Raw genomic sequence first — 144179 nt, 5'->3', positions numbered from 1 at the left:
AATAGACAGGCTGACAATGGATGGCAAGTAACTCGCAGACCTATTGCTGCTTCTACTAATGGCTTTCTTTACTCACCTTGCCAGGAAACCCCAGGGCTTCCAAAAGCCTCAAATGTGCCCATGACACATTATCTGGAAAGGCCATGGAGATGCCAAATTGAATAAAAACTTACGGGTTTTTACAATAAGTGGAACTGAAATATTGTAAGGATGCCAGTCAGCCTCTCAAGGGAGCCCACTGGCATTCTGTGGTTGGACCTTGGTCCCACCATGAGGGCTGGTGACTGATGCTGTCACTTGACTACATGACATTGCCCTCCCTCTGAGACTCATCTGGCCCCTTCTGGTGGCACAAACTTGATTCCCCGTCCAGCCTTCCCACGCAGGCTGAATCTGTTGTACAAATCAACAGGCTGCAAGTGACTTGGCAGTTTCCCCCTCCTCTCGGTGTCCTTCTTGGAAGAACAGGAGAGGTCCCTATCTGCTGCAAAACCAAGCATTTTTAATGGAAGTGCAGCTAAAAGATTCATTAAGGGGAAACACATTATTGGAACTTTATAACACTAACATTCTTTTTGTTCTCCTCTTCATAAAATTACTTCAAAGCCACATTATGTCATAGTGTGGATGAAAAGGGGCTGGGTTAAAAAAAGGGAATTTCATTATTAACATCACCACGGTTAACCCCAGTGCCAAGATTAACAAACCAGCCTAACCCTCTGGCAATTCATTGTCATTTAATGTATACTTAGAGCCCACCCTGTGTGAAGAAATGGGGAGAACACACACGTGGCCCTTGCCAATCAGACTTCACAGCCCAAAAAGTCAAGGCTCACATCTGGCATATCCTTTCCATAAAAATATTGAAATGCCACACAGGCATGAACCAATCATTTTTAAATGGGCCTATAAACCTTAATGTTTGATAGGTGTAAGTTCTCGCTGTGTCTTTCTATTCCACACTGAAACATTTTATGGTGATTTGGAAAGAAATACCGGTATTCTTCTTTCCCTTTCTCTGACTTCAGTGTTCTGCTACTCCCACAAAGCCTGTTACACAACAGTCACTCTGCAAGGCTCAGGAGCTCAGAGCTGAGAAATGTATGGAACATGCTCTCAGAATGCTCAGACTGCAAGGGAGACAGGGTGATAAGAGCAGGTGGGGCCAAATAAGGATATAATGGGGGTGTTCATGACCCAGATCATGAAAGGAGCAGCTCAGGAGTTTGGATATAGTAGATAAAGAGGGTACTGTTTATGGAGGGTGGAAGGGGAGAGAGAAGATTTGGGCAGTGAACTTTGTGAGCCAAGGAGGAAAATGGTCAAGTTTGTCCTTCAGAAAGATAAGCCTGATGGCTGGGTGGAGAACAGATCAGAAGGGAGGTGGGGGATTAAAGCTGCTGAAATGGCCAAGGCAGAGGGAAGGCTGAACTCAAAGGCAGCAGGTATCCAAGCGTAAGTGCTACCCAGGCAGAGCTTTCATCTTCATATGCTTTCTTTCTTCAAACTGGTTGTCCTGAGAACATGCTTGCAGTGGCTGGACTGGTTCTCCTTCCACAACTCATCCTTTTCCCACATATGAAAGAAAGTCACCTCTCACCACCAAGAATCTTACTATGGTGTAATGTGCCAGAGTAAAAAGACTTGGGGTGGGGACAGAGAAGTTGAAAACAAGTTGAAGGGGACAATTCAAAATATAAACATCAATCTTATTAACAGATTCATTTTCCCCCAAATTTTACTTTTTACATAAATGTCTTTTTATATAAATTTATATTCATTAATTACCAAAATTTAAAATATATTTCTGCTGTTTTGGCCCATTTTGAACTAGTATAAATGACGGAAATAACTTTAACCAGCATTTTTAAATTGCATATAGACTTATGATCAAAAGGAATTTTTTAATGTCTTAATTTTGAATTTATATATACTTTGTGAAAGAGAAGTATATTGGGGTTATCAATAATAGACTTTCAATATAAAAATATATTACATTAGGATAAAATTCTTGGAGGGGTAAAATGGAAATGCAAACTTAAAAAGAAAAAGGAATGGTATAAAAATCTACAATTATTAAAGAAGATGTAGTTCATATATATGTATATATAAATTTTTAAACTTTACATACAGTAAAAGTCCCTCTTTGGAGTTACTGTTGTATGGATTTTTGGCAAATGTATTCACCATCACAGTAAAGATGCAGAACAGGGACTTCCCTGGCAGTCCAGTGGTTGGGACTTCACCTTCCAATGCAGGGGGTGCAGGTTCAATCCCTGGTCGGGGAGCTGGGATCCCACATGTCTTCTGGCCAAGGGACCAGGACATAGAACAGAATCAATGTTGTGACAAATTCAATAAAGACTTTGGGAATGGTCCACATCAGGAAAAAAAAAAAAAAGATTCAGAACAGCTGCCTCACCCCCCAAATTCTCACATGCTGCCCCTTTAGAGTCTATCCTTCCCTCAGTTTCAATCATCAGTAACCACTGTATCAATATTTGATACAGTATTGTAGTGTCATCTTTTCCAAAATTTCTTATAAATTGAATCATGCCACCTTTGGGGGTCTGACTTCAACCATTTTACTGTGCTTACCGATAGTTTTCGTTGCTCAGTAGTATTCCATTGTGTGGCTAGATCACAGTTTATCCATCACCAGTTGAAGGACATTTGAGTTTTTTTCCAGTTTCTGGTCATTAGAATAAAGGTTCTATAAACATTTGCATACAGGTCTTTGTGTGAGCATAGGTTTTCATCTCATGTGGGTAAATACTTAGAAGTGGGTTATTGAGTCATGCAGCAAGTACATGTTTAACTTTAAAGAAACTGCCAAACTGTTGGCTGTACCATTTTCCATTCCCACCAACAATGCATAAGAGTTCCACTTGCTTCACATCCTCACCAGCACTTGGTATTGTTTTCTGTGTTTTGTTTTTTAGTTTCAGCCATTCTAATAGGTATTTAGTGGTATCACATTGTAGTTTTAATTTGCATTTTCTTAAAAACATAGAGCATCTTTTCATGTGCTTATTTGCCATCCCTATATCTTTTTTAATGGTGTCCAAATAGCTTTGTCACAATTTTATTGGGTAGGCTTATTATTATTATTATTATTATTATTATTATTATTAGGTGTTGAGAGATACAACTCCTTTGCCAGACATATGATTTGCAAATATTTTTTCCAAGTCAGTGGCTTGTCTTTTCATCCTCTTTGGAGTGCCTTTCACAGAGCAAAATGTTTTAATTTGGTAAGGTCTACTTTATCATTTTTTTTCTTTTATGGATTACGCTTTTGGTGTTACATCTGAAATCACTTTAGTAACCCAGGTTTAAAATGTTAGAATGTTCCTATGTTTTCTCCTAGAAGTTTTGTGGTTTTAGGTTTTAAATTTAGGGCTATGATAATTTTGAGTTAATTCCTGTGTAAAATATGAGGGGGTATGGGTTGAGCTTCAGATTTTTTACCATGGACATTCAACTGTACCAACACCATTTGTTGAAACATGTATTATTTAACATGAATGATGGTGAGTATCGATCATTAGTATTTAGACTTTACTGGATACCTTTAAAGAATAATAATGAGGAATGAAATGTTTTTCTTTTCTGTGTCAGTATTCATAATATGCTGGGTTAGATTCTTTGCAAATATTTGAAATTATAGAAAACATTTTATTTTTAAGTTATTTTTTATTGAAGTAGAGTTGAATTACAGTGTTGTGTTAATTACTGCTCTACAGAAAGAGATTCAGTTATTTATATATATATAAATATATATACAAATATATATATATATATATATATATATATATTTTTTTTTTTTTTTTTTTTTGCGGGCCTCTCACTGCTGTGGCCTCTCCCATTGCGGAGCACAGGCTCCGGACGCCCAGGCCCAGCGGCCATGGCTCACGGGCCCAGCCGCTCAGCGGCATGTGGGATCTTCCCGGACCGGGGCACGAACCCGTGTCCCCTGCATCGGCAGGCGGACTCTCAACCACTGTGCCACCAGGGAAGCCCACAAATATATATTTATATATAAATATATATATACACACATTCTTTTTCATATTCTTTTCCATTTATGGTTTATCACAGGATATTGAATATAGTTCCCTCTGCTGTACAGTAGAACCTTGTTGTTTACCCATTCTGTATATACCAATTTGCATCTGCTAATCCCAAACTCCCACTCTTACCCTCTACCCCCTTCCTCCCCCTTGGCAACCACCAGTCTATTCCCTATATCCTGATTTTGTTTCTGTTTCATAGATAGGTTCACTTGTGCTATATTTTACATTCCACATATAAGCGATATTATAAGGTATTTGTCTTTGTCCTTCTGACTTACTTCACTTAGTATGATAATCTCTAGTTGCATCCATGTTGCTGTAAATGGCATTATTTTGTTGTTCTTTATGGATGAGTAGTATTCCACTGTATATATGTACCACATCTTCTTTATCCATTCATCTGTTGATGGACATTTAGGTTGTTTCCATGTCTTGGCTATTGTGAATAGTGCTGCTATGAATATAGGAGGGCATATATCTTTTTGAATTATAGTTTTGTCTGGGTATATGCCCAGGAGTGGGATTGCTGGATCATATGGTAATTCAATTTTTAGTTTTCTGAGGAACCTCCATACTGTTTTCCATAGTGGCTACACCAACTTACATTCTCACCAACAGTGTAGGAGGGTTCCCTTTTCTCCATATCCGTTCCAGCATTTGTTATTTGTAGACTTTTTAATGATGGCCATTCTGACTGGTGTGAGGTGATATCTCATTGTAGTTTTGATTGCATTTCTCTAATAATTAATGATGTTGAGCATCTCTTCATGTGTCTATTGGCCTGTATCTCTTCTTTGGAGAAATGTGTCTTTAGGTCTTCTGCCCATTTTTTGATTGGGTTGTTTGGTTTTTTGTTGTTGAGTTGTATGAACTGTTTGTACATTTTGGAAATTAAGCCCTTGTCAGTCGCATCATTTGCAAATATTTTCTCCCATTCCGTAGGTTGTCTTTTCGTTTTGTTTATGGTCTCCTCTGCTGTGCAGAAGCTTGTAAGTTTGATTAGGCCCCATTTGTTTATTTTCATTGCCTTGGGAGACTGACCTAACAAAACATTGGTACAATTTATGGCAGATAATGTTTTGCCTGTGTTCTCTTCTAGGAGTTTTATGGTGTCGTGTCTTATGTATAACAAACATTTTAGAGAGAAGCTTGATAATATATGGGGGCTACATAGTTTTCCAATATTATTTTGGGGAATATTCAAGCAAAAAAACAAAAGTTCTGAAGACCTCTCTTAAGTATCAGCAGAAGAAATAAATAGAGAAAAAGTGTTTTACTGAAGAGTATTCCAACTCTAAAGGCTAATAATTTGACACCAGCAGAGAGGAAAGTTACAAAGAAAGAAGTAAAAAAAAGAAAAAATGACAACCTGGTTTTAACTCGAGGGGGATGTTGTGTGGTTGATGGTATTGTCACCAACCAAGCTCAGAAATACAGGAGGTAGAGCAGACGGGTAGGAGAGAGGACAGGAGCTCAATGTGGATTATGCCTTTGGATAAAAGCATGGAAAGAAGCAGTTATTTTATGGGGTTAGAGTTTGTTTTGGTTTGGTTTGGATTGGGTGGATATTTTTCTTTCTATTCACTCTTTTTATGTGTGTGTGTGTGTGCACTCGCACACGCACAGGTGCACTGAAAGGTTACTTTATGTTGGACTGTTTCTTCATATACAAATTGATGTTTGACTCAGGCTAGTAGTAGAGAAGTTTGTGTGATGTGATGGAAAAGCAAAGATGGGAAACATGCAGGTATGAAGTATGAATCCCACCTTTGCTACCACTAGCTCAGCAGCCTTGGGCAAGGTACCTTATTTCTCTGAACCTCACTTTCTTTGTGTGTAATATGGTAGTAATAACACCTACTTGAAACAGGATATTAAATGGGATATTTTTCTCATGGAACTGCAACCAAGGACAAAGGGCAACAAGTACCCCCACACACACATACTAATAAGAGAGGCTAGATAGATCCAGATAAGTTTGCTTATTTGTTTATGCCAAGTGAGTTATTAAGTCTAGGAGAGGGACTCTAGGATACTAAAGTATAATTTTCAAAACAAACAAAGTACAAGATTACACACATATAAATAGAAGATTACCCATACAAAGTCACTGCTAAAACCCTGGCACTGAGAGAGGGAAGGGCTGGGGAGTGTACCTAAGGCCATGGCAGGCAGAGAGGAAAACAGTCCACCTGATTGACTGTCCCATTGATACCTAGAGTCCTCGTATCATTGCCCCTGACAGCTGTCAGCCCTCCACACAGCCCCATGGGCATCTCCAGGGACCTCTGGCCTTCATCTGTCAGATCTATGCAGGTTACTCTGTGCCTGCCTTACCTGCCAGCCATGGCCCCCAGGGGTTGCAGGCTCTCTTTCTGCTCTCTTCCGTCACCCAGTCAGAGAGCCACTGCAACTTTTGGGTGCTGTCTCACAGTACTTTGAGGGTTGACACTGGGCCTGATGGAGGCTCCACGAACTTCCCCTGGTCTACTGGCCTCAAAGAGCACACACCGGACATGGAGTTTCTTCCAAAGGCCGAACTCTGGAAATCAACTCACAGGGTCACTTTGCTCTGGGACCACCAAACCTACTGGGGATATTGGTGTTTCCTCTCCAGGTCTGGCCCAGGAAATACAAGGATAGGCTTGGGTTCAAAGTCCTCCCTCTTCTCAACAACCATCACACGCACAGTCAATTCAAACTCTTGTTTCCTTTCTCTCATCAACAACTCCTTCCCCCAACCTAGGGCACCTCTGTCTAGTGGGGGTGGGAGATGAGGTGGTACTAGTTGTGGCTGATTTTCTCAAGCTCCGAAAATACCTGGACCCAAGTCTTTTGAAATGAAGAGCTGAGACTTTGCTGTCTTTGTTCTCCAGCTCATTTCTGATACTCCTCCCCAGTCTGGGGGACAATGCCAGGCTCTGATCTCAGGCCAACTGGCAAGAGCATTGTGGTGGAAAGAGGTGGAGAACCCCAGTTAATACTTCACATCCTCTTATCACATTCATTTTATATGACATACATCTTAGGTGTGATCTGCGATATTCCAGTTTTCATTAAGACCTGGCTGGCCCAGAGTCTGATTGCATCTGGCCCTGAGTCATCTTCTAGCCGTGGGTCTGCAGTGAAGCTCATTTGAGCACATTAAGGCTAGCTCGGGAGGCCATGGGCACAGACCACAAACCCCTGGCCTGAGACAAGCTGCTTGGCCCCCACTGGGAGTCTCAGAAACCCAAGCCTACTGCACAGCAGGGGAGCAGGAAGGGAGAGTGAGAGCGAGGGGAGGCTGGTCTCCTGTGCTCTGTCCACATCAGGGCAGAAACCCTGCCAGGATCAACAGCCTGGCTCCTGGCAAAGCCTCTGCCAGGCTCCCTCAACACTGTGGTCACCAAAGGCCTGTGTTTTTTCTGAGATGCGGATTTTGAAAATGACCTCCTGAGGTCTGGCAAACAACTGAGTTCTTAGAGGAAAGAGGACAGGGAGGTGACGCCTCGCTCCAAGGGGGTTATGAAAGCAGAGCAGGCTGTTACTGTGTGGGAATGGTGCTACAACAGCATCAGTGAACGCTCAGCGCTCACCTCCATAAAACAAAACTGCAGCCCAGGACGAGGAATCAAGTCACGGAAATGTACACCCCCAAAAGAGACCACTGGAGATGAGTTCTAAAATGCTGTTTCCGCAGTTCAGGGGTCGATACTGTTCCTCAAACCACTTCACCTGGCTCATCTCTGAACTCCTCTGCTTGAGCATGCAAAGTCATTACCTTACCCTGCCTCCTGCCTCTGCTGAGAGATGCTCTCTTGACTCTTCTTCCTGCCATTTTTCCTACTCTTGGTCTTCTGTCTCCTCTTGCGATATCCTTTCCCACAGAGAAAGCTGACCTTCACATATACTTTTGACCAATTATGGAGTATCTTACACTCAGTGCATTTAGATCCATGCAAGAGAGCCCCAGCCAGGCCCTGTGCTTTGCGTGCCCTGCCCTGACCATCCTCTGCTGTGCTCCTCTCCATGCCGTGGAAAGTCTGCAGGGTCAAGGGAGCATGATGACCCAGAGCCCTCAAGCCACCCACAACTCAAACATGGTCCCCAAATTTCCCACCCCATTGGCCCCTGCCAGCTTCTAGAACCCACATCAGCTTCTTCTCTGGGTCCTTCCTCCAATGTTCATAAGACCCTAGGGGTGGAGGGCCAGGGGAAGGTGTTTGTGAGAAGAACGGACAGAATATGGACACGTGGAATGAGGTGTGCACACCCATGCACATAAGGTCTCTTAAGCAGCCCAGGAGTTGGCTCTCCCTGTGTGTTCTAGGGCAGGATCTTGAGGGCAATGAGAATCCAGACTCCTTCCATGACATTAGGAAGGTATACGTGTCAACTTTGGATGATAGAACATATTTTATTCAGCAGCTTTTAGCTTGATTTATAATGTTAAAATGAGATAATATGGTACAGGGCTTCCATTTGTACTCTTGCTCCCGACCTTGTAAACAAGAGGGGTGGGCTGGTACTCTTGTATCAGTGTGGGGTTTATATCCATCCAGATTTGTCTCCTTTCCTATAAAGACTCATAAGCTGTCTTGAAGTAAATTAAAGAATATGTGGAGTGGTTTGGTTGGCCTTGACTGCACGTTAAAAGGCAAGAGCAAACCCCAACTAGGGAATTAGATTGGCACATTTTTTTCTGCCTCTCCAATCTTTCCAAAGTCAAGATATTCCAAAGGCAACTTTTAAAGGGCTTTTTAAAATACATTGTTCATTGTGCTTATCTAAATTGTAACTAACTTCACAAGTACATACTCAAGGAATTTTGCACTATCATGTTGACATTTCAGAAGGATTTGATTAGTACTAATCCTTCTGATTAGTTCTAACTTCACAAGGAGGTACATATATTCTGTACTGTGGGACTCTGAATGAGCTTCCCTGTACTGGTTGTGAGCTTATCCATTGTTACCCTTAACCCCACAGTGGAAGGTTATTGCTTAGTGTCACTGTGGGAAAAGTGTTTCCTTGACGTGAATTTACACTTAAGAATAGAATGATTAAGAAACATTTTTACTGATTTATGAGATGGGAGGTTTGTGAAAACTTATTTTTGCACCACATAGCTCTTTTGAAGTGGCAACAATATCATTAAAAAATAAGCAGGCAGACTTTCCAGCCCATAATGCTATATATGTATGTAATCACTCACACCTAACACCCACACACAAACTTGATCTGATTGTTTTGGGTAGGATACACGAAGTTCTAACAATTAAGAAAAAAGTATTTCCTCTAACCTCACAAGCTTCTTTATTCCCCATTCTTGAGATTTACATACTTATATATCTCATATATAAATTTTGAAGGTTCATTCTGAAAACAGCAAACTTGTCTTTATCTTGACTGGCTTTAGAAAAAGTGAGATAAATTCTTTTCATAGTCCAGGGAAGTTAGTAAAAAGTCAGACAAGCTTATAATTGAATTCTGACCAATCCAGTGACTAACGGCAAAACCTCGGGAAAAATCCTTAAACTTTCTAAAAGCCTCCTCTGTAAAATGGGAGTAATGATACCTACCTTATAGACTTTTCTGAGAATTACATAATGGCAGATGTAAAATACTTGACACACTGCCTGGCTCATAGCAAAAACTCAATAAATGGTGGATCTATTTGTAATTACCATTTCTTTTTTTATTTGTTCCTGAAATTTGCTACCATAGAAGTGTATCAACTCTACAATTTGTCTACCATTTCTTCCAAACAAATATCTGGAGTACTTTTTTCAAAACTGATAATTTGATAGATTTTCGTCATCTCCTGACTTCTTCCTTTGATGAGCATTTTGGAGGTCAGAGAAAAGGGCCCGGGGTTAGGGTAAATTCCTTTCCTACACCTACTACTCTGGCCACAGCTTGGGATATAAAAGCACAACCTCAAAACAACAGAAAGATATAAAAAGCTAATAAAAGTTGAGGGAAACTCTCTAGCTTCTAGTGGGTACAATGTGTGCATTTCTAACACAACTGAAACGACACTTTAAACCTAGATTTTAAATGTGTTTGCCTCAGTTCACCAGCTTACAACACAGCTACTTCTCCCCAAAATAAGGGCAACGTCGCCATCTACTGTTTCCATTTCATCACTGAAAAGAAACTGCTTGGTCTTAACAATGTAAAGCTCGGAAAAGTTTTTTTCCTTATATAACTAATAATGCAGTCTCTATTTCAGCTTTCAGAATAAACTCCGTTTTACAGAGTTTCACTGTTTGAAAATCTCTTGTTGGGGCCTGAAGGTGGCTCGATGTTGAGAATGGGTCTTGGATAAATTTAGTTAAATTTCTTTTCCCAAATTTTGTACCATGTGTATCTGTCCTCAAGCCTTCACCCTCAATTTAGTTATACTTTAAACTGACTAAATGGGTGGCAAATTGTGTGTGGTTTGGTACCTCTGCCTTGAAAATTGTACAGGCAAGGAGCATTGGGAGGTGGGAGAAACCTGAGAAATATTGAGAAGCCAATGGGAGGTGACTGCTCAAAAAGTAGTTATACTTGCTTGACAGATCCGCATAAGACCTGGGAAGAGTGGAGTCAGCTATTTAGATCAGCTCTGTGTTGCCCTAGCACCAGATCCCCAACTTGTCCCGCCCCACAGACAGTTGACAGCCATGTCATCTCCTGGATGTAACTTTTTCCTCTGCCTCTACCATGATTTATTACTCCATACCAACAAATGGCTAATACAGAGCTTTTTGTTAACTGTAAAATGGTTTTGGAAACAGTCTGTATGAAAGGCACTTTGCAAAATCAAGTCCTAAGTACTTTATGAAGCTGGTACCCTTTCCACATTTATGTACATACTTGTCTGGCGTTTTGTTTTTCCATCACCTCACTTGGCCCCGGGAAACACCTTTCATCTTCAAATGGCTCTCTTCCACACTTCCGTGTTAATTCAGTCTCTGGTGAACTGTTTCTGCCCCTGGGTGTGTTCCTCAGACACCAAGACTGTAAGATTCCTGTGTAATAATCTGGAAGGTAACAGTTCATTTTCCACAAACAATAAAATAATGTAAAGTGTCTTTACCTCCTCCCGGGATAAACTGCACACCCCTCACAGCGAACAAGGACCCCTGTTCACATCCTGGACAGGAAGCAAAATGATTTAGAACAAGTGGAGTTTTTCACGTTTTTGGAAGTGTGTCCGTCTCCACCACTGGACTGGACTCTAGCCCTTAGATTCCAGCTCTTTTTGGGGTCATTTCCCTCCTGAAATAGGGATCAAAGTGGACAAAGCCCATGGCTTGGCCAGGGTATACATCCCGGAAGAGGAGGCTTGACTTACTTTAGTGCAGACAAGGGGCTTTCCAAAACTAAAGTTATTGGGAAAAGCAGGAGGGAGAAGGGTTGGAATCCCCCCCCCCCACCACACACACACCCGACCCCGCCCCTGCTGCTCATAATCACTCACAGACTCGAGATGTTTAGCAACAGATTAGGTAACCTCAGCTTCTATAGTCCCTCAAGACACGAAGCCACAGAAACCTCACCTCAGCGCTTCTGATTCTGGTTCAACTGTAATTATAAATACTAGTTAGTTTTGGGTTTTTTCCTTACCTTTTGACTCCCCTCACCCATTTCTCCCACCCCTCACCCCACCCCACACTACTAAATGATCTATTCTCTGTATCTATGAGCCTGTTTTTTTGTTTTGGTTTGGTTTGGTATTATTTTTTTTAGACTCTACATATTGCTATCCCGGGACAATTATAAATTAGGCTCATAGAGTTTTTTAGACCACATTGTAATTTGTGTTGCAAATCCTGGTTATAGGTTGTTTTATGCTTGTTTGTTTTCCTTTACTCTACTGAAGCGATTGTCATTATACTCCCCAGAGAAGGGGTCCCCAACCCCCAGGCTGCTGACCAGTACTGGTCCGTGGCCTTTTCGGAACCGGGCCGCACAGCAGGAGGTGAGCGGTGGGCGAGCAAGTGAAGCTTCATCTGCCGTTCCCCGTCGCTTGCGTTACCCCCTGAACCCGCACCCACCACCCACCGGTCCGTGGAAAAATTGTCTTCCACGAAACTGGTCCCTGGTGCCAGAAAGTTTGGGGACCGCTGCCCTAAAGTCAGGAGTTTGGACACATCAATTTCCAGGTGAAATTTACTTGATAGTGTGAAGCTCTCTGAGGTTCTCAGCATTTTCTGAGAAGATCTTCTGCTAGACGTGGGCCATGAACTTTGTCTGCTGTCCCATGTGCCTCTTGAGGTCCTAGGACTGAAACTCATGTTGAGCAGATATGGAAAATGCCTTCTGGGCACTGTGGTTTCAACTTTTTTGGTTCCCACCTTCACTTAGATATTGGCCCAATAAGTCCTTACTATTCAGCATTCTGCTGCTTTTAAAAAATACTTTTTAATATTTTATCATGGAATTTTGCTGTGTTTTTCGCTGGGAAGGCAAAATACCTAGCCCACCTTATTAGTTGAAATAGGGACCATTTCAGTTTGAATCAATAGTTGTCATAGTAAACACGAATTTTATAGTGTAACTTTCTTTGCCTAGAAGATAGATATAAACGTTTCACTTGTTTTTACTAGCAGGAAAATAAATTATTAATGCAGTGTATTCAAAACCACTCCCTTTCCTCCACTGGTTAAGAATTCCTTCTTTGCCAATTCAGTTCCAGGACCTTCAATTTGCAGAACTGAGACAATGAATGAGGAGGAAGAATGAAAAGGCTTTGGAACATGCTTGAGTGGTTTATATTGGAAAGGGCTTAGAGTTACTGGCAATAGAAAAAAAGAAAAAGGAAATTAAGAATGTGAGAAAGAAGGGATGGAAAGATAGTCTGTGGGACTGGTATTGGAGTCAAGTTAAACATGTGGAGGAAGGGGGAATAGAGGCTTCCCAGGTAGCTAACCATCCTCTGAGACAGTAAGAATAAGATATACAGAAAGATAATCTTAAGAGCTTTTACTGTGCTTTGAGAATGAAGGAGCTCTTGGGACTTCCCTGGTGGTCCAGTGGTTAAAAATCCACATTCCAGTGCAGTGGACTCAGGCTCAATCCCTGGTCAGGGAACTAAGATTCCACATGTGACAGTGCAGCTAAGCCCGCGTGCCACAACTACAGAGCCCACACGTTCTGTAGCCTGTGCACCACAACTATAGAGCCCTCACACCACAACTAGAGAGAAGCCTGAGTGCCACAACTAAGACCCGATGCAGCCAAATATAAATAAAGATATTAGAAAACTGTTTTTAAGAAAAGAACGAAGGAGCTCTTAATAACGTTTTGAGAGCTCTCAGAAGAGAATTAGATTGATTCTCTAATAATTTGTTAGATTTCAGAGTGATATTTCTTTGAATGACTCTCTCCATGGAATCTATGTTCACAGAATTGCCTAGCTTTATTCTGATTACATCATGTGCCTTACAAATGTTCATTTTTAACAACCAAATAATGTGTTGTAAAATTTAAATGGCATGACTTATCTAATAATTCCAAAATTTATTGAACATTTAGAATGTTTCTAGTTGTTAAAATATTGGAATGAATCTTTTTTATTAAAAAATACTTCTAGCATGAATGTTCTTTTGTCAAATCTTAACTATTTTTGACATATGGTTTTAGATCTTTTGTTTTTAAGAAAAAGAAAATTTAATGATATGGTAGAAGGCCCATTCTTGATAAAATACTCCCAGTTCCCTCCAAGAGGTAATGTGAATTTGGTATTATTCCTGGGTTGAAGTTATACTTTTCTTTTTTTTTTTTTGGTACTTAGGCCTGTGGCCTCTCCCGTTGTGGAGCGCAGGCTCCGGACGCACAGGCTCAGTGGCCATGGCTCACGGGCCCAGCCGCTCTGCAGCATGTGGGATCTTCCCAGACCGGGGCACGAACCCATGTCCCCTGCATTGGCAGGTGGATTCTCAACCACTGCGCCACCAAGGAAGCCCCCTGGAGTTATTCTTTTAAAAATAGATGTGTGTGTCAAAAAACAATATGCAATATTAGTTAGCATTTAAAATTTTTTATAAATGTCATCCTATTGTATGTAAAACTTTTTCTGTTAATATCACATTTTTGAAATGTAGTCATGTTGACACATGTAACTCTAATCCATTTATTTTAACTTATATTTATTATAGTTTACCTATTATTTCAAAATGTTTATAGTGGGAAGATTTTCAGGTAACCAAGTCTGTAACACTACCAGCACTAGAAGTTCTCAACATCTTCAAATACAGTTTTTAACTTCTTTCCCATTATGCTTTCAGGAAAAAAAACCCAGGAGCAAAGACTACAAGGTAAACATTTTTATGTTCAGGGCCACCATTTCCATTGTCGAGTTGTGCTCACTAAAATCCTATTGGTAGACATTGATTAATATTGTCATATTGCTTCCCAAGATAGCTGTAAAAATAAATCTGATTCACATTAGCCTATTTGATTATCATGTTCAGATATTTCCTAATTTAATAGTTGTAAATGGCACCTCAAATTTGCTTTAATTTGTATTTCTTTGAATTTGCACTGGAGAGACCATTTTTCCTGGATAAATATTTGCATTTCCTTTCTTGTTATAAACGGGCATTTTAAAATTTTTGAGAGATCTTTATATTGGCTTAGACTTTTGTGATCTTTCAAGAAAATGGCCACTGCTACTTGAACTGAACATATTTTAGTGGCCAAATAGACACTTAATCCATACTCAATGCCTCAGCTAGAGCAGGCGAAAAACAACTTCTTCTGGATCTTCAAAACCAGAAACAGAGAGGTGGGCACTCCAATAGAAAAAACTACCACAAAACCACTCTGCATTGTCACTACCGTTGAGGTAAACAGAGACACAATTTCAGTAAAATGGATTGCAGATTCAATTCATTTTAACAAAATCCATTGAGAATCCATTTTGGGCAGGAACTGTCTGTCCTAAGGCAAGGGGGAAGTAGGAGCTTACACTCTTTGGTGTATGGCAGGAGAAAGAGGAGGATGACCTAAGGAAAATAAAGACAGATGCTTTTTTCTGGTTCCTTTCCCAGCCCCATAAGATAGAAGAAGTGTGATAGAAAGGGAAAGGGAGGAGACCAACTAGGGGCTGGCTACCTCCCCTAGCACCAGTAAAGAAGGGAGTTCCCCAATGGTGGTAACTGGTGTCTGAGCTCTTCTGATCCACACCCAGCAGTAGCTCTGTCCTCCACAGAGCTCTCAGATGACAGCAAACTGGGAAAAGCACTCCAGTCTGGGGGCTTTCCTGGAAGCTTTTTACTCATTTCGTTGAGTGTCACTGTGACATGGGATAGTGATGGTAAGGAGTATATACTGTATTTGCCATCCTGTGGACTGAGCATGGGCTATTTTTCCTACTTCTCCTTTCTGCTTTGAATGCTGGACCTCTTCACTTAGTAGATCGTCCCTCTGAATGCCAGCTTGGCCTTCAACTTGGGTTTAACATTTTTATCTCTGCCTTCTCTGCCATCATCCTAAATGGTTCATAGATGAAAATGTATCTACACATATTCCTAAATAATACAAAAAGCTTTCTTTGTAATCTTCATATGCAATAATCCGTACTCATAAACAGGATTTTTAGTTCTCAAACAGAGATGGAGTCATTAGAAAATATTTTTAGTTGTAATAGGGGAGGACTCTAATGAATGAGGAATTTCCTAACCCCTTCCTACTACAAATTATTATAAAAGAGATTACAGCCCTCCACCTCCATCACTACCACTCCTTTGGGTGAGCCACAAGTAGACTGCATGCCAGTTGTGAACTATGCCCTTAACAGATCTGACGACCAAAACAGCACCGTTGGCACTGCCTACTCACTTTCCATCACTAACCAACAGGCACAGATGAATGCACAGATGAATAAGGATGAAAAGAAAATGCATTTATCTTTTAAGTGGAGCTATTTGATTTTGATTCAGTTTAGAGTAAGATGGAGAATTTTGAAACAATTCTTCCTTTTAAGTTGACACTATTAATGCATATAAGTATGTTTGTCAGCACCCTACTGACCTGTGAAAACGTGGTTGAAACAGTTTTTAAGTAAAAAAATAATGACCTACAGTGGAGAGCAATTACAAAAAAATTTTTCAACGCTCAAGCCAAGTAATGGACCTTCCTCACTGGTCCTAACTTGGTGTTTAGATGCGTGCCAAGTACAGCACACACTCTACTTAATTTCCTTTGCTTCAACTTTCATTATAATTATGTTTCTTTTACAAATGCAATGCCAAATTGGCCTCCTTAGATGTTGGCCTTGCAGTTTAAAGAGTTTGTATAGTTCCTAAGATAGTAAATTATCTACCACAAATATTCCAAACCATTTGGGGGGGGTGAGATTTTATTTTCCATACTTTTTAGAATTATGACTTTAAAAAAAAGTTTCTGTGGTTGACAAGTAATCATTTTTCCTTAGGGTGGGCACTAGAATTTAATCGTCTCCTGGTTCCAGATATGCCCCTTTACTAAGCTGAAGTCTGGATTAGGCATTTAGCCTTTCAAGCCTCAGTTTCCTTACCTTTAAAATGCAGATGAAAATATCCACTTTGCACACCTCCCAAGGTGAGCAGGGATCAAATAAGGTCATGTAAAAGCTTAAATATATTTCTACATCCCAACCTTTGGGGAAGCCAGTTATGGCGTAGTCTAGACAAAAATATTGGTTAGCGTTCTTTCAGTTCCAAGTACTAAAAGTACAATTTAAGCAGGATTAAGGTTAACAAAAATATATTGGTTCAATATGCAAAAATGAATTGAATTTCAAATACTGGCATACCTTGTCTTATCATGCTTCACCTTATTGCACTTTGCAGGTACTGCACTTTTTACAAATTGAAGGTTTGTAGCAACACTGAGTTAAACAAGTCTATTGGTGCTATTTTTCCAACAGCATTTGCTCACTTTGTGTCTCTGTGTCATATTTCAATAACTTGCAATATTTCAGACTTTTTCAGTATTATTATATCTGATAAGGGACTTGTATCTAAGATATATAAACACTCTTACAACTCAATAATAAAAAGGCAAATACTTCAATTTAAAAATGGGCAAATGATCCAAGTAGATATTTCTCCTAGAAAGATATATAGTGGCCAATAAACACAAGGAAAGATGCTTGACATCATTATTCACCAGAGAAATGCAAATCAAAACCACAATGAGATATTACTTCACACACCCACTCGTATGGCTAGAATTTAAAAGTCAGATGATAATAAGTGTTGGCAAAGAAATGAGAACACTCACTGCTGATAGAATGTAAAACAGTGTAGCCACTTTGGAAAACAGTTTGGCAGTTCCTCAAACAATTAAACAGTGTTATCATATAACCCAGCTGTTCCATTCCTAGGTATATATACTCAAAATAAATGAAAACATAAGTCTACCCCAAAACTTGCACATGAATGTTTATAGAAGCATAATTTATAATAAGCAAAAGCTGATAACTCAAATATCCACCAATTGATGAGTGGGTTAACAAAATGTAGTATATGTGTACAACAGAATATTATTTCACCATGGAAAGAAATTATACATGCCATAACATGAATTAACCTTGGAAACATTATGCTAAGTGAGAAGACACAAAATACCATATATTATATGGTTCCATTTATATGAAATAATCATAATGGGTAATTCTACAGAGACAGAAAGGATTCATGGTTTCTTAGGACTGGGGAGAAGGGTCGTGATAACTAAAGGGGATGGGGTTTCTTTTTGAAGTGATGAAAGTATTCTAAAATTGACTCTGGTGATGGTTGAACATATCTCTCAGTGTACTAAAATCCACTGAATTACACGCTCTAAATGGGTGAATTGTATGGTATCTGAATTATGCCTCAATACAGCTGTTTAAACAAAGATAGTGGCTCACATACTGAACAGTCTAGGGTCCAGACCCACTCTCTCTCCTATTCACAGCTCTTCCTCCCTCTGTTGGCCTTCTCACTTGGCAGCAGAGATAGATGATGACCGGTGGCTCCCAGCTGGTCTTTTACCACTATGTTACCCACTTCAGGCTGCCATAACAAAACACCATAGGCTGGGTGGCTTAAGAGAGATTTATTTCTCACGGTTCTGGAGGTTGGGAAGTCAAAGAGAAATGCTTCAGAAAGATTTAGTTCAGGTAAGGACTCTCTCCCTGGCTTACAGATGGTCACTTCCTCTCTGTGTCCTCGCATGGCCTTTCCTCAATATGTGCATGTGTTGGGGGCTGGGGGGAATAACACATTTTGGTGTCTCTTCTTCTCACAAGGACCCTAATCCCTTAGGATTTGATGTCCACCTTCATGACCTCGTTTAAACTTAGTTACTTCCCTAAAGATCCAATCTCCAAATACACTGGAAGTTAGGACTCCATCATATGAATTTTGGGGGAGGCACAGGCATTCAGTCCATAAAAACCCCTTTTGCAAGCCCAGGTGAAAGACACACTTTTCACCCAAAGGTGCTAGTGAAACCTACAGCTGCCTGCTATTGGCCCAATTTGGACCATAAGCTTGTTTTTGTAACAATCACTTTGACTAGCCAGGCCAGAGTCAGGTGTCTACCCCAAAAGCCAGGATGGGGTTAGCCCCTCTAAAACAAGACAAGAAAAGAAAGAAATTATAAGCGCTCATCAAAGAAAAGGGGCAAATTGAGGCCAAATAAATGCTAATGCCTATCCCACAGTGCAAGGCTACAAGTCAGAGAGTCTGCATGCCGGCTTGGGTGGGGCAGAGGCCATCTGTGTGACCAAGGGCAAGTCTTAAACCTCTCTATGGCCTTACCATCCCCAGACCAGAGCACTGAAGGTAAGGGGAGACAAGAGGTGAAAGTCCTTAAGAATCAGAAAATCAGAACTCCCAGAACTGGAGGGTTAGAAGGAACCTTAGTGATGCTCTCACTTGACAAATTTTTAAAATCTACTCTATAAAAGCAGATGTAAGACAGCCAGATATGAAAATCAAAATGGCTTTCACATCACTAGACTTACGAAATCCATTTGCTAGTTGTAATAATTTTAAGCATGTCACTTCATCTCCCTTGGCCTCACTTTATTTTATGAATTAACTCATAATAATAATAATAATAATGGATGTATTAATGAACTAGTTGGGGAGAATCCCTTCACAATGTTTATCATCACTGTGTACATTTGAGATACCTTGCAATTTTAGTTGTCAATTATACATCAGTAAAACTGAAAAAAAAATCATAAAAACTATTCTTGAGATGAAATCTGCAAACGCAACACACTTTATAAATGCAGAGGCAGAAGTGACACACACATAACTCAGATGAGCCATACAGATATAAGGATATTGGAGTTGCAACATTAGGAAATTTCTCTGGCATGTGACATCTCTAAGGAGAAGAAACTGGGCAGGAAATGCTGCCTTCTTGTAAGTGGTCTCATTAGTGCAAAGCTCTGGACTTAGGTCACAGTTTGGATCCTCGCTACATCATTTTGAGACCTTGTGCCTCTGAGAATCTTCCTCCTTGTCTATAAAATGGGGATGGCAGTGTTCACCTTGGCAGCACATATACTGAAATTGGACAGATACAGAGAAGATTAGCATAGGCCCTGTGCAAGGATGTCAGGAAAACGCCATATTTTTTTAATGTATAAACAACAAGGATATATTGTATAGCACAGTGAATTATAGCCATTATCTTGTAATAACTTTTAATGGTGTATAATCTGTAAAAATACCAAATCACAATGCTGTACACCTGAAACTAAAATTGTAAATCAAGTATACTTCAATTTAAAAAATGGGGATGACAATTCCTACTTAAGATATTCTAAGATTAAATAATGACGTAAAATGCCTGGCACCTAGTGGGTATTCAGTTAATCGAGGTCTTAACCTCCCCTTTCCCTCATCCGCGTGACAACAGCAGCCTTGGGGTTTCCTGCGATAATTCTACCCCAACTGCTTCCCCAGGCAGGAGTTCAGTTACTCGAAACTGGATGTTACTGAATTCCTCTGCCACAGTCCACGTTAGTCTGAGAAAACCTGGAAACTTTTTCTACTCTGAGAGAGACAAAAATGTGCTAAAAACAAAACAAGAATATCTCCTCTGCTCCGGAGGGCAAGACCCTGAACTTCTTCCATCCTCAAAAGAGAATGGAAGTATAAACATTCAAGTCACAGACTTTACAGTCCACAGGAGCCACACGGGGGAGCCCCTGTCAGGTAAACACGGATTCCGCGGCCCCAAGCCCTCCTCTGCAGGTTAGGCGCGCGCAGCTCAGGGAGGCGGGGTCTCCGCGTGAGGTCGAGGCGAGCGCTGTCTAGTGGGGCGGGGCCTCCCCGTGAGCGCGAGGCACGCGCTGCTCAGTGAGGTGGGGTCTCCAGGTGAGGGTAAGGCGCACACTGCCTTATGGGGCGGGGCCTCCATGTGAGAGTAAGGCACACGCTGCTCCGTGGGGCGGGGCCTCCCTGTGAGCGCGAGGCGCGAGCTGCTCAGCGAGGTGGGGTCTCCAGGTGAGGATAAGGCGCGCACTGCCTTATGGGGCGGGGCCTCCACGTGAGGGTAAGGCGCACGCTGCCCCGTGGGGCGGGTTCTCCCCGGGAGCGCGAGGCGCGCGCCGCTCAGTGAGGTGCGGTCTGCACGTGAGGACGAGGCGCGCGCTGCCTTGTGGCGGGGCCTCCACGTAAGGGTAAGGCGTACGCTTTCCCGTGGGGCGGGGTCTCCCCGGGAGCGCGAGGCGCGCGCTGCTCAGTGAGGTGGGGTCTCCATGTGAGGGCGAGGCCCACGCTGCCTCGTGGGGCCGGGTCTCCACGTGCGGGTGAGATACGTCTTGCCTTGACTCTAAACCGCAGAGAGCTGACGAGGTTCCACCCAGTCAGTCTTCACTACGCTCTGACTGGCGTTTGATAAAACTGAAGTCAAGGGCTTCCCTGGTGGCGCAGTGGTTGGGAGTCCGCCTGCCGATGCAGGGGACGCGGGTTCGTGCCCCGGTCCGGGAGGGTCCCACGTGCCGCGGAGCGGCTGGGCCCGTGAGCCATGGCCGCTGAGCCTGCGCGTCCGGAGCCTGCGCGTCCGGAGCCTGCGCGTCCGGAGCCTGCGCTCCGCAACGGGAGAGGCCGCAACAGCGAGAGGCCCGCGTACCGCAAAAAAAAAAAACAAAAAACTGAAGTCAAAATAAGGAAGAAAGATGTTTTAAAAACTATAAAAGGTGTTAATGTTGCGTTCTTATTTTCAAGACCCACCCCCTCCAAATAAATAAATGGTGAAATTGGAGAACTTTCAAAAAGAAGACTGAAGGGTACGACCTAAGTCATAATTACACTTGTACCAACTGTAAGAGGGCGCAGACTAGGAGAGAGAGAGAAGGGAACGAGGAGAGGAGGGCGGGCGGGCGGAATTATCAAGGTTTCTTCAGTTGGTCTGCACCAGAGTTGGGCTTGACCTGGGTTAAGCAGGAAAATCCCCCGCTCCATTTAGGACCTCTAAATGGAGGATTATGTCAACCCTCAGTCTTCTGCCTCAGAAAAAGGACCTCTCAAAAGACTGGAGGTTTAACAGCAAATGAGAATTTGCTTCAATTTGTGTATTTTTCGACACAAACTTTTCTCAAAACAGCGGGCACCTGTGGGACCGAATTGTTCAATAATCCTCAAAGAACAAAAGCCACCGAGAAAAGCGTTTAAAGGGCAGTTGAGGTAACAGCCGGTGCCTGGACTTGGCCAAGCGGGTGAGTAATTTCTTAAGCCAAGTACTTTGACACCTAACTAAACATTGGCTCCTTTTCCTCCTCGACTTGAGCATTTCACCCCCAGCCCTATCGCCCTCTGTCAGGGTGGGCTGGAGCCCCCAGGGCTGCTCCTGACACGCTTTACCCCAACTTGCTTCTCGCGCCGAGTTTGGGGGTCAAATCGCCTGGAATCTACCTTTTAGAAATGCCTTAAAGGAGGGCGCCCTCGCCCAGCTGCCCAGCCCCCGGTTTCCTTGGGTGTCCTCCCGCGTTCTTCTCCATTCCCTCTCCTTACACTCTAGTCCTTTATATTTACTGAGGACCTATTATGTGCCAGGCACTGTGCTAAGTATTAGGGATACAGGCACCAATAACCACTTATTAAATGACCCCTTCTGCAAATAATGATAGCTTAGTGATTAGCATGAAGGAAACAAAATAAATTCTTGAATTGAAATAGTAGTTGTTGCAGGTTAAGTCTCAAGAATTCAAGCATACATCTTATGCATATCATTACTGTGTAGTTGTTACCACTAGAGCACTAAATCAAATCACCCATTTCAGAAAGCTCCAGTCCTAATAAGGCTCCCATTTCTGTAATTTCATTTATCCATTCTCCTGTTATCATCAGCCTTCCTTTCTATATAATTAATTTTTTCACTAATTAATTAATTCCACAATCCTATATTGAAACCTCCTAGCTGTTCACAACTGAGATAAGCCACTGGAGATACGAAAATGAGTATGTCAGTTAAACTAATAGGGAAATAAAATATATAACAATGCCAGTGGCCCAAGAAAAAAGATGAGAGGGCTGCAGAAGGAGTTTGGCAATGGGTGTCAGAGAAGTTTCACAGAGAAGTTGACTTTTGAGCTGTGTCATAAAGAAAGAGCAGGATTTTGCCAGTTGGGAAAAGTCATGAGTAATATTAACATAACATTTTATCATTCATAAAGTATGTATAAGAGCATGGGTTTGGGAGGCAGTTGGTCCTTAGACACTTGACAAGGCATTGATGGCAGATGCTTTTTCACAATGATAAAACAAATTCGTTCAGTTTTTAAATATTTCACCACTCCCACTTAGTTCCAAAAATGTAGATACTACAGTATCGGTGAAGAAGTTGGAGTGGAGTGGAAAAGAGAAAGGATGTGAAAATCCAGGGGTAGCCCTAATAATTTGAATATGCGCCATATACTCCTAATAGTATTAATACTTCACCTATCAGTCAAGGTTAAATGGAAAACAAAATAAACTGCATGGTCCATATGGTTCATAAGAAAAAAAACAGTTCTTTTGTTCATCATTCATTTCATTTATTCAGACATTCAGCAACATTAAGTGCCCACTATGTTGTGAGCCCTGCTTAAAGTCACTGCTCCCAGGGTGCTCCCAGAATGGTGTAAAATACAGAACAAAGCAAGTAACTCCAGTGTAGGTGGTGAGGCTATGGCAGGGCCAAGTGGGTGAGTACAGAGGGGCACAGCAGAGAGGAGGGACCCCTAATGCAGCCTGGTGGCACCAGAGAAAACTTCCCAGAGCAGTTGATTCTGAGCTTCCTCTTGAAGAGGAAGGTCAAGGACAGACCAGCCCGTGAAACTGAGATGTTCAACTGATTGGAAGCAAAAGCTCTGTGCAGATGGTTAATCTGGCTGGAGTAGAGAGTTAAAGACACAGGACAGTGGGAGCTGAAAATGAACCTAAAGAGGTTCATTTTCAGAATGATGTAATTAATATGAGAGGCAAAGAGACAAATGAGAAACCTGTTGTAATAATGTGAACTACATGATCATTTTGGCCAATCCACAAAGTCCGGGTCTGAGTTAGAGGACTGGAAGAGAATAAAGATTTGGACTTAGTTTTAAGTGGCCTTCGCTTGGGTGTGCTGAAGAACTAGCAAAGAAACAGCGCAAAGGATACAAGTCAGTGGATGTAGCTCTGAGGTGGCCCTCTAGTTCCTCAGGAATGCACCCACCACGTTCAGGGGATATGGAGGGAGAGAACCTTCGGGAGAGAGGAGCCCAAAAGCATGGCCCACATCAGTACCCAAGGAAGGGTCCACCTCCTCCAGGTGCGGGAATCATTCCTCTGCCCTGACTTTATAATCCCGAACTCTTTCTTACCATCACGTTAGGATTAGAGCAGGCCTGACGTGGTCAGTCTCACAGTGTTGGAAATCGGAACTGATGTCATAGCTAATCTATTGGTTAAAGAGAGGTAGAAATTTGAGTTGCTTAGGAGGAAAACATCAATAAGATTGGGATTATCCTGAGGGGTGAGCAAGAAGATGGAGTCACTCACGGTGCCCTGAGTGGTTGAGTATTGTCTTCTTATTTCTAATTCAGACGAGATGGGGGAGAAAGAGCTCACATCAACTGAACGCTGTCCATATGTCACCTGTTTACATATTTTAACTTATTTAAATTTCACAACCCCTCTCTGAAGTGAATAATATTATCCTCATAGTAGAGTCGAGGAGCAAGGCTTAGAGGGGCTGTGATCACCGTAAATAGCAGTCAAGATGCGAACCTGGGTCAGTCTCTCTGAAGCCACGTCTACACTTCTATTTCCTCTCACAAGAGGACCTTCCAGTATATTTATACTCAACTTCCCTGAAAAAATATGGTCCCCTGCAGTGAGCAGAAAATAATATTCCTTTCACTGTACTGTACTGGTGACTTTCTTCTTCATCATTTTTTTAAGTTCAAGAGATAGCTCTTGTTTATCAGCTATTCCAGTACAACAAGTTCATCCAACAGAACATGTCAGCTCTCTGTGCAACCTGAGCTCATGTGCAGCTTTCTGCCAAGGAGCTAATGTTGTGCCATGGTTTTAGAAATAGAAGAGTATCTTTGATGTTTTGGAATACTTAAGCCTGTTGGAGATAGGAGCATGACTTTTCCTTTATCTACATCCTGCTATTTGCAAGATAGTGATACCTTTTGGAAACTAACGATTATTTCCATAGATTTGTATCTTAGAGTGTACTTTTTTGGGATTAAGAGGAAAAAAATTCATATTCCATGTGATTTAGAAGGGGAGAATTAAATGTAGAGCATTTCTTCTCTATTTTTGTTTTTTTTAGCCAAGACACCTGAGAAAATTAATGGAAGTGATAAATTGAAAAGTGTGTCTCTTCTAGGGATCAGAAACAAATCCAATTGAGAAAGGAGAAAAAATGTAAAAAAGAAAATGAATATATCACATGTATAAAGTTTGAGATTATCAAATCATGCTCGAATTGCTAGAAATTTCAATACATAGGAATAAACATTTAATGAAGGATTATTAAAACTGACACAGCAAGAAATAGAAAACCTAAGTAAACAGTAACTGTGGAACGAAATCAGCATAATTTAAGTATTGCTTCTAAAGAAGGCTCTAGTCCCAATTGTGTTGGTAAATTATTTCAGTGTTCAATAGCTAATTGTCGTGTTGGGTTCCAGACCCTGAAACTTATCTTTAACTCATGTTCTAAACAGCTCCTTTATCTTCCTCCCTCATGCACACCTTTCCCCAGACTTGCTTGGCTTCCTGTTTCAATTTCACCATCTACCCGTGGCCCAAGCCAGAAACCTCGATGTCATCCTCACCTCATCCCCTAGTCTCTCCTCCTAACCACACTACATCCTATTGCCTATAAAAACGTTCTCAGTATGTTTTCTAAATCTAAACTCTTTCAATTCTTCCTGCTACTCGCTTGGTTCAATACCCTCCACTCCCCTGACATCTCTCTCTAGAACTATTGTAATGACCTTTCATCTGATACCATGACACCAGTGCTCACTGGCTCCCTCTACTGTAGGCTGGGGGTAATGTATGTCTTCTCCAGAGAAGTTAATCCTACACTACACTTTTAAATCTTTTTGGGGCTTACCATTGCCTGGGCATGGTTCAAGGGTAACAGGGTTAGCTGCTGAGAATTTAGTGCAACATAGTAGGAAAAATCAACCAAACTGCTTTCAATTTCTTTAGAAAAAGTACAGTACTCTGCCTATTTTGGTGAGGGAAGACTCTATTACCATTCTAAATGCATTTCTAAATGTCTATTGCATTTCTAGATACTGTAGGAAAAGCAGAATCTTCTGTGATCTGGAGCCTACTAACTGAGCTTTTCTGAATTTTCCCATGAGGACCATTGTCAGGGAAAGGGGAAGGGAAAGGCTGCTTCTTGTTCTGGGGTTGGGGGAGGCTGACCCCCCAGTGTGGCAGGGACTGGGGTGGGAGGGAGTTCTGGAGAGATACTTCCCTAAGGAGAAAGGACAAGATGGGTGTGCAAATGGAGTTGCTGCAGACTAGGGAATCAGGAATCCACTGCCAAATACCCTGTGAACAGAAACTTTGAGTCAGGGATGGCTGAGTTGGAAGACAGGGAGGGGAGTGGATATGAAGCATTTGGCTGCAGAGCTTGGAAACCTAGTAAAGCTGTCAGTGGCTTGGGTTTGGCCTGCGAACTGTTCACCTTTGAATCAACCTCTGGAACCTGGGCAAGCCAGCACCTGGGGAAGGAACAAGCCACTGGTGTAGACCAAAGAGCTGAGGCCCTTCCCTAATTTCCTGTGCTACATAAACCCTAGACTCCAGGGCAAACCCAAAGAAGAGGGCATGGCTCCTGAAAACTAATGAGGTTATTGTAGCCATCAACATACTACCTTTTTACTACAGTTGTTGTTGAACTACTGGGATTGAGTTGTTTTTTTCAGAAGCCATAGAGCACACTGTGCAGTGACAGTCTTACCTGAAGAACTAAGTCAAACCAAGAGAGGCAAAGGAGAGAGAAGGAAAGGTAGAGACAGAACCTTAGAGTCTCTGCTTTTACACAAACTTGAGTCCCTGAACTGAGCTGTCTTCCTGGACTTCTTTTTCTGTTAGTGTGCTTTAGGTTTATTCCTACCACTGAATAAGATCTAACATAAAAGGAAAACACTGAGGAATGTGGAAGGGAGGTCATTATCTGAATTCACAGCTGAGGACATGGAAATAAGTGTACCCTGTGGAAGAAAACTCAGTAGATAAGGCATGAGTAAAGGACAGAGGCCACCGTAAAGAAGGCAGGGTTATACTGGGAAGCTGCATTTGTGAAGGGGAAGAATTTCACTCAGAACAGAGATTGTTTGGCAGGAGCAGTTAGGTTTTAACAAACTCTCCAGGTGATTCTGATGCACACTAAAGTTTGAGAACCACTCTTCTAGTGAGTGTTTCAATACATAATACATCTGTGCTTCCCTATCTTCCATTTTCTGAAAAACACCAACTGTGAAATTTACGTCAAGAATGCTAAACTCACAGGTGCATGGATATTAAAGGATTATCTTTACTGATGGAACAGCCATAGAGAAAGACTACCTGAAAGAGTTAGGTCATACCTCTATGAGATTAGTACCACGTAGCTAATAGGAGATGCTGATTAAAATCAACAGATTTTAAAATTCAGGGAAAAAAACAACAAAAAAGAAACAACAAAAAAAACTAACTTCCATTCTTCACAATTCACTGTTTCCCAGAAGGAAGAATGAATGCAAGACTTTTAGCCATAAAAGCAGTCTTTCACAATCCTTGAACCTTTCTTGGAGTGTAACTTTCCATCCTACTACCCCCACCCCAATTCCCAAATAGTACTTGTCATCTTTTAAATGTCTTGACTAGTAACACTTCTAGGAAACTCAAAGGAGTTTTCATGGCTTAAGCAAAAATGTTGTGTGCTTGAAATAAAAATAACCTGTGTTATATTGTTCATACAGATAAACTCTTAAAGCTCACTCCTTTTCAAATTGTGATGACCTCCTTTTAAAAATGGGTTACTTAATTTTAATGGTTACTTAATTTTAAAAGAGCAAATGCAATCATATCTTACAGTCATAGTTATATGCCTTATGTGTACTATATGTAAATCAAAAACACACTGCCTCCTTACTTTTAAAAGTTTTTGCTCTGTTATTAGAGATATGAGCTGGATATGAAATTATCCTGTAAATTACTTCCCTTTTTCAGACTAAGTTAACACTTCCAGAATAAAATCTCCACAATTCTCTAACCCCAAAGCTTAATTAGCAGTGTTCTAATGAAATTCTGACAAGTACTGAGTCTGGGACGTCTGTTTTTGCATTCAGTATCCATGGATCATTGATCCTATTCTGTGGATCAAACAAGTAAATTTAATTTGTAGCTGTGGGCAGAATATCTTGCTAATTGGCATTCATATCCCAGAAAAGTGGAACAAAGGATATGTGTTAACAAGACACCATCATTTTGGGGAATGAGTTCCTGATCTGTGAGGACAGCAGCCACAAGTAAGGCTGCAGGAGGAGACGTATTCAGAAGTCTTCACATTTTCCTCTAAAACAGTAGTTTCTCTTAACCTTGTCTAACACAAAATTCAGTTGTAGCTTCAAGGGGAAAAAATGGGCTGAAGTTCTTAATGCTACCATTTAATAGCCTACCTGAAACTCCTATGCCACACGTAAAATGGGTCTGTAACATTGCCTCTAGATTCTATAAGGAGACTGAGTTCTTCAGGTATTTTAGTAGTGTACAAAAAAATGTATGTCTAACTGATTAACCCACCAACACCTTTTATGTATCTACTATCTGAGCTAGCTAAAAAGTACTTTCTGATGAGTGCATCCTAGAACTTGTGCTGTCTTTACTCAAAGAGTTAAACTACCATCTATTTCCTCTGATCCTACAGACATCCTGTTGATACATAAACAAAGACAGAAGTGTATCAAAGCATTTATCTTTTATTCCCAGTGAAAGAACAAAAATACCCTGCTGGCTCAAATATGTAATTACATTCCTGTTTTGAAAACCACTGGATGCTTTGATGGTAAATGCCACATTCATAGCTGCCTTTGAATTCTCTCTTAAACACCCCACACACATACACAAAGAAGTGAGCAAACTGGCCTGAATAGCAGCTTATTGGAGAATAAGCAAAAAGCAAAGATCATACAATGGACACTTGACATTTGTTTCAGATCTATTAGGTAGCTTGTGACCAATCTATACTTGTAACTGTAATTTTCATTACCCGAGCACACACTTGCTGGGCAGATAAATATGACTAGTTTGGAGATGACCAATCTGTTCCAGCCACTAAGTTATGGATCAGGCAGCAATGAATGTATAATGGCGACATCCCTGAAGATGAAAGATCTGTGCTCTAGGCCAACATCCTTCGTTGACATGACCTTGGGAAATTTGCTACAATGCTCCAAGCTAAATAGTAGAAGAGAGAGAAATAGCTATCCTGAACATATAACACACCTACTGTAATGTTCAAATGATAAAGTGAAAATGCTTTGTAAAACTGTAAATTAGCTTTGCCAAAAATCTTAGAAAAGAATCAGATTATACTCAGGGACTATGAATCCATTTTAATCTTCTAGTTTCCTCATTCATAACCATGTGATTTAACCAAAAGACAAATAAAGCAGAATTAGAAAAGTTAAATCATTTACAAAATATCAAAATGAGCTGCATCTGATATGGCTCAATCTCACTGTCAATGTAACTAGTGATTATTCCAAAGGCTTAAGGATAGTGAAAAATTTCAAACAACTTTTCCAAGGCATGAATATTAAAGTAAAAGCCATTTAAAAAATTCAGACATCCATGAACTAAATTGTATAAATGTGGTTAAATCACAAAGTTGACATAGATTTATAAAACAGATAAAATATGAGTAGACATTAAATTGTTTTAATGAATCCACTTCCTTTATTGCAGTAACCTCTGTACCAAGCAGCAACTGCAATACTCAACAGTAAAACATTAGAAAAGCATTTGTGTGACAGTTATAGTACAGTATTATCAAAATATTACATTTTCAAACTTAGTAGATAAACATCCACCAGAGCTCAAATCTTTAAATTATTTTTCCATAGTCTTTAAAAATATGTAATGTCAGAAAGCATAAAAAAAGAATGTAAAAGGAAACCTAAAATACAAATGAAATAATGTAACAAATAAATATTTGATTTAATTAACTGTTAATAATCACCTTAACACCCCCATTCTCTAAACCCACTGAATTTTTACCTATAGAAATAATGACCTGTTATATGCCATTACATAATTATTTATTTCCAAGTTATCACCAATGATTAGAACTTAAAAAATTTTGGCATTAAAATAATCAAATTCAGCATAAATAGAGTAGAATAGCTTCATACTAGCTAGCATCTCTTAAGAATTAATTGCTGAAATTTATTAGAGCACTACAACAACCTTGAAAATTTTGACCTGGTATCTAGTGTTAAGTGAAAGTAATACATTTTTTTTTTTAAGTGAAAAGCTTCTTAACATTATTTCACAGACAATATTACCCTCCCCCATTATGCATATTTAGATATATTTTATGTACTTTATACACATATGTATGATGCATGACATTTGGTTCCTGCAGTATAGATCACAACGATGTTTTCCTGAATGGGAAAAACTTAAAAAAAAAAAAAAAGTATGTGTACCTGTGCACATTTCAAGATAGCAGCACTCAGTTATGCCCTATTAACCATTTTAAAAGTTCAAACATGATATTGTTTACTGAGTAATATGACATTTCTACTGTCTTTCCCTCCAAACACTACAAAACCTCCAATAAATGGTACAATGCTATGAGTTATAACATTGGAAAGAACTGTTAGAAAAACAATTACCTCATTCTCTTATTCTGAATTTAAAATTATTATCAGATCTCCTTTATGGTGTTAACTTAGTTCATATTCATGCAGCAAAAATATTGCACTACTGAACAACAGTAGTAATTTTATAGATTTCTATCAAGATTCATAAAAACCTACATAAACTCTTCACCAGTGAAACTTATACCAGTGAAAACACTGAACAGTACTTTAGATGAAATGTTCTCTATTTTCTAACTGAATGGTAACTGTGTGAAGTTATATGCCCTTCAGATGATCACCTTTGTTCTCCATGAAACCTGTCTTTCAATCTGTGAACTCATGTTTACTGAAACAAAAAAATTTAATCTGATGAATCTTGATCACTTTAAAATGCAAAAAACCAGCAACATGTCATTATATATACACATATGCATCTGTGTATGCATATACATATACACACACACATACAGATATGTAGACACATTATCCCTTGAAATGTTTCTAGGAAATCCTTCCTTGAATAAAAAATGAAAAACTTCACATTAATAATTGCATATAAAGCTTTTAGTAACAGTACATAATGCACTGTCGAAACGGTACTAGTAGACTATGTCAAAACAGACATTTCAAAAGCACAAACTGGCAGTTTTTCTTAACACAAAAGTTTCAAAGTATTAAGAATGGATTAAATTTAAATGTTCAGAATAATCTGTTCAAACCTGAGTATATTAATTAAGACTATGAACTTGACAATTGAATGAATTAAGCCTAAAAACATTTCACTAAGAAACCAGTGGTCCATTTAACCATTCAGTGAAACACTAAATATTTTAATTATTTATAAAAAGGATGACATAGTGATATTCCATGTGTTTATTGAAATATTCTATTAAACAACAATGCTTTGTCTAATTTTCCTCCAGAAAACTCTTTTAGCAGTTTGTAAAAGTCCCTCAGATTTGAGGAAAACTCTAAATTAGGACACATCTTTCTTCTAATAAATACAAATGATCTTAAAGATTTTTGTCTAAAGAATGACAATATGTGATTTTTCAGCATGATATATAGAAGTACTGGATAAATCTTCAACCTTCCCTAAGGTTTCAAGAAATAGTAATCAAATAAGATATAAATAACAGCCAATTAGAGGTTTAAAAAAAGAAAAAGTCTATTTGGCCTTTTTCCCCCTAGATCTACATTTATACGTATTCATGAAAACCTAAACTTGGGGTCACTTTTTGGTTCCCATTTTTTTTCTTGCATTTTCATTAACTTGCCCTAATTCTCACCTTTAATATCTGACAGACACCTTTACAAAAGTAATAGAAAACATACAGTACTCAACACTAACTGGTCAATGGAAAAAGAAAAGCAATGTCCATTTTATTTTAAGGTGAAAGAGACTAGAAATAAAAATAGCTGAAGGCAAAGTTTGACATTCTACAAATTTATAAAAGAGGATATAGTGATGAAATTTGGTTAATTTCAGAAGGCACCTCAAGGCTAAAGGCTTTTTGTACTCCTTTCATCAATCAAAAAATAACACACTGTTATTGCTATTCAAGTAGCAAAGGAAAACTTTACTCTCACAAGCTTCAGTCCAACAACAAGGAATCATCATTCACTAAGATAGAGATAGGGAATTGACTAAAACTGAAGTCTCCATACACATAGCAATGGAGCAACTTCTCTGTGTGCTTTCAAATTAATGAAATAGTGAAAATAAGTCAGTTTGCCATTGTGATGTTAACGTGTCATTGAAGATTTCAGTGATAGCAGTTACTTCACTAGGCACTGAAGTACCGTCTGGAGGGCTGTCCACTGTGCAGACAGAACATTTAAGAATAGAAGGTAAGGACACTCTGATGATTCCCACGGACTAGGAGAATTGGTGGTAGGTCCTTGGATAGAGCTTCTAACCATGCCATATAGAGAGCACTAGACACAGCACCTTTTCGTGCAACTGGGAGACTCCTGGTATCAAAAAAAGAAAGGAAGTTAATAAGACAATGCATTTAAATTGAGAAGAATAAAATGTAGTAACAATTATAAATTAAGTCACAGTAATAGTAGCTAAAAATTACTATAGTTACAGAATATTTTTGAGTGCAGGGAAATTCTGCATATAGTGTAGTACTATACTCAATATAATTATTCCCATTTTTTTCAAGTTTGAACAAAATATTTCTCAAGAATTTCTTAAGAATAGCAAATAAATATTTCTATAAACCCTAACACATTTGGTATCTAACATTAAACCTCAAATTTCCCCTTAGAATTCTTTTAGGAGAAAGGGATGTTTCTATCTGAAATTCGATAGTGGTAACTATACATGGACAAATGAAATTCAAACATAATTAATTCTACATATTAATGTTCAAATTCTTTTATGTCTCTCTGGACTCTCATTTCCATTTGTAGATAGTGATAGTATGTCCAGTTGCTCCACAGAGTGTCTCTCTCTAGATTTCTACGTTTTAGTGACTTCCATTACCGATACTTAATTATCATCAGCAAAATCTGAAATTTTCTGGTGTATTAAATATTTGTTGTTAATCAAACTAACAATCCTTTGGTATTACTTTATTTCATCATTTGGCATGTTTCAGAGATCTGAGCCTTCTTTACCTATATAAGGGCCCAGGCTCCAGGACTGAGAAAATCTGGGTTCAAGAAAGATCTAGCTAACCTAGTTTAGTGGAGGAAAAGCCAGAGTAAGCATAAGCATCGATATTCAATGTGAAAACAATGCGTCTAGATGTAAATTTTGTGTGTGGGAACTTGGTGGGAATTGAGATAGGAACTACTTTTTAAATTTAATCCTCCACGTAACTTGATGGAGTTATTTCTATGAAGAAGCTGCCTGGGATCGACGTTTTAACTTGCAGCCCTCATACCCCACAAATGTTGATGGCTATGCTGTGGTGTTTCCAAAGCTGAGGGATTTTTTTTTAAAGTGGGAAAAAGGATAAAGGAAAAATCGCAGAATAAACTGTTACGATAAAGAAGTACTTAGATTCATGCAAGCTTAAGGTTAATATTTTTATTTTCCTTTCCTCCTATCTTAAATGATTTCTTCATATGCTTAAAGCAAAGTGTATTTAATAAGTATTTTTTCCTCATAACCACAAAGTCATTATGGATGTTATATAGATATATACTTGGTAATAGAAATGAACCCTAATTGAATTATCATAAAATGAATACCCAAGAAAATCTCAGTATAGGTATTACTTACATAACAATGATATTAGCTGTGTTTGAATGTTCCTTTAATAATTCATTTAACCTGATCTGCCGGTATGTCTGAAATGAAACAGAACAAAGTCATTACTAGACCTTTTGAAAACTGGAATTTACCCTGGTTCAGAAAGCTATTAAGTAGACAAAAAGAAACCAAAATCAATTTTGGTATAATAAAAATATCTTTTCCCGAAATTTAAAAAAAATTAATGCTTTGCACTATCCAAATATAATTACAACTTAAAGTAGATTTAGTTTACACCACTGGTTCCTCTCATAACCAACTGCAGTGCTTTTTTTTTTTTTAAACATCTTTATTGGAGTATAATTGCTTTACAAATGGTATGTTAGTTTCTGTTTTATAACAAAGTGAATCAGTTATACATATACATATGTTCCCATATCTCTTCCCTCCTGCGTCTCCCTCCCTCCCACCCTCCCTATCCCACCCCGCTAGGTAGTCACAAAGCACCAGGCTGATCTCCCTGTGCTATGCGGCTGCTTCCCACTAGCTAGCTATTTTACATTTGGTAGTGTATATATGCTGCTTCCCACTAGCTAGCTATTTTACATTTGGTAGTGTATATATGTCCATGCCACTCTCTTTGTCACAGCTTACCCTTCCCCCTCCCCATATCCTCAAGTCCATTCTCTAGTAGGACTGTGTCTTTATTCCCATCCTGCCCCTAGGTTCTTCATGAACTTTTTTTTTCTTAGATTCCATATATATGTGTTAGCATAGGGTATTCTCTTTCTGACTTACTTCACTGTGTATGATAGACTCTAGGTCTATCCACCTCACTACAAATAACTCAATTTCGTTTCTTTTTATGGCTGAGTAATATTCCATTGTATATATGTGCCACATCTTTTTTATCCATTCATCTGTCCATGGACACTTAGGTTGCTTCCATGTCCTGGCTATTGTAAACAGAGCTGCAATGAACATTTTAGTACATGACTCTTTTTGAATTATGGTTTTCTCAGGGTATATGCCCAGTAGTGGGATTGCTGGGTCGTATGGTAGTTCTATTTTCAGTTTTTTTAAGGAACCTCCGTACTGTTCTCCATAGTGACTGTATCAATTTACATTCCCACCAACGATGCAAGAGGGTTCCCTTTTCTCCACACCCTCTCCAGCATGTATTGTTTGTAGATTTTTTGATGATGGCCATTCTGACTGGTATGAGATGATATCCAATTGTAGTTTTGACTTGCATTTCTCTAATGATTAATGATGTTGAGCATCCTTTCATGTGTTTGTTGGCAATCTGTATATCTTATTGGGAGAAATGTTTATTTAGGTCTTCTGCCCAGTTTTGGATTGGGTTCTTTGTTTTTTTGATATTGAGCTGCATGAGCTGCTTGTAAATTTTGGAGATTAATCCTTTGTCAGTTGCTTCATTTGCAAATATTTTCTCCCATTCTAAGGGTGGTCTTTTCTTCTTGTTTATGGTTTCCTTTGCTGTGCAAAAGCTTTTAAGTTTCATTAGGTCCCATTTGTTTACTTTTGTTTTTATTTCCATTTCTCTAGGAGGTGGGTCAAAAAGGATCTTAGTGTGATTTATGTCATAGAGTGTTCTGCCTATGTTTTCCTCTAAGTGTTTGATAGTGTCTGGCCTTACATTTAGGTCTTTAATGCATTTTGAGTTTATTTTTGTGTATGGTGTTAGGGAGTGTTCTAATTTCATACTTTTACATATACCTGTCCAATTTTCCCAGCACCACTTATTGAAGAGGCTCTCTTTTCTCCACTGTATATTCTTGCCTCCTTTATCAAAGGTAAGGTGACCATATGTGCATGGGTTTATCTCTGGGCTTTCTATCCTGTTCCATTGATCTATATTTGTTTTTATGCCAGTACCATACTTGATTACTGTAGCTTTGTAGTATAGTAGGAAGTCAGGGAGCCTGATTCCTCCAGCTCTGTTTTTCTTTCTCAAGATTGCTTTGGCTATTCGGGGTCTTTTCTGTGTCCATACAAATTGTGAAATTTTTTGTTCTAGTTCTGTGAAAAACGCCACTGGTAGCTTGATAGGGATTGCATTGAATCTGTAGATTGCTTTGGGTAGTAGAGTCATTTTCACAATGTTGATTCTTCCAATCCAAGAACATGGTATATCTCTCCATCTATTTGTATCATCTTTAATTTCTTTCATCAGTGTCTTATAATTTTCTTCATACAGGTCTTTTGTCTCCTTAGGTAGGTTTATCCCTAGATATTTTATTCTTTTTGTTGCAGTGGTAAATGGGAGTGTTTCCTTAATTTCACTTTCAGATTTTTCATCATTAGTTTATAGGAATGCTAGAGATTTCTGTGCATTAATTTTGTATCCTGCTACTTTACCAGATTCATTGATTAGCTCTAGTAGTTTTCTGGTAGCATCTTTAGGATTCTCTATGTGTAGTATCATGTCATCTGCACACAGTGACAGTGACAGCTTTATTTCTGCTTTTCCGATTTGGATTCCTTTTATTTCTTTTTCTTCTCTGATTGCTGTGGCTAAAACTTCCAAAACTATGTTGAATAATACTGGTGAGAGTGGGCAACCTTGTCTTTTTCCTTATCTTAGTGGAAATGGTTTCAGTTTTTCACCATTGAGGACGATGTTGGCTGTGGGTTTGTCATATATGGCCTTTATTATGTTAAGGAAAGTTCCTCCTATGCCTACTTTCTGGAGGGTTTTTATCATAAATGGGTGTTGAATTTTGTCAAAAACTTTTTCTGCATCTATTGAGATGATTATGTGGTTTTTCTCCTTCAATTTGTTAATATGGTGTATCACATTGATTGATTTCTATATACTGAAGAATCCTTGCATTCCTGGGAGAAACCCCACTTGATCATGGTATATGATCCTTTTAATGTCCAACTGCAGTTCTTGATAAATATGTCTTAAGTATTTTTTTAAAAAATCACATGAAAGATTAATGAAAAGGAAGCAGGAAGGAAAGAATACCTTGGTCTTATAAAGTTCAAGCTCGTTATCTGTTATTCGCCATGGTTCATCTTCTTTCATTTTATCTGCAATATCTTGTTCTTTATCATCTTCATGAAGTCTGTATGGCTCAATCATTTCATCAAAAGCTACAATACTTAGAAAAACAGAATACAGGTAATTAACCTTATGCTGAATTACTTAACAGTAAGATCTTAAACACTAAATTATAACTTGAAAAGTCAGTGTAATTATATAACTTCAGAAGTTAGTGTTTTCTGACTGTCGTGCTCCCTTCTATACTCTGACTATAACAATCACTCTGGCAATTTATTTTGTAAATAGCAATCACTAGTTTCTCTAACTGATTAGAAATTTAGAACCATATTCATAATGAGAGAACTACAATTTTAACTGCTAATGCAGGTTTCCTTGTATCTGCCCCTGCTCCTATACCCCAGCCTGCCAACCAAAATAAATTTCATCACATAAGCCAAAATGATCCTATTAAACAGTAAGTCTAATTGTGTTACTCCTTTACTCAAAACACTCAATTGCTTTCCCAGTTCAAGTACCATTGAAGAGAAGTAGTGTAAGAAAAGGTACTAGAACATTTTGAAGGGAGGAAAGGGCAGATATTAAACATTTAAGATGCAGAATTAAGCTGTAGGTCCAAAGATACTAAATAGGACAAAAGATAGTGGATGAACATAACAGCATTCTAATCCTCTATGAATGTGAAAAATGTATTTTTCAGAATCAGTCTCATACAAATCTCCTAGTATATATTGTTCTATAAGAGAAAAAAAATGTCTCCCTGACTACAACCTTACAAAGTATACATACTTACTGTTTTCTACTTAAAATGAATTCTTTATACCAGCTTCATCATATATTCAACATATATCTGAGAGTAATTAAAATTATGTACAGTAATATAAATATGTATAATTATAACAACGTCCATATACCATTTCCAGGTAGAATAGTCCACGAGTCTACTTTTCTTTGACTCTTGAGAATTCTGAATGCAATTACTATAGGCAAATTCTTAGTTTTTTTTTCCCTATTTCAGTAAAAAAACAAAATAGTGGAAAGTATTACACATGTGGAGTAAGGACTGAGTGGTCATAATGAACAATGGAACTTTAAAGAATCATGTGGAATTTCTGTGGCACTAATGATTTTCAAAAACTACTTGTAAATCAGTATTTGAATTCTTCTCTAAATATTAAAAACCCTTTAGACTTACTTCAATATCTGCATTAGGCATGCCAACTATCTGCTAGATTAAAAACAAGTTGACTTCACATGTAACTAACAGCAGGCAAAATCCCCAGGTAATTAGTTTAAGTTAAATGATCTGTTAGGGTATCTGAGTAGGTCATCCATAAAAGAATCAGAAATTTATACAAAGTAATTAATCCAGTAACTTACTTTTGTTTCTTTGGTTTAGTATTAATATCTCCTAAGACCATGATATCAGAGAAGTCTATCCGAAACTTGCTAAGCAAAGTAGCCATCCTAGAACAAAAGCAAGCATTGAGACACATGAAGGATGTATATAGAAGTATTCTTATTCTATTTAGGGCTGAATCTATATGATTTATAGGAAAAGTCTACCAGGTACTAAACAGAGTCCATCTGAATTAACTTACAAAGTAGACATCTAAATGAGTTACTGTTCATTCACAAAGTAGACATCTAAATTCTGAGTAGAAACTTGTGTTGTATTCTTTTACTTTCTCTGAATCTCTCCTTAGTATCCAATAATGAATGGACAGAGCAAGACATTAATAATGAAATTTGAATGGCAAGTAGTTTTTTAAAAGTTAATTTTAGTCAAATTATATTGGCAAGTATATGTATTTCAGTAAAAACTAGTAAACAGTTATTTTAAAATTATTTTTGGATTATTCTTCTATCCATGAAGAATGCATATTTCAAGGTCCAACTCTGACTTTTCGGGCAAAACTGAAGCTATAACTGATGGCAGATTAAGTTCATGGCTTTTTTTTTTTTTTAAACTGGGACAAACATGAAAAGGAGCTCCAATAAGCCTCTAATTTTTCAGTAAATAAATACCTTTTTGGAGGCAGAGTTGGCAATTAAACTTTGGTGGCAACAACAAAAAAGTTGAAACACACATACAGGAAAAGCAATTAACAAAACAGGATTTTATTTTTAATAAAATGAGTTTTCTAAATTAAGATAACAGAAAACAAGCTATAGGTTTAACTTTTAAATTACTAGTATTTCTTGCATAATTCATGATTTGAAATGTATAAACACATAGCTCAACTCCAGTGTAAATCTACTAAGTGCCTAATATGTGTTACAGGACCCACAAAACTCAAATCTAAGATAAGAAAATAAATATAATTCAAGGCTCAGAATGTAATGATTGGTATCAAGTATATCGTGTTTCAGGAAGGGAATGTAACAACTAGAAAGAAACAGGGAAGGTGTTATGAGGAAGGTGACAATAAGTACTGGGGTTTTAAAGAATGGAGTTCTTTTAACAGAAGGGAGGCAAGTGAAGAACTATTTGTAGTAGACAGATGAGAGCAGGCAAAGAAGTAAAAGTCTGAAATCATATGTTAGTTTAGAGCAGATGCAGAAATGTAAACTGAAGTATAAGGCATATTTGGGAGAACAGGAGATAATAGACAGAAAGGAAACAGGAGGACAGATTGTAAAGGGCCCTGTCACCTAGACTCTCTATGGTGTGTAACAGAGAAGTTAAAAATATTTGGGGCAGAGGCATCAGATGATCAAAGCTTTGCTTTCTAAACGTGAAATTGGAAGCAATATGCATGATATATTACGAAATGGTCAGAGATGAGACACAGTGTACTTAGAGAAGCAATGAAACCAGAACTAGAATTGTGACAGGACAGACAGAAATAAGAAAATGGACAATGCCGTCCTGCATTTCTGTTGTCTAGAAGTCTATAAAATATAATGCATATATGAATATCACTTTTGTGTATTTTTTACCCTGATTTTTTGTTAAATAAAGGCTGTTTAACACTTTGATGCTGCAAGTATTTAATATTTTCTAAAATGTCAATATATTAAAAAATATTACATATAAGTAAAACCAAGAATTAAAATGTTAAGACTAAAAGAGAATGAGGTTTTACTTGTTTAACTAGACTTTTCAGCTTCACTATAGAACAGAGCAACATGACTGACATTTTCTGTGTTGTCTAATTATTATCCCTATCAAATCTATATTGAAATAATGAAGTACTACTAGATAAATGCCCATCAATTTAAAACAGACTTACGCTCTCCGGTCATGGTCTATTCTGTTTATTTTTCCACCAATGAATACTCTGATCTTACAATCTTTCCACTTTTTCTTGGTAGTCAGAAGATAAGGTATCAATAAGGTCAAACCTAAATCATAAAAATATAACAAATCACTTATTAAAATACTTATTTCTCAATTAAGAACTTTTAATTCAAATTAGTTGCTAAAAACACCTTTATTATAACTCAATATGAAACATAATTGTTCTTTCAGTCCTTCCTTAATAATTCAGTCAAAAAGCCACTTGGCAGGCCTGAATAAGGAGGGAGGCCTGGTGGAGTCAAGGCCCATGCGAGGAAGGCAAAGAAATGGGATAGTGGCCTGGCAGGGTAGGGAGACTGGTTATACCAGGACTGAGGAAAAGAGAGTATTCACTGAAGCTAACGGGAGCCATGTTTCTCAATGGAATGAGAAACATAAAAAGGGAGAAGCTGGAGTGAACCTTGCAGTGTTGCAATGGAAGTGGTTTCAGTCTATACTTGTATATACAAATAAGTGTGTATGTGTGTGTGTTGTGTGTGTGTGTGTTGTGTGTGTGTGTGTGTTGTGTGAGTGTGTGTGTGTGTGTGTGTTTCCTACATCTGTCCACTAAGAGGGCCTGGGAGCAGTGACACTGTAGTAGAAATGGGCATCTCTAAAGCCCTGACCTTGGTTGCTAAATACCATTCTCCACTAGAAGGAATCAAGCCTCTTTGGATAAAGGGTGATTCAAGTGTTGGTGTAGGTAAAGTACAAAACTGAGCCTGGAACGTCTTTTTTTTTTTTTGTGGTGGTGGTATGCGGGCCTCACTGTTGTGGCCTCTCCCATTGCGGAGCACAGGCTCCGGATGCGCAGGCTCAGCGGCCATGGCTCACGGGCCCAGCCGCTCCGCGGCATGTGGGATCTTCCCGGACCGGGGCACGAACCCGTGTCCCCTGCATCGGCAGGCAGATTCTCAATCACTGCGCCACCAGGGAAGCCCTGGAACGTCTTATTTTATCAGAAAATAAAGAATGATTGGGACATGACAAATGGACACAGAAGTTATCCTAAAGAGGATACTGCTGGCCAAATCTGGGACAACATCAAAACAAACTATGAGAAGGAAAAAAATCATAATCCACTGAAGAAAACAGGAATCCATAAGTCCACATAGAAGTAAAGAGAAAGCTCCTCTTTATAGTTAAACATCAACTAATAAATGAAGAAATGACGGGATTGGAAAAATCATCACTTGGAAACCACAAACACACCACAACAATAGTAACAGCAAGAATAAATTCAGGCAGGAATATCAATGGATGCTAAATATGGTGCCAAAAATAGCAGTAAGGATGGTATATGTGCATAGTTTCAAAGTAACTTCCCATGCCCCAAATATCATAATCATAAAAGGGGGTAACGATAAGTTTTCAGTATATAAACCTGGGGAAAACCACCTTACTCAATGGTCAAAGCTACCTTCACCAGTGATGAGACAAATCAACACTATGTGCCACCTGATAAGACACAGAAAGGCACAGCATCACTTCTGTGATATTTCTACCCAGAGAAACTAATTATGATGAATCATTAGCACTCCAAATCAAGTGACATTCTACAAAATGGTCTGTAATATCTAAAAAATAATGTTAAGGTCATGAAGCTCAAGGAAGGACTGAGCAACTTTCAAATTTAAGGATACTGAAGGGAGAGGACAACAAAGTGTGATGCCTGATTCTGGAACTAATCCTGTTGCTTTGGGGGACCTGGCTTAACGGGAATGGGGTCAATGAAGAGTATATACCATTTCCTAGTACTATCCCTGAAACTTCAGAAAATTTAAACGTCTTAAAAACATGTTAGCAACCTTACCTCCATCATCAAAAAGCCACCAGACATCAATAGTGTTCTTTCCCTGTTTTTTCTGAAACTGTGTACTGGCTTCAAGAAGCTTTTGGTCAGCTACATTTAAAGGCACAGCAGGGCCTTTGGGTTCTGAAGGATCAAGCAGAAAAATAAGATATTAGGGAAGAGGTAAATATTAAAGTATATTTTGCTAAATTCCCATAGTTCCCTAACTTTTGTATATTCAAATGTTTATAATGTAGATAGTTGTATATATGACATCAATCATAAGGTTATAGTTGTTTACAATTTAAATATACTTTTAAATGGTTACAGATAAATAATATCTCTATAATACCTAAACTCATCCAAATTATCTTGCCTAATTTCTAATATTTTGAAGCATTCTGAATGAAAGAATCATAAAAACTACTAAAGAAAATTACGATCACTAGATTTTGATTTCTGAAAAGCTGTTTCAGGCTAACTGGGCAAATTAAGCTTATGCCCGTTCCATGAACATAATTTCTTTTGTAATATGGTTTCTCAATAATTTAAAGCTCAAAAAAATTTTTTAATGTAACGTTGTTATCTGTAATATAAAAGACAGAAAGAAATGGGAGACATATCAATACAAACATGCAGTTATCACAATGAAACCTCTCAGTCTAAGGAAAAACTCCCTCATCTTTACCTAACTTTTCTCCCCTCAATATGTGAGGCCCAATTCTAAAGTCATATAACCACCACATCTTTCTTTGAACCACAGAAAGACTGTGGGAACTGCTAGGAAGGGCACCCATCTACTGTAGGTCTAAAGAACAATTTATCAAGGGAGTTCCCATTATGTATCCCCAGGAATTAAAAAGGAAGAAAAAAAAAATCAGCACTGACTCTGTGAGCAAGCAAATGACTATAATGAAATCCCTACACCAAATTTTAAAAGCATAAATCCACAGAAGGAAGTCTGATCACTTTTGTAGAATGTCTATCATTCACTTTTCATGCTGCCATGATGTACGCAAAACATGACGAATGATTTTGCATGATGAAATAATATGGCTACCAAACCACACTGCTCCATAACTCTCACCTCTATCTCCTTCTCATAAAATTCATGTACGTTGACATGACTGTATCTCCCAAACGCAGCAGGACTGTGAGAAATATTGTAATTTTTGAAATGAGAAATATATTAGTATCAAAATTAAGGACTAGGCTGGGTACAACTGATGGTAAAGAATGCAAGTGACACTGTAAGTAAACCTATTTCAGTGTCTCTACTTATCATCTAAACCATGCAGTTTAAATTTAAAAATTAAAATACTGACTTTCAAGATTTGAATATTTCTGAAATACTACCATGATTTAAAAGAATTTGTCTTTGATTTAAAAGAAATTGTCTTTGATATATCACCTTTTCCTGGGATAATTTAATGCTTTAGTTGGCCTAATGATAATTTTTCTAATCTGCATTTAATAAAAAACTGTAACATCACCTCACCATGGAAATAAAAACCAAGGTAAAGAAAGAAAATAATAAGATTGGAGTTAAAGAATTAACAGTATGATAAAAAGGATTAAAATAAAATGATGAAAAATGCCTGCCTTTTTTCAACAGTGGTTGAGTTGGAGTCTTGCCATCCTCTTCCTCATCTAGATTATGTTTAAAAAACACAAAATATAAGTTAATTGCCTTATTAATAAAATAATGAAAATGTAACTAGAACACATTTATAAATAAAACATAGTATGAAGAAACAGTGTGAAAAATAATTAAGACAGAAGATATTTTCTACACTGAGTGTTCAGGATTTGAAAAAGCAAACATATTTTAGACTCCTCCAACAGGGCTACTGAGTAACACCCATCCCTAAATTTCATTCCTGTAAAACTGACAAAAACTTTAGAATTTTTAAACTTTTAAACTTTCATACTTGAAATCAGTTGCTCTGGCTTATAGAGTAGAAATATGATATTATAAAACTGATGTTGCAAGTAATACATAAATTTCAAACATGCCACTGCATCACTGTGAAAATGACTGACAAGGAATTTTAGAAACACTTAATAGATATTTGGTATTTGTAAAAATTAATCACCACTTGAAATATTTAGGAATTTGATCAGAGACAAGAGTCTTTTGGTTTATATAAAATGCCAGGTTATACAGGAGTGATTTTTTCAAATACATAAATTTATATATATACATATATGTATATATATACACATATATACACGTGTGTGTACATGCATGTATATAGCATATGTCTGTCCATTTACATTTACATATCTGTAAATATTTCCTAGGGTTAATAGTTTTCCTAATCTGAAATTTTTTTCGTATTCTAAGCTGTACTATTTGTTTAAGGCACATAAAACTCCCAACTTGGACAGAAAGAGTACACTGCAGTGGGCTCTTGAGTCAGACTCCCAGCATTCCAAGATTACCTCTAACCCTTCTTCTAGCTGTGTGACCTTTAGCTAGTTACTTAACTCCTCACTTTCCTCATTTGTTAAAAGGGTGAACAATACCTACCTCTTAAGGTTGTTATATTGCAAGCATTAATGCACTCAGCTCAGTGCCTAGCACAAAACATATATTCAAAGGGTACTCTTTCTGTCCCTCTGCATACTGCATGCCTCAATAAGATAGACGTACCAAATATAATAACTATACCAGAATGTTTACAATTCTGAAGATGTTTAAAATTATATAAACTTTCCTATATTTTCTATACTAATTTTGAAAATAATTGGCTAAACAAAATAAACACAAAATAAAATAAATGCTATTTTTGAATGCTAATTTTTATGCCTGTTATGGAACAAGAAACATTTCAATTATTACATTTAATAGTATTAAATATTATTGTTCATATAAAGTAGATACTTGATATTATCTTTAATGATAAAAAACATGATAAATATAACTATGGACATTCTGTATTCATTTCAAAGAGCTGAAATGTCAAGGAAATCTTGACACTGAAAAATGATTTACACTAAGTTAAAGGCATTTACATTTTTATAATAAAAAGATGAGTAGAAATGTACTGACTCATTTCCCTACTCTATAAAAATAGACTTCGTAAGATTGTGACATATATTAATGAGCTAATGAATGGATAACATCTACTACAATGAGAGAGGAACAGTAGATGCCTGATAAATATATTACTTCTCCTCCTCCTATCATAGTTTTACCTATTAATTCCTAACAGATTCCGTAAAGAAAGGATCTGTTTTAGGCAAGAGAAAAGGACAACAACAACAAATAAGAGGAAATGAAAGAATGTATACCACAAACTAAAAATAAATGCAGGAACATAAGAAGAGTTATCAGGATCAGTTTATAGAATTTTGAGGTGAAATAGAAAAAAAAAGATAATAATCAAGCCAGCAAAGAACTGATATGGAAAATGGGTCTCAACTAAACTCTCAACTACCACTACTCTAAGCAAACAAGGTAAATAAGGAGGAAAGAAAAAGCAACATTAATGCTTCTAAATAATCTAGAAGAGATTTCAGAGATAGGAGTTGTCCAAAGTTATCAATTTCAGAAAAAGAATGGTAATTATTTTACAGGAAGCAAAAGTATGATATGGTTTTATGATTTACAGTGCAGATTTTTCTTGTTGCATGTCAGCTGGGAGTAGGACAGATGGAGATACTAGAATGAACAGAGGTAGGAGAGTGAGGGTGGGAGAGTAAGATTTGGAAGTCATTCCTCTTCTCATAAACATGACATGGAGATTTGTGGATGAAATTATCCCAAAGTCTCAGGAGATTTGGAAATCTTTTGTGGCTTAAACGACATTAGCCACCAGGAGTATTTATTTCTGTAATTATGGCCCAACAGTTCAGCAGCCAAACATAAATTGCTCATTTCTTGGGAGGAGACTAAATTGAGGAATAAAATTACACTTGATTTTTTACTACATTGTTTTACCTGAACAATACCAGGTACAATAGTTGTAAAAATATTCTGAGTATCTCAGCACATAAACAAAACCCCTGGTATTGAAGTGTCTTGATTTACAAAAAAATTATGTAAACTAATTTTATAAACCTCATTCCTTTCAGTGTTATCATGTGCTATACACACATTACTCTAAAACTACCATGTTTCTTTCCAAGTTCAGATTAATCTATGCTTCAAATTAAAATTAAGTATAAATAAAAACATACAAGAGCATGTTTAATTAACTGGCATGGTTTCTGTTCTACGATTTACTTAATACCTTAAAAATAATCATTTGTAGCCATTTTTGAAAGGCATAAATTTTACCTGAGCAACTAGAAATGAACAATACACGTTTGAGAACTGGTTACTTTTTAAGACATGCCATATAATGAAAACTATTTCTTCCAAAATTAAAACATTACCATTAATAAAATTTCTTGTTTGAATAAAAATTACCTTTATGTGTAATGGATTTTTCACTAGATGGTTTAGAAGTATCTAAATCAGATTTTTTAGTATACTCCACACTTAGTACCACATCCTTGACACCAGGAGATTTCTCTTGTGATGACAGTAATTCTTCTGTAAACATAAAGTATTCAAAATGTTACCTGAATCTTTTAACAAAAGAGGGCATCATGGTATAATATCAATTAAATGACAATTTTAAATGATAATGGTAAGTTTATAATGAATAATTTCTTATTATAAACAAATGTGACAAGCAATTTTGAAATGACTATTCAACTAAATATCTTTAGCCACAACTGTCAGACATTTGAATTAGGTGATGGGGAATCAGTAATGAGTGAGATGTACAGAACATAAGACTCTGGTAGACAAAAGAATGATGTATAAAATGTGAATCAACTCTACTCTAAAAGTCATTTACACATGTAAAAAATATAGAATGTGACAAATGTTCATATACATATAAGATGACAGACAACATTGAAAAATTATACCCATGACTATAGAGCCAAAACTAGGGGGTAGAGTTCTTTCCTAAGCTCATAGTGAAAGTGCCGTCCCTATTTTTAAAGCACTTTCTTCATTTTTTGTTTTTTGGGAAGGAGTTAGTAAACGTTTAGCTTCCACAATAAAAAAGATTTATCATAAAGACAAACATAATATGAAATTGATCTTCTATCCATAATCCTCATCACTGATATGTATATATTAAGAGAAATAACAATAGAAAGTATGTAAGCCTCGGTGCCAGCACTATGCTAAGAGCTTCACAGACAGTATCTTCACAATAGCCCTATGAATAAAGATGAGGAAACTGAGGCTTAGAAGTCAACAAATTTGCCCCAGCTACAAAACTACTAAGAGAAAAAGCTGGAATTTTTGCGGGCCTCTCACTGTTGTGGCCTCTCCCATTGCGGAGCACAGGCTCGGGACGCGCAGGCCTAGCGGCCATGGCTCACGGGCTTAGTTGCTTCGCGGCATGTGGGATCCTCCCGGACCAGGGCACGAACCCGTGTCCCCTGCATCGGCAGGCGGATTCTCAACCACTGCGCCACCAGGGAAGCCTGGAATTTTTAAAGTGTATTTGACTCTACAGCCTATGCTCTTAAACCCTGTGCTAAAGCAAATTCCCATCTCCAAATCTTAATGATGAATAAGACTTTCAAAACAATTCTTATGATTATAAACACTTGAAAATATTTTCTTGAACTTCCAATCACACTTAAATCTCAGCAAATTACAGAGTATATCATTTATTAGCCAAACTGGGATGTTTTTGAGAGTGAAAGGGAACACTACTAATAATTATGCAGAGTTAGGTATCCTAAACCAAAATTACTGTTAGAGCATAACAAGCATAATAAATAGTATTTTACAAGGCCTACTCCAGAGTAAGAAAATGCATTTTCAGCAGGCCATACTTTTGTGTTACATGGATAAAGACCTCAAAGCATTCCTTTCAGAAATGCACAATACCCTTAAAGTGGTGGGGGGAGTGGGAGGATTAGAACAGTTTAAATACATGAACAGATGATAAAAGCTCATTATATGCCTCTCAGCTATTTAGCCTTAGCTAATTTTGATTACCTGGTTAATTAATTGCTAAGGATAAAATATTAGGTATGCAAATTTTCTTAAACTTACAGTATTTTTTAAGCTACCAGGAAATCATTAGAGGGTATGGAATTTTCCATAGTTTTTATAAAGTTGGCAAAACTGCTAAATATACTTTAACAGGTTTTAAGCTTAATGAAAAAAAAAAATTTTAAAGCTTACAAAATTATATAGTTTGAGAGGAGATCAGTGGGTGTCAGAGGTTAGAGAACAGGGAAGAGTATGAATGGAAGCTATAATGCAGTAGCACAAGGGAGATCTTTGTGGTGATGGAACAGCTCTGTATCTTACATGAAACAACATATGTGACAAGTGAACAGAACCACACACATGTGCTGTGTGCACATTTGTACACACAAGTGTATGTAAAACTGGTAAAATCTGAATAAGGTATGTAAATTGTCCCAATGTCAACTTCCTGGTTTTGATATAGAACTACAGATATGATGTTACCAGTGGGGGAAACTGGAGGAAGGGTACACAAATTTTTGTGAATCTATAATTATTTCAAAATGAGAAAGTTAAAAATTATAGAGTCTTTTCTGAAGAAAGAGTAAATGATATAACAAAGTTTAGTTTTTCATTATTAATATGCCTCTATGTACAAAGTATATCTTCCATAAACATGAAAATGTCTAAAATGTTTTCCTCTGATTATTTTATCATGTATTTTTATAACTTTGGCCAAACTACAATCATAACTAATGTTTGTTTCTCTTAAACTTACGATTTGAATTGAATTTTATTCTATTGATAATTACTAGCCACCATTCAGGTTGGTACAAAGAGAAAATACAAACTTTGGTAGAGCCAATCAGATCTGATCTTAAAATGCCATACAATAGTATATGACACATATTAGATGGTAAATATTAAAATTATTAAAGAATTTGTAGAATTATATATAATTTTCTAACAAAATAATTTATATTTTTAAGATAAAAAATGTATTTCAAACAAGATTTACCTTGTCCTTGAAGATGAGATATATCCAGACCCTCTTTTAGGCGGATAACTACTACTCCGTATTGTATATCAAAGGCATCACTGTAACAAGAAAAAAGTAATAAAAAATTTTTTTAAATCACAAAAATTTCTGTCTCCTTCTCTATAAAATGAAGGTAATAGTAGATGATCTCTAAATTTACTTTCAGCTTTAAGTATCTGATTCTTAAAATATGCTTTAAAAATTACAGTGACATCCATATGTTAGTTTCAAATCCTACACCATTCCTTTTCCCCTTTTCTGTAATACCGCTAAAATCTACTTAAGTGTAGATCTTTATAGTAGTGATATTCTACCTACAGCAGCTGTTTAAAGCAGTAACTGTAGTTTTGTCTATCAGAAACAAACCAAATTATGGAAAAACAACTTTCGATAATCCCATCATAGGTAATTTAGGCTTATACCTTAAAAGCCAAGAGAAATACATGAAGACAAAGAAGACAGGTTCTGAGAACGAGAGCGGGTTGTAAAATATGAAGGGATCACTTATCATTTATGAAAGAAGGGTGCTTTTCAAGTAATTCAAAAATTTTTACAAAACAGGTTTAAAAAGTAGTCCTAAGGTTATATATGCATTTGCAGACATGTATTCATATGCCCTTTTAATTTTTTAAAACACAAACAGGAACATCTTATACACAGGTAAAATACATTAAAACCTTGAGGACAACTCTAAAACCATACTTAAATTCCAGAAACTTTAGTCAAGATCATAAATCATGTAGACCTAAGTTCTTAAATCTACTTAAAGAATTTCCAATTGTAAAACTTCAGGTTGTTCCCTGGAGTGGCAACAGGCTTATTTTATCCTTAATTATTTTAAATTATACAAGTAATCAATATTCATTATATGCATATAAAAATGATACATTAAGCTATAGCTAGGCATATTAAAAAGAAAAAGCTAAAAACTAATAAAATGATCAAGTTTTTGCTCCTATTGATAAATAGAAGAATGTGTTCATGGTATAATACGTCATTGTAAAAGGTCTTTTGTCGTTGTTTTAAATCACAGGGAGAAAATTTTGGCCTGATTCTTCTGTTGAATTTTAACCAAGGTCAAGAGACATTCACTGGAGAAAAAATTAATAGACATGTTAACCTTCCTCTGCTGTACTGTGAAAGATCTAATTAACTATTACAGAAGAAATAACTACAAGTATTTTAAAAAATAGTTAATAAAGTTATTGAATCAAAATGAATTTCCTTAAAGAAAATCCAGTGAATATAGATAGCTCTTAGTCTACTTCAGACTAAAATAGTTAAATGTTTTTGCTATAAGGTATAGAAATTTCCATAATCTATATAATTTCTTTAAACTATAGAAGTTGATTTGCTGTTTCAGACCCTCCATACTGTTAATACATACATAGTAAATAAAGTATACCTCAGTTGTTCAAGGTATTTAAAATCACAACCAGAACATAAGTGTCACAAGATAAAAGAGTAAGCAGTATCACTGCTTTAAAATAGCCATCAACGTCTATGGTTCCAGAAACCAGAGAGCAATATTTTACCTATCTTTAAACTGCTGCTTGACATATAATACTTGGATTAATACTTGACTCTCAGAGCAAACATTCACTTCAGTTCCTAAAAGATCAGTGTCAGAAAAGACTCCTTTCTTTCAGCCTCCCATTATGACAAACTACAACTAATAATGAATGAATTATTTGCAAAAATGTCACTTTTCTATTTTCTAGGATAATTACTCCATCTCACTGGTCTTACATCTTCAAAGAGAAAAAGCATACTCTTTGGCTCAATGCCCACATGATGTAGTCTTTCTTTCAGTCTCCTTCTTTCCCTAATCCCCATGCATACAAAGTACAGACTACAGAATTAGAAAGGGAGAATGAAGTGCTGTTTACTAAAAAGATAACAAACCCAAAGCCAAAGACCAGTCACAACCTCTGGCAAACCAGCAGAGCTTGAATTTTACCATTTAACAATTACTTGGGAAATCTTAACTATTGTATATTTTACTAATGAATATAAAGAGATTTATGAAAGTAAAGTATGAGATCTGGTTACTCCCACAAAGATATTTCAAGGTAGCTATGAAAACAAAAGCATATGTGATACAGGCAAATAATTATATGGTTCTACCAATAGATACAATAGGAGCTCCAGGAAGGGAAATAACTCCAGTGAGTTAAGGATAAACAGATAAAAATTCATAGAGAAGTAGGATTTGAATCTGGTACTAGAGTTATTTTTACCAAATATAAATTTTTTTTAAATGACAGTTTTTATAAAGAAATACTTTATAAGTGAACAGTTCTATTTCATCAGCATCTATGACAAGAAAAAGACTACTCTTCAATAAAGTATGATGTACTAAGAGGGAATCCTTATCCTCTATAAAACTGTGACTGAGATAAAGAGATTTGCTAAATAAATACTAGGAATACTAGAAAAAGTACTTTTCAAGATTAAAAACAAAGTATGATAAAAATAGAAATTTTATTTTTTTATTAAATAACTCAGTCCCAAAACACCTTTGTAATAAACAGATACATATCCAAAAATAACATGGATAGATTAAAATCAGAAAAAGTAACAAAAGGATAAGAACTCATTAGACAACCTGTAAGAAGGAAATTAAAATGATGTAAATCAAAACTAAGCTGTCTTATAAACATCATTGGAAATACCACTGAAAAGTGAATAGTAAACTCAGAACTTAATACTTCAAGGGGGTGGAAAAGCAAACATATAAGTGCATTTTTAAAAAAGAAATGTAAACAACTTCCAAATGATTATTTTCATTCTTACGCTTCTACTAGAAGAGACTACATGAGAAACAGACTTCAAAAACCAGTGCAAGCTTTCAAAATTAATATTTTCTGAATCAACTAAGTTACTGAATTAAAAGGATACTTACTGAAATACGTTTATATACATATCCACATCCCTCATATCTGCTTGCAACCAATCTTTCTTAAATCCAAGGACAAGTGTGTTTGGTTTCATACGCCCAAGACCAGCAGCCTAAAACAGAAAAAATACAACTTTAAATATATGCCATTCACAAAATGCTTTTTAAATGACAATATCCTCCTAATGGACAGCCTCTAAACATTTTTATTTTTTAACATGTTTTTATAAATTTATTTATTTATTTTTGGCTTTGTTGAGTCTTCGTTGCTACGCACGGGCTTTCTCTAGTTGCAGCGAGTGGGGGCTACTCTGTTGGGGTGCGGCGGCTTCTCACCGCGGTGTCTTCTCGTTGTGGAACATGGGCTCTAGGCGCATGGGTTTTAGTAGTTGTGGCTTGTGGGCTCTAGGGCGCAGGCTCAGTAGTTGTGGTGCATGGGCTTAGTTGCTCCACGGCATGTGGGATCTCCCCAGACCAGGGATCAAACCCGTGTCCCCTGCATTAGCAGGTGGATTCTTAACCACTGTGCCACCAGGGAAGTCCCTAAACATTATAAAATTGTGTACCCTTACCAGCAAAAATGGTTGAGCATCCAATGCATGCATATTTATAAATTATATATACATTAATCATATTACTTATGACTAAACATACACAAAAATAGAAGATAAAATTAAACACTTGAAAAGTTCTAAATGCGTATTTTGTACTTTTATGATTTATCAGAATTTTCATTTTTAGTAAGGGAAAGATTATGGAATATACTTAACCTTTCATAAAAATCATAATACAGTGGTATTCCCAGTTACATATTTTGCCATTAAAACCCAGAAGCAGAAGTCCAAATTGAATACATGCGTTGCTGGCTACAGTTCAGAATTCCATCAGTTTTTCTTGCAACTTGATGTAGAGTTGCAATTCAGTATGCTTATACAAATATGCTCCCAGATCCAATTAATTTCTTCTTTTGTAATTTTTTAAAAATTAATTAATTAATTAATTTTGGGCTGCACTGTATCTTTGTTGCTGCACACGGGCTTTATTTAGTTGCAGCGAGTGGGGGCTACTCTTCATTGTGGTGCGCAGGCTTCTCACTGCAGTGGCTTCTCGTTGCAGAGTGTGGGCTCTAGGCGCGTGGGCTTCAGTAGTTGTGGCACGTGGACTCAAGAGTTGTGGCTCGCGGGCTCTACAGCGCAGGCTCAGTAGTTGTGGCACATGGGCTCAGTTGCTCTGCGGCATGTGTGATCTTCCCGGACCAGGGCTTGAACCTATGTCCCCTGCACTGGCAGGCGGATTCTTAACCACTGCGCCACCAGGCAAGTCCTCTTTCGTAATATTTTAAAACACACTAAAAATTCTATTCCCAAGGTTGGGTACACACATAAGATTTTTTTTATTATGGTAAAAGATAAATAAAACAATTTGCCATTTTAGCCATTTTAAGATGTACAATTCAGTGTCATTAACTACATTCACAATGTTGTACAACCAACCCCACTAGCTATTTCCAAAAGTTTCTCATCACCCTAAACAGAAATTCTGTAAACACTAAGTAATAACTACCCATTCTTTCCTCGCTCCAAGCCCTGGTAACACCTAATCTACTTTTGTCTCTATGAGTTTGCTTATCCTAGATATTTTCTATAAATGGAATCACACAATATTTGTCCCTTGTGTTTGGCTTATTTCACTTAGCATAATGTCTTCCAGGTTCATCCATGTTACAGCATCTATTAGAACTTCTTTCCTTTTTATGGCTGAATAATATTTCATTCTATGTGTATACCACATTTTGTCTATCCATTCATCTGTTGATACATGCTTAGGTTGTTTCTATCTTTTGGCTACTTTGAATAATGCTGTAACAAACACTGGACTACAAATATCTGTGCGACTCCCAGCTTTTAGTTTCTTTGGGTATATGCCTAAGAGTAGACTTGCTGGATATACAGTAATTCCTTGTTTAGACTTTTGAGGAACCACTAAGCTGTCTCCCACAGCAGCTGCATCATTTCACACTCCCACCAGCAATGCAAAGGTTCTAATTTCTCCACATCCTCAGCAACACTTGTTAGTTCCTGTTTTTTTTACTTAATTACATACATGCTAGTAGTGTAAAATGGTATCTCACTGTAGCTTTGATTTGCATTGCTCTAATGACTAATGATACTGAGCATTTTTTCATGTGCTTATTATCTTTATTTCTTCTTTGGAGAAATGTTTATTCAAGTTATTAGCCAATTTCTTAATTGGGTTGTCTGTCTTTTTGTTGCTGCTTTAGGAATTCTACGTATATTTTGGATATTAAACCTTACCAGATATATGATGTAAAAAGATTTTCTTCCATTCTGTAGATTGTCTTTTCACTTTCTTGATAATGTCCTTAGATGCACAAAAGTTTTTAATTGTGATGAAGTCGAATTTGTTTACTTTTTTGTTTTGTTGCTTGGGTTTTTGGTGCCATATCTAAGATATTGCCAAATTCAAGGTCATGAAGATTTACCTCTATGTTTTCTTTGAAGAGCTTTATGGTTTTAGCCCTTGCATTTAGATCTTAGATCCATTTTGAATTAATATTTCATGTGCCATGAGGTCACACTTAAGTTTTTATAGGTGATATACTTAAATCATTTTTTGTGAAAGATTAAATTAATTCAAATACTTACCAAGTGCTGACCATGTGCCAGACACTGTTGTAAAGACGCTGGATAATTAGGAAACAAAAGAAATAAGCCTAACCATGTAAAGTTTACATTAATTTTCAAAATGTTCTATCCATGCACAAGTTTCTTTCAAAAAATAAGAGTTATTTTTTCACTCTACTGTAAACAACGCTTTGCCCTCAGGAGACAGATAAAGAATATTTATTTTTATTTTAAAAACTGTTACACAGCAAGGTAGCCACTAACCACACAATATAATTTTGATTTTTTTGGTAAAAGAAAACCAAGAAATATCTTCAAGTTTTATTGTTTTTTAATGAACCAAGCTACAAGATGACCAGCAACTTCTTGATGGTACAAAATACTGTCAGACTTACTCCCTTTCTCATCACAAACTTTGGTCACAATCTTATTATAATTAAAAGGTTTTAATTTTATAAAATTAAGAGTAACATTCTGAGGTACTCTGTGCCCTTCTGTTTTCAACTTATCATAATAACTTGCCCTTGAATGGCTGAGTAAAGAAATTTCACATCTATCAGTCACCCTAAATCCTTTGTAAATTCTAATCAAAGTACCTATTCAGTTAGAAGTAATGTTTTCAGTTTCCATAAAACATCATGTGTTTTAAAGAAATGACATTACTGAAAATATGTCTTCTCTGGAACATATTCCTTTCGGCTCATAGAAAATCAGTTCTTCATGGACTTCCACAATTGAAACTGATATAGCAAAATGCAGTCATCTGAAGTTTATTACAAATAGCTTCAGTTTCAATCAAAACATTCTCACTGTGTTGTTTTTTTGAATCGTTAGCAATGTTTTCTGTGAATCTTCCACCAGAACTTGCTGACAAGAAAGGCATTTAGTTTGTTATAATATTTTTCTGTGTATCATCATAACCATTTTTACTGTAGCAGAAAGAACAACTCTTTCCCCAATAGTATGTGGCTTTTTATTTCTGTCATGACTATTAAGTAAAAACATTTCCAAACATCATGGTTATCTAATTTAGATAACTACTGACATGAGATTCATATTTCAGAATTACTAACAAGAAATGAAGGAAACAACAGCAAAGATCAATAAAACTAAAAGCAGGTTGTTTGAGAAGATAAACAAAATTGATAAACCATTAGCCAGACTCATCAAGAAAAACAGGGAGAATACTCAAATCAATAGAACTAGAAATGAAAAAGGAAAAGAAACAACGGACACTGCAGAAATACAAAGGATCATGAGAGATTACTGCAAGCAACTATATTGCCAATAAAATGGATAACCTGGAAGAAATGGACAAATTCTAAGAAATGCACAACCTTCTGAGACGGAACCAGGAAGAAATAGAAAATATAAACAGACCAATCACGAGCATTGAAATTGAGACTGTGATTAAAAAATCTTCCAACAAACAAAAGCCCAGGACCAGATAGCTTCACAGGCGAATTCTATCAAATATTTAGAGAAAGCTAAAACCTCTCTTTCTCAAACTCTTCCAAAATATAGCAGAGGGAGAAACACTCACAAACTCGTTCTACGAGGCCACCTGATACCAAAACCAGACAAAGACGTCACAAAGAAAGAAAACTACAGGCCAATATCACTGATGAACATAGATGCAAAAATCCTCAATAAAATAGTAGCAAACAGAATCCAACAGCACATTAAAAGGATCATACACAATGATCAAGTGGGATTTATCCCAGGAATGCAAAGATTCTTCAATATAGGCAAATCAATCAATGTGATACATCCTATTAACAAACTGAAGGATAAAAACCCTATGATCATCTCAAGAGATGCACAAAAAGCTTTTGACAAAATTCAGCACCCATTTATGAAAAAAACCCTCCTCCAGAAAGTAGGCATAGAGGGAACTTACCTCAACATAATAAAAGCCATATATGACAAACCCCCAGCCAACATTGTTCTCAATGGTGAAAAACTGAAACCATTTTGTCTAAGATCAGGAACAAGACAAGGTTGTCCACTGTTACCATTATTATTCAACACAGCTTTGGGAGTTTTAGCCACAGCAATCAGAGAATAAAAAGAAATAAAAGGATTCCAAATCGAAAAAGCAGAAGTAAAACTGTCACTGCTTGCACAGGACATGATACTATACATAAAGAATCCTGAAGATGCTACCAGAAAACTACTAGAGCTACTCAATGAATTTGGTAAAGTAGCAGGATACAAAATTAATGCACAGAAATCTCTAGCATTCCTATACACCAATGATAAAAAATCTGAAAGAGAAATTAAGGAAACACTCCCATTTACCACTGCAACAATAAGAATAAAATACCTAGGAATAAACTTACCTAAGAAGACAAAAGACCTGTATGCAGAAAACTATAACACACTAATGAAAGAAATTAAAGACAAGACAAACAGATGGAGAGATACACCATGTTTTTGGATTGGAAGAATCAACATTTTGAAAATGATTCTACTACCCAAAGCAGTCTACAGATTCAATGCAATCCCTATTAAGCTACCACTGGCATTTTTCACAGAACTAGAACAAAAAATTGCACAATTTGTATGGAAATAGAAAAGACCCCAAATAGCCAAAGCAATCTTGAGAAAGAAAAACAGAGCTGGAGGAATCAGGCTCCCTGACTTCCGACTATACTACAAAGCTACAGTAATCAAGACAGTATGGTACTAGCACAAAAACAGAAATATAGATCAATGGCACAGGATAGAAAGCCCAGAGATAAACCCACACACATATGGTCATCTTATTTTTGATAAAGGAGGCAAGGATATACAATGGAGAACAGATAGCCTCTTCAATAAGTGGTGCTGGGAAAACTGTACAGCTACATGTAAAAGAATGAATATAGAACACTCCCTAATACCATACACAAAAATAAACTCAAAATGGACTAAAGACCTAAATGTAAGGCCAGACACTATAAAACTCTTAAAAGAAAACATAGGCAGAACACTCTATGACATAAATCACAATAAGATCCTTCTTGACCCACCTCCTAGAGAAATGTAAATAAAAACAAAAATAAATAAATGGGATCTAATGAAACTAAAAAGCTTTTGCACAGCAAAGGAAACCATAAACAAGACGGAAAGACAACCCTCAGAAAGGGAGAAAATATTTGCAAATGAAGCAACTGACAAAGGATTAATCTCCAAAATTTACAAGCAGCTCATGCAGCTCAATATCAAAAAAACAAAAAACCGAATCCAAAAATGGGCAGAAGACCTAAATGGACATTTCTCCAAAGAAGATATACAGATCGCCAACAAACACATGAAAGGATGCTCAACATCACTAATAATTAGAGAAATGCAAATCAAAACTACAATCAGGGCTTCCCTGGTGGCGCAGTGGTTGAGAATCCGCCTGCCGATGCAGGGGACACGGGTTCGTGCCCCGGTCTGGGAAGATCCCATATGCCGCGGAGTGGCTGGGCCCGTGAGCCATGCCCGCTGAGCCTGCGTGTCCGGAGCCTGTGCTCCGCAACGGGAGAGGCCACAAAAAACAAAAACAAAAACAAACTACAATCAGCTATCACCTCACACCGGTCAGAATGGCTGTCATTAAAAAAATCTACAAACAATAAATGCTGGAGAGGGTGTGGAGAAAAGGGAACCCTCCTGCACTGTTGGTGGGAATGTAAATTGATACAGCCACTATGGAGAACACTTTGGAGGTTCCTTAAAAAACTAAAAATATAACTACCATACATCCCAGCAATCCCACTACTAGGCATATACCCTGAGAAAACCATAATTCAGAAAAAGTCAAGTACCACAGTGTTCATTGCAGCTCCATTTATAATAGCCAGGACGTGGAAGCAACCTAAGTGTCCATGGACAGATGAATGGATAAAGAAGATGTGGCACATATATACAATGGAATATTACTCAGCCATAAAAAGAAACGAAATTGAGTTATTTGTAGTGAGGTGGATGGACCTAGAGTCTGTCATACAGAGTGAAGTAAGTCAGAAAGAGAAAAACAAATACCATATGTTAACACATATATATGGAATAAAAAAAAATGGTTCTGAAGAACCTAGGGGCAGGACAGGAATAAAGACACAGATGTAGAAAATGGACCTGATGACACAGGGAGGGGGAATGGTAAGCTGGGATGAAGTGAGAGAGTGGCATGGACATATATACGCTACCAAATGTAAAACAGATAGTTAGTGGGAATCAGCCGCATAGCACAGGGTGATGAGCTTGGTGCTTTGTGACCACCTAGAGGGGTAGGATAGAGAGGGTAGGAGGGAGACACAAGAGGGAGGTGATATGAGGATATATGTATATGTATAGCTGATTCACTTTGTTATAAAGCAGAAACTAACATACCACTGTAAAGCAATTATACTCCAATATAAGATGTTAAAAAAAAAATTGCTTTAGCATATTATGCTAAATCCATTAAAAATAATCATTAAATGTTACATTAATTAAAAAATGTTGATGACAATGGAAATGTTTATAATAAAATATTGGCTAGAAAAAAAAAGAATCACTGAACAAATATGCAGAGTTTTGGCTTCATGTTCTAGATGGTTAGTTTTTAAAGGTTGAGTGATGGCTTTAAATTATCATTAGTTAATTTAATATCATGACATTATATATGTGTGTATATATATTTGGAAAGGGGCTACAGGACTTGGGTATAATTTATATTCTTTTTTTTAACATCTTTATTGGAGTATAATTGCTTTACAATGGTGTGTTAGTTTCTCCTTTACAACAAAGTGAATCTGTTATACATATGTTCCCATATCTCTTCCCTCTTGCATCTCCCTCCCTCCCACCTTCCCTATCTCACCCCTCTAGGTGGTCACAAACCACCTAGCTGATCTCCCTGTGCTATGCGGCTGCTTCCCATTAGCTATCCACCCTACGTTTGGTAGTGTATATATGTCCCATGCCACTCTCTCACTTCGTCACAGCTTACCCTTCCCCCTCCCCATATCCTCAAGTCCATGTTCTAGTAGGTCTGTGTTTTATTCCCGTCCTACCCCTAGGCTCTTCCTGACTTTTTTTTTCCTTAGATTCCACATATATGTGTTAGCATACATTATTTGTTTTTCTCCTTCTGACTTACCTCACTCTGTATGACAGACTCCAGGTATAATTTATATTCTAAATATTCTTATTGGCAATGTTATTTCAGTCTACTATTTTTTAGTAAATTTTAAAAAATTGCTGTTTACCTCAAAATGTGGCTAATGAAGAACAGGAGGTTTCAGAAACACTCAGCATATATTACAGGATAATTCTAGACTAGTTTTCCTCAGGAAGAAAGGTAGTTATAGCTACATTAAGACTAAGAGAGATCTACTTGATTTAAAGGGCATCATGATATAATCTGAATTTTTTGTAAAAACAAAAGTTTTTTGCTAACTTAAAATGAATGTTTAAAATTGGATTGACAATCAAGTGGCTCCTGCCTTAAAAAAAAAAAAAGAAAAGAAAAGAAAAGAAAAATCCATTTAAACGAAGTTAGCAGTGTTAATGTCTTACTGCCAAAGGGCTCCATAAGCAAATTATTGACTAGACTACCTCTCCTTAAAACAGTGAATCTCTAAATAAATGCTTATGATTATAACTAATAACTAGACAAATGAAGGGAAAAAGAAATGAAAAGTCAGAATGTAAAGTATAGTAAAACAAACCCATCTAAAACAGCACCTCTAGAACTATAAGTCACTGCATAAAGAAATCAATGTACAGAAAACTGTTTTGACAAAGATTATAAACCTCTAACAGACATAAAGGCATTTGCCACTTTATGTAACAAGTTTCGAGAAGGTTTGAAGGAAAGAGAAGTACACTCAGTGGCAACTTACACTAAAATTTCAGTGATTAGTTCTAAAGAGGCAATTCACCTATCTGTAAGGATATTTTAAACAGTTCCTCAGACAGCTCTGCCACTGGAATAAACCATCTCCTGGGCATCTTCGTAAAGGGAATAGCACTTGCCAGGTTTCTAGTGCACTCTCAAAATGACACTGTTCTATGTATGCTCCCTTTGCCCCACACTGGTGAAACTGTCATGACCCACGGGGGTGAGTATGTTAGGTAGAGGAGAATGATAAGGAGGATGGTTCCTAACTCTTGGCCAATTGACGATATCATTTATACTACAGAAACCCTCCAGGGCAGTGGTTCTCAAAGTATAGTGTCTGGACTGGACCAGCAGCAGCAGCGTGATCACCGGGAAACTTGTTAGAAATGCAGATTCTTGGGCCTCACCCTAGACCTACTGAATCACTGTAAAGATGGGGACCAGCAGTCTGGGTTTTAGCAAGTCCACTACGTGAATCTGATGCAGGCTGAAGTTAAGAACCATTGCTGTAAGTAAATATTTTCATTTCCTTCATAACATTTATTAAATACATAGAGTAGTTATCAAAGTATTCCTATAAACTGCACAAAAACAAGTAAGATTTACCCACTAGAAACAAACTTATGACCAGTGGTAGCATAACGTTTGAAATATTTATATATTTCACATAAAAAAGCGAATAAATTAATAAATAATCATGTATCCACCACTCAGCTTAAGAAAATAAACTTCACAAATACATATCAGGCACCCAACATATCCTTTTCAAGATCTCCTTGTATTTTTACTATATTATCTAGGCATATATACGTATGAATTTTTAAGTTACATATTTTTAAAAATTTATAATATCTTCATATTACTCATGTTCTTATTTTAACTTGCTATTTTCCTTAACATTTCTGTCTGAGGTTTATCCTTATTGATATGTATAGTACCTTTTCAACACTATATGGAATTCCACTGCATGATTATGCCACAATTTTCAATAATGTGATTAATGGCTGTTGAAGTTACTTTAATATCCTTTTCACTGTAAGAAATGATAGTGCTATGAAACTTCACATAGCCTTCTTCACATGTGTAAAATTTCTCTGTGGTATACACTTAAGAATGGAATGTCTCAGGATATCCACACTTTTCAAAGATGCAGAATATTGCCAGGTTGCTGTCCCAAGTGATTGTCCAGTCTACATTTACTACAGCAGTGCAAAGATTTCCAAGTGCTCTACACCATTTCTAACACTTGGTATTGGCAGACCTGATTCTGATCAATCTGACAGGTATGGAATAAAGCTGTACTGCGTTTTAATTTTTACTTCTGTAATTTAGGTTTCCTCTTCTTTGCATGGCTTTTGCTATTCTTTTTTCCTCTTATAGATTTAGTATTTCTTTATATATTGTGGACCATATTCTTTTGCTGGTAACATTATCTTCTTTAGGTCTGTGGCTTCATTTTTTGTTTTCACGCTTTCTTTTGAAGCACAATTTCATAAATGTTAACTAAAAAATAATTGGTTTCTTCTTCATAATTCAACGTTTTGTGTCTCATTTAAAAACTTCTTTCCTAGTCCAAGATCATAAAATTATTCTCTATTTTCTTCTAAAAGCTTACAAATTTTGCCTTTCATGTTTAGGTCTTTAATCTATCTGGAAATGTTTTTTTGTTTGGTCTTTATAAGGATGTGTTATATATTCTTTTCACATAAATAATCAACTATCCCAGCTCATCTTTTCAATGTCACCTCTGTCATGTATTAAATTTCCTATATGAGTGGCTCTATTTCTACTCAGTTCTAATTGTCTGTCTCTACTTCAATACCAGAATGTCTTAATCACTATAGTTTTATGCTAATAAGACTTTATATCTGGCAAAGCAATCCCACTCCCACCCCTTATTATTCCTGAGGATAGCCTAGGCTATTCTTAACCATGTGCTTGTCAAGTTTTAAAAAACACAAAACAGAAAGGGCCCAGTGACAGCACTGAGTCCCCCACCTCTACTTTAACAAAGCAGCTCCACAATCGACACAGTCAATGGGCTTTTGCTTAAGCTTTCTTTTGAAGAAAGAGGTTCATATAAAAATAAGTCGGCAAACACTGTCTCCCTACAACCTTTAAGAGTTGAAGAAACTGAGTTTCTGAGAAGTTAAATAACTTAAATGGTCCAAAATCCATAATAAGGAAGTAGCAGTGCTAGCATTTAAACCTAGGACTGATTCCAAATCCCACATTCTGGTTACTAGGACACACACAAAACCGAAAAGAGAAGTCTAAGTTCAGCACCAGTAAAATAACAGTGAGAAATATAGTAGGGAACTAGAATTTTTAAAAAATTAAATAAGCACTGCCATTACTTAACACAACAGGGAGTGAATGGGAACTATCTTAGGAAAAGGACAGAAATAGGCTAAGATAATTCACAAAGAGGTTCTTCACTGTCAGCCAACAGCACAGTATTTCTGTAACTCTCAAATTATACAAATTGTAGTATTTTACTTCAGTAAACATATTTTAAAGATTTATGATTTTTATTAATGTGAATAATGAAACCTGGAATAAAAAAGTTTTTGAGAGCTTACACAAAACTAAAATACTGTCATTTGAAAGATGTAACAAATTTACCTGCATCAAATATTGTGCACCCTCTCTCAAATCATCTGCATGTACTGGAGCATAAAAAGCCTTCATTTTGTTTTTAATAAGCCATCGCTGATATTTGGCTTGATCAATGGACATCTCTTTCATAGCTTGTCTTCGAGGGCCCTTTAAGGTAAAAATATTAATAATGTCTTTAACTGAAAGGTAATCTATTCCCCTTTTATAAAAATCCTCCTGTTATCTTGGTTCAAACAAGGTGTCTAAACATGGCGGTGGGGGGAGAAGGGAAGTATAATGATAGTGTTTCATTTTCATGTCAGCGAATTCTTTCCAATAAAGTTTATGAAAAGACAGTGTTGATGGAACAAAGACACAGAGGGTGCCAGGAGAAGGAAGAAGAGGAGAGAAAGAAACACAGACTTTGAAAAATAAATGTTTTGATACTAGTAAATGAGAGAAATTATAAATTATTGAAAATGGAGAAGAGATTACACAGAAAAATAAGAGCCTTCTGTTTTTCTATGGAAAGTTTCCCATCTTATTTTTTGTTTGTCTCAAATGTCTGAGTTGTTAATTCTCAGAAACCTAGACGTATCATTACAAGTCAAAGTGAGCTATATAAATACATTTTTTCTTTGTACTTCTGTTAAATGATGAAGTGACACAAGAAAGGAAATGAGCTTTTTTAACTTGCCATTCTATTTTGATCCTTGTAAGCAACACATAAAATGTGTTACATGTTTTACCTAAAATGTATTTTTAAAAAAATCTAAAAATAAGATTAAAAGTACACCCTAATTATACATGAATAAGACAAGGAGAAGTACAATTTATCTTTCCTAGTAGAAAAATTTCCCCTTTGTAATTTCTTATGCTCAAGACCCCAATCTGAATTGATCTACGTGGAGATAAACTGTGAAACTCCACAGGTCCTGAGTGGAATCAGTGTCTCAGTGTGTTCTTCCACTACCCTACACACACACACACGCACAATCACACGCACGTGCACGCACACTCATTTTGCTACTAGACAAGTAGAAGATCAACTCTAGCAGGGGCTGGGACATAGGGCATATAACACGCATTTCTAGCACCAAAATAAAATGAACAGTAGAGCCTGGGAGATAAGTTAATCTGGCAAATACTCCAATTTCTTATGCAGAAAAGGTGATCCATCATCTAGTAATTGTTTTCAATAGCCAAGATGCCAAAAACAAAAAACTACTTTTGGATGACCATTTACCCCTATTTTTAATAATTTCCTTACTCATGAATAAAACTAAAATGAATGAGCAATTAAAGTGTTTGAATTTGGAAATTCAGCATTCACTCTACTCTTCTTACATATCAGATACTAGATATCTACCATGATTTGTCCACCTCCTCCAGCCTCTTTTTTTTCTGGTAAGTATATGTTCCCAGTATTCTCAGGACTTTATGAGATTTATCAGCAAGAAAAAACACATACTGAATTCCATTTAGGTTCCTTAGTTATCGGGAAGTAATTTTTCTTAGTCAAAGCAATATGGTTTGCTAAGGCCTACTCAAATTATTTCAAATCTAGAAAGCTCCAAAAGTTACAAATGATATATACAGAGTGAAAAATGTTTTAATATAGAAAATAAAACTAGTACTTACCACATGTACATGACCACAGATCATCAAACCTACATTTTTTGTGAAATCATGAACAAGATGAAGTAAAGCTGGGCGTGAGTTTGGAGCACCTGTCATAACAAGACACTGTGGCCTAATTTAAGATTAAAAAGAAAGAGAAGTTTAGGGTTTTGATAACATGGACATGATTTTAAGTTGCTTCTCTAAGAATATATTACACTAGACACTCCTTTATGCAACTGTCCTCAAGACAGGCCACAAGATTCTCACAGAAGGTGACATAACTAGGGTTCCTTGCTACATGAGAAATGCAGAAAAACAAAACCTTCTTTGAACAACCATCATACCAAATGTCCTAAATTAACAGGTAATACTATACATCAAGATTCTGAGAGGCACTACAGAAAGAAATGACCATGCTGGTTAAAAACATGTAACATGGCTTCCCTGGTGGCACACTGGTTGTGAGTCCGCCTGCCGATGCAGGGGACACAGGTTCGTGCCCCGGTCCGGGAAGATCCCACATGCCGCGGAGCAGATAGGCCCATGAGCCATGGCCGCTGAGCCTGTGCGTCTGGAGCCTGTGTGCCGCAACGGGAGAGGCCACAACAGTGAGAGGCCCGTGTACCACACACAAAAAAACAAAAACAAAAAAACATGTAACAACTTTTCGTCTTATAAAGGTAATAAATATTCCAGTTCTTTCACAGAGTCCACAAAACTTCCTGAGAGCATGGCCCTGCCTTCATGTAAAAAACAGGTCACTTTCCTTCTTAGCTTGATCACATCATACTTACTTATACTTTGTAATATCAGCCCTCCCTAATCTAGCTTAATTTTAATGACATCATATGAGTAAAACCACCTGTGGTGAAGAAAAGCTTTCTATTTGAACTAAAAGTTTTAATTCTAATTAATTATGATGAAAGCCAAAATTGAATTCAATTGCCTTTGCAAACACAAGACAGTGGCAAGACTTTCGTGTATTTTTAACTCAATTTTTGTTGACGAGAAATAAAAATCAACCTTGTTTGAGGAAAAATAATTCAGGTATCCATTTTATAAATTCAAACAGATTGAGAAAAAAATTTTTTTTAAGATTTTGATTTATTTTTTTAAATTAAGTTTTATTGGAGTATAGTTGCTTTTATAAGGTTGTGTTAGCTTCTACTGCACAGCAAAATGAATCACAATGTGTATAATTAAAACAAACTTCAACAAAAAGCAAATAGACTAAAAATTCTGACTTACCTACTAAATTGTTAGGGTAGTTCCTAACTATACTTATAAAATAAGCAGGAAAACCTGAATAAAGACCTAAAAATGGTACTAACTCATTCAGAATTTTAGCAAGCTATCTGAAAAGCCAGTTCTGCTTGGGGGAATTGCTGTGGGGCAATCAAATATGAAGTCCTCCTCTAAGGCCCAGCCTGCTAGTAGTCCAGTCTCTCCACCTGAGCTTTAGCAGGCTACATGGCTCCCCAGCTAAACATTGCATTTCCTAGCCTTCCTAGCAGCTAAAAGTGGCCCTATGACTGATTTCCAGCCCATATGATGTCCCTAATTCCTTGTCCTGTCCTTTAAAAAGGAAGCTGGCCACCCTCCATACTTTTTTCCCCTTTCCTGTAAGCTAGGCCATGTTGGGGTGGGAGGATGATGTCTTTGACCACATGGACAGAAAAACACATCCTAGGGAATGGCAGACTGACAGATAAAAGGAATGTGGAACTTGAATGACCAAGGGTAGCCAATCTACTTACCAGCCATGAATATCCATCTACCTCTGGACTATCATGTAACACTGATATCTATCTTGTTTAGCCACTTTATTTTTTCAGCTTTTTGTTATGGTAGTTTAACCTATTACTAATATAACCTATTACTGAGGGAAATGAATTTGTAGTCCCTATCTTTACTATCAATAAATAGTGAACACACCACAAAGGCATAATTTGGGTGTAATTTTATCATTCCAAAGAAAGGTATAGAACAAAATATATTAGGGATTACTTCTAGTAACAATGAAAGAGCATGAACATCTGCCTTCACCTTTACTCCCTCCTTAAAAATCTCTATAATATGATGGGATTTTTTAAGTCACCAAAAATATGGAGAACAGGATAGGACACAATAGCATTGAAATTTTGAAAGCCAGAAAGCAGATGGAAGAAAAATAAAGGATTTGACAAATCAGGAAAAGGCTAAATTACAAATGAGCATAAGAGAAAACTGTGAAGCCATCTGATTTTACACCTAAGAATCATCAAAATGCCTAGGACTTAGAGGCAATAGCTGTCTCTGGAAATAGCAGGGGCAATATGTTAAAGAAGCTAAAATGAGAAGGACTGATTTAAAGTTTGCATAAGAAGCACCTAGATGAACCCAAATCATTTCCATCACTATGATGGGCAACTGTCCCTCTCCCTCTCCAATCCTGTTAGGCTAGGGCTTATTTGCTAGAGAGACCTCTGGTCTGGGAGCGTAAGCATATGTCCCAGACCTCTGGTCTGAAGGCATAAGCAGCTACTTTAAATAGGGGAGTTAGGAGAACATTTACTATATGCTGAACCCTGAGATCTCTGAGCTGCCTTCCCACCTGGCTCTCAGAACTCTGGTAGCCAGAACTTTATCAACAAGCAGAAGATTAAAAGATTCTTTTCTGAGAAATCTAATCAGATCAAAATAGAAAACCTTTAAGATGACTTAAATTTCTTAAAGAACCAGCAGAGCCACATTAATCGACATTAAGGACTTCACTGACAAGCCCCACCCACCAATGCAGAACTTCCCTGCCCCAGGATCACAGATAACTTCAGACACCGCTAAATCTAAGAACCCAAATTAAAGAGGAAGGAAATAGTGAGAAAGACACTTCAAGGAAATAGAAACTATGAAGTGAAGAAAACAAAATCTTTTGGCAAATTTGGTGAATGCTGAGATAGTGATAAACAGAAATTTAAACAGGAAAAAAAAATTATTGCCTACACAAAAAGCAAAAAGCCTGTACAGGAAAAAAACGCAATCATAATTTACTACATGGCTGAGCTCTTGAATCATGCTTAAACTGTCATAAATATCAAGTCTAATATAATCAAAGTAATGAAATAAAAAATACCCTGGGACAGTGGGGTAAAGGGAAGGGTGCACATGTTTGGTGGGCATACATGGATGAAAGAAATCAGCAGATAACACCTGAAGTTAAAACTCAAACAATACAATAAGACAAACACTGTTTTGGGGAATATGAAGTAAATATTACATGATTCAGTTAAAGGTCATTGCCTGTGGCATGAGAGAAACAGGGATTTGAGAAGTGGGGCAATTGCTAATTTTCATGACAAACCTGAGTTTTTCCTCTTTAAACTATGTTCATGTATAATTCTGATAAAAATTTTAAAACACTTATTAGAATAAAATTTTTTTTAAATTTCCCCATTACTATAATAAGCCAAAGCAACAGTTTTTTATTAATGACAAATTAACTCTGACTCTTGTTCATACTCTCAGTTCTGGAATACAACTTTTTATATAAAGGAATGATTTCTATTTTCTGCCATATTTGGCATCAACTAGTCAAAATGTTCAAAATATGCTGCATTTAAAGTTTTCCTCCCAGGGCTCTCATTTCTTTTTCTTTTTCCAGTTTCTCTCTACTCCAAAGCTGAAGATCTGTAGTCTCTGGAAAACTTTCATTCTAGAAGAAAGTTGGGGGCAGGGCGGGGGGAGAACCCAAAGAATTAACAAAAAGATATACAAAGATGTTTCTTCCTGGGAGAAATTTGGTAGAGCACTTCTTTTCTGGCACATATTCACTCTGGAAGTTTTCTTTGAAAAAGATTTTGCCTTTTGGTTTACTGAAACAAGGAATTTATTTCTGTGATTACTGTTGCAGAAGCCAGTGAGAAGTGATTACTCATGACTCATGTGGAAAGTCACCTGTTCAGAACCAGGCTTACATGAACAGTATGAGAATGGCTGTCTAATGATCTATTGTCTAAAAATGACAAGCCTACTTATAGCTTGTAATAATCTACAATTTGTAAGAATCTATATAAATAAACAATACTCCTGGATTTACAACAGTGCTTTAGTAACTGAATCTCATCAATTATTAGAAGCATGTGAAATTAAGGGATAGTTTTTAAAATGATAACTGATAAACTATCATAAGATAAAATATAATTTATTGAAGAAAGACTCTTCACTCTAAGGCATTGATTCTTTATCACTAAAACTGGCTTCCAGTACCACAATGAGAATGAAGCCACTAACATGAAAATATTTACTGCCTTAGTAAAATTGCAAAAAGGGGATTTTTATGAATTTCATCCTCGGTAGTTATTTAACTACTGAGGCCACATAGAGGGAAAAAAATGGCCACAGAGGAGGAAAAAAAGTTTACTTTATGATACCTACTATTTAAAAGTTTTCAAACGAGAGACCTCCAAAACTTTCACAATATTTTTGCAGGGTAGATGATAATTTATCTCTGTAAAATTTTGATAACCAGAAACCTCAACCTTGTTTTTGAATAAACTGCTCAAATCAAACCAAAACAAGAAACAATACCCTATGCTTTTAGAGAAATTTTCCTGAAATATCAGCATATGAAAATGTTACTGAACAATAAAGGAAGAACTGATTGCCACCTAAGACAAAATGTTTCTATGTTACCTTATGACTTACCTGAAGTTTTTCACATGGTCTTCCACTCCAGAAAGACGAATCGAATGCTGCAGTGCATTCAGGTAAGTCAGGGCTTGTGTGGAGGATCCCCAGTTCACATCTGTGGGAAGACAGTATTCATGCAGCAGCTTAATACCGGTTGTAACAAGTCATCAATAACAAGTACTTTCACATTTTAAAAGTCAATTGCTAAAATAAACTATTGTACTCAGGACTTTCAGTGGTTCAAGTGCATGACATGAAATTAAGACAATGCTAATCTGAACTACAATTACTTTTTTTTTTTTTTTGTGGTTTGCGGGCCTCTCACTGTTGTGGCCTCTCCCATTGCGGAGCACAGGCTCCGGACGCGCAGGCTCAGCGGCCATGGCTCACGGGCCCAGCCGCTCCGCGGCATGTGGGATCTTCCCGGACCGGGGCACGAACCCATGTCCCCTGCATCGGCAGGCGGATTCTCAACCACTGCACCACCAGGGAAGCCCTACAATTACATTTTTCAAAAAAAGTACAACTTAGAAAAGATTGGAATGATAGGGCTGCAGACATGCTGTGTGTGCAACTCAAAATGAGCCTTTTACAAATAAAGAACACATTTAAAAATTACTGCTTATATAGCCAAAGGTCTAAAAGGAAAGAGGCAGATCTATGATTGTTATAAAGTACTATTTATAGTACTGGACAGTTTAAGTTATTTGAACAGGCAAATTTTACCTCTTACTGAATAAACAAACAGTCTGGACACAAATGATGATTTTAGACATTTGTTACTTTAGAGACTTAATAAGCATATTAGAGAAATAATTGTTTCTGAGATGGTTAAAACAGTATCTTCTTTGTCCATTTCATTTCTAAATCCACCATTCTAATCCAAAACTTCATTCTCTCATACTTGGATTATAAAATGTAATTACCTGGTTTTTTGTAGGTAACATAAATGTATAGTCCAAGAACAATCACATATGTTAGCAATGCAGCCCACCAGTTAATGACAAACATCACTATGCAACAAAGAATTGCTCCAAGTAGTGATATCCACATGTTGTAGTATTTGAAGGCAGGGCGCCATCCTAACAATAACAAACAAAATAGATAAATACAAGTCACTTGGATACCTCATCTGCTTTAGACAGTGGTACATACGTATGCACAAAATAAATTTCTCTGCGGCTGCTACACTAAAAGGTCTTTAAATGTGAACTATAAGGCTAATTATAACAGTGAAGTCATAGACCATTACTGATCACATCATCATGATTCTTGACAGCCATGAAGTGGGCACATCTATTTATGTCCACATTACCCTATCTTACTAGTTCTGTATTCAAAAAATTCCTTACCAGAAAAGTATAAATCAACCTACCCCAGTGAATGCTAAAAATTAGAGAAGATTAAAAAATTAGGTTTCAAATTGAGTCCTTAATAGTGCGGTTTTATTTTCTGTGTTTTAGCAGGAGACACATCTATATCCTAATGAATGTATAAAACAATTCAAACAAACTGTTCTTCAGAATCATTAAAAAATTCATCTACTTGCTAGAAAAACTGTGAGTTGAATATAGAAACATACCTTCCCATTTGGGGAAGTATTTATGAATTAATAAGCTCCCTCGAAAAACTGTTGAAGACCGTGTTTTAAAATTTTCATTCATAGGTAATTCCAGAGCCCAAAATACTATTTTTAAATCATTTCAATAAAACTTATATTCTTTTCTAAAATTAAACTTTTAATTTTGAGATAACTGCAGATTCACACAAAGTTGTAAGAAATAATACACAGAGATTCTGGGGACCCTTTACCTAGTTCCTCCCAATGATAACATCTTGCAAAATGATATCACGATATCACAACTAAAATATTAATACAGTCAAGATAAGGATAAGTCCAACACAAGGATCCCTTGTGTTGCCCTTTTATAGCCACACCCATACCCACCTCTAAAATTTATATTCTTAAAGTAAAAACTAAAGCTGTTTGTGTCTTAAGTTCCCATACTTTATCTTTCCTTTTCTGAGAAACGTTTAGACCCTTAGAAGGAACAGTGCTTTTGTTCCTTATTTCCTTCTCTGATGTCCAATTGCTATCATGGTTTATAACAAAACCCATAAAAAATGTATATGGAGTAATTTTTCAGTTGATAAAGACCCCTTATATTAGAACTCCACAGAACTCACTGTGTTAAAAATATTCCTGGATAGGTTAACTATATCATAATAATGTTCTTAGAACTGAAATAGCAATCAGCTAAATAAATAATAAAAACAGAAAAAAGCAAAGTAATTCTTTCACAGTGTCAGAATTTAAAATTAATGCTATTTTAAATTCTTTGAAGACAAGAAACAGGCATTATTTACCAATAAACTTCATGATAAAGAGATCTTTGAAGACTCAATTTGACTCAACTATAAAGGCAGAGTGAAGCACTGGTGAGCTAATTCTCCACATGTCATCTTTTAAAATGTGTTAAAGTTTTGTTTTCTTGGGCTCCCCTAGTGGCGCAGTGGTTAAGAATCTGCTGCCAATGCAGGGGACACGGGTTTGAGCCCTGGTCCAGGAAGATCTCACATGCCGCGGAGCAACTAAGCCTGTGCGCCACCACTGCTGAGCCTGCACTCTAGAGCAAGTGAGCTACAACTACTGAGCCCACACGCTACAACTACTGAAGCCCACGTGCCTAGAGCCCGTGCTCCGGAACAAGAGAAGGCACTGCAATGAGAAGCTCATGTACCCCAACGAAGAGTAGGCCCTGCTCGCTGCAACTAGAGAAAGCAACAAAGACCCAACACAGCCGAAAAAAAAAAATAATAATAATAATAAATTTATATATAAAAAAAGCTTCATTTTCTCTAAAATCAGACATTACCACATTTACAGAACTTTAAAAAAAATGTAAAGTCACCTGGAGATTTTGCAAGTGATGCATGAAATACTGAAAAATTGATCAATGCATATGATGCAAGGAAGAAGTTAGAGATAATTGGAGCAATAACATTCAGTTCAGCTGCAAAAGAAACATGAAGCATATTTAACTGACATATTAGACCTTTTTTTAACTCTTCAAAACTATGAATTATTTCAAACCTTTAGATAACAGCATAATGAATACTCCTACATCCACAAACCGGATTTAATGAATTTTGCCATATATACTTTAATTTTCAGAAATCATACCTTATGTGCGCAGTAGAAGCCCCCTTTATACCTCAACTCATCAAAGTTGGAATATTCTTTCCAATGACACTATTTCATTTTACTACACTCATATATGGTCCATAAGCATTGTGTAGCACTGTTCTGGGTGTTTTAAAAGTTACGTAAATTATATCATACTATATTATCATTCTGCAATTTGTTATTTTTACATTTATTATATTTGAGATTCATCCATATTAATCTATGAAAACCAAGTTTATTCACTTCTTTACTGCTGAATATTATTCTGAAGTTTCATTCTTCTGTTGATAAGTACTCAGGTTGCTTCCATTTATCACTATTATAATTAATGACACTAAGAATATTCTTATATATGTGAGTTTCTATAGGGTAAAAACCCCTAAAAAGAACTGTTGGAAACTTAACCAAATACATTCTTAAATATCACATGAGAGTTAGTTTCCAGTAGTATAATCAGACTTTTAATAAAAGTCCAAGGTCTTCTTTAGCAGTGAAAGACCCATTAGCTTCCTTACGATCAGAGGCAACAGTACCAAAAAGTAGATCGGCGGAGGTTCTGTCTTCATGAAAGACACTGGAATACTTTTCCTTATACTATTATCATATTTGTTTTAGGGACAAGAACCTAAGAGTTCCCTCTAGCCCTAATGGAGAATTAGTGATGGTAAGAATTTTAGCAAATATTTAACAAGTGCTATTATTTGCATTATTTTCTAAACACTCTTTCCTTTGATCAAAAAGAAACTAACTTAGTATTGCAGGCAAAGTAACATTTTGTTTATAATTTAACAATTCAGTGTTGATAGCTGATACTATAAATGCACCAAAATCTACATTAGTGTACATTTTTAGACTAACCAATTAAGATGAATCCAAGTGCAATTAAGAATGTTAAGATGTAGCCACGAAGAGGTTCATTATTTTTCCCATAACCTTTAGCAAACATCTGGAAAGCTGGGTAGATGTTGTCCTTACATAAGGCCTAATGAAGAAATGTAAACATTAACATGAAATATGTCGAAATAAGACGTACAGATCTGCTTACAGTTACAACAGGTTAATCAGGAATGGAACCCAAGTTTCTAATTCTTGGTTCTCTTTCTTTCCCCTCACGCTGCTTCACCTATAAACTGTAAAGGAGATTCAAACATTTCTAGCATCAGAAAGATGGGAGGTTTAGAATACACTGAAGTTTTTATCCATTTTATTCCACCCCAGTCTGAAATTCTTATATGAATAAAGAGTCAAAGGAGCAGGCATACACATAGAAGAAATGTGGAACCTTGAGAATTATGACAGACGTGTGACCTATTTTAAGAAAACCAAGTCCAAATCCTAGACTCAAAACAAATGAAAATCCTAATTATAAAACATAATCACCTTTCTTAAAACAATACTGAAAATAATTTTAGTAAATATTCTACACCTCTACTGTACTAACTAGCTACAACAAAAAATTAAGAACAAACAAAAAGAACAAAGGAAATTAAGAACAATGCTGCAGAATCAATATCTCATTTGTTTTAGTAATAAAAAGTATTTTCTATCCAGTATCAGCCATTTATTTAATGTTCATTAAAGGGAGACAATGTCTATCATATTTATTATTATATCCTGAGTACCTAACATAATGTGTAGCATGTATTAGACATTCAAATATTCATAAAATAAAACATTAATATTGGCATTATGCTAATAGGAATAAGATACTTTAATTCTTTTGATTTATGGTCTTGGACTATACTTTTTATCCTTGGTAAGACATTATGAAAATTTATGCTTACAGTATGTCCATAAAGCAAAAATTCATCACCACTTCCAGAAAGACAACTCAAAAATTATACCCTGAGAGTAGATATAGGCCAAGTGTTTATATATACACATCCACATTCACATGCATAAAATTAAATATGCCACTCTTAATATATGTGTTTGTATATGTCATATAAATATCAATACATGGGCTTGACAGAAACAAATAATTTAAAAATATTAAAAATCCCATATTGAAATATATTACCTTAACTGCCCCTTTAATAGAATTTGTAACGTGTAAATACTTACCTGAAATATTTTGGGCGCACTCACAAGGGATGCTAATGCAGAAGAAAGAGTGGCTGAAAAGATACCTGCAGAAATTAGTGGTGCAAAGCCTGACACCATGCTCATTACCTTAAAAAAGTGACAAAAATGGAAAAATAAGTCTTACATAAAATTCAAAAAAGAATATAACACTTCATCTTTATTATTCCTATGAAGAACACTAATAGTAATTCTGGGAGAAATCTGATAAAAATAACAATAGTAAACAGTAATAATGGTTATGTGCATTACAAACTTCTGAAACTGATTTACCACCAGCCCTAAATGTAAAAAAACTTTTTATTTTGTAAAATGTCAAAGGCACACACAATGGCAGAGAGAAGAGCATACTGAACTACAAAGTATCCATTGCTCAGTTTCAAGGGCCAATCTTTTCATTATTGTGAATTAAACTCCAGATCTCATTTCATGCATAAATGTTTGTGTGTACCTCTAATGTGTAAAAACCTTTAAAAACTGTAACTACAAAGTCACTGTCACAGCTTAAAAACTAGGTAATTCCTTAACAGCATCAAATACCCAATCACATTCAAAATCCCCAAATTATTCCTCTTTTCTTGCTTTTTTTAAAGTTTGTTCAAGTCAGGATCCACAAAAGGATTACATTTACATTTGGTTGGTATGTCTCTTAAGTCTTTTTCAATCTACAGGCTCACCCTTTCCTTTACATTTTATGATTTTTTATGTCATTTCTCCTAGAGAAACCCCACGCTCTGGATTTTGCCAACAATCTCCACTGCCTTGTTTAACTTGTTCCTCTCACCTCTATTTCTAGTCAACTGGTAGGTAGGTAGATCTAGACAAGTTGATCAGACTGAGGTACAAGTTTTCTGGCAAGAATATTCCAAGGTGGTTTGATATACTTCTGTCAGGAAGGTTGTTTCCTTTATTTTAATGTTAAGATAGTAGATTGGTATTGTGGTTATGTTTTTTGTTTGTCTTTAAAGAGTACTTATTTATTAAAGCTAAAGCTAGAAGTATCCAGCTGAAAGGATCTAACTCCAGGATTTGCCTCTGTATAATCTAGGAAGTGGGGAGTCATAAATAACACAAAATTAGCCATGCACTGACAACTGATGAACTTGGAAAATGTGTATGTTAGGTACATTATATTGCTTTCTCTATCTTTGTGCATGTTCAAACATTTCCCTATGATGAAGTTTAAAAAAAGAATGGATCACTAACTTAGACGATGAGAAGGCAATCAAATAAATCCAAACAGAGGAGCACAATACAAAATAAATTGCCTGGACTGTTCCAAATGTCAATATCCTGAAAGGTTAAAACAGGCAGGCTGGGAACTCCTCTAGATTAAAGAATTTTAAATAACTAAAGGCCATGTGTGACACCAGATTGAATCCTGGATCTGAGAAAAATTGATCTGGGACATTACTGGAAGAAGTGAGGAAGTATGAATATGGAATATATATTTAGACAACAGTATTTCATCAACACTGTATTACTTGGGTGGGAAAATTTACCGTGCTTGTACAGAATGTTTTAAATACTTCAATCTGATTGTCATGTTGTGATGTCTATAATTTATTCTCATATGTTTGAGGAGAAAAATGCTATATATATATAAAAAGATAAGGCAAATGGGGCAAAATATAAACTACTAGTCAATACAAATGAAGGGTAGGTACACAGGTTTTCACTGCACTGTTCCTTGTGAACCTTTGAAATCTGTCAAAATATTAAGTTGATTTGGAAGAGTTGTTTAATGGATTCAGGTACTGTCAACTTGATCTATGCATTATAAATTTTACCAGTAGTGAATGATGATCACCATCTAGATTCATTACTTCATTAGTGGAGATTTACCTTTCATTTATATTGACCAAGAACATGCCAACTGAGACCAAGGAGATAAGGAAATCAGGTTTTAGGCTGTTTATTATACACTTGCCTATAATTTACTATTAAGTCTGATGTAAAACTAGCTCTGGGCACAATCCCTGGCCATAATACCTAAGTCTGGTTTCATGTATACATAAACCACCTTGTTTCACTTAAATGTCTCTTCCTGCATCTTTCAGAAGATTTAGGTTTAAACCTGAAGAACATATTTAAGTTTTAAGAAGCATTAGCATTGACTTCTCTGAGAATCTCTGTGAGAAAACACTCATTGAAAAGATGATTTTCTATTCAGCCTTTTAATACCAATTTAGTAGTTATGTACACATGATACATTTTTCATAATCACTATTTTTACACAGTTATTACTTAATGCTAGATTATCTAGCATTGCCAATCTGTCCTTAGGGAAGAAGATTATAAAGGATAGATAAGGTGGACCAAGATAAAAATAAACAGACTTGATTTCTGTTATATATACTTATCAGATAAGACTAAATTCCATGTCTGTCTGTAATGCCTTCAAAGTTAAGTAAGTACAAAGGCAGGAGGTAAATGAAGAAAATAGGGGAGAAAAAAGAATATGATACACAGATAGATTAAGACAAAACTGACACCAGCAACATTACATATAACCATAACATTTCACCTTTCATGTTTTGAGGAAAAGATTCATTTTCTTTTCTTCTATCACCTCTGAATTAAGATAAATAATGCTCCATGCTTAGCATCTAGAAACTATGCTTCTATGATTTGCCAAGTTTCCTGTTTTCTAGTTATACATTTATCCAATAACCTTTGTGTTTCCCACCATCTTATGGTAAAATATGAGTAGCAAGTAAATGAAAATGCATTCAAATAATAGTAACATCAGTGTTATCCAAAATATATAGTGGAAACAAGGATGAAAAACAAAAGATCGTCTGGTCTTTAATAATGGGGGGATAAAAGACAAAAGTCTAATAAAAGATTTTTAAAAAGTGGCAAGTAAAACGAATGGTGAGATTTTGTGTGGGGAATGTGTGTGTGTTGACGATTTAGGGTTCAAAAAAAATGTTCATGGAAGTGGGTTTGAAGAGCAGACAGATTTGGACATATAAAAAGAAAAAGCCAGTACATTCCAAGCAGAGTGAAGCACCAAATAAAGCAACAGAGTAGGGTAAGCGTGTGCATGTATACATATACAAACACATAATGATGGAGTTCAGTCTGGATAGAAGTAGTGGGACTTAAGTTTGGGTATGAAAGGCTTTGACAGAGCAAAGAAGCTCACATTTTGTTTATTAAGCAGTGGTGAGTCAAAGGTTTCAGAGGACATTAAAATGTAGAAATATAAGAAACATAAAACTAAAGAAAATTAAACATTTAAGAAAAATAAAGTGACCCTATTATATATGCATATATTTATCAACTATATGCAAAACAGTATTATATAGCGTGCCTTGGTATAGATTTCATGATGGAGTCTCCACTTACATACTCCTCAGTTATGTTCTATTCACTATTCTTCATTCTCCAAGTGATAGGCAATTGATAATTTTACAGGATTTTCTTCCCATTCTGTATTGCTTTACAAAGTATTTTTTTTTAATTTACTTAAATAGGAAAAGCAACTTTACGTACACCATACTCTCACACTTTGCTTGAATGAGTCCATACTTAGACTTGATAAAGACAACACACTTTTTGTATTTCAAGGCAACAACACAGAAATCTGATTGGCATTTTCAGTCACTGGGCAGAGACCAACATCTGTGCCTTTCATACACAGTATCAATGTCCGAATTGGCCTGAATAATTAGCTGGATATGAATACTTTCTTTCATTCCTACAATTTTGCCTAGTCTTATGACTAGAAAAAACAAACTTCTATTACATAATTGAGTTCAATATTTTTAACCACTGAAAGTGCAGTAAATTGCTTGAAACTATACAAAAGAAAATACAAATAATGGCATTAAATATTTAAGTTATAAAATTTTAATGTAAAATACATAGATTTTACATAAAATGTCTATATAATGTTCTGCAATACATTAAATCCTCAACTATTCTGTTTATTATGTTTACACATTACTGGAGAAACACTAGGACGCGAAATTTTTATTTTCCACTTTGAATTAGCAGTACCATCTATTCTATAAATTTACCACAAAATATCTTGTTTTAATCTCCTGAATTTATACCTTTGTGTTCTTTTATTTCTAGCATCCTGAGGCTTATCAAGCAACTCTCAAAATATCCTCCAAATTTTAGTGATTCCTTTTCCTCTTCTATCTAAAACCCATAAATTTTACAAAAATTTCATTTCTCTTTTAGTACCTTATAGAGGTAATAATAAAACTGATATTCTCCAAATACTTGAGCAGTAATACTAATCTTTACACAGTTCATACATTTAATAGTTCACAAACTTTCAAGCATCCATTAATAATTTTATTCTGTTGTTCAATAGTGGTTTAACACAGCATCACTATATGATAGCCAGATCTAATTAAATAAGACTACTGATACTAATCAATATTTTTTTAAAAGGGCATTCATATATAAAGCAATTATGGAGAAACCTCAAATTAGAAAACTGAACTCATTTCAATTAGTATGGATTTAAATTGCTCAAAATAAAAATGAAATACTTAGATGTAAGTCTAACAAAATATGTACGGGATTGATACTCTGAAAACTACACAATACTTACGAAAGAAGTTAAAGAAGATCTAAATAAATGAGAAACCTAAGTGTTCATGGGTTGGAACACTCAATATAGTATATCTACCAATCCTCCCCAAATTCATGTACAAGTTTAATGCAGTTCCTATCAAAATTCCAACAAGACTTTTTTGTAGATAAACATAGATTATTCTAAAATTTGTTTGGAAAAGCAAAGGAACTAAAATAGCTAAAACATTTTTGAAAAAGAATAAAGTAGGAGGAATCAAGCTACCCGATTTCAAGACTTACAACTAACTATAGTAATCAAGAAAGTATGGCATTGGTGGAGGGATACACACAAAGATCAATGGAACACAACACAGAATCCAAAAATAGACCCAGCACGTATGACCATGTGTGAGATGCTTTCTTGCTTTCTGAAACAGTATACTACATATATGTACTATATATTATACCCTATGATAAAAGTGTTGCCCTTTGGGGCCCTTTTGCCCTGAACAAGCTCAGATTTCATTCTTTCATATTTTTCTGTTTGCCCAATTAGTTGCGTACTGTCTTTATTGATATCTGAGTATAAAGTAACAACAATCCTCCCTTCTAAGTTTTTGCTATACTCTGAATGGTCAGAGTTGACAGCAGTCTGACCTCTAGATGAACACAGAATGTCTGTATAATATAAATTTGATGCTCACCTGGAAGTTGTTCATTAGGCCATAGGAACAAGGATTGCTTTCGCAAGATAAAAAGTCAAAGTTTAATTTGCAGGCTGCAGAAGTACAGTTTGTTAGCTCCGTTACAATAGTGTCATTAACGTTCCCTGTAGCATCCCGAATAACACAAGAACCTGAAGCACAAGTGACAATGAGGACAAAAAATCAAACTAATGCTTACATTCATTTCAAAATTATATACACCCATAAAGAAATTACAGTGCTGACTGTATATACTTGCTTATTATAGCATACATCGTATTTACAATTAAGAAAAGTTTACCTGGAACAGAATTTGGAAAGCATCATGGTCCCCAGTATTAAGAATTATTTGGAATAACATATGATGTACAACTAAGAGTTCATATATTCTTACTTTTGAAGCACTTTAACATTGCTTTCTCATCATATATGAAGTAAAAATCACAGGCATTACAACAAAAACTAAACAATAAAAAAATTAAGTTTTGAAAGGAAGAGTTTTTTTAATGACTAGACAGTCTGTATACAGTTCTTCATTCTTAAATTTCTTCTTTGAACTTTCAGAGCAGTGTCTGCAAAACCATCTCCTTAAAAAGGTACTCCTGAAACCACTGGAGGTTGAGGGCAGAACAGAGAGAGCCCTATCTAACCCTAAAGCAGCTATGCTTTTATATTTCATATTTTGATGTTCTCCATCAGAATTTTCTGGGGAAAAAAGGTTCCACTGCTTGAAATAGTTACACAATTACCAGTGTAGAGGTGATCTTTACTGACTCCACTACTGAATATCAGGGAGAAAGGGCTACTCCTGTTGCCCTAGTGTAGACAGAATGAAATGAGTACGAGGGCAAGCATTATTGGAGCGTCAGATAAAAACAGAAATGTTTTCCTGCAATAACAAATTATTTCTCATGAAACATAATCAGTTATATCATTTTTTAAATTAAAAGTAAATTTTCCATAGCTAGCTTATATATAATGTATATAAACAGCGGTCCCCAATTTTTTTGGCACCAGGGACTGGGTTTGATTAAGACAATTTTTCCATGGATGGGGTGGGGATGGTGAGGGGTGGGGTGGGGTGGTGGTGGATGGTTCAGGCAGTAATGCATGCGATGGGGAGCGGCAGATGAAGCTTCACTCATTCACATGCTGCTCCCCTCCTGCTATGTGGCCTGGTTCCTAACAGGCCGTGGACCAGTACCGGTCTGTGACCCAGGGGTTGGGGTCCCCTGTATACAAGCATGCTAGAAACTTTTAGGGGAATACAAAAATATTTTGCTAATAAGCTTATAAATCTAATTCATTTTTTTTTTTGCAAAATGAATTTCAGGAATTTATGTATGCATTGCAATGATAAATGTAATCGAGTTACTTTTTCAAATGTTAACATAGCCCATCATGATAATATTATTAGCATTTCTAACTCTTGTTTAGTAAAATTTCAAAATTACATTTATGCAAATTAGCAGCTCAGTTTGTAAAGACAGTTCTGTCATTACTTCCCAACACATGATTGAATATATGGCAAAAATAAAAATTTTCTTACTCAAATATGTGAATTTATATTCTATAGTCGATGAATTTGGAGTTTGTGATTCTTCTGATTAGTACTAGACTAAGATTTATTCTTGTAGTATGCTTAAAAATTTTAACTGTAAAACCTGAATTTTAGAATTTAGATAGTAAAGACAATGCTTACATTTTAAGAACATACGTTTTCTGGGTAAACTATGTACTTTCATGAATGTGTATTAAATTCAAGACAAGACAGTATCTACAGTCAATGCATGCAAATTATATGTAAAATCAGTAGTTATTAAATTTTTTTCTGTACTGTGTTTCAGTTAAGAACCTCCTATTATAAATAGCCTTTTAAAATTATTTATTTATTTGTTTATAAATAAATAAATAAAACACCAAAACCCTCTTTGCCATGAAAACAATTTTTTTAAGGAAGTGCCATTATCATACGGTTGGTAACAAAAATCTCTGACCTTTGACTTCCTCATCTATAAAAGATTTAGAGACTGGCTGACCACTTAAGTCCTTTTTTCAAGTTCTAAAATGTTATGATTCCATGCATGTACTAAATTGGCTTAAAACCATTTTCATTAATTTAATAACACTTTTCATTCAATGTAGTATCTCCTGTGCACTGAAATTAGGTTTTATGGTAAAAAATGCCAGGTATTTCTTAATAGCCTTGAAACAATCTTCATACAACAAGATTATGTAAAAATATAAAATAACCATCATAAACAAAAATATTCCAAAATTTGTAAAACTCAGAAAGTAAAATGCATTTACTTCTACATATGAATTACATTTTCTGTAAATATATCTCAGTGAAATTTAAGAATCTGCAGATAAAATTTTACATAACTTTCTAATTTACTAATTAATAGAAATCCTAGAGGAAAAACCTTAGAGCATTTGGTGACTTAGATAATGTCTACAGAATCACCACTAGTTTACTTAAGTATTTTTGAAAATATAAAACTTCGCATCTTTTTATTGAAATATTTCTTAATTTAAAAGTTAGAAATATGTCATGAAAATGAATGTTTATAGTGTGTACATCATTAAATTTCTGAAACACATAACAAATGTAAGGTTACTTACCTACAGATACTGCAATTCCTATGTAAACCACCGTAGTAATTAAAATGGCTAAGAGTGTTCCTTTGGGTATGGCTGACTGAGGATCCTAGAAGACAAAAACATTTTTTTAAGTCTACCTTTAAAAATAAATATATGTATATCACTTTTTGTATAAAATTGATACAGCACTTTCTAATACTTACTGCGAGATCACCTGAGATATTTGCTCCAGCCAGAATACCAGTTGCGGCAGGAAAAAAGATGGCAAACACAGAAAAAAAGGTCTCTTCCTCTCGAAAATCTGGCCCAAAGTTCTCATTAAATATTTCAGCTGTAGAGAACAAAATATTTTTGGCAATTAATGGATAGCAGATTAGACCATGATAATTTAGTTTAAGAATAACTGTTTATCTAAGACCCCTGACTTTTCTTCAGTTCAAGTAACTGGTAAATTCTTGAATATTTCCTAATTCAAGTATGTATTGGTGTTTCTCTTTTCTTATATGAGGGAAACAGTTTACATTCAAAATGATTTGACCTGGTTCATGCCCCACTATTTTTTATACCTTACTAATTATGTTTCAAGCACCTCTAATTTGATTGTTATCTCTCCAAGAGGTCAAAGAAGCAAGAAAGCAGGCAGAAGAACAAAAGGGACATAAAACTAACCTGGAACCACATTTTTCCTTACATCCAGCTTATATTCTATCTATCTGTACAGCTTTCTCTATTTCCTAGTGGTGACTTGTTTGACTTTTGAGGCTATTCATCAGGCATCCAGATAATTTGTAGCTAAGACAAACCAGGTAAAGGTCCTTTCCATTTCAACAATAATGAAAGCTTCAACTAGTCCTGCTGTTTCCATCTATTCTGATAGGTCCTGACACTGAAACAACCAATTAACGGTCATCCATTCATCCATCCATCCACCCATCCATCCATCCAATATTTGCATATACACCATGTGCCAGGTCCTGTACTGGAGCCATCCAGTATCTCAAAGTACTCAGAGATCCAACAGCAACAAGCTACCTTCATGGAACTTAAGAGTATCAATGAGGAGCTACAAAATAAGTTAAGAAAAAGGTCATTGCAAATAGCAGTAAATGTACTGATGGAAACAGGGTGTTGTGATTAAATAATGAAAGAGAGACAATCTAATTCAATGTGGTTACACAAGGCTAAAGAGATACAACTAAGGAGCTAACACTTAAGCTGAGACTTTACTGAGCAGGAATCAGCCATGTGATGTTCCAGGAGAAAGAGTACACCAGGAATAACCAACAACATGTAGAAAGGCCCTGAGGCAGGAAAAAAGTTTAGCTCTTTTGAAGAACTAAAAGAATGCAAAGCCCTCACAGTAAGGGGGAGATGAAATGAGATGGAAGGGATCAGCAGGGGTGAATTATGCAAAATTTTAATTTTATAGGAGTTTAGATTTTGTCCTACACTAAGGTGGGCATAGAACCACACAACTGACATGATGCTTATGTGGATGCTGCATGGACAATGGACTGAAAGCATCAGCATCTGAAGCAGGGAGACCAATTAGGAGGTACTGCAGTGGTTCAATCTAGTGATGGGAGAATAATGTACTTATTAGAGAAGGATTAGTAAGTAAGAGGGCAAGTAGAAAACACTGAGATCCTGGTTTCTTTCACTTACTAGTATGGAGAGGTCTGAGAACGGTTAGGAGGGACATCAAATAAACAATTGAATGTATACCTGTATCTGGAGTTTAAAGGAGAGATGCAGGAATAGAAACATGTGAATCTCTTGAGAGCATTTTGAGCCATGAGAAAAGATACTGCCAAAGGAAAGAATACAGTTAGGAGATGCAGGACAACACTCTGTGCAACTCTGACATTTAGAGGATGGAAAGAAGAGAAGGAGTAACAGGAGTAATAGATATAACAAACAGTGAATTAGGTAGAAAAGAACTCACTAGAACACAGTGTCTGACATCAAATAAAACAAGAAAAGAATTTCAAGGAGAATGGAACAACTAAATATAATGTTGCTGAGAGTTAGAAGACTAAAAAACACGCTGTATCTAGCAACATGTTATCGTGACTATGACAGACAAAAGCCAGTTAACAGAGGTTGAGAATGAATGAAATAAGACCATTTGGTGAAAGTAACATGGGGAATAAGTTACACATGGTCTCAAAGTATCTCTCCACAAACTACTTGTTAATTGCAAAGAAGGAAGTGGCAACCTAACAATAGATAAAACTCTCAGGTAGCACTTTCACCAAGTCATGAAATTTAACACCATCAGTGATGGGGAAAACTGACGTCATGTGAGTCTCCTGATGTGAGGCTCTGAAGACACACACTTCATGTAGTGTTCTTGGCAAAAGTGAACAAGTGAATCTATGGAAATCAAACAAAACCAACTGGAGGGACTTTCTAAAAAAAAAAAAAAAATGGCCTGTACTCTTGAAGAATGTCAATGTAGGGAAAGAAAAATAAAAGGCTGTGGGACAGAGTCAAGATGGCGGACCAAGAGGATGCGGAAATCATGTATCCGCACAACTAGGGAACCTACCAGGCACCAGTGGGGGACCATGGACACCTAAGGGGACGGGAGGAACCCCCAGTGACCGGCTTGCAGGATCTTGGTTCCCAGGCTGGAGGTTGGGCCTGAGCTCCTATGGTGGGAGCTTTGAGTACAAACGACTGGACTAACAGAGAACCTATGATCCCAGGCAATATTAATTAGAGTGAAGCCTCCCAGAGGTCCTAATCTCAGCACAAAGAACCAGCTCTATCCAACTGCCTGCAAACTCCAGTGCTGGATGCCTTACGCCAAACAACCAGTAAGACAGGAATACAGCCCCACCCATCAAAAAAAAAAAAAACGACAAAAAAATATGTTACAGATGAAGGAGCAAGGTAAAAACCTTCAAGACCAAATAAATGAAGATGAAATAGGCAACCTACCTGAAAAAAGAATTCAGAGTAATGATAGTAAAGATGACCCCAAATCTCGGAAACAGAATGCAGAAAATACAAGAAACATTTAACAAGGATCTAGAAGAACTAAAGAGCAAACAAACAGTGATGAACAACACAATAACTGAAATTAAAAGTATTCTAGAAGGAATCAATAGAATAACTGAGGCAGAAGAACAGATAAGTGAGCTAGAAGATAAAATGGTGGAAATAACTGCCGGGGAGAAGAAAAAAGAAAAAAGGATTGAGGACAGTCTCAGAGGCCTCTGGGACAACATTAAACACAGCAACATTCAAATTATAGGGGTCCTAGAAGAAGAAGAGAAAAAGAAATGGTCTGAGAAAATATGTAAAATGATTATAGTCGAAAACTTCCCTGACATGGGATAGGAAATAGTCAATTAACTCCAGGAAGCACAGAGAGTCCCATACAGGATAAACCCAAAGAGAAACATGCCAAGACATATATTAATCAAACTATCAAAAATTAGCTACAAAGAAAATATATTAAAAGCAGCAAGGGAAAAGCAATAAATAACATACAAAGGAATCCATATAAGGTTAACAGCTGATCTTTCAGCAGAAACTCTGCAAGCCAGAAGGGAGTGGCAAGACATATTTAAAGTGATGAAAGGGAAAAACCTACAAACAAGAATTCTCTACCCAGCAAGGATCTCATTCAGATTCGATGAAGAAATTAAAACCTTTACAGACAAGCAAAAGTTAACAGAATTCAGCACCACCAAACCAGATTTACAACAAATGCTAAAGGAACTTTTCTAAGCAGGAAACACAAGAGAAGGAAAAGACCTACAAAAACAAAAACAATAGGAACCTACATATCGATAATTACCTTAAATGTAAACGGATTCAATGCTCCAACCAAAAGACAAAGACTGGCTGAATGGATACAAAAACAAGACCCGTATTCTGTCTACAAGAGACCCACTTCAGACCTGGGGACACATACAGACTGAAAGTGAGGGGATAGAAAAAGATATTCTATGCAAATGGAAGTCAAAAGAAAACTAGAGTAGCAATTCTCATATCAGACAAAACAGACTTTAAAATAAAGCCTATTACAAGAGACAAAGAAGGACACTACATAATGATCAAGGGATCAATCCAAGAAGAAGATATAAAAATTGTAAATATTCATGCACCCAACCTAGGAGCACCTCAATACATAAGGCAAATAAATGCCAACAGCCATAAAAGGGGAAATTGACAGTAACACAATCCTAGTAGGAGGCTTTAACACCCCCTTTCACCAGTGGACTGATCATCCAAAATGAAAATAAATAAGCAAACCCAAGTTTTAAATGACACATTAAACAAGATGGACTTAATTAATACTTATAGGACATTCCATCCAAAAACAACAGAATACACTTTCTTCTCAAGAGCTCATGAAACATTCTCCAGGATAGACCATATCTTGGGTCACAAATCAAGCATTCATAAATTTAATAAAATTGAAATCATATCAAGTATCTTTTCTGACCACAACACTATAAGACTAGATTTCAACTGTAGGAAAAAAACTTAAAAATACAAACACATGGAGGCTAAACAATACACTACCAAGAGATCACAGAAGAAATCAAAGAGGAAATCAAAAAATCTGCCTAGAGGGCTTCCCTGGTGGCGCAGCCTGCCAATGCAGACTCGTGCCCCGGTCCGGGAAGATCCCACATGCCGCGCTAGGCCCATGAGCCATGGCCGCTAAGCCTGCAGTCCAGAGCCTTCACTCTGCAATGGGAGAGGCCACAACAGTGAGAGGCCCGCGTACCACAAACAAACAAACAAACAAACAAACAAAAAACTACCTAGAAACAAATGACAATGAAAACACGACAATGCAAAATGTATGGGATGCAGCAAAAGCAGTTCTAAGAGGGAAGTTTATAGCAATACAATCCTACCTCAAGAAACAAGAAACATCTCAAATAAACAACCTAACCTCACAATTAAAGCAGTTAGAGAAAGAAGAACAAAAAAACCCCAAAGGTAGCAGACGGAAAGAAATCATAAAGATCAGATCAGGAATAAAAGAAAAAGAAATGAAGGAAACAATAGCAAAGATCAATAAAACTAAAAGCCGGTTCTTTGAGAAGATAAACAAAATCGATAAACCGTTAACCAGACTCATCAGGAAAAAAAGGGAGAAGACTCAAATCAACAGAATTAGAAATGAAAAAGGAAAAGTAACAACTGACACTGCAGAAATACAAAAGATCATGAGACATTACTACAAGCAACTATATGCTAATAAAGTGGACAACCTGAAAGAAATGGATAAATTCTTAGAAATGCACAACCTTCCGAGACTGAACCTGAAAGAAAGAAAATATGAACAGACCAATCACAAGCACTGAAATTGAGACTGTGATTAAAAATCTTCCAACAAACAGCCCGGGACCAGATGGCTTCACAGGCGAATTCTATCAAACTTTGAGAAGACCTAACACCTATCCTTCTCAAACTCCTCCAAAATACAGCACAGGGAGGAACACTCCCAAACTCATTCTACAAGGCCACCATCACCCTGATACCAAAACCAGACAAAGATGTCACAAAGAAAAAGGTCTACAGGCCAATATCACTGATGAACATAGATGCAAAAATCCTCAACAAAATACTAGCAAACAGAATCCAACAGAACATTAAAAGGATCATACATCATGATCAAGTGGGGTTTCTCCCAGGAATGCAAGGATTCTTCAATATATGCAAATCAATCAGTGTGATACACCATATTAACAAACTGAAGGATAAAAACCATATGATCATCTAAGTAGATGCAGAAAAAGCTTTCAACAAATTCAACACCTATTTATGATGAAAACTCTCCAGAAAGTAAGCACAGAGGGAACTTATCTCAACATAATAAAGGCTACACATGACAAACCCACAGCCAACATCATTCTCAATGGTGAAAAAGTGAAACTATTTCCTCTGAGATCAGGAACAAGACAAGGTTGCCCACTCTCACCACTATTATTCAACATAGATTTGGAAATTTTAGCCAGAGCAATGAGACAAAAAAGAAATAAACAGAATCCAAATTGGAAAAGAAGAAGGAAAAGTGTGACTGCTCGCAGATGACATGATACTACATCTAAAGAATCGTAAAGATGCTACCAGAAAACCACTAGAGCTAATCAATGAATTTGGTAAAGTAGCAGGATACAAAATTAATGCACAGAAATCTCTAGCATTCCTATACAATAATGATGAAAAATCTGAAAGAGAAATTAAGGAAACACTCCCAGTTACCATTGCAACCAAAATAAAATACCTAGGAATAAATCTACATAGGGAGAAAAAGACCTATATGCAGAAAACTATAAGACACTGATGAAAGAAATTAAAGATACAAACAGATGGAGAGGTATACCATGTTCTTGGATTGGAAGAATCAACATTGTGAAAATGACTATACTACCCAAAACTATCTATAGATTCAATGCAATCCCTATCAAGCTACCAGTGGCATTTTTCACAGAACTAGAACAAAAAATTTCACAATTTGTATGGAAACACAGAAGACCCTGAATAGCCAAAGCAATCTTGAGAAAGAAAAACGGAGCTGGAGGAATCAGGCTCCCTGACTTCAGAAGATACTACAAAACTACAGTAATCAAGACAGTATGGTACTAGCATAAAAAGAGAAATATAGATCAATGGAACAGGATAGAAAGCCCAGAGATAAACCCACGCACATATGGTCACCTTATTTTTGAAAAAGGAGGCAAGAATATTCAATGGAGAAAAGACAGCCTCTGCAATAAGTGCTACTGGGAAAACTGGAGAGCTACATGTAAAAGAATGAAATTTGAACACTCCCTAACACCATACATAAAAATAAACTCAAAATGCATTAAAGACCTAAGTGTAATAAGGCCAGACACTATAACACTCTTAGAGGAAAACATAGGCAGAACACTCTATGACGTAAATCACACCAAGATCCTTTTTGACCCACCTTCTAGAGAAATGGAAATAAAAACAAAAATAAACAAACGGGACCTAATGAAACTTAAAAGCTTTTGCAAAGCAAAGGAAACGATAAACAAGCCGAAAAGACAAGCCTCAGAATGGGAAAAAATATTTGCAAATGAAGCAACTGACAAAGGATTAATCTCCAAAATTTACAAGCAGCTCATGCAGCTCAATATCAAGAAACGCCCCAATCCAAAAATGGGCAGAAGACCTAAATAGACATTTCTCCAGAGAAGATATACAGATTGCCAACAAACACATGAAAGGATACTCAACATCACTAATCATTAAAGAAATGCAAATCAAAACTACAATGAGTTATCACGTCACACTGGTCAGAATAGCCATCATCAAAAAATCTACAAACAATAAATGCTGGAGAGGGTGTGGAGAAAAAGGAACCCTCTTGTACTGTTGGTGGGAATATAAATTGATACAGCCACTATGGAGAACAGTATGGAGGTTCCTTAAAAAACTAAAAATAGAACTACCATATGACTCAGCAATCCCACTATTGGGCATATACCCTGAGAAAACCGTAATTCAGAAAGAGGCATGTACCACAATGTTCAATGCAGCTCTATTTACAATAGCCAGGACATGGAAGCAACCTAAGTGTACATTGATAGATGAATGGATAAAGAAGATGTGGCACATATATACAATGGAATATTATTCAGCCCTAAAAAGAAACAAAATTGGTTTATTTGTAGTGAGATGGATGGACCTAGAATCTGTCATACAGAGTGAAGTAAGTCAGAATGAGAAAAACAAGTACCATATGCTAACACATATATATGGAATCTAAAACAAAAAAAAATGGTTTTGATGAACCTAGGGGCAGGACAGGAATAAAGATGCAGATGTAGAGAATGGACTTAAGGACACAGGGAGGGGGATGGGTAAACTGGGACAAAGTGAGAGAGTAGCATGGACATATACACACTACCAAATGTAAAACAGATAGCTAGTGTGAAGGAGCTGCATAGCACAGGGAGATCAGCTTGGTGCTCTGTGACCACCTAGAAGGGTGGGATTAGGAGGTGGGGAGGGAGGCACAAGAGAGAGGGGATATATGTATTTGTATAGCTGATTCACTTTGTTATACAGCAGAAACTAACACAACGTTGTAAAGCAATTGTACTCCAATAAAGCTGTTAAAAAAATAAATAAAAAATAAAAGGCTAAGGCACTGTTTCAGATTAAAGGGGACTGAAGATTATGTAAAGAACTAGTTTTAAATAAAGGAGATTGAAGAGACATGACAAGTGAATGCAATACAGGATCATGGATTAGATCCTGGAACAGGAAAAAAAAAAGTCTCTACATAACCTTTATAGAAACAGTTGGAGGGACTTCCCTGGTGGTACAGTGGTTAAGACTCTGTGCTTCCAGTGCAGGGGGCCTGGTTTCAATCCCTGGTCAGGGAGGTAGACCCCACATGCATGCCGCAACTAAGAGTTCACATGCCACAACTAAGGAGCCTGCCTGCTGCAACTAAGATCCAGCACAACCAAATTTTTAAAAAAAGGAAGAGGGCTTCCCTGGTGGCACAGTGATTGAGAATCCGCCTGCCGATGCAGGGGACTCGGGTTCATGCCCCAGTCCGGGAAGATCCCACATGCCGCGGAGCGGCTGGGCCCGTGAGCCATGGCCGCTGAGCCTGCGCTTCTGGAGCCTGTGCTCCGCAATGGGAGAGGCCACAACAGTGAGAGGCCCGCGTACCACAAAAAAAAAAAAAAAAAAAAAAAAAGGAAGAAAGAAAGAGTTGGAAAAATGTGTACATGAAAAAATATGTTATATATAACAGTATGCCAAAGTTAAACTTCCTGAACTGTCCTTTTCCTTAGTAGATACACACTTATGTATTTATAGGTAAGAAGTCATTATTTCTGCAACTTCTCTCAAAAGGCTTAGCAATCATAGTAATAATAATTAGATATATGAGTGATAAAACAAATGTGGCAAAAAAGAACATAAAAGTGTGAATTGTTTTTTTGTGAATGTAGGTAAAGGGTACAAGGAATTCATTTATTTTTTTACAAATTTATTGATTTTTATTTATTTGTTTTTTGGCTGAGTTGGGTCTTCGTTGCTGCACGTGAGATCTCTCTAGTTGCGGCAAGAAGGAGTACTCTTTATTGCGGCGCGCGGGCTTCTCATTGTGGTGGCTTCTCTTTGTTGTGAAGCACGGGCTCTAGGCACACGGGCTTCAGTAGTTGTGGCTCACGGGCTCTAGAGCACAGACTCGGTAGTTGTGGCACACGGGTTTAATTGCTCCTTGGCATGTGGGATCTTCCTGGACCAGGGATCGAACCCCTGTGCCCCTCATTGTCAGGCAGACTCTTAACCACTGAACCACCAGGGAAGCCTCCAAGGAATTTATTGTATTCATTTTTCAAGTTGTCTGTAGGTTTGAATTTTTTTTGAAATAACAAGCAATAAATGGGAGGTAAGGATTTGAGAAATCTGTCTGTGAAAGGGGCCTGGAAAGTAAGGTGGTAACTGGAGAAGAATGAAAGACCAGAGATAGTATTTTCAAGGATGGGAATTACTAGAGCAAGTATGTAAGCTTATACAGAGCTGACAGGTTTTTGTTTTGTTTTGTTTTGTTTTTTTTGTGGTATGCAGGCCTCTCACTGTTGTGGCCTCTCCTGTTGCGGAGCACAGGCTCCGGACGCGCAGGCTCAGCGGCCATGGCTCACGGGCCTAGCCGCTCTGCGGCATGTGGGATCTTCCCGGACCGGGGCACGAACCCATGTCCCCTGAATCGGCAGGCGGACTCTCAACCACTGCACCACCAGGGAAGCCCAGAGCTGACAGTTTTGATGCAGGGAAGCAAGTAAATTACCAAAGGATAAATGCCTTTGAGAAAGTAAGGGAAATGGGATCTAGATCACAGCAGAGGCACTGGTCTTTGGCAAAGGGGAGATATTTCTCATATCAAAAAGGAAAAAAGGAGAAAATGAATATTCCTACTAGGTAGTCATTTGAACTGACAAGTTTATTAACATAACCTGTTCACTGCAGACACTACCTTAATAAAAGGAAGGCCAAGCAGTATCAACTGCTAAAAAGGAAAAGTCATATTCCAAAGTATATTTAAATTTATTTACCTCAGATTGAGGTAAGCCCAGATGTGCTATTTGAATACAATATAAATTATTACTATACTAGATAAGGATGGATCTGAAAAAAAGGAAATGAAAAATATGGCCTAGCAGATATTTACAGATATTTTTAAATCAATTAAAGCCATAAACAGAAAATACATATTAGGAATATTTTTAGAAGTAACCATCTACTATAATTTTAGAAATAAAGGTGGCAAAAACAAATCAAAAATCTATAATGTAAAAAAAAAATTAAGTAAAAAAACGTAATTAGAAGAAATGTCACAAATACAATTTATGAGAGAATGAAATACAGAAAATTATCTAACTAATAATACTAAACTTCACTTCTGGCATGCCTAAAAGACACCTTTTCCCCTAATTCAGGAAATCATGATTAGACACTTAGTGCCTGGTTTCAGAAGTAGGCATAAGTGCTAGTAACCAGAACAGACATCACACTATCAACCCAGGATGAGTAGGTAAAATTATTGCAGGCAGGTGTTCTTGCTTAAGGTAAGAACCTTGAAACAGCTCTTTTGTGAAAACTGCCCAGCCAAGTCAGTGTCAGACATAGGCCAAACCATTGCTACTCATATACATTCCAAGGACGGTGTGGTGTTACCAGTCGGCAATTAGATTAAGGAGCTTACACCAGAAGGTAAATCAACTAGGTCTCTAGGATCCAAAATTTAGTCAACTAATTTTTTTCCAGTAAGACTTTCTGAAGGAAGAAGTGCATTGATTAATTGTACATTCTGCATCTTTTCACAAATCTGTATGCGTAGCTCTGGGCTAAACAACTCAGGAGAACTTAAGCTAGGCTTTTCCTTCTAGGGCTTCAAAACAAGGAGTTTCTGTCAAGTTAAGACAGACACACCTATTACCCTAAGTGATAATCACCTCTGATGCTACTGCAACTATTCTTTCTGGCTTCCATTCTACCTTGCAGAGATAGGTTCAGAACGGCTGCTCAATGGAGGGAGTGGGGAGAAAAGGAGATGCAGAAAGACACTTTAGGAAACAATAACTGACAAGTAAATTTCACCTGTAGTGAAAATTAGATGCAGAATGAAAGAGATTATGGAAGATAAAAACTGGAAAATTCTCACACAATTAATAATGTAAACTGTAGAAAAACTTAGGTTGCAATTATACCAAGAAACTAATATTTCTAGTTGCTTTCACAGTCTTAGGCACTTTTAGATTGTTGTGTTTAAATACAACTAAAAGAATGAAAAAGTAATGTTAGAACGAAACTTACAATTTCAGTAACAAATTCTCCAAATGAGAAGAGAACAAAAGCACTTTTCCTCAGTAGCACTTATTTCTCTACATTCTATCACCTTTTGTTGCTAGTAATCAGAAATGAAAGTAAATAAAAGTGATATTTTTTACTCCAATTACACAACACACATAGAAGAACCAAACTAAACTGGACTGTCAATTACTATTAGTCACTAGATCAAACTCAATTTCATTACAAACTATGTAAAATGTACTAAATTTATTTAACACTAGAATGCTGTAATATGCACTTTAAAAAAAAACATTCTATCTTTCTTACTTACACTTATAACCAAAGAAACCTTTGGGTTTCTTGCTCTCCAATGGGATAAATGTTCCTATGATGAAATCAGCAATAGCAAGGAGTAGAATCACCAAAAGAACAATCTGAGCCTGAAATTTTAAACGTTAAAAATCAAAATCAAATATATCATGTCTATACATTAATTCAGTTCCACTAGAATATAACTTCCATGAGGGAAAGCTTCTGTCTTGTTTCCCTGGTGCCTCACACAATGCCAAGCACAAAGCAGGTGCTTAATAAATTTTTGTTAAATGAACATTCTTTAAAGAACTATCCAAAATGAATAGCAAAAGTAGGATCAGGCCATATATTTCTGAAATGAATTAAAGATGTGCATGTCCTGCTAACAAATAACATAAACTTTAAAAATATAGAAATAAAAAATCACAGTACTTATATTACCTTTACTAAATCCCTCTGACATACCCTATAATTCTATTTTTTCCTACATACTCTGATTACCTCTTAAAATGACTGTTATCTTCAAATCCTCCCTATGTTGCCAAATAGAAAATGACCTTATACGTTAACTTCTTTGAAAATGGCCCCTTAGGAATCTTCAAAATCTGAAAATATTACTACACCTTAGAACACTCCTAAAACACAAGGTCTGAAAGTTTGTACATTCAACATTTACAGATGTTCCAATGATATCACTACTTACTTTTGCCTCCCACTCCATTCCAGCTACTGAGATACCTAAAAGGATCACCACTGTAATGGCTCCAATAATTCGGATATCATTGATTTCATCTATCATAAGTATGGAATGTTCCTACAGAAAGAAAATAATAGGATGAGCAGTATTAGTTAGTTCAGATAAATTCTTCAATTCTTTTTTAAAGTTTTAGAACTATCACAGTGCCTCACATGTAGAAGTTGAATAAATGCCTACTTAAGGAATGAATAGAGAGACCTAGAAAAAAGGAATGAATTACTGTTTACTATTAAGGTGTCATTCAAGCAACTGAAGACATCAAAAATATGATCAAATTATTAATGCTGCTGTATTCTATACAGACTCAAATATAAAAAAGAATTGCTAACAAGCAAGGAAAAAAATCATAATATGACTAAGTAGTACTAATAGGATTTTTTAAAGTTACAAAGCAGAAATATATTTTGCATTCATTGTGGTTAGTGAGCTCATTCTTTTAATGGTCTCTTATGTTGCATAAGGAAAAGAGATGAACACACTATCATGCAGCTGTCCAAATCCTACCACTCCATTCTAAGAGCAAAATTACTTGTTGCTAAATATCAATGACATCAAAAACATATACTAAATTAAACAATGAATGAATATGAATTCTTAATGATTACACTGCTTTCTTACTTCCTTTGCTCTGTCTCTTTGGCCTACACAGCTAAGGTCAATGCCAGTGCAAGAGTTAGTCCTTTCACATGTCACACTTCCTAACATACCACGTACTACAGTAGATGAACAGTTACAACCTAACATGAACAACTATAGGTGCCACTCAAGGTTCCTGTCATTTAATAATATTGAATCCTGTTTCACTTGTACTGCTTTAACTACACACATACTAATTACTCTTTTCAAACAAGTTCTCTTCTCAACTCCAGAGCAATATTATCAACCACTTTCTGGCCAGCTCTACTTAGATATACCAAATTAGACATCCAAAATGAAAATGTTCTGCATTCTCTCTCACAGTAAATGGCATTACCATCCATCTAAATCTTCCTTTCTTTCTCTAATTTCCCACATCTCATTCATCAAGTCCACTTACTCAACTTTTTAAAAATCTCTCAAATACACCCACATCTCTCCAGCCTCACTGGTCACTGGTTTAATATTAGCCACCATCTCCTCTCAGGATAGCTACAACAACCTTTTAAATGGTCTCCATCTTCAGTTGTGATCCCTCAAATACATTCTCTATACTATGGTCAGATATTTCTTTAGGCCCCAAATCTGATTATGATGGATCTGCAACTCCAGTCAAGAAAAGATCCAAATTTAACAGCAAATAAAACCTTTCCCAGCATGATCCTTTTTTTCTCCCTCTCATCTTACATCTCTGGCCACTTAGTGCTCCAGCCATACTGAAATATTCCATTTTTCTTTTTTAACATATCATACTCTACTCCTTCTAGGTCTGTTTCCTTTTCTTCCCTATTCTCCTCATACCATACTTTACCTCTCGCCTGCTAATGGCTAGACTCCCTTCCTTGGAAAACCCTGCCTTGACACTCCTCTGACACCCCACTCCTGGATGGTATACTAAGTGATCCCCCTCATGTTGCCACAGCCCCCTACAGTTAGCCATTTCTGACACTCTCTAATAAATTTCTTTGTCTGTCTCCCATACTAAATGTCTTGAAAGGCGAGTTTCATGTTCCTTGCTGCTTTCCTAGCATCATATATGGTAAGTGGCACATAAACCCTCAATAAAGATTTGGGAAACAAATGACTGGAAAAAGGTGAATTACCTTAAGCAACTCCACCACAGTTTCGGCAAATCCAACCACATACATAGCAACTGCAACAGCATTGGCAAAAGCGAAGATCAGGCCAATCGCACCGCCAAATTCTGGCCCTAGACTTCTAGATATTAAATAATACGCTCCTCCTGAAGAAAAGGAAAAAAAAACACCAAAAGTACTAATGTTAGAATTTTAAGTGTCAATCCTTTTAATTACACAAGAGTTCACAAAGCACATGCCACCAGTGAACACAGCAGTTAAACTCATAGGCAAGTGGGTGCGCATATTTTTTAGGAAGAAACACCCAGAAAGAATTCTTTACAACCCACTTCATTCATAACAGTTCTGAACATCCAGAGAATTCTCCTCATGTTAAATATAAAATCATCCTATTTAAATCTCTTTCTCTTCTAAAACTTATTTTAAAATGGGTAACAGTTTCTTCCTCATATTCAGAGACACCAAGATCATTTCCCAATGATTTTCTAAGTAATATTTTTAATCTTAATGTAACATTTAAGTTTACAATCGACATGATTCCAGTTACTTAAATTAGTGTGGTAATTTGCTGGTAACGTGAATACTAAGGCAAAAAAGGAAGTATCCCAAGAAACTTAAAGGATAGCACATACTGGCACCCTTAACAGATATATTAATAGTTTGTATTCTAATAAATCCTGCCTAAATGGCAGAGTAGACAAAGACATTAAATAAGCTGTCATGAAGCAAGTATTTTTCTAACTTGAAAAACAAATCAGTATGATGATTTTGAGTCAGTCTAATGCTTAGTTGAAGTCACTAAGAGCTCTCCTAAAATTCTAATTCACTTCCAGCCTCTAGGTCATAATCAAAACTTAGTTTTAATAATAATGAAGTTACAGTAAGTTATATACATTTTCTAGACAATGATGAAGTATTTATTCTTAAGACCATATAATGAAATGCCATTAAACAGCTTAATATTTATTTCTACTGCTTCCCCAGTATAGTGAAGACAAACACAACAACAGATTCTACAATTTAATAAAGTACTAAATGTGCAAACTTTATTTTGGAAATATCTGTAATAGGTTTTGTAGTTAATTTTTATCAAGTTTCTCAAAATATTATATACTTTAAACCTATCCACCAAAACTTCCTTAGTAATTCACTTTACTAATTAATAATTTTTATCATCTTGAAAATTCTGAAGAAAAAGAATTGCAACCTGACCATTTAGTATTAGTCTCATTTTTTTAATGAGATGAAATGACTTAAAAGTTTCCCCCAAATCTTTCTGAACACTAAAAATTCTAATGGACTTATATGACAATTTTAATTAATCACAGGAAAACCCGTGGAATATAATTAATCACAGACTACATTTAACAAACATGTTTTCAAAATTCATGTAAATTATTTCATTTAATCCCAGTACCAATAACGAATTAAGAAAAGTATTATCTATCCCGATTTTATACATAAGAAAATTAAGTCACAATAAAAGGTTAACTGAAATCAGTCAACCATTCACGTGTTTCAGTAGCTGACAATACAAACTTTAGAATGAGAAATATCACCGAGAGCCTATAAAAGCATGGAATTCATTTGTTATGTGTTTAAAATTTTGATTTTATGAAATTTCAAATCTCTCTATTACTAAAAATATATATATCTTCTTTTTAAAATTTATTTATTTAATTCTTTTATTTTGGCTGCATTGGGCCTTTGTTGCCGTGTACAGGCTTTTCTCTAGTTGCCGCGAGCAGGGGCTACTCTTCGTTGTGGTACGGGGGCTTCTCATCGCAGTGGCTTCTCTAGTTGTGGAGCACGGGCTCTAGGCGCGCGGGCTTCAGTAGTTGTGGCACGCGGGCTCAGTAGTTGTGGCTTGTGGACGGCCTCTAGAGCACGGGCTCAGCTGCTCTGTGGCATGTGGGATCTTCCTGGAGCAGGGCTCAAACCCATGTTCCCTGCATTGGCAGGCGGATTCTTAACCACTGCACCACCAGGGAAGCCCCGAAAAAATATCTATCTTAAGGGGCATTTAACATGGGTAAAGATAATGGGAAAGGAAATATGAATATTCTTTATATGAATAAAGATAATGGGAAGGGAAATGAATACAAGTAACAAATTCTGACATTTCAGAACTATTTAAAAATCTTCTACCAATTGGGATACCTAAACTTAAAACCTAGGACACAGTTTCATTACTTTAAAAAAAATTTTTTTAACAATAAAAAGTTACACATGAAGAATATAAAAGCATCTGCTTATTGTCCTATACTTTAAATTCCTGATGAAAAGCAAAAGTACTCTGCCCTATTTCTTCTCACTTCCATTCCTGCATCCTAGAGGTAACCAGTTTTAAGAGCAGCTTTCTCCCTCTTTTTTTCCCTTAGCAACAAAATAGATAGTATAAAAGATCTACTACTCTGAAATACTGGTCTGTTTACTAATCAGCATAGAGTGGTATCTTAAATTAAAATTTTTATTAAATTTAAATTTTATTAAATTTTTAACTTAATTCTAGCAAGTACAATTGACTCTTGAACGACACAGGTTTGCACTGTGCAGGTCCACTTATACGTGGATGTTTTTCAACAAATATATTGAAAAACTTTTTGGAGATTTGCAACAATTTGAAAAAACTCAACAGACGAATCACACAGCATAGAAATATTGAAAAGATTAAGACAAGGTTACGTATGTCATGAATGCATAAAATATATGTGGATACCAGTCTATCCTTACAAAGGTATGAGTTGAGTGATGTTTAATATAAAATTAATGAGGGGCTTCCCTGGTGGCGCAGTGGTTGAGAATCCACCTGCCGATGCTGGGGACACGGGTTCGTGCCCCGGTCCGGGAAGATCCCACATGGCGCGGAGCGGCTGGGCCCGTGAGCCATGGCCACTGAGCCTGCGCGTCCGAAGCCTGTGCTCCGCAACGGGAGAGGCGACAGCAGTGAGAGGCCCGCATACCGCAAAAAAAACAAAAAAACACATTTAAAATTAATGTGTTAATTTTCTTAGTGTTTTATGTAACTTTGCTCTCAGAGAATTAATTACCGTTCAGTATGTGCCACATTTCCCCCCACCCCTCCTAATTAGAGAAACTATCATCACAGGTGTTTTTTCAAAAAATGTTACAATGTTTACAATACTGTATTATGAATATGACTGTACTGCTATAGGCCATAAAAATTGTACAGTGATTCACTCAGTGTATAGGCTAGGCTATCTTGACACAATCATATCATTATACTGGGTTACAATAAAGCAATCATATTGCTGCCTCTTTGTTATCAATGTATGAATTGTTATCCCTGTAAATAAATACAAATTTCTTTTTCCACATTAGCCTCTCTTTTTTTAATGTTTTTTTAATTTCTCATATTTTAAAAAAATTTTTTGTTGGAGGATAGTTGATTTACAATCTTGTGTTAGTTTCAGATGTTCAGCAAAGTGAATCTTTTCATATTTATCTCTAGTGTTAGTAATATGTGTAACATACACTACATAGTGTTTTGTATCGTATAAGACAATATTGATGTAGGTAGTGACAGATGATACATATTGCAAGCAGATGATGTAAAACTTATGGGATCAATATAGTACTGTAAATGTACCTTTTCCTCCCTAGGATTTTCTTAATAATATTTTATTTTCTCTAGCTTACTTTATTGTAAGAATACAGTATATAATACATATATACAAAATATGTGTTAACTGACGGTTTATGTTACCTGTAAGACTTCTGGTCAAGTCTATTAGTTAAGTTTTGGGGGACTTCAAAGTTATACATGGATTTTCGACTGCACAGGGGTCATCAGCACCTCTAACCTATGTGTTGTTCAAGGGACAACTGTACTATTACCATTCCCATTTACATATATGAAAATTAAATCTTAGAGAAGTTAAATAACTTGACCAAGGTCATGCAAATAGTAAGGGAAGAAGTAGGCTTAAACTCAGGTCTCTCTGACTTGTGTGTTAACTTGGTACAGTAGGTATAATTAAATTAGCCTTCTTATTATCATTGAATAAGCTGAAGAGTATGAAAAAAATTATGATGAATTAAGAGGCAACAACAGAAAAAATAACTTTTATTTACAAAAAATGTACTGCTCAAGCAAACACGGGAAGTAAATATGGAAAAAATATCCTCATGGACTCTCATAATTTGGCCATAAAATGCCCTGTCTCCTGAGTGTAGAAGACATCAATGAGTCAGGTACGAGAGATACTTAAGTAATGACGATACTATATACACTGGGTTCCATTATTACGACACATTGATTTGGGGACACATGCCCCTGAAGCTCTCACAAGATTTCAAATCAACAACCAAAACACTGACTAGGTTAATCAGAGTCATATGATTACTGGCCATAAAATAAGTCACTATAAATTTCAAAGAATTGAAATGAGACAGTATTACTGAGCACAACAGTGTTAAATTAAATGTATGGACTTCCCCTAAATATTTCTAAATTATGCAACACACTTTTAAGTAACCCACTAGTAAAAGAATAAACCACAGGGAAATTAAAAAGCATTTTGAATTGAATGATAATGAAAAGAAAACATATCAAAATTAGTGGGATATATCTAAATCAGGAATTACAGGGAAATTTATAGTTTTAAATTCTTATATTAAAAAAAGATACTTTAATTAAAAATAAGGTGAAATCAATGATCTAAGCTTCTACATTAAGAAAGCAAAAAAGGGCTTCCCTGGTGGCGCAGTGGTTGAGAGTCCGCCTGCCGATGCTGGGGACACGGGTTCATGCCCTGGTCTGGGAGTATCCCACATGCCGCAGAGCGGCTGGGCCCGTGAGCCATGGCCGCTGAGCCTGCGCGTCCGGAGCCTGTGCTCCGCAACGGGAGTGGCCACAACAGTGAGAGGCCCGCGTACCGCAAAAAAAAAAAAAAAAGAAAAAAGGAAAGCAGAAAAAAGTAAGTAAACCTAAAGTATAAAAAAATAATAAGAGTTAAAACCACTGATGCAGAAAACAATAAAGAAAAATCAATAAGGCCAAAATAGGCAAACTCCTTGAAAAACCTGCCAAAACAATAACAAAAACAGTAAACTGAAATAATCCTATAGCTATCAAAGAAATTTGTAATACACACACACACACACACACACACACACACAACCACAGGCACAGGTAGCTCCACTGTTGAGGAAGAAATAAGATCAATTTTACAAAAACTGTTTCAGGAAACTGAGGATGAAGGAATACTAGCCAATACCCCTTATGAGTTGAGCATAATCTTAACACCAAAACCTGACAAAGTTTATTACAAAAAAAAAAGAAAATTTTAGACAAATATTCCTCATGATCATAGATTCAAAACTTTAACAAAATGTTAGCAAGTAAAAAGTAGCAGAAAGCATAATATCTTTGACCAAATATATCTTCGATCTTTGTGGGGTTTATGCCACAAATGCTAGGTTATTAAGATTCAAAGTATCATATAATTTATGATAATAACAGAATAAGAGAAGAAACCCATATAACCATTTCAACAGATGTAGAAAAATCATAACAAAATTCAACATCCATTCATAATAAACATTGTCAGCAATTTAGAAATAGAACTGTCTCAACCTGACAAATGACATCTTCCAAAACTCCATAGTTAACATCTTAATAGTGATATATTGAACTTAATCCCTCTAACTGGGAACAGGCAAGGATGTTTATTCTCACCACTTCTATTCACCATGGTATTGGAGGTCCTACCTAAATGAAATGAACAGTGTGAAAAAAGAGAGGGAGAGAAAGAGGGAGAGAGGAAAATACTAAAGATTGGAAAGAAAGTATAAACCATCTCTATTCACAGATGACATGACTGTTTATGTTTAGCAAAGTCACAGAATAGAGAACCAAGATATGCAAGTCTATTGCATTTCTATACACAATCATAAAAAAAATTGGAAAATGAAATTTACAAATACCATTTACCAGATGAAAAACATGACTGATGATGGGTAAATTTAACAAAACATGCGAGACCTGTATACTGAAAATATACAACACTACTGAGAGAACCAAAGACCTAAATAAATGGAGAGATATAGCATGTTTAGAGATTGGAAGATTCAATATTGTTAACATGACCATTCTTCCCAAAAAGATTTTTTAAGAGTAAAATTCCAAAGCCCCAGCAAGGTTTTTTGTTATTGTAGAAATTGATATTGCTAATTCAAAAATTTATATGGAAATACAAAGAACCTAGAAGAGCCAAAACAATTTTGAAAAAGAACAGAGTTGAAAGACTTAGGACTTATAAAGCTAAGCAATCAAAACAGGGTAGTCTTAGAATACCTGGCATAAGAGAATAAACAAACAAATCAGTGGAACAGGATACAATACAGACAATACACAGAAAACTGATTTTTCAACAACAGTAACAAAACTAATTCAACATGGAATAGATAGTTGGTTGACAAATGGTGCTGGAAGAAGTGGCTATCTATATGGGGGGGATAAGAGTAGGGGAGAGAAGCACAATCTCTGTCTCACATAATGTGAGGCTATTCATAGTTAAAAATCTAAAAACGAACTATAAAGATTCTAAGGGAAAACATAGGGAAATATCATGACCTAGGGATAAGCAAAGATTTCAAGACTGAACAATAAAAGCACTAGTCAATAAATAATATAAATAGATAGATAAATAAATCTGAGAATCTTGGCTTCCTCATAATGGTAATTGTTTCCTCTTCAAAAGACATAATTTAGAAAATGATTTAAAAAGATGATACAAGTCACACACTAGGAAAAATATACACAATACATGTTAGACATAAGACTTATATTCAGAATATAGTTTTAAAAACTCCTCCAAATCAGAAACAAAAAGTTAACCCACTTTAAAAACTGGCCAAAGATATGAATATATTACAAGATAAGATATACAAGTGGTCACAAGCACATGAAAAGATGCTTATCATCATCATCATTAATCATCAGGGAAATGCAGTGGCGGTAAGACACTATTAAACCTCCGTAAACACAGCTATAATTAAAAAGCTGTAACAAGTGTTGGCAAGAAAGTGGAAAAACTGGTAGTCTCATATATTGCTGATGGGAGTATAAAATGGTACGACCACTGTGGAAAATCACTTGGCAGTTTCTTATAAATGAAAAGTATACCTACCCCATGAATCAAGAAATCATTCCTAGGTAGTGTCCCAAAATGAACAAAAACATACAAAACCACAAAGACTTGTACAAGAATGTTCATGTCAGCTTATTCATAATAACCTCATACTAAAAAATAGCCCAAATGTCCATCAACAGGCACTAAATAAACACATTTTTTACTATTACCAATTTTATAGTGATAAAATGGAATACTACACAGTAACAAAAATGAACAAACTACTAAAATGGATGTATTCCAAAAACATTGTTAGGTGAAAGAGATGAGACATAAAAAGAGTACCTTCTATATAATCCAGCCTGGGCTACCAGTGAGGAACTGATTATCAAGAAACTTTCCAGTGTGATGGAAATATTCCGTATTTTGATTGAGCTAGATGTTACGCAGGCTTACATGCTTATGAAAACTCACAGAACTGTAAACTTAAAATCTGTGCATTTTACTACATGTGAATTTTACTTCAATAATGCTTATTTAATAAGCTATAAATCAACTGTCAACAACTAACATTTTTTAAATTGTACCATAGTCAAAATGAGATAGCAGGAAGTAATCATATATGTTAGACTTCAAAAGATTTGTGGAAAGGGGCATTATCAGATACACTTTCACGAATACTTAAAACAACTGACTTCAACTCAAACTACATAGAACCTTTAAAGTAATATGCACAAAGATAAAAAACCCAAACAACTATACGCAGGAAGGTGGGAGCAGTATTTACTAAATTTTGACCAGGCCCTCTGGATGTTTGTCTAATAACTATGCCACAAAACAGACATTTCTTAAACCACATGTGGCTCTTAAAAGTTCTCATCACAAAGGAAAAAAAATTTTTCCCTTTGGTATCTGTAACAGATGATGGATGTTCACTAAACAATGTGGTAATTATTAAAATATATATGTCAAGTCATTTTATGCCCTATAAACTTGTACAGTGCTGTACATCAATTATATCTCAATAAAAATAAAAATAAATCACACATGGCTCAATTTAGCACCATATGGCTCTATGTGCTAAGGTGGACTAAACGTTTCATATTAATGTGAAAAATATTTGAATTTTTAGAAACACTAACAAACCTGTTCAACTTCAAGTTAACTTCTTCTGGACTATTTCATCTTCATTTATTGTAACTAATGCTCACTCTTAGACAAAAGTTGGACAACAAATCTTACTGTCCATTGTGATGCTGAAAAATCCCAGCAAGCATGTGGTCTAGGACATCCTCAGTGACTCAAGGTTATGGGTAACAATCTCTGAACAAAACCAAACTTTGACACACATTTTCTATCAAAATGAATTTCTTTCAAAGAGTAGCTTGAAGGCCACTCAATTTAAAATACAAACTAGAAGTACGAGGTAGAAAAATGAACACATTTAAAATTTAATAAAGTCTGAAAGATAATAAACTCCAGTTTTAAACAGTTTTGCGAAGTGACAATGTGATGGTTAATTTTATGTGTCAATCTGGCTGGGCCCTGGAGCCCAGATATGTGGTCAAACATTATTCTAGATGTTTCTGTGAGGGTGTTGGGCTGAGATTTACATATAAATTGATGGACTATGAGTAAAGCAGATTGCCCTCCATAATTTGTGTGAGGCTCATTCAATCAGCTGAAGGCCTAAACAGAACAAAGACAGACACCCCCTCTCCAACAAGAGAATTCTATAGTAGATAGCTTTCACATGTGAACTCAGGCCATTCCTGGATATTCAGCCTGATGGCCTTCAGATTAAACTGCAGCATCAGCTCATTCCTGAGTCCTCAGACTGCTGGTTCACTCTGAATATGTTGGACTTCCCAGCCTCTGCAATCACATGACTCAACTCCTTCTAATAATTCTTTCTACCTATGTACACTCCTATTGGTTCTGTTTCTCTGGAGAACCCAGACTAATACATACATGATACAAGGTAAAATGCAAATCATATACCAACAAAGGTCTGGTATACAAAATATATAAAGAACTCAAAACTCAATAGTAAGAAACCACAATAAAATAAACTCAATAAATACCCTCCAAAACACTGGGCAAAAGATTTGAGTACAGAAAGAAAACTATTCAGAAATTACTCTTCAGAGTTCACCTGGTATGATTAGCAAATACTCCAGAATCCTTTATTTGTCAGAGCAGTAAGCTACCTACTTCTGTACACTCACTTAACAGTTTATTCAAAGACACCTTGTATAAAATTCTGAGGTACAGCTTTAGGAATGCTATGGGGTGACGATGGATCCAAATGGATTCAACATCCATTTTAGTTATTGTTCTAGGAAATATATCCTAATACCCTGGTTAATAAATACACAACAAGGAATCTGCCTGTTAATATTCAGTAAATTTCCTCTATTCCGTTGCCATTATAAAGCCAAACAGGAAAAGGCGAAGTGACAAACATGTAATTTTCAGACCATAATTCGGTACTATGTTATCATTGTGACTGATCACTTGAATACGTTAAACTTTAAAATCAAAGACATGTAGCTCTAATTCTGCAGCAGACAATTCGGGAACCAAGTTAAAGTATTTTTAATCATTAAAGACTGGCAAAATTGAAAGGTCACCAAATGAGTCAAGGAGAAAACCCAAGCTAAATTATTTACAATTACTTACCAGATTCACGTTTGAGTTACTTGTGGTGCATAAGTAGTACTTTACTGAACTGAAAACACAATGTTATGTTTAAGTCTAATAACTCGTAATACAACAGTTATAGAACTGCTTTTATTCTCTTTTTTTTGGCCACACGGCATACAGGATCTTAGTTCCCCAACCAGGAATCGAACCAGTGGAAGTAAGGAGTCCTAACCAGTGGACCTCCAGGAAAGTCCCAACTGTTATAGAACTGCTTTTTACAGCTTCTTCAAACATTTCACTGACCTGAAAAACTACAATTTGAAATAAATTAGCAATAAAAGGAAAGAACTACAGAGCTGGAATCTAATTTACAGCTCCTTGGTTGGTAATGATAGGAACTGATAAAGTTATACAATGGGCTAAACAAAAAAATCTGACAACCAATGATAATCTGATTTTTTACCAATACAGAGAGTACTTTCTGTCACTTATAAGATGTGAAAAATGTTAGTTTTTCCTCACTTCCAATGGTTTGGCTTTACCTATATACAAAAGTGAGGAGGTCAATTATTTCAGAGAAAAGAAAAAGATACCAGTATGTGAAGGTAATTCTGATATATTGCAGACATTTTAAAAAGGTTTACCAGTAGAATTTGCATAAAATTTAATTTTGTTTAAAAAAAAGGCTGTTTCATTTCTGCATAATGCAACATCAATGTTGTATGACATCAGACAATGTATTTCAAAGACCGTGGTACCATGCCTAGCAGTTAGATCTCAAAAAATAACTGTCACTATTATCTGAACATAAGCTCCAAGAAAACAGGGTCTTGTCTGGCTTGCATTGTTACAAACCCAGTGCCTGACACAAACTGCTCAACAATTATCTGTTGATTGACTGAAATACAAGGAATATAAAAATGTGATCTTAGTCACTTATGCAGATTTCTATTGACTTTAGATTCTCAGAACTGCCCATCACAAATTTGATGTAGCCTGGGTTTTTATGTGAAAGTGTACTGACCACTGTTTTTAATACTCCAAACCAGAAAGTGGTTGAAGAACTGTTCACTTCTATCGCTCAGTTCACTTAATACACTATAATACACAAGCAGAATTTACATTTCCATCTTATAAAAGGTTGCCTGTGGTTGTCCTCTATTTCACAGATGAGTTGATATTCAGAGGTTAATTATCTGAGAACAGAAGAGACTCTGGTCTGTGAAATCTAGGAAATGCAGACCTCAGTGACAGTGGCTGCTGGCCAGCGCCATCTAAGTTGCAGAACCTGTTACACACGGCCCAAGGAAATTCTGTAAAATCCAAGATCTCAAGGACACTGGGAGGATTTGCAGAACAGGAAAGAGCTCTGGGCTCCAAGGTGCAATAATCTGTAGAGGCTGAATGTGTCTGCTAGGGCAGGGAGTATGCCAGTGACTCCATCAGCTAGTTGCTGGTGCTAGTTTTATTCTGTAGAGGCAGAGGACCTAGGGGATGGTTCTCTAACCTGCCACCAGTAGCTTTAAATAGTAACCCCCCATATTACTATAGCCTAATCAAGACTGAAACTCAGAATCTTGTATTTTCTAAGTTTTGACTTTTTTCCCAGAAACCCTGAATATTTCCATATTATTTTTATCCTAGACTTCATAATTGGACACTATTACATTTGTTCACAAGTTGACAGTTAATTTATATTTTCTAAAAAACTACACTTTTCTAGATTGGTACCTGTTTAATCTCTAAAATGTGCTGTTAAAGCCAACGTTAAGGCTATTTAGTATAACATTAAATAGCTATGGCATAAATCACACAACACTAGGAAAAGTACACATTTCATACACTTACACGGAGTTGGAAGTACATACCTCACAAAACAAAAATAAAATATTATTCAGTGTTAATATAAAAATACATGTCATAATTCAGTTGAGTCAAGATAAATAAAACAAATTAAAATGTCAAGCACTACCTCAAAATAGTTCTTTATATTAGTAACTACGCACTCAAGTTTAAAAAAGGGCTCTTCAGAGAGAAATTAGTAAAGAGAGCAGCCACAACCTCTCAGCAATATTTTGAGTAAAATACTTCCTTGTTAATGCCCTTAATAGTCAACTTTCAGTCCACAGAAAATTAAGATTGGGTCTCCAGACATCTCTGTTCCCGCAGTATCCCTCCATTTCTCCTATCTAAGTCTTTGCACCCTGACCCTCCAGATAGCTCTAGCTCTACTGCTCTCCTCTTACGCAGCCCTTTCAAGGAAGGAAGTCAAATTAAGTCCTTAGTGGTTGGGCTAGAAGGCATCTGATACAGGCACCCTTGGTCCCATATTACTAAAAGATAAAAAGCTTATTGTGAAGAACAGCAAATAAACTGCAACTATACATTAAGTCTCTTAAAGTTTGTTTTAAACCGTAATTCCCTCTCTCTGTTTTTTGCTCCTTGGAAAATTTTACTGAACAAGGATTCCTTGTTCCAGAGAGATTCCTAGTCTGGCATTTGCTGTCATCATCCTATAGTGTCATTTAGTAAGATCCTCTCTCCCCTGAATACTCTATGCTTCCTGAAGCTATAGGCATGATGTGATTCATATTCGATATTTCACAGGTAGTCTTATTAAGTAAAGCATTTACAAAGTTGGAATATTCCCTTTTCTTCCTCACTTATTTTGCAGAATAATTACCCAAAGGATAAATCTCTTATCAATTTTTTGCTTACAATGAGTTCAGGTAAGGAGTTTTCACTCAGAAAACTTGATTCACACTAGATTCTTTATCAATTTTCAAAGTAAGTTTTAGTTCTCTAGCCTCCTTCAAAGGTGAAAGTGAGTTTTGTGTGTGTGATGTCTGTGAACCTAGGGATTTTATGTTTTCATTTAAATCAGTTACTATTAGTAGTAGTATTGCTGTTCTATCCAAATTTAAATCAGTGTTAGTTTCTTCAAGCTAGCTCCTTGGTCCTTTTGACATGAAACAAGAAGGCTTTGTTACCTTCTTTACTTTTTGATGTGAAAAGATGTCTAGACTTCTCTAGCACATTTCCTATCCAGAGCTGGAATCAATGCTTTCTCCAAGGTTCCCTGGTTCCTTTGAATAGAAATACACAATGTAGGCACTAAGGGTGTTCACTGATACTGGGATAGTCATTTGTTACAGGTGATTTTTGTGGACAGAGATAAGAAATATATACTTTCGGGATGAAATGTGTGAGTCATACTGATACTTTCAATTTAGAACCATGAATACAGAATACAATGTAATCTCACCAGTTTTATACCTATATCTACTTTCTCCCTTGTGGAAATACTGTTTTTCTAAGAAACCAAAATAAATCCTGTTAGGGATCTCCAAGTCTAAAAAGCAGATGGAGAGGAGACACAAGGGTTTACATTTATTGCAAGAATCTCCAGGAACTTTCATTGCAGATGATGCAGCTCATTTATTATTCTATAAAGGATCAGCCAGCTTTCTAACATCACTAACTGATCTAAGTGAAAAATGAATGCCTTCTAGCAAAGCTTCAAAGCATTTGGTCACTTCTTTAAATTAATGGCTTTCTCTTTTTCTATAGGTTTCATTATTTCAGCAAATGTATTTACTTTGTCATTTATGAACAAATGATACGAGAAGAATTCCAAATTGTATAATCCAATTTCTTTTTCTCTATAGTTAGTTACTCTCTGCGAACTATCATTTTGAGGGAACTCAGGCAAAACTGCAACATATGGTACTTTGCTGAGACACATATTCTTGCACTCCATATTCTCATACTTCCTTGGTGTCCAGGACAGAAGACTAGATAAAAGTCTCTGAGGTATTCATAAAAACATATGAACACTACTGGTAGTATTGAAACATGAAATGGCTTTTTAGTCACAACGCAGGAAAATCTACAATTTCCTTAAGTTTGCACTCACACAGAACAGAATGGGGTTTGTGCTGACAGTGGGTCCATGCCCCACTCCCCTTGAGGCTTACAACCTAGATTTGAAGAGCTGAAGACAAGGAGAAATTTTATGATGATTTGCTGATCCTCTCAAACACCTAACACACCATCCCATTTCTCCTCCTATGTCCATTCCCCAATAGCAGCAGAATGAAATAAAGCATGGGGCACCCAGTTACACAAGAAACCAAGAATCTCTCTGCACTGTCTGATTAATCGTTGGACATAACCACATCTTGGACCCCAATTTGCTCAACCCGGATTCGGGTACATATAAAACTTTAGCCAGCAGTGATGCATGCTTAGCGTAGTCATAACTATAGATGTGAACTACCAGCTTCCCTTAGAGCCATAGTGATCTGAATCCTCTGGTATATAAAAAAATATGAAGATGACTGGGGAAAAATGAAAAGCTCAATCTGGTTCTCTCTTTCTCCAAGTACTAATGCAGAAAAAGCAGAAACTGCATGTATATAATGTCAAATACAGATCTACAAAATAGTTGAGGCAGATGGAACAGGTAGATTCTTTTCTCAGTTGATCTGCTATGATGAATTTGCAGGAGCTGGTATACATTTTCTCTTCTTTCTCTTAGGATCTTCCCCTCACTCCAGCTGAATGATGAGTTTTTGTTTGGAAAATGGATTTCTTTTCTTCTTGTTCTCAGAGGTCCCAAGGCCATTCTCCTGGTGTCCTGGGTGCTCTCCCTGGGAAGAGTAAAGCCTCACAAGGCAGGTCTTGTGGGCTCCAATAAAATAGGCCTCAGGGTACCCAGAGAAGAGAGCTAGAGTTGAGGGCATGGATTCAGAGTCCCAGGTGTAACTCACACAAGCTATTAGACCATGAGGAAAGAACTCTGCCTGGGGAGGAATGAGGTTACACCTGTACAATACTGACCAAATGCAGGATGCACACCACTGATCCAAGGGTTGAAGCCTGGGAGAAGGCAACAAGGGGTGCCTTGGTGGAGAAGAAACCCAGTTAGAAGCTCCATTCTTGCTACCAAACACACTGAACACCCTGAACAATCTGAAGCATACATGTTTGTGTATGGATCAATTTAAAATTTTATATTCAAAATATTAGTTAAAAAGTACTTGATAGCAACTTTCTTGCCTACATAGAACCTGATATGTTGCTTCTTTAAGGTAAAAAATAACTAGAGATATTTTTAAATCTCAATTTATTTAGTGTCAGTAATCCAATGCTGATGATGTAAAAAGACTGAATTTACCTCCTCGTACAAATCCATTAGTAGCTATTGCCGAAGTAGACAATCCTGTGATAGTTGTCACAACAGTGGCCATTATTATTACAAGGACTGACAGACCTTTAGCGAAAAAGAAAAGAGACTTGAGAACACTTACACTCTCATTTAAACCTGCCACATCTAGAACTGGTTAGTCTAAGTATACTGAATTTATATTATAAGCTATAAATTATCTTACTTTTATCTCATATTAGATCAAATCAGAATTATGAAAAAAGTGACATTACGACAACAGTCTGATACAAAGGATAACATAATGTAGAATGATTCCAACTGCTTGAATTTTATGAGGTTCAGAGACTACACATGCACACAGCCCTTTCCCTATTCATTCTCAAATTAATCAAGCAGTATGTCACTTCACTTACCTATTCCAGCTTGACCCACAATCCATGACAATCTAATAAAGAGCATTACTCCCCAAATGTTTAACATACATCGTACCTAGAAAAAGAGGCCAAGTCACAGATGAAAAGTAATTAAATACACAGTAAATGCTAAACTAGCCAACAGTAGGATAACATACATTTTAAACTATAGAAGGTCCTTTCAAATCTTTTATCCCACCCTTTAACAGTTTTTTTAAAGAGCTTTATTGAGAGCTTAAATGTGAGCTAATTAAAGTACAAGTATAATGTAATATATGAGTATATGTGTGTGTATGTACTTTATACACACACATTTATCTGAAGCAGCAGAAGCAAAAGAACAAAAAAGGCACCAGGAATATTTTTAGACTTCAGCCCTAAAAAAAGGAGTTTATGTTCCCCCTTATCAATGCAAGTCAGTTTTTTACTTATTCTTTTATAACGTCTTCACTTCATGATTTCTACAGCGGATTTAAGTATTATGTAATATCTGTCAACACAAAATGCCAACTGTTCACACATCTTTTGAAAACCTACTCTTTGTAAGACAGCATCCTCAATTTATTTTTACTTTTATTTATTATGCTCGTACATAGAATATAGTCTTCCAAGATAGTAAAATCTAAGAATAAACAAACAATACAACTCAAAGCTTAAAATACACTCTACTGATTAGACAATAAAATCACTACTAGAACTGGTATTTTTCCCTCTACTTCTCCCCTAAATGTCAATACAGCTCTAAATTAGTGCTTCCAAAGTCCCAATGAGACTCTCTAGTCCAGTCAGATCCTTAGTGCCTATTCAAACACAGAAAAAGAAAGTAAATCTGAACCTTAATCACCTAAACCTGTCTACTGAAGTGATCTCAACACTTATTTCTCCTTTATGCTGTTGCTTGTTAACATCTATACATTTCTCTTCAAAAGACAATACGGTAGCAGGAAAGGAAGCAGGCATATTTCAGCTACATTACCTGCCCGGCTTTCTTGATTGTGTTGCTCTCATCAATGTAATACCTTCATACTTAATTTTTGAAAAGTGACAATATGTGAGATTCAGAAGAGATTATAAAATATAACTTAGAAGTAATCAAATATAATTTGATTAAATTAATAAATATATTTACTTTACTGAATTTAATACCCACAAGGAAAGGAGGTACAAGTTATTAATTTGGTCCTCCATAACAATCAGATAAAACAGTTTAAAAAAGAGAAAGCATTATCTCGAGAATGATGATATTAGGAAGATTGTATAATAAACAGAAATGTGTAACTCTAACATTAAGTCTATAGGTACATACTAGCACACCCTTGATCCAGCCAAACTTCACAACTCCTTTACTTTCCGCGGTATATGTGACCACAGCCTCTCGGGTTGGTGTACTTTCTTCCCCGTTTGCAAAGCCATCCTCAAAAGGTTCCTGGTTATAAGAGGAAATGTGAATTATGCTTAAGAATTATTTAAAATTTAAAATCACCTGATAAAAACAAACATCACTAAGTACACTTAGTGTATTTACAAGAATCAAGGGTTTCTGAATATTTTACCTACGGATTGAGAGTTGTAAAAATTTAATTATCATGAAACCCATTTTAATAATTTAAAATTTTAATTACATTCTGGTGGTATCTGGAGAACACAAAGAATACTATTTGCTAAGTACAGGCAACTGACTAACCAGGTCAGTCAATTCAGACCTTGTCTCTCCAGCCACAACTTTATATTGCCTGGATGCCACCCTTCCCCTATCTGGACTTTCAGTGTTAACAATATAAAACTCCTCTTCGTCACCAGTGAACAGTTTTCCCTTTATAGTTCCTAACAGCAGGACTCCATGGATCCCAAGATTCACCCCTAACTCCTGCCTTTACTCACTCCTGAGTTCAGTCACTCAGCACTCTTCATTCTTTCCTTTCTAATTTTTCTCAGATTCAGACGTGAACTGGTTGACACAATGCATTTTCACAACTAGTGTTTCCTTCTAAGGCTTTTATGTTTCATGTCTGATTCTATAATTCTTAGTTTTTCTTCTTTACATTCTCTCTCTCCTTCTCTCCATGGCTCTCAACTTTGTTCAGTCCCAACACACCCAAGGCACATGACAAACTTCCAAACCAGTGGCAGTGCCTTAAACAGATCATGAAGGGTGGAAGGGTGTTGGGAAATAGAAAATGTTCTAGATCTAGAATCCTGTCCCTAACATTAGCCCCAGAGTTCTTCCTCTACCCATATCTCAACAGCAGGGAACAAAGTACAGCTATATTTCAAACATTCATTCTTTAAATGAAAAAGAGCCAACTAAATTAATTATCATTTAATCCTGAACACTGTGATCTAGATTTCCTACAATACTTTTTTAAGAAATCATTTTCAGTGGTTATACCCTCTACTGAATTCTGAATATAATTTTTTTCATAGAAATGAGCTGCAGCAAGTTCTGTGTTACAACAGAGAAAAAACTATGTAATAATCCAAACTTCCTTTTTTTCTTTGACTTCTGTTAGCCAAGTAGACTCATTTAATTCCCTTAATGCATTATTGCTATATGGCTTTTCAAAGCGCTATCAACTTAGATCAGCTCTTATATTCCATATTTTTATAATGTACCTACTGCAAATTCTTAGATTTTTAAGCAATAGAAGAAACAGTATAATAAGTTAGATGCAGTAATTTCTTTAAGTATATTTTTTGATATTATTTTACCTAGGCTCTTTTAAATAATCAAATTTTAAACTAATCTCCATGTTTACACTAAAAGACATAGCTATAACTTCAACTACATGAAATACATGGAAAATAACTCATTTTAAGATTACTAAGAACTTAAAAATGAACTTTAATGTTGACTAATTCTGATAGTTCACAAACTTTAAAAAACAGATCCTAAGAGAAATAAATCATAATAATTTCCCTTACAGCACAGTTTCATAACTACTGTCTACTGTATCAAATGACTATTATACTTTAAAAAGGATGTCCCAGGCTTATGGCATATAAAACACTTCATAAAAATTCTGTAATCACCCCATTCTATACTTTTTAAAACAGCCTTATTGAGCTCTTATTCACATACTCACCCATTTAAAGTACATATTTCAATGATTTTTAGTATATTCACAAAGTTGTACAATAATCACCACAGTCAATTTTAGAACATTTCCATCATCCCAAAAGAAGCTCCACGCCTGTGAGTAGTCACTCCCCATTTCCCCTTTTCTGAAGCTCCTGGCAATTACTTACTGACTTTCTACCTCTATGGATTTGCTCTTCTGATATTTCATATAAATGGAATAATGCAATCATACAACATGTGGCCTTTGTGTGTGGCTTCCTTTCCTTAGCATAACATTTTCAAGGTTCATCCATGTTATACTACATATCACTTTTTTATTGCCAAATAATATTCTGTTGTATGGATATACCCCATTTTAAAATCTGTTCATCAGCTGATGAACATTTGGGCCTATTCTACATTTTAGCTATTATGAATAATTCTGCTGTGAATATCTGTGCACATTTTTTTGTGTAGACATGTGTTTTTCATTTATCTTGGGTATGTACCTAGAAAAATTGCTGGGCCATGAAATACTTTTTGCAATGACTATTTCTGGTTGTCTTTCCCACCTCTTCTTTTGTATCAGTCTGCAGACTGTCACTCCTCATTTTAGTCCATGTGTCTATTTTTATCCCTCTTTCGTGCTTAGAATTTGGTATAAACATGGAAACCAGTAATAGTTAAACATGTTAGAAATACGTACAAACAGGAGAAAATGTAATCAGGGGCCTGTGTAGCTCAGCAACCCACTTTGGCTTTACGTCCACTGTTGTTTATGTTCTATACAGTAGGACATCACTGATGAATTCCCCCAACGCTGACCCCAAAAAAGAAAAAAAAGAGAATTGATGGCTCAACTGTCCAATTATTTAAATAAAGCCAGAACAAAAATGTTTGCCTACTAACTCAATCAACTTTAAAGTAGACAGAAGTTCCTTAGATTTTACTCTAGGATATTTGGTACTCTTCAGTTATAAAATAACATAAAATATTATATAACCTGCAAGTATTACAAGAAAATATAATGCCTATAATAATACACAAGAAAATACAATGCCTATAATTATACAGAGAGATATTTCTATTCCCATCTCTATTAAAAGAAAATAAAGATGTGTGTACTTAATAGGCTACTTTCTCCAAGGCTAAATTCTGATGTGCGTGTCTTTTTAATAATTCAGAAGCAGGCAGGAGTCTTAAAATTTTTGCTGTATTTATTAGAATTCTACCTGAAAGTTGAAGATCTAGCAATAATTGTACCAGTTTCCACTATACTATGAACAACTATATTCAGAAAACACTAAGATTTTTCTGCATGTGTAACGTATTTTAAAACAAAGATGAATCCAAATAAAATTTAACTTCCTTATCATGTTCCAATAGCTCTATTTAAAGTGTTATTAATCTTTAAAATACAATTCAAAAATTAAAATCAATTATGTTTTTTATATTTCAATCAATAGATTTAAGTAAAATAAAATCGGGTTTATATTTCCTGATATAACAGGAAACCAAGGTAGAATACATTTCGTTTCTATAAATACATTAGTTTCAGAGAAATAAGGAAATTGTTGAGTATGGCATTTTATCTACACACACACACACACACAAAATACTGTATACAAATCTTATTACCAGGAAAATTTCACATATACAATTACGAACTATAAATTATACTGATAGAAAAGTACATAAATCAAATCTTCAATCTACCTACCATTGTCATAGAAATGATGGGTTTGTGTTTTTCACATAATGAATACAATGTCAAAAATAACAACATGATTTTTTGGATAACACCATATTAAATGAGGTGGAACAGACTAAATTTATTTGGGGAAATAATCTTTCAAAAAGTAGCACTGTGAATCTGAGTCTACAAAGCAAGGATTAAGACTGGGCATGAGGGACTTCGCTGGTGGCGCAGTAGTTAAGAATCTGCCTGCCAATGCAAGGGACACGGGTTCGAGCCCTGGTACGGGAAGATCCCACATGCCGCGGAGCAACTAAGCCCGTGCGCCACAACTACTGAGCCTGCGCTCTAAAGTCTCATGAGCCACAACTACTGAAGCCCACGCGCGTAGAGCCCGTGATCCGCAACAAGAGAAGCCACTGCAATGAGAAGCCCGTGTACCGCAACGAAGAGTAGCCCTCGCTCGCCGCAACTAGAGAAAGCCCGTGCACAGCAACAAAGACCCAACGCAGCCAAAAATAAATTAAAAAAAAAAAAAAAAGACTGGGCATGAGAACAAGAGTGGGGAAGAGAGGAAGAAACAGAGGAAACAATGGAAAACACAGAGAAGTAGACCCTCAGTAACTGGAAGGATTTCTTAATGAAAAAAATAGAGATACTAATAAGTTATATCAGTCTAAAAAGAAAATGATTAATTCAGTTGGACATACTGAATTTGAGGAGCCATGAAACAATTAAAGAGTTCTACCAGGCTGTTAAAAAATTCATGGCTGGAAATTAGGAGAGGGGCCAGGGATAAAGAGCTAGTGGGTGAAGCTATGGAAAAAGAATGAAAAGAGAAACTTCGGGAAAGAAAACCTGAGTAGCTGAGCATTTTTTTGAGAATACAGAAAATATAAGAATGAAAGGGAACTCTGGTTTCCATGGTCATTTATTTATTTGCAAGGAGGAGAGAAAAGGAGAATTTCTGCACTGTGGATACTCTCTTGTATATTCAAATTTCTACCTCAACTTGATCATTCTTTGTCCTCTAACCATAGTTTTTTTGCTGCACACCACACACCCCACCTCCAAATGTCCAGCCAAACGTGCTGAATACCCCACGTTCATCAATGCATACCAACCTAGCTTCACCATGCCACAACACTGGAATAGTTTTAAGACATCCAAGGACTTCTCTGCTACCAAATCTACTAAATCTAATGTACAGTTTTTAGTCCCTGTCTCAAAGGACTTTTGAAACAGCTCATGATACTGTTGACAACTCCTTCTTCAAACTTTTTTTGAAATAGCACACTCTCTTAGCCTCTTCCACACAGCAATTAAATGATAAGAGTCCTTTCAATACTTGGTCTTAGACCCATCTCTTTTTTTCACTCTCTGTTTCTCCTATGGTCATCTCACCAGACCTGTAGCTTTAAACACCATCTGTATGTGATAAGTAATAAGTGACGGCTCCCATACTTTTCCAGATCAGACCTCCCCTCTCAATATCAGCCCTGTGTGTAAAATACTGATGTTGCCACTTTTATAGTTCATTACTTGTACTACTCCAATTCTTACCAAATAAGTAAAAAGAAATTGTCAGCATATTACAAACAACTTTCCTCTAAATGAAAAGGAGAGGGAAACAGTTTCTCTTTTTTGGATTAGTTTTTAATTCTTAAAGGTTTCAGTGGACACTTAAATATCAAAAAAGGTATCTGATCAGAAAGATAGTATGTTCTAGACTCACAGATTTAGGGAACGAACTTATGGTTACCGGTAGGGGCAGGGGGAAGGGGAGGGGGGAGGGATGGATTGGAAGTGTGGGAGTGACATGTATACCCTGCTATATTTAAAACAGATAACCAACAAGGACCTACTGTATAGCACAAGGAACACTGCTCAATATTCTGTAGTAACATAAATGGGAAATGAATTTGAAAAGAACAGATACACGTATAACTGGATCACTGTGCTATATGCCAGAAACTAACATAACATTGTTAATCAACTATGCTCCAATATAAAAATTTCTTAAATAAATTAAAAAAAACTTTCCATCAAAAAAATAAAGTTCTTAATAATTAAAATCCTTTATAATGTAAACTGATTTTAGATTTATTCTGCAATACACGTCTTAAAATTTTAGTTTTTCAGTTTCCAGTATCCAAAAATTAACTTGTTTTGAATTCACTGATTTAAATTACCCTTTACATTTCAAAGGTCATAACTCATACTCTGCTTGACCTAAAAATAAAATACAACTGAAACACAAAGGCTAGGCTTATTGATGATTTCTCAGTAAAAAAAATTCTTTAAAAATCAAGCTATTGTTTCTTCCCTAACACCAGAATTTTCTTCAGTATTTTAGAGACAACCTAAGATGAAGACAGATTTCTTTTTAAAGTGATGAACAACAATGAAGCTTTAGGAAAAAATATTTATCCAAGCTTTTAAAAAATTACAATTGGAAACCTTAACACTGCTTTCACTGGCTCTGTAACCGAGTGCAGTACTGTCTTCTGTGTACATCCTCATCATGGGCCAACACACTTTTCATTGATAAATGCTTTAAGTACACATTACACTAAAATGTCAGTTATTTTCTTTCTTCAGACATCCCAATTACTAAGTCCACAAGACTTTCATCTCAAGTATACAAGGTAGTGTAGATGGTCTTTGCGACATCACTGGACAAGGATGTTAATACCCATGAAAGATGATTTTGCAGTGCTCAGAATGATTTCTGATCATGTTTTTTCCAAAGTTGAATAAAGGTGCTTATCATTGTACAAAGAAAAATCAAGACTGTCTAGACAGTGCAACTTTTGAATACAGTTAGAATATAATAAAACACATTTCTGGCAAAGCCTATTACCAAATACATTCATTTTTATACAAATTTATTCTTTTTTACAGTTAAACTGGTAAACACTTGGCAAAAGTATCTTAGCTCAGCAATTTCAGGCCATAGTAGGTAAAAGACAGTAACCTACATAATTTTCTTAAAATTTGGGAGGAGGGGAAAATGTTTGGTTTTTTATTTTGTTTTACTGGTGTTTTAAAGAACAACTGAGCAAAGCTGTACCAAACTATCTCTATAGGTCTATGGCTGCAACAATACCAGGTAGACTTAAGGATGCTCAAATATGGACACTTTTTGAAGAGGGAAATGTTCCAGTCCCTTAAAATAACTTCTGATATTTTTCTGTTACCTGAAGATCCTACAGTTGCAAAAAGCAGTTTCTGAGCATAAACCACAATTACATCCTTCCACTCATTCATTAAAAAAATATTTATTAATCAGTTTTATCAAGAACTATGCTAGCCCTCCCAGAGTTCGTACTTTTATAGTAGAGGCTAGAGATGACAGGTAGGTTTTCTATCTTCTATCCAGGGCATTTTCTACTATACCAAGAAGCCTCTATTAATTGTTTAATCCAGTCAAAAAAAAAACGGTTGATGCCGCTTTTCAAGTCACAGCCTCTCTGTGACAGTTTCCTAATCTGTAAAATGGAGATAATAATCCCTGCCCACCTGTACCATTTCCTTGGAGTCTCAAGACTGTAAATAAAGATCAATGTGTTACAGCCACATAAAGCAGCTGAGGTTTCTCGGGCTTGAGGTTTCTCAAGCCAACTGATACAGCCTGATTATAATACAGCAATTTAAGTTTCAGAGCCATGTTAGAAATGTAAAAGTGTGACTCACAGTTACACATTTCAAAAGGATTAGTAGGAAAATTATTCCTAGATGGCCTGGCTTTTCAATGCCCAGCCACTTCTCAACAAGAACAAGATTACACACTCAGTTGACCCTATCAGAGCAAAGGCAGCATTTTCCCTGAGGCTGCACATGCTCTCAGTGCCCAGTCAATGCTGCTCCTGCGGCACCTGCTGGGAACCTCAAACCCAAATATATTCATTTTTTATGAATGCTGTAAAAAGGTCCTCCGTGTTATACGGAGGACCAAAACCCATGCCAGTGAGCATCCCTTAACTCCTCTTTCAACTAAGGGTCCTCCTCCTTTTGTCCCCACACTGCATCTCTGAAATGTATCTTGCGTTAAATCTTGATCATGTTTTATGGATCCATTATGAATCCATGCTTCTGTGTTAAGGTTCATTTATTTAGAGAAACAAAATTTTCCTTTTTTTTTGGCTGTGTTGAGTCTTTGTTGCTGCATGCGAGCTTTCTCTAGTTGTGGCGAGCGGGGGCTACTCTTCATTGTGGTGCACTGGCTTCTCACTGTGGTGACTTCTCTTGTTGCAGAGCACAGGCTCTAGGCATGCAGGCTCAGTAGTTGTGGCTCGCAGGCTCTAGAGTGCAGGCTCAGTAGTTGTGGCACACGGGCTCAGCTGCTCCGTGGCATGTGGGAACTTCCTGGACCAGGGCTTGAACCTGTGTCCCCTGCATTGGCAGGCGGATTCTTAACCACTGTACCACCAGGGAAGTCCATAGGGAAACAAAATTTTCTATTAGCATTATCTCTTCGACTAGAATGTGGTTATTAAACTAATACATTAACTTACATAGTTAATGTGAGAATTGTGTAAGATAAGGTATTCGTTTACATAAAAAAAGCTAAAATTATTGAAGATGAAGAAAGCTGCAGAGGAATAAAGATAGGATATAATATGAGATGGCTTTATTTTTTCAATATGACAAAATTATATGTACTGGCTAATCATTTTCTGGCTGCCACAAAATATGCGTCAAACAATCATTTACCCTGCCAAATGCAGACTAGGGAACTACACTGCATCCTAGCATTTTGATCTATGAAATAAAATTTGGATCCCAATCACAACTGATGTTACTTTTTACACAGTAAATCAACCTTACCAAATAACCTTAAGCAACAGAAAAAAAAACCAACTACCTGAACTGGAAAACAATGTTGGGGGGGCAGATATATAGCTTATAAAATTTTGCATACATTTAACAACTACTTATTTAGAAGATGCTATGTACAGGGTAGTAGCTATGGTAGAAAACAGAGAAATTTTTAAATATACAGAACTGTCTACCCTCATTCAAGTTATCCAATTTCAAATTATTCTGGCAGACCATATCATCTAAAGGCTAAAAATTTCTGTTAATTACAACTACCAAAAAGGTCACAAGTTCAACAGGAAGGGTGATCACACATAAATAGAACTGAAACAATAATCCATTCCAGAAGTTTTAAATTCTCCCCAATTAATATTTGTACTAAATGAAAAACAAAATGGAAAAGCCTATTTAGCAGTGTAACAATCTGCCTTAGTAGTTAAATACACTTTACTTCCATCTTTTTCTGAGCAATTCTCTTACTATTTCCTATAACTGCAAACACACTTGGAAAATGTAACAGGGAAAAGGATGATTTATTTTCCCCATGACTTTTAAAGAGTTTGACTCTGGATAAGAATTGATTTATAGGTTAGGCAATAATTTGGTTTTGCATATTTGGGGTAAGGTGAACCCTGGCATAGAATCCAACCCAATTCAAGTTTATTGTGATATACACCAGATTTTTTGTGCTAAGTAATATTGCAAGATACATCAAAATAGTAGTTTTTCTACTGTCAAGAAACAAAAGTTTCATACAAAATACAGTTGTACATAATCTAGGTTTGGCTATCCATTACTCATGGGGTAAAATAAGAATTCATATTATAGGAGACCCTCATAATCTCTCTGGCTTCCTTTAATTACAGCCAACATTTACTGAAAGCCTGTGTTCCAGACACTTCCCTAAATGCTTTCACACCCTATTTCCCTGAACTGGCACATCTTTGAGAGACAGATCTAATCTCCACTTAACAAATGTGGGAACAGTCTTTTGACAGGTTAACTTACCCCAAACCATGTAGCTATTAATGTGGCAATGCAGAGAATCTTCTAAATGGTAGAATTCTACATATTACAGGGAGCCAAGGTGAATTATTTTAAGTTACTTATTTTGGGCAAGGAGACATTAGACAAATCGCCCAACTTAAGAAACTGTCCTGCTCAAACTTCCCAATTCCTCAGCTATTTTCACTCTTTACCTTGCTTCATCCTTCCCTCCTTCCTTTGCTTCCAAATCTACAGAAGCTAAGGGTTTCTGACACAGTCCTCATAAAAATGACAGCAGAAGTTCTGCGCTGTGTATGACACCAGAGGGTATTTTTTAAAATCTCTTTGCTCTCTGTAAAAATTCCCCCAGGGTCTACAGTCTGTGCGAAACTCTTTGCCCTACAGGACTGTTAGAGACAGCTGGATCAGACCTCCTACGGAGGAGAAAAAATTGCTAGTGTACAGATATAACCCACCTCGAAGGCACGTAAAATATTTAATATGAAATTGTGTCCTAAATAGGGTTATATGAGTTATTTAACTTTAGGAGCTTATTTGGAGGCTATGGTGGTAGACAGGGTAGTTAAAACAGACCAATAAATCTTTCAGTTTCTATGTTACCTAGAATTTTCTTTTTACAATTAAAAACCGACATTAGCAGCGCAAGCTAGCAACTCCTTTTGATCAAATGTTGCAACCATTGCAACCTCTTCACCCCTGGGTCCACTTACACATCCATGCCCTTTCAGGAAGGCTTTGAAAAAGAAAATTATCCACACAGAATTCTTGAGATTTGTCATCAATGTTTTATTACCACACATAGTACGATTTGACATGATTAAAGAAAAAGTAAATATTAGTCTGTTTTAGAAGTCTCTGTATTTTTCCAGTCATACACCACTTTATTATTTCTATTAATTTTCCCTGAAGTTTTTTATACACCTTCAAAATCCTATCCTTTAAGTTAGAAAATTACTGAAAGTTCTATCAAATATTTAATTTGATATAATACTGCTTTATTGCTGAAATGTTGATTTTAAAGTATTTTCTCCTGGGGGACTTATTGCGTGCTATTCCCTGTCTTTAACACACTTTGAATATGGCTGGCTCCTTCTCAAACTTTAGGTCTTAGCTCAAGTGTAGCCTCCTTCCCAGACAACCCACCATATAGTTTCTTCTCAGCAGTGCCCCTTTTTTCTTCTTCATAGAATACATCACACTCAGTAATTATTTTTTTAAATTTATTCAGCTCTTGTAATCTATGTACCTACCTCCACTCCTTCAATATGTATTAAAATGCAAGGTCAACAAGGGTACAGACCTCTCCCTGTCATTTTTAATCAAAGACATAGTGAATGAATATTGAGTCTTTATGGGCAATCCTTGTTTTCCAAATAATGTCCTGAAATAGTAACAAGTAAAATTTTAAGTGTCTGCTCCTGAGTCAGATCCAAGTTCAAAATCTAGCTCTGCTATCACCTGCTATGTGAACTCTGGCAAGTTGTTTAACACCTATGGCCCTCAGTTTCCACATCTGTAAAATGGAGATAATATTATCTATCCCATAGTGTTTGAGAAGATAAAGTGAGAAAATATCATGATTGTATAGAACACAAAAACTCTCATACACTACTGGTGGGAATATAAATTGGTACACAACTTTGGAAAAGAAGTTTGGGCATTATCTTCTTAAGCTGAAAAAAATGCACACCTTTTAACCCAGCAATTCTACTCCTAGATATATCCCTATAGATAAACAACACTTAAATGAGGTAGCACACTTATATTAAAATGTTCATATCAGCATTGCTAAAAATTGCCAAGGACCAGAAACAGCCTCAAACATCTACAACTACAGAATTGTAGCATTTCATATAATAGAAGATAATTAGCAATACAAATGAATGAATTATACACACAAACATAACAGTGAGCAAAATATGACAGATAAAAAAGCACTGTATGATTCCATATAAAGTTTTAAAGCAGGCAAAACTAGACTAATGGTCTTCCAGAATACATAAAAGTGACAAAAACAAACAAACAAACAAAATACCAAGACCCAGACCCAAATAAATGATCACCATTAAGTCAGGACAGTGGCTACTTTTGGCACAGGGAGATCAGAATGGGGTGCACAGAGGGTTTCTGGAATGCCAGCAATGTTCTATTCCTTGATCTGGGTGGTGATCACTTGATTAAGTTATGCATTTAGTCTTTACATTTTTTTTCCTCTGCTATATACCACAATTCTAAAAAGACCTTTAAGGCTTCCCTGGTGGCACAGTGGTTAAGAATATGCCTGTCACTGCAGGGGACACGGGTTCAAGCCTTGGTCCAGGAATATCCCACATGCCGCAGAGCAGCTAAGCCCGTGAGCCACAACTACTGAAGCCCGTGTGCCTAGAGCCCGAGCTCCGCAACAAGAGAGGCCACTGCAATGAGAAGCCTGCGCACCGCAACAAAGAGTAGCCCCCGCTTGCTGCAACTAGAGAAAGCCCACGCAGTAACAAAGACCCAACACAGCCAAAAATAAAATTAAAATTTAAAAATAAATAAATAAATAAAACAATGGGGAAAATGTCTAAGAAAAGACTTAAAAGATTAAAAAAGAAAATGTATTAACTGTACCAAGGTACGCTGTCTGACATTAACAGGGTTAAGTGGTTGATAAATTTTGGCTATTATTATAAACAACAAATAAGTGATTATTTTAACTGCCCATGGGGTGAGTTTAAATAACTGGATGTTGAACAAATACACAAAAATAAGTACTGCAAAACATTATTAATCTAGACTCTACTACACTGCTTCCTATAATACTGGCAGTTTAAGATTACCTCTGGAAGAATAAACAAAAACACTGACCTATATATAGAAATGTGGCATCTCCATTCTGAATGGTGGTAAAAGATTTATTACCTACACCATCAACAAGTCAATAGGATACAGTGTGAAGAACCTGGCTTTGAGGACCAATGATCACACTACTAGAAATCTTTTGTAACTTCTCTAGTATTAAAAATGTGTTTAATAAATGAAAGCTTCCTCCCTGTGCTGTTTGCTTTGGTGGCAACTGATAAGCACATCACAGCAACACTAGCTAGGGTTAATAATAGATTGCACAGTTGGAGAACAGATGCATAACTTCTGGGCCTAGCTTTATTTAAGCAAATTAAATCACTGTTACTGACAGCCAGAGGAGTGGGGAATCTTCATTTCAGGGCACATTTAGTATAAAAGAATTCACTGCTTTCTTTACAAGCAGCTTATTATTGATTTTTTTAAAAACCCCAAATTACACTTCAAAAAAGTTAAAGTTCACTAAAAAATGGTATTTAAATCCTAAAAACAAACTTCTGAACTAAAGTATCCATCAAGATACTTTAGATAAAAATTTCTCATATAGTTTAATAACATCTTCTTAATACCAAAGTAAGCTAAAGTGTTAAATTAATATTATGAAACAAAGCCAAATCAGTAACTAAAAATGGATGCATACATATGCAAATTTAGATGCCTAAGTGGCTGGGCTTATTCTGACCATTTTTTCTTTAAGTACTAGCCAATTATATCACCCCTAAGCTACCAACATTTCCTATCCGTGCTGTCGGTGATTGGTGTATTCAGTGTAATGCTCCCCATACAGAATATGCTCTCAAAACAAAGTATTGTTTTACAGGAATCCAATCTGCTCTGGTTAACAATGGTCTATTAATATCCAATGGCATTAATGCAAAGCTCAAAACTCAAGTGCCACAGATAAAAGTGGATGCTGTGACCATGTGACTTTACAATGAACCAAGTCAGAACTGCTGACTGCAGTCGAAGAATTCAGTCCTCTACCTAGCCCATCGTGTTCAAGACTGAGTTACAACAAAATGCATTATGCATAGCATAATTTATACATTATTTCAAATCCCACGCAACTTGCTAATGTCAACAAATAGCTTTAAAACATTTTAATTCTAGTTACCAGAAAACATATTATTAAGTGGTACTGGAAGGTATAACTGTGTCATTTACATTTCAAGTTGTTTTATTTTTAAAATAAGGAGAACCAAAAGTTGTCAAAGATATAAATATATGACTTAGCAATATTCTAAGTGGGTAAAGTATTAGAAAAGCAATATACATGGAGAACCACGCGATAACAAAAACTACATTTAGCACGTGGTATGCACTTGGTAGTTCATGTATTTCTCACATGAATATGTGCTATTTCTCACTATGAATTATCATCTTTCCCATTTTCTATAGAAGGAAACTGGGAATCTGAGGTGACAAGTTCTTTTTCTGAAGGTTACGCAAGCATTAAGCGGAAAGGCCAAGATTTAAACCCCTGACTGACAGCTAAACTATCCATGTATGGAAAAAAAACTAGGACAGACTGAAAAAAAAGCAAAGACCAGAAAGGAAATACTCTTAGATAGATACAGGTGCACTGAGTTTGCTTTCTTTTTCAACTGAGAGCACTTCCCCAAGTGTGTGTAACTTGGATGGCTTAAAGTGAAGCCTTCTTAGCTTGAAATATTAGAAAAGAGAGCCCAAGAGCCAAAAGAGGAACTAGAAATTAAGTGGGAATCTCTAGAAAAAAAAAACAGAATGATAGCGAGGGTAAGCCCCAAATCTCAGGTGACCACTAAATCACACAGGTACAGGGGAGGATCTGCACCACACATATACACACACCCCTCCCCCACCCAAAGAGACAGGCCAAAAAAGCAGCAGCTGAAAACACAGGACACAACACAGATATCAGGTACTGTATAGTGGGGATAGAGGACTCAGCGTGCAGTTTGAATCTAGGCAACCTAAGTACCTGACAGAACAAAAAACAATAATCTTTAGGAGAATACTGAAAAAAACAACTACCCAAAGTTGCTACAATGTGTTATCTACATACAAGTCTAGTCTTTACCCCAAAATATTACTGAACAGGAAAATATAACCCATAATCAAGAAAAAAAGTCATTAGACATTAACTCCAAGTGGGCCCAGATGTTAGATATGAGAGACAAAGACTTCAAAATAGCTATAATGAACATATTAAAAAATTAAAAGTAAATATGGTATCAGTGAGTAACAGAGAGGGAATCTCAGCAGAGAAATAGAAGCTATATTTTTTAAAGTAGAGATTCTTAATCTGAAAATCAAAATAATTGAAATAAAAAATTCATTAGATGGATTCAACAGCAGAGTGGAAATGGCTGGAGGAAGCAATGAAACCCATTAACTTACAGATACAAGAAATTTAAACCCCAAAAGGATCCACACAAAGAGAAAAGCCCCTATGTACAAATTCCTGAAAGCCAAAGGTAAAGAATATATCTTGAAAGCAACCACAGAAAACCAATGTATCATATACAGATGAGCAATGGTATGATTAATGGCTGTCTTATCAGAAACAATGGTGGGCAGAAGACACTGGAAGTGCATACTCAAACCACTGAAAGAAGAAAACCCCGGCAACCAGGAAACTGACATCCAGCAAAACTATCCTTCAAAAGTGAAGTAAAGACATCTTCAGATAATAAAAACAAAGAATTTTGTTGCCAGTTGACCTCCCTTACAACAACTACTCAAGGAAGGGAAATAGTATCAGATGGCAACACAGATCTACAAGAAGAAATGGGGAAAAAAAAAAAAAAAAAAGGAAATAAAACACCATATAAGCATTCTTTCCTCTTTTTTTAAAAGTTATAGGACTTGTTGAAAACAAAAAGTACAACATTGTATTGCTGAGTTTGTAAGTTACATGATGAGCAAAGTACTAAGAAAAGTACTAAGAAAAGACGCGCAGGCTCAGCGGCCATGGCTCATGAGCCCATCCGCTCCGCGGCATGTGGGATCTTCCCGGACCGGGGCACGAACCCGTGTCCCGAACCCGTGTCCCCTGCATCGGCAGGCGGGCTCTCAACCACTGCGCCACCAGGGAAGCCCAAAGTACGCTGTTTTAAGGTTCCTATATTTTAGATGAAAAAATTCAATATTCTCTGTAAGTGGAACAACCAGTGAAATAATAATACAAAGAGATATATAACAAGAAAGTAAATAGAATTAAAATGGATATTAAAAAATATCTGATTAGCATAGAAGATGGCAGGAAGGAAAAGAGGATTAGAGGAACAAAAACGGGTACGAAAACCAACAAATAGCAAAATACCATGCCTAATAACAGCCAAATCACAATAAATGTAAATGAACTAAAGAGTCTGCAGAGAAAATGCCAGTTATGGTACACATATCATATGGTACATGTATGAGAGTATCATAAAAAATTCACTTAAATAGAAGATTACTATGGGTGACATAGGAAACTGATTACTTATGATTACTTATTAAATGCTAGGTGGGAAGAGTAGGATATAAAATCATAATTTTTACATGTATAAACATGCAAAAGAGTTAAGGATTTGAGGTCTTTAACTTTCTGTTTTTCAAAACTCCTATATTATCTTCTCTTCATAATGATACGGTAATAAACATTTTAAATAAACAAAGTACAATGAAACCCTTGGAGTAAATTTTTAAAGTGTTGGTTCTGAAAAGGACTAATACTTAGCCTCTTAAAATACAATACTCTAGGATGACATGAGACTGAAATTTTCCAAAAATGTGTAGTTGGCTGACTCTTTTTATACTGAGATTTAAAACACCATGGTTACTTTGTGCCAGCACTATGCTAGATGGAGATACTGTGACAACCAAAACTCAGGTCCTGTCTCTGCATCTACTCAAGAGCTATTCTAGACTATTTTCTGCTTTTTATGATTTTCTTATTTTCTGTCTGTATAACATGCTGGTCATCTTTGAATCCACCTCTGCCAGTGTTCATTTTCCCTTCTAATCTGCCCTCATTCTGAAAACCAGAAGGCCATATTTGTTATAACTGTGTATAAAGTTTAACTATGTAGTCCCCAAGTGCAGGTGTGCTGAACCCTTTTAAATGAGGCCTTTTTGTTGTTATTGTTGCTGCTTTGCTTAATTACTGAATCAGCTTTGTTTCTAATCAGCAAATCTGCCAAATAATTGGGACTGAAATAGGTGAGCCAATAATTTTTCAAGTGCTACAAGCCAAATCTATTATTTCTGGAAACTTACAGGTAAGCCATTACTAAGAATAATTTATCATAAAGCTTAACTTCTAAAATAGTAAAGCCTGATTATTTATGCCTGAAACCATTAAGTTCTATAAAAGAGAGGTAATATCTCACTCCAACTATTACATGTGAACTCATCAGGATTCAGACTTACCAGTTAGTACTTGTGTGCCTGACTTCCCTACAGGATTTGTCCTAGCACCTCACACGTGAGCTTTCATTAACGTGTCTATGTTTAAATCCAGCATCTACCACTCACTGGCTGTGAGACTTAGGCAAGTTGCTATTAGCTTCTGAGTTTGTCTACCTGTAAACTAACTGGTTTGGAAGATTACTGTGCACAGACTACAGACTGCTCCTGAAACATGACAGATGTAGAATAACTGGTAACATTATACAATTCATTATACAGTTATCTAAGTGTTAAATCCAGATCTTTATAGGTTCCTACAGTAGGATGTTTCAAAACTGATAATCAGTATATCAAAACAAACAAAGCAACAAAAAACCCCACAACTCTGTACTACTGTCATAATGATAACCAAAGTCTGTCTAGGACATTGGTTCTCAAACCTGGCTCTCTAGGAATCACCAGGAAAGCTTTTTTAAAATGGCATGTATATTCTTTGAGGGAGAGGAATCTGTAATTTTTCTCCAGGTAATTCTTTTAGAAATTTGGGAATCACTAGTCCAAAAGAAAAGGGAGACAGAGAGCTAGTTTCAAAGAGATGCAGCCTTACCAAGTATTAGCTAAGCACTTAGGCAAACCACAACCTCACAAAATATGACTGCTACTCTAAGACCTTCTGAGAACCCATCTCCTCCAAAGATAGATTTGAAGATCAAATACAGATACATGAGTTAAGAGTGCTTTGGAAACTTAACACTTTATACAATATTAAGAAATTCTTCACAGCCTTTGCAATATTAAAGACCCAGATCTCCATTCTCAGAAAGAGATAAATTCCACTGATTCAACAAACATTTCATTGAGGGCCTAATATGTTTAGACAACTTTATTTAAGGAAGGATCTCATGCAAAATTAAAGAAAATTTGACTGTTTAATAATTTTAAACTAGTGGTGACTATTTAACATGTAGGAAAAGGAAGGGAGAAATCCAAGAAAGGAGGAATGAGGGAAGGGAAAAGTTCCTTTAAATATCACTTCCCCTGACAGCACTGGTTAACTGATTTCTCTGTGCTGAGGGAAATGTTCTGTATCTTCCCTGTCCAGTATGGTAGCCACTAGCCAATATGTGGGTATCGAGCACTTAAAATTTGGCTCAAGTAAATGCATTTTTAACTTTAATTTATACTCAGTTTAGGGACTTCCCTGGCGGTCCAGTGGTTAAGAATCCGCCTTCCAATGCAGGAGACACGGGTTCAATCCCTGGTCAGGGAACTAAGATCCCACATGCCACAGGGCAACTAAGCCCACGCACCACAACTAGAGAGCCCGCGTGCCCCAACTACAGAGCCCACGTGCTCTGGAACCCACGCACCACAACTACAGAGCCCACACACTCTGGAGCCCGTGTACCACAACTACTGAGCCGGTGCTCTGGAGCCCACGCACCACAACTAGAGAGAAGTCTGCATGCTGCAATGAAAGACCCCACGTTCTACAACTAAGACCCAACGCAGACAAAAATAACAAATAAATATTTTTTAAAAAATAAAATAATTTAGTTTAACAGCCAAATGTGACTAGTGGTTATAGTACTGAAAAGTGCAACACTAGAACATTTAAACATTTACATCACACTTTTGGGAGATACAGGTAAGAAAAGCAGAAGAAATAAAAAGAAAAAAACTTACTATGATTCCATTTATAAGAAATTTTCTTATACTTAAATTTTAAAAAATATATTTTTCTATTGGGAAAAGATCTATCCATACAGTGAAAGTGAGGGGTCCAAATGTTTTCTACTTTATCTTCAATGATCTAAAACACAACTGCCATGGGAGTTTAAAAAAAACAAAACAAAAAACCAAAATAGCAAGAACTTACATAGTATTAAACTGTAAGACATTGGAATTAACATCAACTGGGAGTCAAAATGGTTGTTGCAAGTTCCAACCGTGGCTCTGCCAGTTACGGGTCTTATGATTTTGGACAGGTTACTTAGTTCTTTTGTGTCTTAAATTCCAAATGTGCAGACTGGGACCATCTGCCTGTCAAATGTCCTTTAGAGATTCTAGATGACAATATAAGGTACATAAAAGAATTTAAGATTCTTCTTCTGTACTACAATAATTTATAAAGAATAGTTCTATTATTCAACATGTATTGACTGAGGGTCTGCTATGTAGTAGGGACATAATGATAAACAGTCACAGACATAGTCTGCTTCTCATGGAGCTTGAAGTCAACTCAAGTTTACTCAAATAACCATCTTAACAAACATACTCCCACTAACTGAAATAAGGGCTCGAAGAGAAAAGAGGTTTGTCCTAGACTGGAGGATAAAGGCTTCCTCTCTCAGGAAATAAAGATTGAAGTGAAATATTAAGACTGAAAAGTTATCAGTGTGTTATGGGGGAGAAGGGAGGAAGAATTCATGGATAGTATTACATACAAAGGCACTATGGCCAGAGGAAGTACTGTGCCATTGAGAACTGAAACACTAAAGAAGAGGCAGGCCAGAGCTAGACAATGCAGGGCTAGTTTTAAGCCAAGGAATAACATGATCAATTTTGTTTTAGAAAGATCACTCCAGGCACAATAGTAATAGGAGGGCATAGTGAATAGGGGAAACCATAGAAGGCTACTGGAGAAAGATATGCTGCAGACTGCTCTACGATGGTAGCAGTGAGGATGAAAATAATACTTAGGAAATAAAGGTGATACAAAGAACTCGGTGATGAACTGGATGTAGAGAGGTGAGAAAAAGTGTCAAGGATGACTCAGTTTTCTCACTTGTGCAATATGATGAATGGTGGTACCATTCACGGAGACACAGGGCACACTGGAAGAGGGCCTGGGTGGTTTTGTTTTCAGAGGTAGAGGAAGAAAAATCATAAGTTTGTGAGTGTGGGGTGTCTTTTAGACAGGAAGCAAAAATGTCCAGCAGGCGCTGGATGCCCAGAACTCACAAAGAGGGTATTAGCAGGAGACAAAATTTGGGGAGCAAATAGCCTACAGGTAATATAGACAGGGGATATACAGAGAGAGAAGATGGCAGAGGAAGAAGGAAAGCCAGAATCAAGCCTAGAGGATGGCCAGTTTAGAGAAGAAGGAAAATGCAGAAGACACTGGGCTGAAAGAGCCAGAGAGAAAGAAGGAAAACTAAAGGAGAGTGGTGTTACAGAAGCCAAGGAAGTATCAAGACTTCAAAAGAATATTAAATGCTGCTGGAAGGTTGAATGCTGCTGAGAAAAAACGTTTGCTGGAACTGGTGCTAAGGATGGAGAAGGTCACTGGTGACTTTAATAAGAACTATTTAGGTGAGGGGCTTCCCTGGTGGTGCAGTGGTTAAGAAACTGCCTGCCAATGCAGGGAACATGGGTTCAAGCCCTGGTCCAGGAAGATCCCACATGCCACAGAGCAACTAAGCCTGCGAGCCACAACTACTGAGCCCATGTGCCACAACTACTGAGCCTGCATTTTAGGGCCTGTGCCCCACAACAAGAGAAGCCCGCGTACCACAAAGAAGAGTAGCCCCCGCTCTCCGCAACTAGAGAAAGCCCGCACACAGCAACGAAGACCCAATGCAGCCAAAAATAAATTAATTAAATTAATAATTTTTTTAAAAAAAGAACTATTTAGGTGAAATGATGGGGTAAAAGTCATGCTACAGCAGATGATCAGGGTCCTCAAAGGTCCTTTAAGTCTTCCTCCACTGGAGTATAATAAAGCCTGCTCTACCAAGCCACCTACCCATAGAAAAGCTCCAAAGTGACTCACATGCTAAACTCTGTTAGAAGCTACATCATTGAAGGAACCAATTCATACCAACCCAACAAAGAACCATCCAGAGGTTTCTAGTATTCTTACTCTAGATGAATAGCTAATTTGTCAGTGTAAAGGAACAGCATAGTGAAAATTTAAGGCAGAGAAATTTCTGAGCCCAAGGGTAGTATGACTACACCAGCCACAATCAGCTTCTACAGAGAGACAAGATTCCACCAAGCTATGTTTGCCTTTCAGACTTCCCCCTTCTTCTAATCAGAAATCCCCAAGTCCTCCATGGGCTCCAATTTTTTCATAATAGCTTTAAGAAAGCACTACTACAGGTTCTAGTGAAAAATGGAAGAATCATAAATCCAATGGCAGATGATAAATTTCATATTTAATGGGAAACCATTGATATATTTTTAACTTCAGTATTTAAGTAGTTTTCCTCGTCCATTCCTCACTCTCTCACTTTGTGGAGTCAACCCACTAGTTCCCCACCCCTTTATACTCTATTTGAAAAACTACCGGTTCTCATGGTTTTACCTGAAATTTGCAGCATAAAAGCACATTTTTATACTACAAATTCAAACCCATTTTCTTAGGTTCTATTACTTCGCAAACCAGTAGCTGCAATTTTATGTGTATGCCCCATTGTAGAACTGATTTGTAGAAATGAAACCCAACTCCTGAGTCCACCTCCAAAACTTGCTCTTCCCAGTCTCCCACCTCTTCATAAATATCGACTCCATTCTCAACAGGGGAAAACCCCCCACCCAAACAGTCAACAAATCCCAACAATTCCACCTTTTAAACATATCCAGCATTTAAACACCTGTCATTGTGTCAAACACTATCACCTTCATAAAAGTCATCATCATCTTAACTAAAACACTGCAACAGGCTTCTAACTTGTTTCCCAGCTTCCACTCTTACCCCCTTACAGGATACTCTCCACACAGCATGAGAGTGATGTTTTAAAAATGTAAGTCAGGTCATGTCAAGTCTGTGCTCAAAGCTCTCCATGACTCCCTGTCTCACTCAGGGTAAAACCCCAAGTCCTCGTCACGATCTACCAAGTTCTACACTGTTTGTTTTTCACTATTGCTCTAACCTCCTCGCCTATGACTCTCCTGATAGTCACTCCAGTCTTGCTGGCCCTCTTGTTTCTCAGTCATGCCAAGCATACCCCAGGCACACTGCCATCTCAAGGTCTTGGTGTTTGCAGTCCTCTGCCTAGTGTTCTTCCCCTCAGGTGTTTTCACGGACTGATCTTTCACTCCCGTCTAGTGTCTGCTCATATACCAGAGGGGGCTTCTCTAACTGCCCCAGAATAACACCACCCCAGCTATCAGCATCTATCCACCTTTCGATTTCTTCACAGCAGTTACATCTGACCTATCTGTTTACTCTCTCCTACTGCTAGAATGAAAGCTCCACAATCCTGCTGTGCTCACTGCTGTAACCCCAGCACTCAGAACAGGGCTATTATTGATGCTCAATCAAGATTTGTTGAATAACTAAATTCATATTCATTTCACGTCAGCACGGAGCCAATTTGACTAGTGCTACAGACTTTACAAACACGTATAAAACATGTAGTTAAAAATTAGTGAAGGGCTTCCCTGGTGGCGCAGTGGTTAAGAATCCGCCTGCCAACGCAGGAGACACGGGTTCGAGCCCTGGGCTGGGAGGATTCCCACATGCCGCGGAGCAACTAAGCCCGTGTGCCACAACTACCGAGCCTGCACTCTAGAGACCACGAGCCACAACTACTGAGCCCGTGTGCCACAACTACGCACCTAGAGCCCGTGCTCTGCAACAAGAGAAACTACTGCTATGAGAAGCCCGCGCACCACAACAAAGAGTAGCCCCCGCTCAGCGCAACTAGAGAAAGCCTGCGTGTAGCAACCAAGACCCAATGCAGCCAAAAATAAAAATAAATACATTTATAAAAATTAGTGAAAACAAACACACTAAATACATAAGAACCTAGAAACGCTTTTTTGGTCCTCCAAATTCTGGTCTAACAAGATTGGGAACGTGACTATGAACCCAAACACACATAGAAAAGGCAATGATTATGACAACAGTGTACAGATTTTTTGCCAGATTTTCAATCCCCAAATTTATCTTTCCTCCTCCCCAGGCAGTTAGTTGGTATATACTTGGAGAATGTGTACAGTCTTACAGGTAACCAGACTTCAGCTCTGGTGACATGGGTTTAGAGAGTGGGGGCCCTGGCAAAACTGTGAAACAGTGCAAGTTTGTGCTCTGCACAAATATTTCTGATCAAGGTCCCACCTTTACTCATTCCTGGACCTACTCTATTCCTTATCCCCAGGGATGTGACCCATTCTGGTTCCCCCAGGGCGACCTTGAAAGACTCAAGCTCTGTACTGACATGATTAGTAGTGTGTGGAATTTCTTGTCCAAGACTTAGCACAGCCCATTTAGAGCAGCAGCTACACTTGTTTAGTGTTTTAAAGTCCCTGTTAAGTGGGAGGAACTGCCCACCCTGATACATTCGATAAACGAATTTTTATTAACTACCTATTCTCTGTCTGGAGATGAATGAGACACCAGCTCAGATCCTTGTGAAAGAGACAGTCATATTAGTCAGTAATTACATTATCACAAGAATTCCTCCTCTTTTCTCTCAGTTATGTAACAATTCTACTCTCAGGAGGTTAAGATAGAAGAGTGATGTTGGCAACCCCCAACATGTGCCCCTCAACATCCCTGCCATCTCAGAGCAGGTCCAAGGGATAGGGATAAAGAAGAAATAACAAGAAAGAGGAGCTACTATGTCCTGGCATAAGAAAAACCTGGGTGTGAATGCCAGCTGTACCACTTTCTATGAGAGTGGCATTAAGCAATTTCTTCACTTTTTAGGACCCCATTTTATCATGAGTAAAATGTGTATAAGACTTATTTCTTAGGAATTGAATGAAAAAACCAACAAGTTCAGTGAAACATAAAACACTTGATATAGCTGTTCCCTTGACCTTTCCCTTTTTATTAATGAGAGAGGCTAAAATAGAGAGGCCACATACAAAGATTTGACATACCACCAGAAAAAGGCTCCAAGCCTTGGCCTACGGACAACTCTGCAATGGTAACGCAATCTTTTCAAACTACTTTAAAACTGCTTCAAATCCAGTAGGAGCTATTATGGATTCTCCACCACATACTTTTCCACATTTGATAATCATGCTTTCCATCATATATGTTGAAGTTGTCTATCAAATACTTATGTGTTTACCACCCGCTTTTTACTTTCTTCTTGTAGGGGCAGGAATCACTACTTCGGTTTTATTCTTTGAAATACTTAAAAAAAAAAATCAATTACTGGCATATCTCTGAAAACTTTGTGCCTTCTTTAAAACACTTTTCTCTCAGCTTCCCTGACACTGCTCTCCTGGCTATTTCTCACCAACCTAACAGCTCCTTCTTAATTTCCTTTGCTAGTGTTGCCACAATCTCTAGTAGACCTTTAGACATTCCCCAGGCCCAAACCCAGACCCTGTTTCTGTTCTCTTATTTACCCACTCTCCCCAAGTAATTTCATGCACGACTTTAGATGATAAATACATAAATATATATATATGTACATATGTATGTAAATATATATGTATATACACATACACACATATATTTCATATACATATGAAATATATTCTGCCCCTTTTCCCTCAAAATGACTCTTGGACTAAGATATCTTGCAGGCTACTCAAAAGCATTCTATTCTTTCTTTCTTCCCCGATCTATATTCCTTCTCCAGCCTTTCCCATCTTAGGCAAAGTACCAACCATCTATTCAGCTGCTCAAGTCCAAAAGCTGCGAATCAGCTTCTTGTTCACTCCCACATCCAATCCACCTACATCCCACTTATTCTGCCCCCAATTCTTATTATCTGTAAGGAGACCACAGTAAAAGCTGCTTCCATTCTCACCCTTCTCCATCCAGCAATCAAAAGGTGTCAAAACAAAACAGATCATGTTGCTACCTCACACAAAACTCAATAACGTCGCACTACCTTTAGAATAAAATCTTATACTGGCCTCCTCATAGTTCTTTGGACATACCACTCTCTCACCTCACTATCTTCACAGATTTTGTTCCTTTGGCCTGGAATATTGTTCTGCCCTATCATCAACTTAGCCTTCAGATTTCAGCTTCAGTGTCATACTTTGTATACCCATCACACAGATGACTTTAAAAATGGATAAGTTTATGCTGTATTTTCTTGCTTTTGCACCTTTAAAATAATAATGTGCTTTCATTTTGCACTCTAAGTTAAGAGTTGTTTATTACTTTATTTGGTAATACCTAATTACAGTTAAAAAATAAAAAAAGGCCTCCACAACCCCAATTAAAATTAGGTCCTATTATATCCTCACCAGCATTCTAACCCTTCTCTTTCATAGCACTGGAAAAAAAAAAAGTTTGTAACTAGGTTATTTGTGCAACCATTTGATTAATGTATGCCTAGAGTATGACAGAGTCAGTATCTGTTTTGCTAATCACAGCATCATCCCGCAGTGCCACAGCCAGGTGGCCCACACCTAAGAAACTCTTCTCCCCAGTAAATATTTGATAAATGGAGGACTCATGAGTCCTGGCCCTAGAATGGCTGCATAATATAGCAATACGCACCATGGTTATTTAACTATTCCCCTTCAGTTGGATTTCTAGGCAAAATACTTTAAAAAGTCACAATGCTGGGCAAAGAAAGGAATTCACGTAGAAGACACTATAGTCCTTTCCCCCAACAAGTTTCTGGAGGGCTTTTCTTTTACTTCTTTTGTTCTTCCATAGTTCCTAGCACAAAGTTAAATCCATGGTAGATATTTAAGCACTCAGTGACCCAAGCAGACTACATGACAGTCAATCAAGAGCTAAGATTAAATGTTACAGAATTCTAAGTATTATGATTTCACCTAGAGCTACAAGCATTATAAAAGGTTTTAAGGAGTAAGAGTCAATCTAAAAAGTGAAGTACAACTTTTGGGAATCTAGCCAACCTATACTATCAGCCCTCCCCTGCCCTCCTTCAACAGTGGTTTATCTATAGCCAGATTTGTACTCCTTAACATGACACATCTCTTTAATGCATTCACTCAATTCTAAACAAAATTATCTTCAAGAGGAGGTTCTATGCTTATTTAACCTAATAAACCATTTTCACTGCCCATAAAGGGCCTGAATGGTAAAAGGTAAAAAACTACAAAGAACTCATTACACTACAGGCTGCACAAATGAAATTCTGAACATAACATTTCATATACTACATTCACTGAAAAATGCAGAAATTAGGAGAATCTAAAACTGAAGTCCTAAAGTTTAACGATGTATTTTCTTAAGGGCCAATATAAGACTGAAATGGTAACTATACTAGGCATTATTTTGCAGGCACTGAATGTGGGCCTTTGCATACATTTTTTTCCCCTAATCTTCAAAATAACTCTGAAAGGTGAGGAAGCTGAGGCTGAGAAGCTAGGTGACTTCTTCAACTACTATACATCTAAACAATACAGGTGTTCTTTTCTATATACTGTGAACTGACCAAAAACACCAAACAAACAAAAACCTGAAAATCTGGAGAACTGGAAGGGCTTTGTTATTAAGAGTATTTAGTTTAAAATAACAAAAACTTTCCTAGGAAGCATAAAAGATCAAGGAATATAATATCCTTCAATAAAAAAAAGCTTTTAAGACTTATGGGTAAATACAGACTGTTTTACTACTAAACTACAGGGCTTTGGTGAAATAAATCTGAAAATATCTATATAATATTTCCAATAATAAAAATGCTCCAAAAGGGAAATTACCAGCTATATAATCTGCTTTGTGAGAATTTTGAGTTTTGAAAGGAAAATATAATAGATTTGAAAGAAACTACAGGAATATGAATAAGTGTTTTAAAAATCGGTTTTCTTCTTATATGACAAAATACCATAACAGAATGAAAGGAGTAGTATGACCCAAAGCTAAATGATGTCAGGCTTTTAAACAATCAGTAAGCTGTAAGGGTTGGGACCTCGGCAATTATTTCAATGAATTTATGAATGTTACATTTTCAAACACTGGGACAAGTACAGTCTTGTATGAAATGACTGTATGAAGTCAAATAATCATATCCAAAAGAAATTACATACTTTCTGTATTTAAACTTTACGACACTTTGATTGTGTCAACCTATATGGTGCTAACTCTTTGCATTCACAAAATTCCATCAATGTAGTCATTATACACTTGTAAAGGCAGACTTCAAGTAATCCCAAATCATAAAAAATTATTAATCAAATCTCAAAAACATCAATGTCATCTCAAAAGAACGATTTTGTACCCTGAAAAAATAAAAGTTGTATGCGGCCATAAAAGACAGAATTACAGAAATCAACAGAGTATATAGGGATGGTTTCTGTTCACCAAGTATAACTACTTACACAAGACCCCAGAAGGTCTTTCTGGACATCCTCCACAGAAAAAACAATTCTATTTCTCTCTCGCTCTCTCTTAGACTCCGCCCCCCGCCTTTTTGATGTAACCCTCTTCCAAAAGGTTTACATTATAAAAGTGGATTTATGCCATTATCAGGAAAAGCTTGTCCCAAGACTTAAGATTTCTATATCTTTTGACATTCAAGACTGCAGGAATTGAGCTTTAATAATTCATACACCACAAACACACCCTGCTAAGATTTTCCCTTCAAATACTAATGTTCCCACTCTTGGGACCCCTAACGGGTGTACAGAAGCCACACAACCCAACCTTTAAAAAAAGACACGGATGGGAGGTGCTCTCCACTCCCTCCTGAGAAACGTCCTCACCACCTAAACCTCCTGCACATTCCCTTCTCGGGGCCTAAAAGTACAACTGTCATTCAGAGGGATGGTAATTGTTAAGCGTGGGTGAGAAAAAAAAAAACATACACAAGATATATAACTGGATGGGGAAGATTGTTAAATGCAGCCTCTCCGGTATCACGTAACTAGCCTAACCCGCTGCCAACTTTTAAGAGATTAAGTTACATTCCTCTGCAATTCCACCCTTGACAGCTGAATCCAGAGATGCCAGCGAGTCGTGCACGTCCATTCACGCCGCCTCAGCAGACGAGAGCCGGCAGCTACATCCCGCGGTCAGCGCGGATCAGCGGCTGGGGAGGAGGGGGGGGAGCTGGCGAGAGGGCTGCAGAGAGAGCCGGGTGAGCTCACCTTTTCTAACTCATCGTGGAGCTCCGCCAGGCTGGGCCGGAGGAGCTTCTCGCCCAGCTGCGCTGCCGTGTGCCGGTAGTGGTCAATCCTGGGCACGGCGTCCATAGTGTTGTGGCCGAAGGTGCGCAGGTAGTAGGTGTTGGTGTGGGTGTCATAGTAGTAGTGCTGGTGGTGCCCACTGCCGCCGCCGCCGCCCGAGTGCAGGCTGCTCCCCTCGCTCAGCACTGTGTCCCCGCCGTTTTGGAAGTTCACGTTGGGCCCGTCGCCTCCGATCCCCGCTGCATCCGACATGCTCTCGTTTGCCGACGAAGAGGCAGCCGGGTCCACGAAGTTCACGCGGAAGCGGCCCTTGGCTTCCTCGCTGCCCTTGGCTAGCCCGCTTTCGCCGCTGGCTTTCCCGTCCGCGGTGGTCTCCTTGGCCCCCGCCCCAGCGTTAGCCGCCGCCGCCGCCGCCGCCCGCCCGGCATTCTCGGAAACCAGATCCACCTGGAAGCGGCTCTGGCTCAGGGTGGGCCCCAGGGGTCTGCCCAGTCCGCCACCGGCCGTCGCGCCGCCCTCCCCGCGGACCCTGCCGCCGCCCCGGCTCGCAGTCGCAGCATCCTCCGGCACCAAGGGCACGGCCGTGCCGGGTAGGTCCATCCCGGCGGCGGCTGGAGGCGTCTCCCCGACCCCCGCCAGCCTCGCGGCGCCGGAGGAGGGCGCCGTGGGCCCCGGCTCCATCGCCGCCCGACGCTCGGCGGACCCGGAGAGCCTGGCGGACCTGGCGGGCTGCACGCCCTCCGCGCCCCCGGCCGGCGGTGGTTGCAGCCGCAACGCCAGGTGAGAGAATCGCTCTCCAAGCCGCGCACGCGCCGCCGCTAACCCAGGCCGGCACGAACGCCTCCGGCAGCCGAGTCTGCGCGCGAGTGCGGCAGGCGCGGGGCGGGCCCCGCTGTTTAAAGCCTCGGCGGGGCCGCGGCGTTGGTGGCTCCGGCTGCAGCACGCGGGAGGCGGGGCCCACGACTCCTCCGCCCCTCAGCCCGCCCACCCGCGGACCCGCCGTGGCGCGCGGCGGAGGCTCCCTCGGCTCCCGGCTCCCGGCTCCTGCGCTACCCCACTCAGAGATCGCGTCCGGCCCGTCCACGCTGGGCCTCGGGCAGCATGAGCAGCGCGATCCGGGAGCGACCAAGCGCCTCCTCGCCGCCGTAGCTGGGAATATCTCTGCGCCGCTACCTCCTCTTCCGTCGCCCGCCTCCCAACCCTCCACCTCCTTCCCCCGCCCCGCTCTGCGGCGAAGAGGAGCGGGGCCCCCGGCCTCCTCCCTCTCTCCCCGCCCCTGGGGCAGCGCGTCAGTGGGCCGACGGTGCAGGCCACGGCAGACCAAGCTGCGGTGCCTGGCCCACCCGGCCAGAGAAGGGGCGCGCGGGCCCTGCCTCGGCTCACGCCGATTGCTGATGCTCCAGCGGCGGCTCCGGAGGCAGTCGCTCGATCGCTTTTTTTTTCTTTTTTTTTAAGTTCTAATCTCTCAATACGGGGCCGAGCCGGCGAGATCTCGCGAGATGCTGCCAGGGCTACCGGGCCGCTTCCCCTGCGGCACGTGGTACCCGAGGCGATGCAGGATCGGCGGGCGGCCCTGAGCTGCTGTGGGTGATGAAGGGGGCTTTCCTGTCCGGACCGCGGGTGCTTCCGGAGTTGCGGGCAAGGTGCGCCCTCCGGGGAGGCGTGCCCCCCCGGCGAGGCCTGCTCTGAGCGCCGGCCCGCCGCGACTCCCCTCACTCACTCCAGGCCTGAGCCTGGAGGGAGGCAGCATTTCCTCTGTGCTGCTTTTGAGGCGTTTACCTGCCTGGCAGCGTTAGATATGCGTAACCAGATACTAATTCCAGTCGTGATGCATTGGGTGTGTCCACATTTCCTGACACCTTCATTTTAAAAAGCTATGATGTTTGAAGGTATGCAGGGAGCCTAGTTGTGATACTGTATTGTTTCAAGACGATTTTTAAGTGGAGACATTTCCAAAAAGCATAGAAATGAATACACTGAGAGCAATAACTAACCGTGGAACACTAACCGGGAAGTTTCGACGTGGTTTAAGTTGTGACGAATTCCGCTATTTCAAGTAAAACAGAAAGGTACTTCTGTACAGGCCTATTTTCTCTAATGTAAAAAATAGGGGAATATAATAACTTTGCAACTTTCTTAGCTATAGAATCCATTTTTAACCTAAATTCTACCCACAGCCCTACATAAACAGATAACCATGAATGGCTTCTTCCATCACTTGTCTTTTAGTTTTATATTGATGTTTACGTAATTTTAAATTTTATTTATGGGGATAAACACTTTGCTGAATCCTGGAAGCATGATCAAAGAGAGACAGAGTTGGCGGAACTGTTTGGAAATTCCGTCAAGAAAGCTGCAACCAGGCAATTTTCAAAAAATTGTCCTATCTGTGATTTTATTTGACATTCACAACTTCTCATCTCAGTTTATTATCTCTGTTGTAAAGATGGAGAGAGGAAGGAACCGCTCTTGGATCATGGAGCCACAGTTTTTAAAGTCCCTCATGAGCTGTAGTAATATTAGCAGAAAACTAGAAGAAGCCAGAACAATCAGGTGATCCTTTAGGCAGTACAGTTTCTACTACAAGATTACTGCCTTAGTAGCTGATGCGTGTGGTACCTTTTAGCTCCAGAGCTAATTTGGTGGCTGTGGGTATTCAACATTAATTGATCTAAACAAATAGTAAGCACCTACTATGAGGTGCTCTGTGTTATGGGGATATAGCAATGAGCAAAACAGACAATCCCTTCTCTGTGGAGCTCATAGTCTAGCGAGAGAGGCAATAAACAAGATAAATAGGTAAATACGTAGCATGCTAGTAGTGAGTGCTAAGGAAAGGGGAATGGGATATGTGTGTAAGATGGAGGTGGTAAAATTTTTCATAGGATGGCCCCAGTGAGGAGGTGACATTTAAGTGTAGAAATGAGTGATGCAAATACTTGGGAAAAGATTTTTCCAAGCAGAGGAAAAGCAAAGGCCTGAAGGTGAGAGCATGCCCGAAATGTTGATGGAATTGCATGTAGGCCATTGTGGCTGAAGCTGCTTAAGGGATGGGGAGAATCAAAGGTCAGAGAGTTTAGGGGTTGGGGACATGGCAGTCCAGAATGTATAGCACCTCTTTGGCTTTTACTCTGAGTGGGATGATACGTTAGCTTGGGCTGCCTTCTCACTGTGTCCTCACATGGTAGAAAGAGAACTGTGATGTCTCTTCTTCTATAGGGCACGATTTGTATCTGATCAGGGCTCCACGCTTATGACTTTATTTAACATTAATCACCTAATTAAAGGCAATATCTTCAATACTCACATGGGTTAGCACTTCAACATAAGGATTTTGGGGAGACACAGTACAGTCCCTAGCAATGGCAAGTTATTGGAGGGTCTGAGTAGAGGAATGACATTATTTGATGATATATAAAGGATCAGTCTAGCTGCCTTGTTGTAAATACACAAGTGGGTAAGCAGTGGTGACAAAAAAAAAAAAAAGCAAGGGGATGTGTTAAGAGGTATTGCTGCAATCCGAGAGGTGAAGGTGTGGCTTTGACCACTGTGTCTAGCAGTGGAAATGGGAGGAAAGAGGTCAAGCTCTGGAGTGGAGGCAATAGAATTTGCTGATGGATGTGGAGTATTGAAGAGAATCCAAGAGTTTTGGCCTGAGCAACTGGAAGAATGGTATTGCTATTTTCTGAGATGGAGAAGATGGTGAATGGAGCAGGCTTGGATTGGAGGAATATCATGAGCTCAAACGGATGTCTGTTGGAGGAAACAAAG

General features: G+C 37.0%; 1 protein-coding gene and 1 pseudogene across 2 annotated transcripts; one reads left to right on the top strand and one right to left on the bottom strand.

Moving 5' to 3' along the window:
* The first annotated feature begins 19579 nt into the window (after positions 1 to 19579).
* On the top strand, positions 19580 to 19677 carry LOC131756466 (U6 spliceosomal RNA; annotated as a pseudogene).
* Positions 19678 to 29459: 9782 nt separating this feature from the next.
* On the bottom strand, positions 29460 to 141331 carry SLC12A2 (solute carrier family 12 member 2). 2 transcript variants are annotated; one of them, XM_059059766.2, is made up of 27 exons: positions 140370 to 141331; positions 112895 to 113014; positions 111589 to 111664; positions 111185 to 111280; positions 96269 to 96408; positions 94476 to 94586; positions 93792 to 93900; positions 82348 to 82475; positions 82166 to 82250; positions 79541 to 79692; positions 74280 to 74387; positions 73074 to 73197; positions 71941 to 72042; positions 69955 to 70110; positions 69044 to 69143; positions 64379 to 64490; positions 62765 to 62905; positions 51644 to 51750; positions 48718 to 48797; positions 46122 to 46247; positions 43307 to 43354; positions 41726 to 41848; positions 39866 to 39977; positions 38010 to 38096; positions 36594 to 36729; positions 33629 to 33696; positions 29460 to 32364 (listed from the first exon to the last, which is right to left on the bottom strand). In XM_059059766.2, the coding sequence occupies exons 1-27, from the start codon at positions 141087 to 141089 to the stop codon at positions 32229 to 32231; spliced, it is 3603 nt and encodes a 1200-aa protein (XP_058915749.1). In that variant the 5' UTR covers positions 141090 to 141331; the 3' UTR covers positions 29460 to 32228. The 2 variants fall into 2 exon arrangements, with proteins under 2 accessions (XP_058915749.1, XP_066887622.1); XM_067031521.1 differs by lacking the exon at positions 43307 to 43354 and having other exon boundaries at positions 140370 to 141183.
* Between the last annotated feature and the right edge of the window lie 2848 nt (positions 141332 to 144179).

The sequence above is a fragment of the Kogia breviceps genome, chromosome 4, assembly GCF_026419965.1.
Source record: "Kogia breviceps isolate mKogBre1 chromosome 4, mKogBre1 haplotype 1, whole genome shotgun sequence".
Classification (NCBI taxonomy): Eukaryota; Metazoa; Chordata; class Mammalia; order Artiodactyla; family Physeteridae; genus Kogia; species Kogia breviceps.
This window is presented reverse-complemented; position numbering and strand designations above follow the sequence as displayed.

Bases quoted from the DNA above. Each gene is read 5' to 3' on its own strand.
- SLC12A2 (XM_059059766.2), bottom strand. From the start codon at position 141,089: ATGGAGCCGGGGCCCACGGCGCCCTCCTCCGGCGCCGCGAGGCTGGCG. The intron at 111,281-111,588 runs GTAAGTGAAGTG...TTTTCGCTAAAG, and splicing joins TGTGGGTCAAGCTGGAATAG to GTCTGTCAGTCCTTGTAATA. The intron at 72,043-73,073 runs GTTAGTCTAAAA...TTTCTTTTGCAG, and splicing joins ACTTGGATTCATCTTAATTG to CTGAACTGAATGTTATTGCT.